Source organism: Pantherophis guttatus, chromosome 2 (genome assembly GCF_059756535.1).
Source record: "Pantherophis guttatus breed Tessera chromosome 2, ASM5975653v1, whole genome shotgun sequence".
Lineage (NCBI taxonomy): Eukaryota > Metazoa > Chordata > Lepidosauria > Squamata > Colubridae > Pantherophis > Pantherophis guttatus.
In genome coordinates, this window is record NC_142064.1 from 33328864 (window position 1) to 33438236 (window position 109373).

The window sequence follows — 109373 nt, forward strand, 5'->3', positions numbered from 1 at the left end:
ATTCCCAGGCTGTTATAGATATGTGATTCAGGTGCTTCCCAAGGTAATCAAAACAATGTTGATTCAAAAAGAAGCAGAATTACCCCATGTGAAGTCCTGAGAAAAGGAATTGATCAGAGTACAGTAATTAATACTACCTCTGTTCCCATGTGCAGACTTGAACCAGAATTGTCTACCTTTGGTTTATATATACTATGTATCTCATTTTCTTTTTTCTTTTCTTTCTTTCTTCCTTTTTTCTTCTTGTCTTAGCACATAGGTTAGGATGGTAGAATAACCACACAGTTGGGTAGCCTAAATTCTTATTTTGTTTATTGACCTTAAAAAAATGATATGCCATTTGTTAAACAGCTAAAAACTATTACCATTGCTCTGTGCCTGTGCCCATTCTGCTTCTTGACATATCTGTTTCTGGAGTTGTCTGCAGCACTGATTTGTTTATGCAAATTTATTTTGATCTAATCAGCACCATTCAATTTGCATGAAACAGGGTCAGAATTGATAATTTGAAATCTGATTTAAAAAAAAACACCCCCTTCATTGAAAAAATAAAATGTTACGCCTTTGAAGTAATTCAATGGAATTCCCACAGGAAAAATATTGCACTATAGCAACGTTTCATGTTTCATCTATCTCTTTCCAGCTTTCTCTTTTTCTCTCACATATCCTTATACCCTTCGATGTATTTTTTACAACTGAAAAAAAAATCCTATGATTTTCTCTGGTCCCAGAGATTTTTCTCCTTTTTGTTTTGTTCTTTCTTTCTTTCTTCTTTCACACAGTTTCTAACCAATCGGCAGTCAAAATATGCAGTAGAGACTACTTAAAGTTCCATACTATTCTTTTTCTTAGACCTTTAAAATAAACATGGGGATTTAAGAGCAATAAACAAAGAAGAAAATCTTGTTAACAGGATAGATTGAAACCTATAAGATTTTATGTACATTAGATGCAGGAAGCGCATAATGAAAAGCAAATATAATGTAAGCCTGGAATAATGCAAGGAAATTTGTAGCACAATCTCACCAATAGGTTGGAAAGCTGAGAAATATTATTGTTACATAAAGCATGGATTAGACTGTAACTGTGGCCAGATCCAATGTGTTTTTCCTTATATTCTTATATGATCAAATAATGTAGAACCAAGCATTTTCTCTAGTGCAAAGCCAGAGACAATCATATCCTTCAATGGCTATTTGGGCTTGTAATCTATTATGCACTCATAGTGTCGTTATGTGTACAAAATGTGCCCTAATTATGATGAAAGCAGACAATATTAAGAGCCTTGGTAGTACAGTGGTCTAAGGCACCCTGTTATTAAGCTGGTTATTAAGACCAGATGCCTGCAATTACTGCAGGTTCGAATCTCGCCAAGGCTCAAGGTTGACTCAGCCTTCCATCCTTTCTAAGGTAGGTAAAATGAGGAGCCAGATTATGGGGGCGATAAGTTGACTTTGTATAAATATACAAAAGAATGAAGGCTATTGCTTAGCGCATTGTCAGCCGCCCTGAGTCTCCGGAGAAGGGCAGCATACAAATCAAATTTAAAAAAAATAAAATATGTATGCTGACTTTGTATAAAAAAAGAACACCGCTTAGGGGGGAGCCGAAAGCCCTACTAAGCAGGTATATACAAAAGTATGAAGGCTATTGTTTAACGCATTGTAAGCTGCCCTGAGTCTCCGGAGAAGGGCGGCATATAAATCGAACCAATCAATCAATCAATCATCAATCAATCAATCAATCAATCAATCAATCAATAAATAAATAAATAAATAAATAAATAAATAAGATGGAGAAATCCTTTTATCCGGGAGCTACTATTCTGGCTCGGCTTACTTTCCTTAACTGTGGCTCTCAATTTGTCAGATCATATTGGAAGAAGAATCAAGGTTGGGTAGGAGGCTAAATGGATGCATGAGAAAGAGAAAATGTAAATGTTCCGTTCCACAGAAAGCCTGTCTAGCATGCCCAGATGACTTGAATGCTAATGTTAGAGAAATTAAGTGTTAAGGTATAAAGTTTTCCATTAGCCCAGAGAACATTATATTAGCACTAGTTGCAGAATGCAATTAGCCTTTTATAGTACCTTTTCTTTGTTTGTGCTCAAGGTACTTTACACAGTGTTTTGGCACCACAGCATTTGACAGACAACATAGATTCAACAGCAGCCAGGCCCCATTGAAGGGCCCTGCCGCTGTAATGAGTATTCATAAAAGCACAGCTATCAGCAATTATTTTAAAGCTGCATGCCCTGCCCTTCACACTGCATCTTCCATAAAGAAACAATTAGTAATCCCCGTCCAAATTCTTAGGCTCAGTATGGCCTGAAGGCTGCCTTCTGCCTTGCATTCTATTGCTATCTCTCTAGTCCACAAACCGTATCATTGAGGCACTAGGCTCAGTCAGCAGAGGACAGAGAAACACAGGCTCAGCGTTATGAAATTGCCTCCAGTCCCTCAGCAAAGTTCCTAAAAATTCAAGTACTTTTTTTAAAAGGCTGAAAGATCGTTAAAAAGTCTACCTGTTTCTGTTGAGTCTTGAGGCTCAGGGTTAGGCCAGAAAAGCAGGCAGGGTTAGATGATGGTGGTCATGTTGATGAAGATGATTCAAGGTAGCTGTGGAACAACTAGCTTATTCAATTAAGGAGAGTCCCAAAACATACAATCCATCTGAGGATCAAGAAAAGAAATGTTGCTCTACCGTGACAGTCTACACAAGTGGAGCACAAATGGAGTAAGTGTGTATATTTCAACCAACCAATCCCAAAGTCATTCCCCAGGTCCCAACTCCATATATGGAGTCTTTTAAAGTCCACTCCAAGCATCTTGGACAGAATGAAGGCAACGGGAGCAAAATGTGCTGCAATCTTTTCTGTACCGGTAGCCCAGGAATGACACCGGCAGGATGACAGCCCCCACAACACTCTGGGTTCAAGGTACGGCAATAGCAAATGTGGTTTCAATGGGTTCAAGACATGACGAAGGCAACACAATTCCAGTATTTTCACGATGAAGGTAACTTGACTTCAATGAGTGCAAGGCACGATGATAGCAACACAATCTCACCCATTCAAGGCAATGGGTGAAGAACATCTATCAATCGACTGATTATGAATGGTTGTCTCTGACAACCACCAGGTTCCAAGCACCAAGTTAAATAGGTGCCAACCAGTGTGCCTCATTAGGAGGGGCAAGGCTGACTCCTCGTGAGTAGCCTTGCCGACCTCTATTGCACATCCCTCCACTCAGCCTTGTGGAACTTGGTATTGGGCATGGGCAGCAACTCCCCATTTGCAGCTTCACCTCTCCTCTGGCCTGTGCAATCAGCTGTTCATCTGGACATTCTCTCTCGAATTCCCCTGATGCTTCTGGCACAGCTTCATCCTATCCGATTCTGCCACAGAGTCTTCCATGTCACCCTGCTGCTCCCCAATATCTCCCTCAGATGTCCTCAGAACAGGCTCTTTCTCATTATCCAAGCCCATTCCCAAGAGAGCCATCACACTTGCCATCTGCGATGAAGTCATTCTATTTTTGGCTACTTTTTAAATAATCCAATCCAGATGGTCTTAACTGATCGAGCTGACTATGTTTCCAAATACAAGATCAATTGGAGTGAAATGTGGAAATGATCTTGGAGAGAGGAGGGAGAGGTGCTGCCTAGGGAAGGGTCAGAAGCCATAGTCCACAGCTGCATAATAGGTAGAACACATAGTTCCAAAGCAACCTTCCTTACCTTCTCAAACTGTAGGTGACAACTGGAGAATTGTACTTTCAGTTTTGCAAGATTCTATTTATTTATTTAGAAAATTTATATTGCCACCTGTTTGCACATGGCGACTCAAGGCGGCTTACAGGAATATAAAAATATATATAAAAAATAAAACTAATAGAAGAAAATAACCAAATAATGAATTAATAACACACATCATGCAAGCCACTCTGGGTTCCCCAGGCCCACTGGCAGAACCAGGTCTTTAGCATCTTCCAGAAGAGTGTTAGTGTGGAGGCCATTCTAATCTCTGGGGGAATGATGTTCCAGAGAGAGGGAGCCACCAAGGAGAAGGCCCTTCTTCTGGGTCTCACCAGGTGTATCTCCCTAGGGGATGGGACCCGCAATTCCTTGCCTCCCCACTCTAGTGGGTCAGGTAGATGTGACCAGCAAGAGACAGTCCCTCAGATAACCTGGTCCCAAGCCATGAAGGGCTTTAAAGATGACAACCAGCACCTTGAATTGCACCCAAAAGCAAATTAATGTAGCTTTACAGTAAAATAGAGTTAACTTATTTGGTTGTGTCTCCTGTCCTGTCTTCCTGATAATAATCTTGCAACTCTTGCAGCTTCTCAACAAGGGTGAGAATGATGGGTGGCCAATATGGCAAGCCCTGATAATCTCTCTTACAGAAAGACGTTACTGCTCTATCTTTGAGTTAGTTATCTATAAACCATTGGGTTTACATTTTGGATGTTTTTGTCATCAATATGCCAGAGACATATTAATATTCTGATTAATTTTCTGTAAGGCAGAGTAGGCCCATTGGTCAAGTTTACTTATGGGTTATAGAGTTACAGTAACACTTTAAAAATGACTGTATTTTATTACTTTGTATCCTAAAGGGCTTTCCACCACAATGCTAATCACTTTTCAGATAATGCCATGTTAAAAAGGAAGTGAGGGAGAGTAGATAGTAAGACTTCAGCAACTGATGCTAACAGATTAAATAAAGTTTCTTCAAAGGGCTCTTCTACATTCACTCCATTGCCATCATCTCTCACCCCTCCCCACCACCCCATCTCTCACCAACAAGCCTGAAACTGATCTTTGATCATATTTCTTCCTGGCCTTGAAACCCCAAGAACAAGTGGTATTTCAAGCATAGTATAGCATAACTCAACTGTTTTCTCTTGGTAAAACCAATGTGAGAATTTAAAGGCTTGGAGTGGAGTAACAAAAATCAACACATGTACAATGCACCGCTCTCTAGCATCCCATTCCCCAACAATATTTTCAATGCATGTTATAATATATGCCCAGGTAGTTATTGGAAGAAGATTCTCTACTGTGAAAACAACTTGACTATAGAAAAGGTTGTGCAGCTGTAATATGGAAAAGATAGCATGGTATCCAAGCATTTTCATCTTGGTGGCAGTTTGAATTGATTTGTAGTTAAGAAGGAGGACACCAGTTCCCCACTAGTGACATATGCAACTCTTACTCAACCACTGTCAAAGAGATATAAAATCTGTCCTCATTAGGGTTGTTTTGGCACCACAGTCAGATTACTCTATGGGATGCTATCAGTTACTACAGAGATGACCTGTCATGGTTTCTTGAGGCCAGAAGCTGGGAGATGGGGTGAGGAAAAGTTAAATTAGAGAAGAAGGGAAAATGAAACCTGACAGGGTTTTAAACGCGGAAAAAAAGTGAATTATGAAACTGTCTAGAAGAATTAAACTCAGATTCAATGAGATGATGATGATGATGATGATGATGATGATGATGATGATGACAACGACGACAGCAGCAGCAGCAATATTAGTATTATCTTTGCCCCACCAAATCTTCAACTGTCATTGTGGTAGATTAAAATATATTAAAAATTTATGAGACTGTAGTACAGTAGACATTGAAAAAGAACTTGCTTGCAGCCAGTTATTGGGAGACCTGGTCAAGCACTTTCAAAGTCAATGAAAAAACAGAGTATTACCAAATTCCAGTGTTGTTTAAAAGTAAAAAAAAAAAAAAGTCCAAACTTGGTGCCAATTTCAAATAATCCAATGCGGGACCTCCAAAAATACTTAAATGAGCCAAAGTTATGGAGTAAGGCAGGTCTAGATCAGTCCCATCTGTCACAGTGACTGCCCTCTGAAACACCATAAACCCCAGATTAGATTGCCATCCCTCTATAAAACATTGAAAAGGATCTGCTTCATGGCCTGGAGGTCAGATTGTTCATTCATAGGTTTTGGACAATTTTTGGGTTAGTGGGCTGCTGTAGATTCTTACCTTTTCTTAATGTTGTTCTCCCAAATTGCTTCCAGTGTGTTCTAAGCCATTCAGAGTCACATTCAAAAGACAGGAGCCATATAAATTGATGCAATAAATGTATAAGGGACGCAAAATACTACCACCTCTTACAATACTAGACAACATAGTATCAACAGTAGAGTCCTTCAAGTTTCTAGGTTCTATCATATCTCAAGACTTAAAATGGACACCTAACATCAAAAACGTCATCAAAAAGGCTCAACAAAGAATGTTCTTTCTGAGCCAACTTCAGAAAGCTCAAACTGCCCAAAGAGCTGCTGATCCAATTCTACAGAAGAATTATTGAGTCTGTCATCTGCACCTCCATAACTGTCTGGTTTGGCTCTGCAACCAAACAGAACTGCAAAAAAAATAATTGCTACCAACCTGCCTTCCATTGAGGATTAGTATACTGCACAAGACAAAAAGAGGGCTGTGAAAATAACTACAGACCCCTCACATCCTGGACATAATTATCTAATTCTGGGTTTTATTTAATTGACCAAACTAAGTAACAATTTTAATTAGCAATTTTATGATGTTTGTGTGTCTATATTTTTCTTGACTGTACACCACCTTGAGTCCTACGGGAGAAAGGCGGTATAGAAATATAATAAATAAATAAATAAATAAATAAATTGTTTCAACTTCTACCCTCAAAATGATGCTACAGGGCACTGCACACCAGAACAACTAGACACAAGGACAGTTTTTTCCCGAATGCCATAACTCTGCTAACCACTAATTCTCACAACACTGTCAAATAAATTACTAAGACTGTATTACTATTATTCTTCTCTTCCTTACTAGTAACTATCTCTTCCCACTTATTACTATAACCATGTCGCTTGTATCTCTCAACTTGTATTGTTTTTATTTGTTTCCTAGTCCATTGATAGCTTATTAGTAACCTTGACTATCACTAAATGTTGTATCTTTTTATTCTTGATGAATGTATTTTATTCTCCTTATGTACACTGAGAGCATATACACCTAAGACAAATTCCTTGTGTGTCCAATCTCACTTGGCCAATAAAGAATTCTATTCTATTCTATTCTATTCTATTCTATTCTATTCTATTCTATTCTATTCTATTCTATTCTATTCTAAAATCTTCAACTGATTTAGGAACGCTAAGATTCTGTGAATAGCATCCCTTCTCACAGAGAAGTGAAGAAAAAGATACATAACTAAGCTGAAGCCCTCCTGGGTCCAGTATATGTTACTTCGAAAGTTTGGTATTGAATGACAACTATAATACTTACCTCCATATATGTTTGGCTTGGAAAGAAAACAAACTATACACAGTTTAATCTCATTCAGCCTCTCTTAAATCTGAACAGCACTATCTCTAGAATTAATTGTCACTCCAAAACAGAAGACAGCAGACCCACCAATGTGCATTTTATCATTTTGTCATTTCATTCCTTTTAGTTAAAAAAAAAACAAATGAAAAAGGCTGTAAAAGGATTGCATATAAAAGACCTTTCAGGGGTACAAAATTAAATGATACACAAGTGTCATAATTCTGAATTCAAGATAGCAACTACCCTCCTTCAGATATATTGATTGCAATAGCCATTATCTACACCTACTTGGAATCAGAATGGTTTGCATTCAAGACATCTAGAAGTCACCTGGCTGAAGAAAAATTCACTATAAATTTCTTACCTTCTTGCCTGATCATCATGTTGTACCCCTTTCATAGATGCAGATGTGCAAGAGATGTTCTTCTCCTGTAGTATTTCCAGTGCAATTCTAGCAAAACAATGTGATATCCGTGCAATGCTGATGAAATTCCCATTGTTTCATTCCAGTATCATTCATTACAGCCAATGAACTGGGACATGATTTGTTGTCAATAATTCCACGCTTAGTAGGAAATGTCTAGTGTGCTAGCTAGCAAGCACAGCCAAAAAAACAGGAAATTAACCAAATATCAGGTTCACCCCAACAAAATAGACTTATTTCATATGCCCCTGGACTCAAATTATTAATGAATTGTAAGCATTGGAATCTCATTCAAGCCTAAACTTAATGCAAAATAAAAAATAATCAACTTATCAGGCAGGGATATCTTAAACCAGAGCTTCTGCTTAAAAGTCTACCTCATGCCACATAAAACTCTGAATCTTTGGAACTAACTAGGGTTAGTTGCATCCATCCACTTTATTTCCACAATTTTCCTTCTTGGTTTCCAATTCAGTTCCTTTTCCCCAATAGTTTGAAGCATTCTTGTTAAGTTTGCACAAATCTAGCATTTTTCCCCAATAGAAGCTAAATAGATGACTTTGAGAAACCTGCTCATGTTCACTAGAACAAGTGATGTACACAGGCACATTGTTTCTGATACTGGAGATAAATTGTTACCCATCTGACAAGGGAAAAGGCCCAGTTGCAAACTACCATGTCTTCCTATCTATGTACATAATTTTTTTCTTCACCCTTCAGTTTTGTACCAGCTTGGCCCTATCAACTAGGCATGCAATTTCTTTTTCTCGTGCTCTTCCTGGGTTGCAAATTCTTCCAAGGATCAGTGGAGGGCATAGGATGAGCCATTCCAACAGAATAACTATATGGACCAAGAGCAATTGAGCTTAAGAGGAGAAACAGCAAATCAGCAATCCAAAATAATTTAGAAAATTATGTTTGGAATACAGACAGCAGGTAAGGGTATTTTTCTGTCTTACATAATTTTGCAAGAACATACGCTCATCCAAAGAAACGGATTATCAAAGTTTCAGGTTTGACGAATCTCTTCTCTGCTCAGCAGTACTACATAACATGTCACTCGCTGCCACTGATTGAGCTGATCTTTCAGAAGGTAACTTTTAAAAGCATGGTATCATGTGAATGTATGGAGGATAAGGCTATCCATAAGCTGCTAAGTTATAGAGCAGGGGCCACGCGCAGGCCAGATGCGTCACACGCTGGCCATGCCCATCCCCGGTTTAGCGAACGGGGGGAAAATTGTGATACGTCACGTGATGATGACGTGATGACACAAGTTTGACACCCCTGGTATAGAAGATAAGGCATGAAGACCTGATTTTGCCATCAAACTTGGAGCCCTGGACATGTGGTGAAGCCTGTTACATGATTATATTAATTGGTGTTGTTAGCTGGCTTTTCTTTTTTCCAAGCTCCCGTATAATTTCGTTATATTGCATTTATTCATTTTATTTAAGCCACTCAGAATCATGCATTTGAGATGGGTGATCATATAAATTCAATAAATAAATAAATAAATAAATAAACAAACAAACAAACAAACAAACAAATAAATAAATAAATAAATAAATAAATAAATAAATAATCTTGATGGCTATATACCACCTCCTGTGTCAAAACAACATGCCAATGAATGTCAAGAAAGGCATATTCTTCTTGCGTATAATCCATCTTGTGGGTTTCTCAAGGCATTTGACCAGCCATTAACCTTTTCCAAATACAGCTCTTCTTTAAGTAATATTATGTGTAATTATGCATAACATATATCTACTGCCTTTGCAAATTCTGTTTGATAGCATCTGTTATTACAGGGCTTTTGGGGGGGAGGTGTATTTTGCTATCTTTAAAAAGTGAGAATTCCATAATTTTTAATGATGTGTTTCTACATTAATTACTTTGTTCTTTATGGAATAGTTTTATCTCCTAGGATGGTATCAAAGTAATAAAGAGCTCTCCCTTGCTGCTAGAGGGAGCTGTGAAGAAACTGCAGCGACATCCCTCATTCTTCTGCAGCATATTTAAAAGCACTAAAATAAAATTAAAAAAGAAATATCTATGCAAAGCTGCAGAAGAAGGGCAGAAGAGTGCAAAAATCTGGCATAGATCCACTCAGCTAGGAGTTGTAGCCCAACAGATCTAGGAGGCACCAAAAAGGAAATATAAATGTATCATAATGTTCATGCCAGCCTTAGAAAAAAAGATCAATCAAAGAACCTTTTAAAAATATATTCCTGAACTTCACTCTGCACATTCTTTGCATTTATCATGACTAAAATTCCTTTTTTGGGGAGGGGGGGCTATAATTATAACTACAATAAAATGCCAAAATTACCATTAGAGATGCTGCTGCCATATCAGAGAGATTAACAATGGATTTTTTTAGAACCTCCCTGCAACTGTTAGAAGAAATATCCTTCTGGGTTCTGTTCCAAGTGGGGAAAAAGACACTGGAAACATGGAGACTGCTTGGAAAGATGGTTTAATGGTGGACAGCATCACATGGTTTGAATTCCTGAACAGAAAAGGGCAGATACAGTGAGTCCCTGGGTTTTTATGCTCTCCCTGGCTCTGAACTTCCTGGGGCCCCGAAAGAGTATCCTGATTGGTTGTCAGACTCCCAAGGGGTGGGGGTCTTAGCTAGCCTTGCTGGCTGATGTAATCTTCCCAGGTGCCATGTGGTGAGCTTCTGTTGCTAGATGGGTAGAGGGCTAATCCTATCTTTTTTGGATCTTTGGCAATTCCTACTATAGCTCTGCCTGAAGGAGGTAGATCTTTGTTATGTAGAATAGACTGGCCCAGGCCTTAATGGCCCATTGACAAAGGGTGGAGGCAGGAAGATGGGAGCTGCTTCATCTTTAAACATGCTTCTCCATTTCTCATCCAGGGAAATATAATAATCTGCCTTTTTAATATTTCCTAAAATATTTCATTCTTCCAGGAAAGGGGTGGGTGCTAAATTCCTACACAACCCTACTAGAAAGCATATTACGTGCATGCAGGTGTAATCTCAGACAGAGAGTCCATCTATGCATTGAGGGTGTGCCACGTAAAGTTGTCAACAAGCTCAATGATCAGAGGAACAAAAGAAAGAGGAAGGAAACCGCACACAATCTGAACACAATGAATCAGAAAAGAGATCCTCACTGTTTCTAGCAGTGCCTCTCAAACTCCCTCCCCCTTCTGAGTTCACGGTAGGCCAATACAACATGTATAAGCTTTAAAACGCTTGATGCTTTCAAGACTGCCCTGTGGTGCAGTAAATTTGAAAATGTTCTTAATAATCATCAGGATCAACATGGACTGTAATGGTCTTCAAAACTCATTGGGTAATTTTATTAGCTATCCAACACAGATGCAAGCAAGGATGATGTCACACTTTTTTCCCCTGCTCTGAAATCTGAGTCAGGCGCCAGGGAACGAAACCAATTGTGCTGCATCTGATCAGATTAAAGCTTCTGGCAGCTGGTGATCAATATGACAGCGGTTGGACTAATCCAAAATCACTGAAAACAGATCAAAGAAGCCCTTTTTGCAGTTTCTGGAAGCCCAGGCGCTGGGAAATGCTGGAAATCATTCAGCTAGCTTAATGCCACTGACTTCCCAGTGACATATTTCTATAAAACACCATTCTTACACAAATAAGGACGGAAATGTGCAGGTAATGACTATTTTGCATAAATGGATGAGTTCTTTGTGTCTTTTTTTGTAACAAAGAGCGAAGGAACATTCAGCTTTAATCTCAGGATTTAAAGCAAAGGGATGAATTGAAAGTAAGTAGGCAAGGGAATAGATCAAGGTAACAGGCAGAATACAAGCAGAGCATTGTTGGTGCAGAGTGGGTTAAGAAAAGGTGGAGGTAGTACTCAAAATACAAATTCATAGGTGCCTGTATCCTATAGTAAAAGACGGAGAAATCCTTCTCTCCCACTCACGTATTTATGCTACCTGCTCATTTATCCAGATTGTCGCTGCCTACTTTCTAGAGATAGACGAATAAACCTGTAATAGAGAGCAGTTTCCCACGGAAAATAGAGGACAGCATTTGTCATACAAAACTCTCTAGGAAGACATGGTTGTTTCTAGGCACCACAAACACTTTGTAGCTTTTCAAAACTAGCTCTGAACCTCTGTGATCTCAAAACATTACTTCCGTTCAAAATTCAATTTATATTCAAAATTCAATTCAATTTATAGATCATAAACTGATTTAATTTCTGACTCAGATATGGTGGTTTTAAAACTGAAATAAAATAAGCCCTTTTTCTTGAAACAATATAGACCACTTATTCCCCTTTTGAAGAAATTCTTGCTTAAGTCTCCATCCTAAAGACTTCAGCCATTATAGCAAGCCTTTAAAGTGGAAAGATGGCTCGACAGCGTCTTGGAATTAAACGAATACCTGCAACTTGAAGTAAAGATGGTGAGGGCCGTTTCTTTTATCATCATTTGTGGAAATGATAATAGTATGGAAGTGCCTATGAAAATACATATCATGAGCCACTTTGTTTGCCCTGTTAATTTTTTATTTCCTCTGTTGTTGTTGTTTTCTTGAAAGAGGTTCATCCAATTTGGGTGTTTCATCCTTTTTTTTTCTTCTGGTAATGAAGGGTTTTGGGTTTTTTTAGTTTTGTATTCTTTTTCAGCTCTATAGCTAAGCATACCAATTTCCCTAGGATCCATAATCATATGTAAAACAATAAATTGTGGTCACAGTATTTGTATCTTCAAGATCATAGACCTTGTTACCCAGGGAGGGGTTTCACTTACCTTTGCTACCAGTTCGTGCATGTGCCACTTCTGCGCATGTGCAGAAGCTCCTGCGCATGCGCAGTTCATATTTGATGACGTCTGGGTGGGTGGCGGAGCCTCCTGCCGCCGCTGCTACTGGTTCACTCGAACTGGTGCGAACCGGTAGCAACCCACCACTGGTTTTTTGGTGATTTTCAGATGCACTGAAATTGCAACTCCGAGTATTGCTAACCAGCCCACTTCACAGAATTCTGAGAGCTATGGTCACAAAATATCTGAAGAGCAATAGATTCATAAAGGGAGGATACCACACTTAGAATAGAATAACAGAGTTGGAAGGGACCTTGGAGGTCTTCTAGTCCAACCCCCGGCTCAGGCAGGAAACCCTATACCATTTCAGACAAATGGTTATCCAATCTATTCTTAAAAACTTCTAGTGTTGGGAGCATTTACAACTTCTGGAGGCAAGTTGTTCCACTGATTAATTGTTCTAACTGTCAGGAAATTTCTCCTTAGTTCTAAGTTGCTTCTCTCCTTGATTAGTTTCCACCCATTGCTTCTTGCCCTACCCTCAGGTGCTTTGGAGAATAGCTTGACTCCCTCTTCTTTGTGGCAGCCCCTGAGATATTGGAACACTGCTATCATGTCTCCTCTAGTCCTTCTTTTCATTAAACTAGACATACCCAGTTCCTGCAACCGTTCTTCATATGTTTTAGCCTCCAGTCCCCTGATCATCTGTGTTGCTCTTCTCTGCACTCTTTCTAGAGTCTCAACATCTTTTTTACATCGTGGAGACCAAAACTGGATGCAGTATTCCAAGTGTGGCCTTACTAAGGCATTATAAAGTGGTATTAACACTTCACATGATCTTGATTCTATCCATCTGTTTATGCAGCCTTCATAGCAAACTTAAAAAATTATTCATAGCTTACATTAGAACTTCTTTTAGTCAGGACTCTTTTAATCTATCAGATGCTGTTGATCTCATATACATGGCAGAAGAGAAGTCCGTATTATGATCTCTAAAAATAAAGATCAGCAAGAAAAGATAGAACATTAAATGTTATGCTCACCAAAACAAAAATAAACTTGCTAGCATGTCTTCTATAAATTAGCTCATTGTATAACATGCAATGAACCTAACCTAACTGACCTTATTTTTACTATAGAATGTATCAGGGAATTCTACCACTGCATTTAAGTGAATGGGCCTGAAACCACCTCCTACAATCACACCTGAAGACTTTTAAAAAGAAAAAGAATCTCTATTAATGTGAAAGAAGGTGTGTTTTTTCCCTTAACTTCTCTGTATGTTACATACTAATAAGGGAGTGAAGCCGAGGTACGAAGGTCCGCCATTACAGCGGGAAAAATAGTTGAATTTCATTGGTTGAGCTGTCTGACAGCTCCCTATAAAAGGGAGAGCTGTCAGAGAGGTAAGTTGCTGGGTTCTACTGATCTACTGAATAAAGAGCTGTTAGTTTGAGAATCAGCATCTTGCCTCTTCTATCTGTCTCCTATCTAACACTGTATATGTGGGAAGAAGGGAAATTTGGAAATCAAACACATGAGAGATAAATTTACAGTCGACTGGCTATTTATGCCTCCTTGTAAGCAGTCCTTCCTTCCAAGTGTCATCCACCCACCCCTACATTTAAATTAAGTCAACAATGTTTTTTTCCCCTAAAAACCATGTTTTTTTTCATAACATATCATTCTGCACTGTTACTCTTTGAAATGAAAGCCTTGAGTACTCCAGGCTTGAAAAACTGCATTGCTTCCATGCATTGTTGTGTCTGTTTCTCTGCTGAAATGAAATTAGGCAATCATCAGTATGTTAAAATAACATAGCCATGCTGTTTGCAAAAACCTTTCAACAGTGGCAAAGAAGCACTAATGGAACACTCTCTCTCCCTTTCTCCCTCCCTCCCTTCCTCTTTCTCTCTCTCTCCCTCCCTCCCTCCCTCTCTCACCACCAAGACTGAGGACACCACCAAAGAAATAATTACAAAAATTGTGGTTCTCACATTACACAGCCTCCTCTTAAATGTTAATATTATGGCCTATTGTGCATACGTGAAAACAATACGTCTTTTAAAAAATGGTATCTACCAAAGGGAAAATTCTTTTTTTCAGAATTAACAGCAGTGTCTTTAGGAACCCTCAGGAAAAGTGGTTTACAGGACCCTTGCCTCAAGAAATCTAAAGAAACTGGACAAACATTTTCTAACATGATCATGTAGCCAAGTGGTGGGAAAATACTGTGAGCTCTGTGTAATTTATTCCTCATCAGAGATCTTCAGTAATAATAACATGGCCTGCCAACACCAGTTTTCCACTCTGTTCACATAATACTAACCCTATTTTATCCCCATGCTACAATAACAAATCCAGTTCGTTATAGTGGTCATCAGGCTAGAAGATGGGAGACCGATCTCACCTTACGCAAAAAGCAAACTGGGTGACCTTGGGAACTCATTTTCTCTCAGCCCTAGGAAGTAGCAATTGCAACCACTTCTGAAATCTTGCCAAGAAAACTGCAGGGACTAGTCCAGGAGTCACCAGGAGTCAGCACTGACTTGATGGCATTAAATTAGTAAATACTTTTAGTAATTTTATCCCAAGACTTCTTGTACCATGAAAAAAAAAGTCTAATCTGTTTTAAGATTACCATACTTTTCAGAGTATAAAATGCACTCCTCCCCCCTTAAAAGTGGGTGAAAATTGCGGTGCGTCTTATACACCAAATGTTACCCAAGCCCCGCCCACCCACCAGCCCCCACCCTTCAGCAATTTTTGGCCTCCTTGCGTCATATTTTTCTCTTTGGGAGACTATGCTATAAGGTTTAGATAAAAACTAAAACCAATCCAGTTTGTGTCAGAAGCCATGTTAAAGATTTACATATCCAATCCTATCCTATCCATTTACCCTTCTCACACTTTTTTCTTTTTTTATGAGTAATTCTATTTATATTGCAATTTACTCATTTTTAGATTTATTTACAAAAATTAACTATGTCTGGGATATATTGGACAAAATTCTGATCAGAAAGGTACAAGTGGTAGTGTATAAAACTTAGAAACTGTGCCTATGAATTTCCATATTTTTATGAATGTGAAGTTAAATTGTGATAACACAAAGTATGTTGGAAGCATGAATGAGGTCAAGATTACGAGACTGCACAATCTTGAGCTGGATGGAGGATAGGGGAACAGGTCTAGGATAGCCGTATCCTAGAATCTCTCTGGATATAGCTAGTAGATTAGAAAGTTATAGCTTTAGTTTAACAAAATTCTCTCCATTACACCATTAGGTGTAAGGATTGAACTTGATTGGATTTCACTGTGTTGTCTCTAGGATTAGGCCTGAAAACAAATTGCTTAATAAATGATTTAACATTGAACATAGAATACGTCAGGGATGTGTGAGGTTCCTTTGGTTATTTAATGTGTTTATGGATAACCATGTAAGGAATGCTTGTAGTGATATTAGAACTTTGTTTGTTGGAGGTGTGAATGTATGAGGGTTGCATGACATATAGTATCTCCACTTCCATAACTTTAATTTAAATAGGAAGATTTTAATAAATGGGAGTCAAATAATCATTGAAGTGAGCTCTTCTGTTACTTGCATTTATTCCTGCATATAATCATTACCATTCACTTTCTGACAACAATGGACAAGTTTCTTAAATCTGTTACAAAAGAACTACATACTTTGTCTCTTCAACCACATCCAGACTGGCCTTTTCACCTCTTCATCTGAGTCCGACAGATAGGTATTCCTTCAATTCTAGGAAAGGTGGAAGTCATATATAATGCCAAATCTGGACTGTATGATGGATGGAATAAAATGGTGAGCTCCAACTTCACAATTACTTCACAATTATTAGGCTTCTGGGATATAAAACCTACCGTAGTATTATAATCTTGCAGCAAAATATCCATCTTGTTTTTCCAAATTCCATTTAATCTTTGTTTCAGAATGTTGAGTGTTGCAATATAGCACTCTGAGATGATAGTGGTGCCAGGTTCTAGGAAAGCCATGTGAATAACACCATCTGCATTCCAAAAAATAATAAACATGAGTGGTCCTATTGAAACTTGGGCTTTGTGTAGGTTTGTAATAATATTCCATGGCCTGATGCTTCATTTCTGAGTCATAATGATGAGCCAATGTTTCATCAACTGTCATGAAGAAATTCTTCACTTCATTCTCATAGGTTGACAATTGCTAATAAATTTCAGCTCTTGAAGATTTCATCTCTGTCTTCGGTCATGCAAGGAAACCACCTTACACAAACTTTCCAGTACTGAAGAGCTTCAATAATATGATCGACATGTTCCTAAGAAATGCCAATTGCCAATGCCAATTGACAATAATTTCTCTTGGAGAGATCTCCTGATTTTCTTTAATCAGTTTATCTAACTTTCTAATGCAAAACGTGTTGATTGCTGTTCCAGGTTGTCCATTTCATTCTCAATCACATAAATCAGTTCTTCCCAGTTCACCATATTTATATTTCTTTAGCACAGTAAAACATAGTTCTTACGTCAATACAGTCATTTTCTGCATTTGGCAGTGAATTGCAATTGAAGGGACTTTTTAGATAGTCAAAAATTTAGCCAAGGCACATTGCTTAAAAGTCCAGAGACTGCACTTTAAGCAATGTGACTGCAGATTTCTATTTCATCAACAATAGTAATACAACTTTTTTTTTACAGCAAGTTCCTCCCAACTAAAATGACAGAGAGAAATACTAAAGAATATGTCAGAGCTTCTAACACATCAGTACTGCCATCTGTTGGTGACTCATTGGAACATTGCTTTTCATTCAACCCTTGAATATGGATATTTGCATGTAGATAATGTTGCTGGCTGAGAGTTTGAAAGAATGTTAGATGAATATGGATTTGAAAATTTGTTTTATCAGAGATCAAAGTATTTATGACAAAAAAAATGAATCATTGCAAGTTATACATGAATGATAGAAATACTACAATTAAATGAATTTGTATATCTTGATATAATCTTTTACTAAAGATGATGAAATGTTGGTGGAAACACTTCTATGGTCAAACCAAGAGGTCAGAAAATACTAATACTATTTATTTCTCTAATAACACTAATGGCATTATATACAAGAAAAGGTATAGCAGGCATGTCTAATTGGGGAGAGAACCTCAATTTACAGGAAAAATGGGATGCCTCCAATGGTCTCTTCATTCATACCTACTACACAGTAATTCTAGTAGCAATGTGGAAGAATGATATTAGAAAGGATCCAAAACTGATCTTATTTTCTACTCTTATTTTCAGGTTTTCTCTGTTATGTTGCTGATTGCTGGATATTTGTAAAGCAATCACAGAACTACCAAAGTAGAGTTACCCAATTATTTTTACCAAGACCACAAACACATTCATTGCTCCTGGAAGCACAAAGCCGAGAACACCAGCCTGAAGATGACAAATGAGACTTCGTCGAAACGTCGCCAAGACACTTCCAATTTTACGTGGGAGAAGACCCAAATAACCAAAGACCTACATACAAACACCCGCGAAAACCTGAGAATATATATATATATATATATATATATATATATATATATATATATATATATATATATATATATATATATATATATATATATTTATGTAAGTTTTCACGGGTATGTATGTGTGTATATTTAATATTTCGGGTTTCTTCCCGTGTAATTGTGGATATATCCCTAAAAGGGTAGAAGCGACGTTTCGACAGAATCCCATCTGCCATCATCAGGCTTATGTCAGCAGTCTTTTGTAGTAACTGCCGTTGCTGCTGACATAAGCCTGATGATGGCAGATGGGATTCTGTCGAAACGTCGCTTCTACCCTTTTAGGGATATATCCACAATTACACGGGAAGAAACCCGAAATATTAAATACACACACACACACACACACACACACACACACACATATATATGTGTGTGTGTGTGTGTGTGTGTGTGTGTGTGTGTGTGTGTGTGTATAGTTAATATTTCGGGTTTCTTCCCGTGTAATTGTGGATATATCCCTAAAAGGGTAGAAGCGACGTTTCGGCAGAATCCCATCTGCCATCATCAGGCTTATGCCAGTAGTCATTTTGCACTAACTGACGTTGGAATTTCAAATCTGGTGCTGGTATTCTGGGATGGCTCCACCTTTTCATTCTGATTGGTTGGGAGTCCCAGTATGTGTTTATTGGCTTGGCTTCGGGTGTATGGTCGGTTTTTCTCCACTAGGTGGCAGGGCTTTATCTTTGTGGCTGGTTTGAATATGATTTGGTTGGGATTTTTTTGTGCAATGTTTGGTCCATGTTCCACATATGGTGTCAAGATTCGTCTATCTATGAGAGCAGGTTTCCAAATAGTAGGCAGACGTGAAGTGTCATCCCGTTTATTCATGCAATATGGTCTTTTTTCCATTTCTATTGCTTCTCTGATTATCCTGCCATTGAGATGTTCTATTTTTGCAACTGTTTTTGTTTTATTAAAATTAATGTTGTGTCCTGTTGTATTTATATGTTGAACTAATGATGATGTGTGTTCTTGCTTTTGTATTGAGTTTTTGTGTTCCTCGATGCGCACACTCATTCTTCTGTTGGTCTGTCCAATGTATGTTGATGGGCAGGAAGCACATGGGATTTCATATATGCCTTGATCTTCTAATTCTATTTTGTCTTTGGGGTTTCTCAGAATGGACGATATCTTTCTATCTGTGCAAAATATGGTTTTGATGTTGTGTTTTTGTAGTACTTTGCTAATTTTATCTGTTGTTCCCCTTATATAGGGCAAGATGGCTTTCCCATTGTTTTGTTCCTCTTGTTGTTTTTTATTTTGTCTTGGTGTTGTATGTTTGATCATATTGATGACTTTATTTCTACAGAACCCATTTGATGTCAGTACATTAGTTAGTGTATATAATTCAGTTTGTAAATGTGCTTCATCAGCCAGACGTTTAGTTCTTGTGGTTAATGTTTTGGCAACAGAGTTTATTTGTGCTGGATGGTGGTGTGATTTGGCGTTGAGATAGCGGTTCGTATGTGTCTTCTTTTGATAGATGGTATGTCCTAAGGTGCCATCAGATTTTTTATAAATTAATACATCGAGGAAAGGTAACTGGTTTTCTGATTCTATCTCCATGGTGAACTTTATTTTGGGATGGAGGCTGTTCAAATGTACTAAGAAGTTTTCCAATTTATCTCTTCCATGTGGCCAGATCACAAAGGTGTCATCAACGTATCTGAGCCATAATTTTGGTTTGTTAACAGTTTTTTCTAAGGCATTGGATTCGAATTCTTCCATGAAAAGATTAGCGATGACTGGTGATAATGGTGATCCCATTGGTGCACCTTCTACTTGTTTATATCTCTGTCCTCTGTGTATGAAATATGTGTTGGATAAACAATGTTCTGTTAAGTTTGTGATATGTTTTGGTAGTTGATATTTGTTTTTAATTGATGACAAGGCTTCTTTGACAGGTATTTGTGTGAATAGTGATACAACATCAAAGCTTACAAGAAGGTCACTTTCTTTTATGTGTTGCTTTTTTATTATTTGTATGAAATGGTATGAGTTCTGTACATATGAAGCAGCAGATTCCCATGTGCTTCCTGCCCATCAACATACATTGGACAGACCAACAGAAGAATGAGTGTGCGCATCGAGGAACGCAAAAACTCAATACAAAAGCAAGAACACACATCATCATTAGTTCAACATATAAATATAACAGGACACAACATTAATTTTAATAAAACAAAAACAGTTGCAAAAATAGAACATCTCAATGGCAGAATAATCAGAGAAGCAATAGAAATGGAAAAAAGACCATATTGCATGAATAAACGGGATGACACTTCACGTCTGCCTACTATTTGGAAACCTGCTCTCATAGATAGACGAATCTTGACACCATATGTGGAACATGGACCAAACATTGCACAAAAAAATCCCAACCAAATCATATTCAAACCAGCCACAAAGATAAAGCCCTGCCACCTAGTGGAGAAAAACCGACCATACACCCGAAGCCAAGCCAATAAACACATACTGGGACTCCCAACCAATCAGAATGAAAAGGTGGAGCCATCCCAGAATACCAGCACCAGATTTGAAATTCCAACGTCAGTTAGTGCAAAATGACTACTGGCATAAGCCTGATGATGGCAGATGGGATTCTGCCGAAACGTCGCTTCTACCCTTTTAGGGATATATCCACAATTACACGGGAAGAAACCCGAAATATTAACTATACACACATACATACCCGTGAAAACTTACATAAACAAATATATATATATATATATATATATATATATATATATATATATATATATATATATATATATATATATATATATATATATATATATATATATATATATATATAAAACGTACTAACATCCAATGGATTCCAAAGAGATAAGATTACCAACCTAATCCAAAAAGAAACCCCCACTAAAACCCAAGACAGAGAACAAGAAAATGGCAAAGCCCTTCTCCCATACATAAAAGGCACCACAGACAGAATCAGCAAGATCCTCCACAAACACAACATCAAGACAGTATTCTGCACAAACCGAAAAATATCCACCATCCTAAGAAACCCCAAAGATAAAATTGAGTTAGAAAATCAAGGCGTATATGAAATCCCATGCACCGCCTGCCCCACCACATACATCGGACAAACCAACAGAAGAATAAGTGCACGCATTGAAGAACACAAGAACTCAGTCAGAAAAGAGGAACCAACTTCTTCCCTGGACCAACACCTTAAAGCCACAGGACATGATATTGACTTTAAAAAGACCAGAACTATCGCCAAAACTGAACACTTTAACAACAGAATAATCAGAGAAGCCATCGAGATAGAAAAATGCCCATACAGCATGAATAAACGAGATGATACCTCCCGCCTACCAGCCATTTGCAAACCCGCCCTCATTGACAAACGAGTCCCTAACACAAAGAATGACACCAGACCCACACTCACGAAAACCACACAGGATATCACCACCACACATCCACGCAAAAAGCAAACCCACACCGATGAGGCACGACCACAAACCAGAAGCCAGACCACAGCTGCATCATTAGCCACTTTAAACCCCTCCAATCCATACATGAAGCAAACTGACACCCACCATGAAGATATGGCACGACCACGAACGCGAAGCCAAACAACAGCAACGCAGCTCACCAGCTCAAATCCCCCTGCAACTCAGACTAACCCGAGCACAACCAAGCCCCCACCTAAATAGAACACACCCCCAGCCAATCAGAGCACAGCCAACCCCCCATTCAATCAGAGCACAGAACACACCTCCACCCAATCAGAACACAGCCAAGCTCCTGCCCAATCAGTTCACACCCCCACTGGTAGTTAAAAGGAAGAAACAGCTGTGATCACACATTGCTCCTAGAAGCACGAAGCCGAAAACACCAGCCTGAAGATGACGAATGAGACTTCGTCGAAACATCGCCAAGACACTTCCAATTTTACGCGGGAGAAAACCCAAATAACCAAAGACCTACATACAAACACCCGCGAAAACCTCCGAAAATATGTGTGTGTGTGTGTGTGTGTGTGTGTGTGTATGTATTTCTCTTTACCAAGTAATAGTCAAATCATAATAGATCTAACCTGCATCATTGCCTTACAGCATTACTGCATGTGTCATGCATACTACATTATTATTATTTATTATTTATTAGATTTCTATACCGCCCTACTCCCGAAGGACTCAGGGCGGTGCACAGCCAAACAATAAAAACACATACAATACAAAATTTAAAAATAGAATAAAATCAAATTAAATAATTTTGGCCCCGACAAATTTAAAACCCCAAACTTTTAAAACCAATTTAAAATTGAATATATAAATACTAAAAAATATTTAAAATATTTAAAATATTTAAAATTTTAAAAATCTTTTATAAAAGAGGGGGAAAATTAGGCCAGGCCGGCCTGGTGAAATAGTAAGGTCTTTAAGGCGCGGCGGAAGGTGCGCAGATCCGGGATCCTCCGTATCTCTGGGGGGAGCTCGTTCCAGATAGTAGGTGCCCCCACAGAGAAGGCTCTCCCCCTGGGGGCCGCCAGTCGGCATTGTTTGGCTGACGGCACCCGGAGGAGCCCCTCTCTATGGGAGCGTACTGGTCGGTGGGAGGCTATTGGTGGTAGTAGGCGGTCCCGCAAGTACCCGGGTCCTAAGCCATGGAGCGCTTTAAAGGTGGTAACCAAAACCTTGAAGCGCACCCGGAAGACCACCGGGAGCCAGTGCAGCTCACGCAGGAGAGGTGTTACATGGGAACGCCATGTCGCTCCCATTACCACCCGCGCGGCCGCACTCTGCGCCAGTTGGAGCCTCCGGGTGCTCCTCAAGGGGAGCCCCATGTAGAGAGCGTTGGAATAGTCCAGGCGGGAGGTGACAAGGGCATGAGTGACCGTGCGTAAAGAGTCCCGATCCAGAAAGGGACGCAACTGGCGAATCAGGCGAACCTGATGAAAAATCCTCCCGGTCACGGCCGTCAAGTGCTCTTCTAAAGACAGCCGTGAGTCCAGGAGGACGCCCAAGTTGCGAGCCCTCTCCGTGGGGGCCAATGATTCTCCCCCAATAGTCAGTGATGGCGTCAACTGACTATATCGGGACGTCGGAAACCACAGCCACTCAGTCTTGGATGGGTTGAGCCTGAGCCTGTTCCTCCCCATCCAGATCCGTACGGCCTCCAGGCACCGGGACATCACTTCAAGGGCATCGTTGGGGTGATCCGGGGTGGAGATGTACAGCTGGGTGTCGTCAGCGTACTGATGGTACTCCACCCCGAAACCACGGATGATCTCGCCCAGCGGCTTCACATAAATGTTGAACAGGAGAGGCGAGAGGACCGACCCTTGCGGCACCCCACATATGAGGGGCCTCGGGGTCGACCTCTGTCCCCCTGTCAACACAGACTGCGACCGGTCAGAGAGAAAGGAGGACAACCACCGCAACACAGTGCCTCCCACCCCCAACTCTTCCAACCGGTGCAGCATGATACCATGGTCGATGGTATCAAAAGCCGCTGAGAGATCTAACAGGACCAGGACAGAGGAGCACCCCCTGTCCCGAGCCCTCCAGAGATCATCAACCAACGCGACCAATGCCGTTTCCGTGCTGTACCCGGGCCTGAAGCCCGACTGGAACGGATCCAGATACGTCGTTTCATCCAGGTGCTGGGGGAGCTGTTGCGCGACCACACTCTCAACAACCTTCGCAACAAAGCGAAGATTGGAGACCGGACGATAATTTACCAACATTGCCGGGTCCAGGGAAGGCTTCTTGAGGAGAGGCCTCACCACCGCCTCTTTCAAGGCGGCGGGAAAGTCACCCTCACTCAGCGAAGCGTTTATAATCCCCTGGAGCCAGCCTCGTGTCACTTCCCGGGAAGCCAGTACTAACCAGGAAGGACACGGGTCCAATAAACAAGTGGTCGCGTTCAGTCTACCCAGAATCCTGTCCACGTCCTCAGGGGTCACAGGATCAAACTCATCCCAGATAACATTCTCAAGACCTGCCCCCGTCTCTCCCCCTGAGACTACCCAGTCGGAGTCCAAATCTTCCCGAATCTGAGTGATTTTGTCATACAGATACTGAACAAAATCCTCGGCTCTACCCTCCAAGGGGTCCTCCTGCGCTTCCTGGTGGAGCAGGGAGCGGGTCACCCTAAAGAGGGCGGCCGGGCGATTATCTGATGACGCAATAAGAGCAGCAAAATAACTACATTTCGCTGCTTTTATCGCCACTAAGTAATTCCTAATGTGGGATCTTACTAGTGTCCGGTCAGATTCAAGAAGACTGGCCCTCCAACTACTCTCTAGGCGTCTTTTCCGGCGCTTCAACTCCCTCAGCTCCTCGGTAAACCAAGGAGCCAATTGAGATCGGCGCCGGGTCAGAGGCCGCAAAGGCACGACCCGATCCAGAGCACCAGCAGCCGCCCTATCCCAGGCGGCCACCAGGTCTCCAGTCGAGGCGTGTGCCAGAACCTCAGGAAATGGCCCAAGCTCCGTCTGGAATCTGTCAGGTTCCATCAGGCGCCTGGGGCGGAACCATCTGACCGGCTCCGCCTCCCTGCGGCGGGGTGCAGCGGTTCGAAAGTCGAGACGAAGGAGAGAGTGATCTGACCATGACAAGGGTTCAGTAACTATATCCCCTATATCAAGATCCCTCAACCACTGTCCAGAGACAAAAACCAGATCCAGCGTGTTTCCCCCTGTGTGGGTTGGCCCATGAATTAACTGGGTCAGGTCCATAGCTGTCATGGAAGCCATGAACTCCCGAGCCATCTCTGACGTCTCACCCACGGACGGCAGGTTGAAATCCCCCATAACCATAAGCTTAGGGGTATCAACCGCCACCGCGGCGATGACGTTGAGTAGCTCGGGCAGGGCTGTTGCCACGTGGCAGGGAGCCAGGTACGTGATCAGCAAACCCATCTGAACCCCATGACCCCATTTCACAAAAAGGGATTCACAGCCGGCCGTCTGAGGAACAGTGGCCTCCCTCGGTCTCAGACCTTCTTTAATGATAACCGCTACCCCCCCGCCCCTCCCCTGTGACCTCGGCTGATGGAATGCTTGGAAACCTGGCGGGCACATTTCAACGAGGGGAACCCCCCCCTCCTGGCCCAACCAGGTCTCCGTAATACCTGCCAGGTCCGCACCCCCCTCCTGAACAAGATCACAGATGAGGGGGGCTTTATTTACTTTATTTACATGGGCATAACGTATATATACTCATATTAATCTCATAAGCCCCATACCAACATTCCTCCAAACAAGGTCTGATGACTTATTATATTCAATAAAACAATAATCTTCTATTGTTTTGGTAATTTATTTGGGTGTGATTTCCACTACCTAAGCCAAAATGGTTTTGCAGAAGTGCTTTTTCACTGTAAGATACAGTGAGAGTTGGGAATGTCAGGAGAACCCAATAGTCATGAGGTGTTGAAATGGGTACATAAAACAAGAAGAGATGAGGTCAGAAATAAAGGGTTGTTGAATTAATGTAGATTGAATACAAAGGGAAATAATCAGTAGGAAAGAAATATGTTGAACTGGTTTTAAAAAATGAATGAGAATTGAGCAAGGGTATTATCTAGCCATTCCAATTGTTCTGTTCCCTCCTTCCTTCCTTTCTTCCTTCCTTCCTTCCTTCCTTCCTTCCTCCCTCCCTCCCTCCCTCCCTTCCTTCTTCCCCAATTTATATGATGCCTCAGTTACATCAGCTGGAGGACATCTGGCAGGAATCAGGCTTAACTTGCACAGGCAAAGCTAGAATCCCAACCAGATAAGGCTTTGGGTTTTTTGGACAGTCAGCTTATCTAGGTACAGTAGAAAAATTATATCTTAGCTCAAATTATAGTGAAAATACTGAGGCATGAGCAGGTAATGAAGAATTTAACTTCTATTGATTCATTTTTAATAGCACCAGATGTGCAGAGTTCTGATTTATAAATGACATTTTTCCCCCAAATCTTAATATGTTCATAAGTCTGTTAGTTTGGGACAAAACTATATTAATATAAACACAGTTCTAAGCAGAATGATGCCTTCTAACTAGTAAAACTTTAAAATTATTAAACAAATTTAAAATGTTAAAGGGGAAGAGTTAAGGAGAAAAATACTTATTCCTTCCCTATTCACACTCAAGAGGGATGTCAAATTATTTCTCCTTATACAGTATGGTAAGTTCCTTTAGTAAACTAATCAGAACCAGATCTCTTATTATCACCTCATATTCTCCAACTTAAAAGGAATTACTTACATGGAACACATAAACATTACCTAATGTGTACTATTTATGAAATAAAAGTGATGGGAAATATCAACCCTATATGAAAACCTAGTGATACCACAAAGTTTCAGAAACTTTGTCTCATTGACTTGGTTGTGCCTTGATGTGCTTTTATATTTGTTATATTTGTTATGGTTGCTTAAATAATATAGACTTTTTAAGAAAATATACTCATACATCCTGATTATTAACTACTTTGATATTTCTCATTATGAAATATTAACATAACTTATTTTTGGAACCAGTTAGCGCCTAAGTTTAATAATACCCTGAAATCAAATTGCAAAAGAAATGTATGAAGAATAAGTTGTTTGAGAAGAAGGGAAACAGCAAGAAAACTGTGGTTAGAAAGAGTTGATGAGATCTTGGGGAAAAAAACCCTCAAAACCACATGTGAATAGTATGCTGACATGTGTAAACAAGGATGGTTTGCAACAATGGAAAGATGTGGTGATGGACAGCAATTAATATTGGTACAAATTAGTCTTTGCTGTTACTTTTTCCTTTTCAGGTCTTCTGCCTTTTTTTTTTTTAGTGTATTATTTCTTTATTTCCGTTTTGCACATTGCTAATATTATATATCTTGAGAGGTAAAAGCACGAAGAGTCTGCATATGTGTACAAAACCGGTGCTTCATTTTTAGCCTCTTTCTAAGCCTTCTTCTCAACATTGTTATCTTTCATTTCAAAAATGAAAAGATTTCTTCTCAACATTTTCACCATAACCAATTTGAAATCAATGCACATTACCTGAAAATGAAATGACAATTTGAGCTAAGTTCAATCACACAAGCTCCCTTTGTCGTTGTTGTTATTTATTAAATTTAATGCTATAAGATTAATGGTACTTTACAAGACCTTATTACAAAAATCCCACAATATACAAAGAACTACAAACAGCATTAAAAGTATCAATAAATAGCAGTACAGCAGTGGTGAGTTGCCCCCGGTTCGGACCGCTTCGCAAGAACCAGTTGTAAAACTGGCGGGAGGCCCCGCCCACCATCCCGGATATCGTCATCACCGATCTGCGCATGCACAGAAGCAAGGCGCACACACAGAAGCAAGGCACACATGCGAGTGAAGCAAGCGTGCACGCGATCCCGTTGCATACCGGCAGTAAAGGTAAGCAGAACCCACCCCTGCAGTACAGCATTTATAAATGAATAACAGGATTAACAATAAACCAATCATAAAATGGAGAACAATCAGTCTCTGCAACGCCTCCAGAAGAGTTTGGATCAGTGGTGGGTTGCTACCGGTTCGCTCCAGATCGGGCGAACTGGTAGCAGCGGTGGTGGGAGGCTCCGCCCATGCACCCGGACACTTTTGTGCATGCGCAGAAGCTTCTGTGCATGTGCAGAAGTGTTGCACGCATGCACAGAAGCATTGTGCGCATGCACAAGCGCATGAGTGAACCAATAGCAACTAAATTGAAACCCACTACTGGTTTGGATGTCATCAACCTCCAAAGGTTTATCACTAAGGAGTAGCAACTTCAACCAGGAGTTTCTTCCACAGCATAGGCACTATGTTGGAGAAATTTTTAATGGAAACTTCTGATTCTGAGACTGAGGTGAACAATCTAGCAGATTCTTTGATGAGGTTCAGACTTGCTTATGTGTGATAAGTCACACCCAGTACAGTGGCTGCTGACTGAGATAGCAAGAGGAGAGAGCAAAGACATACAGCAAATCATGCCACCAATGGAAAAACCAGCACAGCAGCAGAGATCAGTACTGAGATACTGTGCATTAATTTCTCTAATTAAGCAAAGCCAAGAGGTTTGTACGAGCGAACTCCAGATCCCGTCCCTTTGCAAACAATACTCAGTTCCTGGGTCTGCATACTTGTCCCATTGCTAGTGTCTCCTAACTCACTGCTCAAAAATCTTGCAATCCCTAGATAGCACGATGATCTTCAAATCTAGAACAAATCTAGATCTAGTACAACAAGACATTTGGCTGCATTTTAACTGTAGTGATAAGTTACAGGCAAGATATTCTTTTTCTTGAGATCAATTTGTTCCTAATTTACAGCCCCTCACTTCTAACACACTCTACTAACTAATTTATGGCCAAGCTAATAAAACCATTTAAAATCCAAAGGTGTTCATTATAAATCATTATTTCCTGTATAGTTTGATAAATGAACCATCCTTCTGTGACTCTATGATATTGAAAAAATGGAAATTCAAACATTCATATTGCTTGCCAAATAACTGTTGTTCATTAAAATTTAAATATATATGCTCTATATAAAAATAAAATAAAGATTAGTCGCAGCACTTCCCAATGTTTTTTGCTTTATGCAGAGCTCTATAACATCATCCAAAGCCTTTGTGAACTACCACAAAATCAAGCTATATTTACAACTAAAACACAATCTATGCCTAACAGATATTGAAGTGATATATCAAGGTGTATTTAAAACGTAGCAATGTCTAATAATTTATGTTCACTCATGAATATATTGGATTTGTCAGCAGTTGGCCAAGCAGTAGGACTTAACAAATGAAAAGATTGATTATATCACTATTACATTATCTCCTATCCTTCCGTGTACTGCCTGCTAATGGACCTGCACACCACAGCTAAGGGCCATGATTTGCAACTATAGAAATAACACACATCTTTCCCCCAAAATCCTTTATGACTTTGACTGTTATTATACCCACTGTTTATATTTGCTGTTATATCAGCAGGTTAAATATTTAATTGAAAATATTTTTCAGTAGAATAACAGGAGTAGCTCTATAACAAGCATCCTTTTTGCAAAAGTCGAACAACTACTTCCTTGAAGCTATTCTAGAATCTAAACTAGTAAAAAATGGATGTTTCATCGATTTTTCAAAAAATCGATTTTAGAACTATTCATCATGTGAAACTTTCAAAATATCTTCTCCATTTCTTAGACAAGTTTAGGGTTCAGACTTTTGTGTCCTTTTCTCTTCATAGACAGTATGTTTAGAAGAAAAAGACAGAACAGCTATATATTATATTTTAATAAATTCTACCATTTTTGGAGAGTTCCATGAGTCCTTCATCTGTATGAACCTATCTAGGTTTAAAGTATAAAAGCAATCTATCTGTTCTCATATTTTTAATCTATCCCTGCTAAGAAAAAACTTTATAGTTGCTGACCTGAGTTCTAGTTCCTCCTAATACTTGCATATTCAGCTCCTGTTCTTTCCTGACACATTGCTTCTTTCCTGACACATTTCCTGACTCATAAAGGCTAGTCAAGATACTGAGAGTTCGAATCTTCTTCTATTAAGACAGGGGTCTCCATCCTTGGCAACTTTAAGACTTGTGGACTTCAACTCCCAGAGTTCCTCAGCCAGCAAAGCTTAAGCCTTAAAGTTGCCAAGGTTGGAGACCCCTGTATTAAGACATATTTAGCTTTTTTTCAAGAGGAAAGAATGTTCCCTCAAACTCAGACTCACTTTTCTCAGTCTATCCTATGTCAACATATTTTTTTCTACATTATTTGTTGTCCATTGAAATCAATGACTGAGAAATCATAGCTTGTTGGGAAGCCCAAAATATTGAAATAACTCTGGAAATCAGGATTTGGCCTAATTACTCCTCCCCACCAAAGCCATATCTATATCAATTCCTCAATAACCTTGACTCCTAGAACCCAGCATTTATCAAGTCTAGCACTATTGAAAACTCTCTAGATTCTATTTATTACTATATTCAGTGGCATATGACAAACTACTTCTAAAACTAAAATCCTATGGACTCTCCGGACCCCTACATAATTGGATAGCTGCGTTCCTGTCAAACAGACAACAAGTGGTCAAAATAGAGTGCCCTATCAAATCCTGCACCTGTTAATAGTGGTGTCCCCCAAGGCAGCGTTCTAGGAGCAGCACTCTTCATACTATACATAAATGACCTTTGCGATCATATTATAAGCAACTGCGTTCTCTTCACCAATGATGTCAAAATATTTAACACCACCGACAATGCTGCTACCCTTCAAAAAGATCTTGACTTTGTGTCAGAATGGTCAAACAATTTGCAACTCCAAATCTCAACCAACAAATGCTCTGTCTTACACATTGGCAAAAAGAACCAGAACACAAAATACAAGCTGAGTGGACATGACCTTGTAGATGACCCTCACTCTGTCAAGGACCTTGGAGTACTCATATCAAATGATCTAAATGCCAAAGCCCACTGTAACAACATCACCAAAAAGGCATTAAGAGTTGTAAACCTAATCTTGCATAGCTTCTTCTCCAGTAATATCACTCTACTAACCAGAGCATACAAAACATTTGCTAGACCAATTCTCGAATACAGCTCATCTGTCTGGAACCCGCACTGCATATCAGACATTAATACAATTGAATGTGTCCAGAAATATTTCACAAGAAGAGTCCTCCACTCCTCTGCTCGCAACAGAATACCTTATACCACCAAACTTGAAATTCTGGGCTTAGAAAAAAAAAATTTTGGCCTTTAAGAGGTTTAAGAAAAAATGTTTTTAAAAAGCCTCTGATGATCGTGCGGCTCAGTTGGGCATGGGGGGGGCAGGGATTTCTGCTACCAGTTCTCCAAACCACCCGCCGCTATCGCTACCGGATTGGGCAATCTGGTCCGAACCGGGAGCATTTTACCCCTGCTCTATTTGTATCTATTTTATGTATTCAATTCATGCTTATATTTATATATATTTCCTAATACATTCTTGACAAATAAATAAAATAAATAAATGCTTAAACCCTCTCAGACCTCTCTCTTCTGAAATCAAATTTTTGCACAACAAAACAGTTTTTGATACTGCAAAGTTTCCAAATCATCTCCCAAACCCCTGTTAGGAGATGACAGATTCATTCAGGCAACAAAAAATCTATACCAAAGCCACTGAGGAGAAAACAGTTTGAAGACAATTTTGTGGAGCATCAATAAATTTTTTCTACTTTTTTTTTTCTTAACATTATCAAGCTTTTGGGTGGTTTTTTTTTGCAAAGAATAAGGACAGGAAACCAGCAAGGAAATGGTGTCAAGATATTTTCAAGGAGGTGATTATTTGCAAAATACACAGGGCAGAGAGTGAACTTGATTTAATTTCATTTTTAAAGTGTGTCTAGAGACTAGAACAAAATTGTATTGAACCTTCTGGGAAGAATTAAGAGAATATTGTCCATTGCTTTCATAACTGATTGAGTCATATTCTAACTTGAATATTCATGCATGAGGCATTACATCTCATTGTGTTTCTTCTTCTAAAGACAGATTCATTACTGATACAGAGTACATAGAGCATTTTTTTCTTACACACTCAAAAACCTGAATAGCTGAAAGGTAGGTGGCTGGCGATTTACCATTTACAACAAAACAAATTCAATGAAAATCATCAGTGTAGAGGCCCTTTTATTCCTTTTCCTGGCACAACTTTGCTTATAGAAAGCACTCACAGACAGCACTCAAAATTGTGTCCAAGATCTGTCCTTTTCAACAAACTTTTTAACAAGAAGAGAGATGTTGTGGACTGCCTCCATTCCTTTCAAATACTCTTCTAGATAACCAGAAAGTCTATGGAGATTCTCAGTCTTCCAGGTCATGGCTGCCCCAAAGGTGCTTTTTCAAGGAGGCAACTGGACTTTCTCGTTTTCACTTTCAAAACTTTTCACTTCTCATCCAAGAAGCTTCTTCAGACCTGACTGGATGGTGGGGAATGGAAGGATTTACACTCCTTGCAGACATCTGGTCATTTGAATTCTTTTAGAGAGTCCATGAGTACCTCCAAGTTGTCACAGTGCTCTACAGCCTTCTCTAAGCGGTTTACAGAGTTAGCATACTGCCCCCAACAATCGGGGTCCTCATTTTACCCACCTCGGAAGGATGGAAGGCAACCTTGAGCCGGTGGGATTTGAATTACTAAATTGCAGCAGCCGGCAGTCAGCAGAAGTAGCCTGCAGTACTGCTCTCTAACCACTGCGCCACCGAGGCTCTTAACAACTAGGCTATATTTTTGTTATTCTTCATGATAAAATTATCCAGGTTTTTTTTTCCTTTTTAAATGTAACATTATATCATTATTAGTCATATCCATGTAAATCCTTTATTATCTTAATGTAATTTTATTTATTGATATAATAATAATTTTTTAAAAAAATCCAGTCCCACAGGATATTTCTATCATGTTATTTTTAGGTTTCCTGAAAACACTGAAGGTGCTTTATTAACCTGGCATGCTGATTTGTGTCCTTTATTTACTAAAAGGTTTTCAATTAATGCAAATTATTTGCCAATAAGGATCGCTTAAGCCTTAAAGCCAGCCTGTCAAACTGGCGGCCCACGGGCCAGATACGTCACATGCAGGCCACGCCCACTTCGGTTCCGAAAAGGCAAAAAACATCGCGATATGCCACGATTCAGCCCGTGACATGATTGAGTTTGACACCCGTGCCTTAGAGCTATGAGATCTGGACCGCTAACATCCAGATAACCAGTAGATGGCAGCCAAGGTCAGAGTTTATAGTATTTCTTTACTGCCTTTATCCAGATTTTTGTAGCTAGTAGTTCTACTTCAATCTAAATATTGAAGTTCAGTGCTGCAGCATAAAATTGCTGGAGTAGAAATTACCATTTAGGAACAGATGGTTTGTTGATGAGAATGAATGAGGATTACAAAGTCATTAAAAGTTGTACTTCTTATTATGAAAGCATGCCCATGTGGAACAGATCTGGCTTGAATGGAAGTAGTAATAACACCCCCTTAGGCTTTTTAAAGTGACCCCGTTTCCACTGTATAGCAACAATCTTGTTTAATGGTAACTTATTTCACCAATCATAAACTATTTCTGCATAGGTCTCATTTTTCTCTTTCAGAAATTATGTGCATGGCAATTATCATTGGCAAAATCTTTAATAAAAATATCAAATGTTTTTGTTTCCAGTTCAGTTCCACCTGACCCACTGATGATTGAACATCGGCAGCTGCTGGAGAGGTTATAACAGTCAAGATGGCAGCTACAACTGCACAAATTCCCTGTTTTTATCCATGACTGTAACATATTATATCACATAAAAAAGGTCAGGGCTTTGATAATGCAGTTACTACCATGATGACTTTTTTGGCCCTCTCTGGTGGACAAAGCTAGCCAATCAGCAAATCAAGAAAAAAAAAGTGAGGTGGTTAGTTTTTAACAATGCACAGAAAGTTTCCAATAATTTGGTTAGCAAATTTATTTTCATGGTACGACTTACTGTACTTTTCGGAGTATAAGACGCACTTTTCCCGCCCTAAAAGAGGGTGGAAATGTTGGTGCGTCTTATACACCGAATAAGTTGGTGCATCTTATACACTGTTTTTGGCCTCCCGAAACCCCACTCCGTGTGCCCCATTTTTGACAAAAACAGGTCTGTTTTTCGCAAAAATGGGATGTGCAGAGAATTTGGGAGGCCTGCAGAGTGCTCCTGGGGGCCGGGGAGGGCAAAATCTATTTTTTTTCTTGTTTTCCTCTTTGAAATCTTGGTGCATCTTATACTCCAGTGTGTCATATAGTCTGAAAAATACGGTATATGGCCACCTATCTCATACAACAGCTACCCAGAGTTTCCCTATATAGTAACATTGGCAACCAATTAATTTAATAATAAATAAGTACAATAACTAGGAAGCTCATAACAATCCATAAAACATGGTTAAAAACCATGTGCCTGTCTTCAGACCCTAGACCAAACAGACTCACAAATAAACCCTCATCCTAGCTCAAAGCTTCCCAGAATTCCAAATCTTCACAACCTTCTGAAAGCTAAAAGAGAAGGGATTTCGGGTAGGAGGCTGTCCCAAAGGGCTGGGACAATATGATGGAATGTGGGAATGAACTTGGAAGATGTGGGGGAGAAAGATGTTACCTAGAGAATTATCAGATAGGGAGGACAACCTGCAGCTGCATAACAGACAGACAGAGAAACTCAGAAAGGATCCGACCTAACTTACCAGTCTGTAAAAAGAGGCAGTGGGAGATTTAAATTTTGAGACTTGTAAGATTGGTATCAGCCTTGTCAGATAGACCACACAGAAAACATAATTTGGATGATCTTATTCTATTTTATTGTAAGGCTACATTAGCAGAATTTTGCAAATCTAAAGACACAAACTTCTCACTGCCACTTTTAATCTTTTGACCAATTAGGGTGGGTTTTTCCTAAATTTCTTTCTCTGACTGTTAATCCATTGGGTATTCCAGTCTCTCTTGTCTGATTGTTTCCTAGGCAGCACCTCTGCCCCTCATTCCCCAAGGTCATTCACACAGTCCATTACAATTTCTGAACCAGCTTCCGAATGGTCTCCAAGGGATGCCCCTTGTATAGCACACTGCAGTAATTCAAACAGAAGATGATTAAGTTATGGGTAACTGTGAGCAAGGCCTCCCAGTCCAACAATGGAAGTAATTGGCATACAAGATACATTTATTTATTTATTTATTTATTTAGTCAAACATGTACGAGATAATAGGTATAAATATAGACATGGACATGAGCACAGGTAATGAGTACAAATAAATGGGACAGTGGGAGAGGGATGGTAGGTAGCTGGCGCGCTTATGCAGGCCCCCTTACAGATCTCTTAGGAATGGGGTGAGGTCCACAGTAGACAGTTTAAGGTTGAAATTATGGGGGTTTGAGGATGTAACAATGGAGTTGGGTAGTGCATTCCAGGCATTGACCACTCTATTGCTGAAGTCGTATTTTCTACAATCGAGTTTAGAGTGGTTTACCTTGAGTTTGTATCTATTGTTTGCCAGTGTATTATTGTGGTTGAAGCTGAAGTAGTCATTGACAGGTAGGACATTGTAGCAAACAATTTTGTGTACTATACTTAGGTCAGACCGTAGGCGGCGTAGTTCCAGGTTGTCCAAGCCCAAAATTTCAAGCCTATAAATATGTACAAAGCCAACCCAATTCTTCCCCAGCCTCAGCTGTTACCTGCTCTTGCAACAGGAGCCATTAGTCCAAGAGGACTCCCCCAATCCCATTGCACACCAAATCTGTATGTGGGAGTGTTACCTCATCCCAGGTCAGAAATGTCAATTCTTCTGACCCTGAAGAGAGAAAAACTCACAACTACTCCGTCTTGCTAAGCTTGAGTTGCAGCTGGTTTCTCCATATGCAGCCCTTACGGTTTCCAGGCACTGTAACTAAATAAATGGAACACATAAATGTTTGATTTTATCATCTTTGGCTGATATATGTTTATTACTTCACAATGTGAAAAGTTAGCTCTGTTACATTTGCAGTTTTCTAATCGATGTTACTGAATGGAGCCAAGCCTTCTGCCTCAGAATTCTTTCCATTTTTCAATCCCCATCTGGAGGCTGGGAACAGAAGCTCCTTCTGTGATTTGATGATGATGACTAACATAGAGAAAGGCTGTTTACGGCAGATCTCACACCTGGGCAACTAAAAAAGATCGTAAATTAAAAGTCCATCTTTATAATTAGGCGAATTACAGAAACCAAAACTGTTTGCTCTTTTTCTGTGTTGTGGTATAAATTATTCTTGGAGATTTGAAATTCAGCAAATTGTTGGAGGATGTGCTCCCGAACATATGCAGAGCAGGGGTGGGTTCTAAAAATTTTTACTACCGGTTCTGTGGGTGTGGCTTATTTTGTGGGCATGGTTTGATGGTCATGTGACAAACAATTCTTTAGAATTTAGCAGAGGTACTGGTCTACCAGCCTTTTAACTGCTTGCAGACCCATACCAGTCTACCTATTTGTTTTTGGAGCGCACTGGTCTACTATCACACTGCCTTTTACCACTGATCAGCTGTAGGGCGGCCCTTTGAAGCACCGCGGCAAGAGTTTAAATAGTTTTTTGCTACTCTGCCACCACCGAGAGCATCGGAAACGACTTTCAGGCAGCTTGGCCTCAATTGCCAATCTACCACCACCGAGCGGATCGATTCTAGCTGATCAGTTGGGAGGCTTCTTGGTTTCTCAATTTAAAGCTAAGGTGTCTTAATTTTTTTTCTCTTCTTCGTCAAGTGAGCCCTGATTTTTTTCTTCTAGCCGATCATCTGGGACTCGGGAGGCAGCGAATAGATTGGGGGTGGGGCCAGGCAGAGGTGGTATTTACTGGTTCTCCAAACTACTCAAAATTTCCACTACCGGTTCACAAGAACCCGGGAGAACAGGTAGCAACCCACCATTGATGCAGAGTGTAAAAAGAATACCGAGTAAGTAGCAGAAAGTCCCATTAGAAAGGGTGGGTGTCACAACATATTTTTGCCTTAGAAACAGAGTATGGCTTTCACTCAGCTATGACTAAATGCTAGTAGGAATTCTTTGTACATGAAGTAGATTGGGGAATATATTGCATACAGAAGCCTCATATTTAAACTATATCATGAGAACATAAAGGGGAAGAACAAGAGTGAAACAGGAAGTTCCCTTTGTTTCTTAAACAGGCAGACTCCTTTAATGAACATTAAAGATAGCTGAGACACAGACACAGAGACACAAGGCATGAGGCAGCTCACAGATACAAGGAGATGATGCAATCACCTATGGTTATTAGTCATCTCATCTTTCTTCCAGTGAAAGGATCTTTCTGTTCCTGACTTTGCCAAGACAATGCAAAAACCTACAACCAGTCCATCTTGCTAGGCTTGAGTTGCAGCTGGTTTCTCCATATGCAGTCCTTATAGTTTCCAGGCACTGTAACTAAATAAATGGGACACATATGTTTGCTATCAGATCTTTCTAAGACACGGGTGTCAAACTCACGGCGTCATGTTGCCGTCACGTGATGTTTTGTGACATTTTTTCTCTTTGTGGAGCTGGGGTGGGCGTGGCCTGCATGTGACACATCCGGCCCACCGGCCACCAGTTTGACACCCCTGTTCTAAGAGGACCAACCTGGGTCTCACAGGAGGTGCAGGGGGCATTGATGACATATGTCATAATGCATATGCTACAACCTACAGCCTTCAGCCAAATGTCTAATGCAAGCACAAATCATGGTATCTGCACATATTATCTTATACATTGTCTTTAAGTATCACAGGAATTTGTTACAGATGGCACTGATGACAACGTCTTGCGTCCACTGCAGAGAGAAGTTTCATCTTTCATATCTGTGTTATTATTTGGACCTGTTGAATTTATTGGGAGACATTGGCTGATTAGATCAGTACGCCAATTTTTTTTAACCATGGCTTGTAAAAAAAAAAAGGCACAAAAGTCTGATCTGGACATAATATACTAAACCTGAATTGATAAGTTCACACACACCCTCTAAAATCAAGCATTTACAGTATATTGTATTTGAAATGTGATTCAGTAGTTAATATGTCAGATCCCCAGGACATCCTGGTTGAGATCCAATTCTCAGCTACGAGTGGATGCCTTTGGGCCTGTTCCTATTTCTTACAGGGACCCTCACAGGGCATTAGCAATTCTCAATAAGCATATTCTCAGAATTGAATCTGTGTAAAACACTCGTGCACTTTGAAATGTGCAGGGTGAACATTTCCCTTTAAAATGCACAAATGAAAGCCCTGGGGGAAATTACTATAAATACAATGGAAAACCAGGGTGGTAATATGCATGCATTAAAAGCATAACCTGTCTCTAATTTGTCTGCCACACATCCATCCAACATAGCCTCTCTTCTCTCTTTATAATTCTAAAGAGCAATTGTATTGAATGCTTGATGAAAGTGACTAGTTAATGTTTGACTTCTAGCAGCAGAGGCATTTTAACAAATCCCTTGAAGAATGATTATGGCACAGACCCAGGCTACTTCTTAGTCATTACATAACCTTTGCATGAACTGTAAAAGTTGAATAAAACAATAGTGGATTAATGCTACAGTGGGTGATTTCGAACATTATGAAACCTCCCTTGACATCTTTCCTTTTTCTTATTTTTGTTTTTTTTTAAAAAAAAAAGCTCTTAAAAATAAAATATACAAATCACAATTCCCTGATCTATGGTTTTAATTTGTTTTGGACAAGGGAGAGAAAAGCAACTGCATTCACTGCAAAAAAAAAAAAAAAGTTTAGAAACAGATGTTATCATTTTTATGTATGTATATTATTGAACCTGAAAAACAAAGCCTGTGAGGCTGCTTGTCAATGAGTAACTGGTCATGCATGAACTGACAATCACAATGGGCCTCCCACCCCCTACGATGGTCTTGTTTGTTTCTAGGTGGAGGCTCTTCGCGCTCCATTAAACTGCCTGCCCCACAGTCTGTGAGAAGAAAGAACAGCCGTTGGGTTTGAGTCACCATCAAGGTAGGAGGAAGCCTTCTTTGTCCTGTGAGGCTGCACGGCTGCCGATGAACGATGAGCCCCATCAGCAAACAGGTCACATGGTGGTAATTACACACACAACCTCCATGCAAAACATGGACTGGTGAAAAATAAACAGTGTCTACTTGCCCCACCACTTCCCCAAAGTGTTTTTTTGTTTTTCTTTGTAGTTGACTTTTAGATGAATAAAGGTTGCTGGAGGTAATTGGTCGCAGAGAAGTTACAAATATCGCCATGAGGTTTTGCAAGTTTTCTGTGAAGCTCAAACCAAACTTAGGAAACTTGGTTTCCTTCTGAAAGAAGAAAATTGAAGGTCAAGTCATAAATGAATAAAGCTGTGGGTGTGTGGACCAGCTTGTGTATTATACATTACATATTCCTAATGTCTAGCTTCTATGACAGGCTGGAAGAAACCAGTTTTTTGTTACCTGAGGGAGAAAATCTAAATGAAGCATCCCACATTATGGAAAATGAGAAGATCAACTGCCTGACATGGAAGACAAATTGATCCCTCACACTTCACTTAAAGGAGCTGATTGAACTCACAGCTGAATTGTTTCAGTGCTGGTGACAGGAAAGCATCCTTAATCATAACTGGAAACAGGCATAAGGTAGGTTCACAGCACATACAGCTCTTGCTGCTAACATCACTGCCCTGCACCTCCCCAGCCTCTAAATCCCCAGCAAAGGTTGCAACACTATGTATTCTGTGGCCAGGGCAATCCTGATTTCCTGAGATTTATGAATTACACTTCTGCTAATGCACGAATCACCACCCCGTTATCATTATTATATTAATCCAAGTTGCCAAAGTAAGCCTAGATTCTTCAACCACTATTGTAATAACTGGAAAACAGAATTTCTACAACATCCACTTCCCAGTCTCTCATTAAATAACCTTTGTTACATGAGCTACCACTAAGCTTTTCTTTCTTCCTTTCTTTTTCTTTCTTTCTTCCTTCCTTCCTTCCTTTCTTTCCTCTTTCTTTTTCTTTCTTTTTCTTTCTTCCTTCCCACTCTCTTTCTCCATTCAGAAACATAAAACAGCAAAAAAGAAAGAAAAAAGAAATGTATAAACTATATAAAATGGAATAAAAAAATCTGAAGTAACATTAAGTTAGCGCTGCATAAACAAGTGATCAAAATCATTTCTATAAGTCAATGTTCAATAATTAGGGCAGTCAGTATAACAAGAGTAATAACAATTAGCAAGAGTTTCTACCTGATACAAAATATTCTAGTCTTTAACAACTCAGGCAAAAACTAATACATTAAATCCTTACGTTAAGAGAATTGCAAACTCTGAATACAATATGAATTCACATATAGAATTATAGTTTATGAATGGTTCCAAGCTTAATGAAAGTTTATATTTGACTTATTTCTAAAATGCAAAGTTATTTTTTTACATTCATGTATATTCCAAAGTTTGTTTGCTATTCTTCTAAAGAGAGAATTATATGTGATTTCCAATAAAAGACAAAGTACAGTATACAGACAGCTTTTACCATATATACAGCATCAACTCTGTATACTTTGTAGGGATGTAAGGTTCAATAACTGAAACAAAAGTTCCAGAAAAAGGAATTTCAATTTTAAGATTTGTTTCATTCTACAATAAATCATCTTCCAGAATTGTTGAACTTTATAACATTGCCTCCAATATTTAAGAAAGATGCGACATAATTATTCCATTTACTACAGTTTTGGCAACCCGCATTGGAGTAATGTGAGTTTCCAGGTACAGTTCAAAGTGTTGAATCAATTATTCTCATCATTGTGAGAAAAAAGCATGGATGTTTTAGGAACAGTCTTTCTCCATTTTTTTTTCTATCTATCTTTAAAGATGCAATAGGGACGGCATGATTCAGGTCCTGCCTGTTAAGCAGTGCCATCTTATGGGGCATGTCTTGTTGCTACATGTGCCCTCTGTAAAACAATTGCCCCTGAGATCTGGACAGCTTTGATCTTTCTATCCTTCAGGAGAGCCCTTAAGATCTAGCTTTTTCTCCAGGATCTGCACGAGGATAGCATCTGTATCCATTATAGGAGATGAACTATGTTGTTGTGTGATGTTATTATGTAATGAGTTTTGGTTTTTTTACCTTCCCAACATGACTGCGCTTTTTCCTTGTGTTTTTAACATAAAGCTTGTATGCCACCTAGAAACATTGGAAAGTGCGCAGTTGTAGACATTTAAATAAATAAATAAGCAGTTGGAAGCTGACCTGCAATTGTCTTCATTTAACATAATGCGACAAATAGGCTGGGAACACAAATCAAACAATGCTTGGACTTCCATGAACAAAAATCTCTTTGAACCCATGGCACCCTATGCAAAAGGGAAATAACATTAACTGCTAACACTCTCTATCTCTGCAATTCCAAAACTTATTGTACTTATTTGGTTATCTGCAAATAAGAACAGTTGCTAAAAAGAAACCACTGAAACCTCTCTGAACCACTCTGAAACCATTGAGCCACCCTTCCTCTGTTGCATTTAAAAAGGTTCTTGCTAGCTGGGATGGCAAAACATTAATGCCCCAATAATTTTACAATCCAGTGCTTCCCCAGTAGCTACAGCCTTGGTTTCATGTTGGTAGGATCCCTGGAGCAGAGCAAGCAGAATAATAGTAATAATAACAATAACAACAACAACAACAACAACGATGATGATGATGCAGTGCCTGGAGACAGCAGAAGAGAAGAGAAAGAACTGGAGAAGATAAAATACAAAGACCTACAAATAGAAATAGAACAGCTATGACAAAGGCAAGCAAGGGTAGTACCAATAGTAATAGGCACCTTGGATGCAGTCCCAAAACAACTGGAGCACCACTTGAACACCATAGGCATTGACAATTTTGCCATCAGTCAATTGCAGAAGGCAGCTTTACTTGGAACTGCTTCCATCCTGCGACAATATCTGTAACACCATCAAACATTCAGATTTGCCTATCCCAGGTCCTTGGTAAGGACTCGATAGGTAGACAAAAATGCCAAACCAGTCTGAACATCTGGCTGAGTGTGATAATAATAATAATAATAATAATGATAATAAGAATAAGAAGAATAAGAATAAGAATAAGAATAAGAATAAGAATAATAATAATAAGAAGAAGAAGAAGAAGAAGAAGAAGAAGAAGAAGAAGAAGAAGAAGAAGAAGAAGAAGAAGAAGAAGAAGAAGAAGAAGAAGAAGAAGAAGAAGAAGAAGAAGAAGAAGAGGAGTAATTTTTAATATTAAATTATTATTATTATTTAATAATAAATAACATCTGTCTGGAAAATTTTGGAATCAGCAAAAATATTTGTACATTTTTGAAAGCAAATATTCAAAAATGGAAAACAGTTCTAACAGCAAATGAGGAGAACATTGGTGAAGTCAACATCAGACGAGGAATCTTCCAGGGGGACTCACTTTCACCATTACTGTTCAACATCGCATTAATTCCATTGACAATAATCCTACGAAACACAAACTGGGATACCAAATCTCAAGTCAACATGGCAAGATAAACTATTTACTATACATGCATGACTTTAAAATGTATGCGAAAAGCCCCACTGAACTTAAATTAATACTGAACACATTTCAACTGTTCAGCAGCGACATGAAAATGAACTTTGGACTTGAAAAATGTGCTATATTATCCATGCAGCAAAGAAAAATGGAAAAAATAGAAGGAATAGAACTGGAAAACTGATGGTTACAAATACCTAGGCATATTGGAAGCGGATAACATCTTGAATGGAAAAGTCAAAGAGTCAACGCAAAAGGAATACATCAGGAGGGTCCGCAAAATATTAAAATCAAAGCTGAATGCTGGAAACATAATTAGAGGCATTAATACATGGGCAGTTCCAGTGATACGCTACTCAGCTGGAATCATCAACTGGACTTTGGCTGAACTGGAAAATTTGGACCGGAAAATGCGCAAACTTTTGAATATGTACCACGCTTTACATCCACGAAGTGACATCAACAGGTTGTACCTGCCAAGAAAAATAGGGGGCAGAGGTCTATTGCAAATTCATCAAACTGTAGAAGAAGAAAAACGAAGTTTGAATAATTATGTGAACCAAAGTACAGAAAAATTGCTGCAGGCTGTGAAAACATTATAAAAACAACAAACAAAGGCAGAGTATAAGGAAAAACAGCTGGATGACAGATTAAATAGATGGAAAACCAAAGCTTTGCATGGACAGCACTTGAAAAACATTGAAGGAAAATGTGATGACAACTGTACATGGGCATGGCTTAAGATGGGAACTATCAAGAAAGAAACGGAAGGTTTAATACTTGCTGCTCAAGAACAAGCACTACAAACTAATGCCATGAAAGCAAAGATACAAAAATCCACTGACAATCCAAACTGCCGACTTTGCAACAACAAAGTCGAAACTGTTTCACATTTAATATGTGAATGCAGCAAAATTGCACAAACTGATTACAATGCTAGACATGACCGAGTTGCTAACTTAATCCAATCGTCATTATGTAAAAAATATGATTTACCTGTATCCAAAAAGTCATGGGAACATAAAGTGGAAAAAGTTCTAGAAAATGAGAAGGTGAAGATCTTGTGGGACTTTCGAATACAGACAGATCGCCACTTGGAACACAACACGCCAGATATCACAGTTGTCGAAAACCAAAACATACAATTTATTGACATCGCGATACCAGGAGATGCCAGAGTCAAAAAAAAAAGAAATGGAAAAAATCATGAAATATCACGACCTGGCCATCGAGACTACACGGCTATGGATGAAGCATGTGACAGTGATACCCATTGTCATCGGGGCACTTGGTACCATGTCCAAGAATTTTATAAGATACATCAACAAATTTCAGCTTCCTGCAATAACACCAGCGGAACTGCAAAAAACTGTGCTACTTGGAACATCGTCCATCTTAAGAAGGTACTTGGTTGATACCTAGGACGCTGGCAGCCACCCGTATCAACCATTAGCACCAGTCAATGGTATTTGTGATGCATTTTTGAATGTTCAGTTGACTGAGTTTCATGTTTAATGAATAAAGTAAATAAATAATTTTATAAGATACATCAACAAATTGCAGCTTCCTGCAATAACACCAGCGGAACTGCAAAAAACTGCGCTACTTGGAACATCGTACATCTTAAGAAGGTACTTGGTTGATACCTAGGACACTGACAGCAACCCGTATCAACCATTAGCACCAGTCAATGGTATTTGTGATGCATTTTTGAATGTTCAGTTGACTGAGTTTCATGTTTAATGAATAAAGTATAATAATAATAATAATGCCTTCAGACACAAACCGGGGGGGGAAATACCACTTACTAAGACATGGCAAACTGAAACAGTTCTATAGCAACAACAATCTTATCTTTTACTCTACACAGACAAGAAACAAAAATTGCTAGAATCCTTCTCCTAATCCATAAGGCAGTTGCTCAAAAAAATTCCAACCAGCCTATGCTTTGCATGATGGCTGATATTCTACTAAAAATACATACAAATACATACAACCTCCTTGCCTAAGCCAAAAGTTTTCAAAATCTGGGTAACCCTTTCAGATGTGTCACCATATCTTCAAAATGGGGGTAATTTCTAGTTTAGTCTGTACCTACCCCACTCACTGTTTACCCCATACCCGAATCAGAGCATGCCAACACACCACTCACTTCAGCTAGCAAAAAATATCACTTGATGTTCATTTACTATACATCAGTCAACGTCTAAAATAGTTAACTAATTGAACAGGATAAAACAGTGTTTCTCAACCTTGGCAACTTTCAGATGTGTGGACTTCAATTCCCAAAATTCCCCTGCCAAGGTTGAGAAACATTGGGATAAAAGATAAGCAATAGCAAGGACAGAAGTACATGAGCAACATCAAAGTATTTACATTGTCTATATATCTATTTATAACTACCAAAAGGCCCACAACTTTCCAAGCCTGCTGGAAACAATATTGTGAGTAGCTAGTGTGAACAGTGCCTTTGGTTGCTTTCGTTTAGCTCTTTTATGTATTTAACAACTGCAGATAGAAATGAAAGTACCAATAAAGGAGAATATTTGCAACTCAGGGTTGAAATAAGAGATCCTTGGTGCTATCTGAGCTTGCTTGTTTTCTTGCATCATGTTACCTAGTTTGGATAATGAAACGTCTGTAAGAAAACAAGTAAGCTCAGAGAGCACCAAGGACCCATCAGAAATTAAAATAGGACACCATGTGATCAGTCCTCTATTCTGCACCATAAAGTTAATAATTTAATAGAGGGGGATTGATTGAGTGATTAAATGTTTATCTCACCTTTATTTTTCAACACAAACACTTTTTTTTTGTCAATTCCAGGTGAGCATATGTATTTAATGCTCCTGCCTCCTATTTTCCCTACTGTGAAGTGGCTTGTCTTAAAGAGATAGAATGACTGGTCAACAGTTAATAGGCAATAGCTTTCATGTCTAGAATTCATGACCTTCTGGTTTTAGATGGTGTATTCAATACAAAGTAGTTTGGATGAAGCTGCTGATGTTACAGGAAGAACAAATACCCAGAGATTCTCAGCATCTCAATCCCCAATGAACAGGATGAACTGCAGGGCTGAGCAACCAACTTCTGCTTATAGGGCAGAAGAAGAGGAGTTGCAGGGTAGTCTCTGAACATGCACTTTTTGCTAATGGCACAAAACAATACTCTGCTACTGTGAGACCAGCCACAGCTCAGCAGTTACAAAGCACTGGGGAAATCATTTGCAATGAGCTTCTGTATGACGCCACGAGGCAAGTGAATTTTTGTATTGGGGCATGCAGATGGGTTCTGGCCTCACAGCCTGGTACACATAGTACTCAATTTACAACCATTCATTTAGGGACTGTTCAAAATTACAACAGCTCTGGAAAAAAAACCTACAAAGTCCGTGCACTTACAACCATCACAGTCCCATGATCAAAATGCTTGGCAACCGGCATGTACTTATGATGGTTGCAGCATTCTGGGGTCATGTGATTGCCAACTGCAGCCTTCCCATCTGGCTTCCAACAAGCAATGTTGATGGGCAAAGCCAGATTCACTTAACAATCATATAATTCACTTAACAACTATGGGGGGAAAAGTTGTAAAATCTGATGCAACTCATTTAACAACTGCCTTGCTTAACAATGGAAATTCTGGTTCCAATTATGTTTGTAAGTCAAGGACTAACTATACAGCAGACAGCAATCGATCACTAAGGGCTTGAGGAGATGATTAGCAGAAAGGTGAAGACACTGCAGGGGTGTCAAACTGGAGACCCGCAGGCCAGATGCGTCACGCACAGGCCACACCCATCCCAGCTCCGTGAAGGGGAAAAACATCACGCTACGTCATGTGATGGCAACGTGACAGTGCGGGTTTGACACCCATGCACTAAGGGTTTGCCCTCTGGACAGGGGAAAGAGCAGAGAGTTGGCCTTTTGGGAGATGAGAGGAGGAGGTGTGTTAACTTCAACCACACACTTGTCTCAGAATTCTGAACAGCAGAGAGAAAAAATAGCTCATTCCAGAATATTGCCCAGGTAACAGGGCAGGGGTGAAATGCTCCCGGTTTGGACCGGATCGCCCGATCCGGTAGCGATGGCAGCGGGTGGTTCGGAGAACCGATAGCAAAAATCCCTGCCCCCCCCCACCATGCCCAGCTGAGCCACACGATCATCAGAGGCTTTTTTTTTTACTTTTAAAAGCATTTTTTCTACAACCTCTTCCGATGAGAAAATGCTTTTAAAAGTAAAAAAAAAAAGGCTCTGATGATCGCCTGGCTCAGCTGGGATCATCAGAGGCTTTTCAAAGCATATTTTTCTGCAACCTCTTGGCCGAAGAGGTGATTAAAAAAATGCTTTGAAAAGTCTCTGACGATCCCAGCTGAATTGCCTGATCGGCAGAGGCTTTTCAAAGCGTTAGAAAAAATGCTTTGAATTTTTTTTTTAAAAAAAAAGTTGGCCACGCCCACCCAGTCACATTACCCCACACACACACCAAACCACGCCCACAGAACCGGTAGCAACAAATTTTACATTTCACCCCTGTAACAGGGTTTCTAAGAAAATAAAGAGGCAGGTGAAAATAGGTACTGCTGTCTCTTCCTGTGTGAACCAGTGGTGGGGTTCAATTTTTTTTACTACCGGTTCTGTGGCTTGGTGGACATTGCATGGCTTGGTGGGCGTGGCAGGGAAAGGATACTGTAAAATCTACATTCCCACTCCACTCCAGGGGGAAGGTTACTGCAAAATCCCCATTCCCTCCTGATGAGCTGGGACTCAGGAGGCAGAGAATAGATGGGGGCAGGGCCAGTCAGAGGTGGTATTTACCGATTCTCTGAACTACTCAAAATTTCCACTACTGGTTCTCCAGAACTGGTCAGAACCTGCTGAAACCCACCTCTGTTATATAGATGCCGTGATGTGTGTGTGTGCATACAGCCACAAAAATGTATTACACACACACACACACACATACTCTGTGTGTGTGTGTGTGTGTGTATACACAACATATGCACACACTCCCTTTTGTATTTTAAATAAATACAATTCAGTGGCAACTTTTAGAAGTGATCTGGAGGATAACCAAGGTTACAGAATGGCCACATATGACCTGAGGCTGCCTGTTGTAAACCCTAGTTCTTATCATCAGGACTGTTTTATCTTATCATCAGGACTGTTTATTACACAAATAATTCTTGGTGATTAGCAGAGAATGGAGACAGATAATTTTCTATCTCTTTTATCCTATAAAAAGGTTTAGGTCCACTATTATATCTATGCATACTGGAGGGACAGATGCCTGAAGAATACATGTTGTTAAGGCAAATGTTATTTCAATTTTTGCTTAAGTTTGTTTCCATATACAGTGTACCCCCACTCTGAAGCTACATATGGATTTAATATAAAAAGTATTAAAATCCTTGTAAATTGTTGCAACTTAGCATTAAACACTAAAAGTGTCTAAGAGTTGCATATCAATACGAGGTTTCTACTATCCTTTCTATGTATTTTTTAAATAAGCAGTTTTACAGGGACTGAAAAAGCAAATCCCCACCTATTCTTCTTTAATGGGGAGGGGGAGAGAATGCCTCCCAAGTCAACTCCACATTGTTTGAAATTTATAATAGGAACATAACGTACAGTTATGTTTTATGGAAGTACAGAGGTTGCTCAATTCATAGGGTGTCCATGTAAATCTGTTCAGGGTACAGATTTACAGAACAGGGTAAATCTGTTCTTCAGATTTAAAGAATATTGCCTCATAATGGTTCCATTTGAAGGACTCGCCAGTCTAAGCCCCTTTAAAGGTGTTTTAAGGAGAACAAGAATGTTCCTAAGAATGGGAATTTGACCTGAGTGATAATTAGTTAAGCAGATTGTAAAGCTATAACTTAAAGATTTATTTGAAGTACATTGCAGGGATAGGCAATGCTTAGTGATATTCTACGGGCAGGAAGCACATGTCCAAATGGCAAGTGATTGAGCACCCCAATCCCTTTTTCACATATAGTGATGGCATGTGAGAATGACCTTGGAAGACCTTGTGAGACAACAAGATTCAACTAAGGGAACAGGCTAGCTTAGCCCACAGCAGAATGTGGGAGGGGCCAGTGGCTCAGAAAAGACCTTTCCTAGTTTTGGGACTGTGAAGGAGACGGGAAAGAAAAATCCCTTCATATTTGCAGGATTCTGTTAATATAACCTTACAATAAAGTAGAATTAGCTCATTTGGTCATGTTTCCTGTCTGATTTACCTCATAAGGCTAATACATATTCTATAAACATCATGCAAACAAGGGATGAATTTTTTTCTTTGTTTTTATTATTTAAATACAAAAAAAAATACAAATGTATAAAAGGGGGGAGCTGAAAAAACATACAACAGATGAGATAGGAGAATGAAGTTGGGGGGAGCACTCTTTCTAATTTTTTAGACTTTTTTATTTATTTTTTTCATTATCCTTTGACTATGTATATTTTACTTTTACCTAGTAGAGTTTATTTTGGCTTGTATGTTTTATTTAATCAATAAAAAAGAGGTTCAAATAACTGCAAAACTTTCTATAGATTTTAACTGACATCCTTTTCAACAAGAAATATTTTTGAGGTCAAATTTATTGCATTTATGTGCTAGAGATGCCATGAAATTTACACTTTATTTAAATCTACTGTTCTATTTCGGTAAGAAGCATATATATATATTCCTCTTTGAGATTTAATATTTGCTATCACATGAGAGTTGACTTCTGAACAAAAAACATGAACTTACAAGTCAAAAGACTTATTGTACAGTACTGGAAAAACAAACATACGCTCCAATTATTCAATGGTTTGCAGAATTGATTAATGTGAATAATTATGATTTCAGTTTATTGATATCTGTGTGACAAGGGGTGGGCCTTTGATTGCCTGGTTGCACCCAGCATTTTTATATCATTAACCATTCTTGCTGTCAGCCCTTCAAGGTTTTTCAGATCAGGAAACAGACTCCATAAAAAAACTAGAACATTACTTGATTGAGTTAGTAACATAACAGAATCCTGCAAGTCTGCATACTTCCTCTCCTCTTAGACCCAGGGAGTCAGGGAGGGGCCAGTCTGAATCCCTTCCAACTACTTTCCTCAGGGCTCAAGGAATGCATCTGCATCTTTTGTTTTTGTAACAATTTCTGAATATTTTCTCCAAAGATATTTCCAGGATTCCTTATACCCGCAGGCACCTAGAAAGCACTAAATGAATTTGTGTCTGAGAACAAAAGAAATAAATTATCTGAGATTAGCAGGCTCTTACACCAACAGCAAGTAGTGGCAGGCAAAGAGATAACATAGAATAACTTCAGTCATTGAAGTTATGTTTCCAAGAAAAGCAAGGAAGCAAAAGTAGGGAGAAGGACATATTTGTCTTTGTCCTGCCTTCCCACCTGAAGGCAGGACAAGAAGCAATAGATGAAAACTAATCAAGGAGAGAACCAACCTAGAACTAAGGAGAAATTTCCTGGCAGAACAATTAATCAGTGGAGTGACTTGCCTACAGAAATTGTGGGTGCTTCAATACTGGAGGTTTTTAAGAAAAAATTGGACAATTATTTGTCTGAAAAGTCATAGGGTTTCCTGCTTGACTTGGACTAGAAGATCTCCAAGGTTCCTTCCAATGCTGTTATTCTGTTATTCTCTTTAAGGAACTTGAGGTGTAACACCAGTTATGAAGACTTGTACACCCAGTCCTAGATTAATATTACAGATGGATTCCTAAAATTGAGATGGAGGAAGACACTATGATAAGTACTGTCTAATATTATCAAGAGGGAGTCACTTCTGTCATCCAGGTTTCAAAAGAGGTCATCTACAGGAACAAGCAATATTATTTTCATCCCATATCTAAGCCTGAATCCTGACTAGAAGAGATCCAGATAATGTTCTTCATTTCTGATCCTCTGTAGACAATGCCTCCACATTCTGTAGAATCTTTCTCAGAAAGAGAGGATTGGGACAGAAGTTCATCAGGTTCCACAAGATTTGTAGGAAGTTAACACCCACCCTTCTCCTAGGAAAATGAGATATTAAAAGGGCAGAATATTTCCCCTAAAAGGGAGGCAGAACTCAACCCCCACCCCCACCCCTTTTGTCAATGGGCCATTATGGCCTGGGCCAGTCTATTCTACATAACAAAGATCTACCTCCTTCAGGCAGAGCCATAGTAGGAATTGCCCAAAACCCTTTCATTACGTCAACACCCAGCAAGAGTCAACCAAGCTTGGGACTCAAAAACACAACCTACAAAGTTACCCCTGCATGGCCCCATGACAACCAATCAGAATACAAGCTCAAATTCAAATCCCAACAGAGGGTTTAAATCTCTCTCTCTCTCTCCCCCCCCCCACTCCATGTGCCTTTTTTGCCTGGGATCTCAAGCCATGTGATCCTGTCCACCATTAAACCATCTTTCCAAGCAGCCACCATGAATCCAGTGTCTTTTCAGTTCCACTTGGAACTGAACCCAGAAGAATTTTTCTTCCAAGAGATAAATCCCAGATTACAGTAGAAGGCAGAGTCTTAATCAAATAGCCTAACTGCCCAATTGAGGTCCAGATACAAGTGAATATGAGTGAAAACATACAATCATCACAGCAGCCTGCAAACATCATGGCTCCACCTGACCTTCCCTAAAAGTCTCATGATAACACTATGCAGAAAAGGTAGATAATAATTCTTAGGTGCAATAAGTACAGGGAAAGAAGATACTTTTCCACGCTGAGAAATCTGGGTAGGCTTTCAACATTTGGTAGTTTTACTGTACAATAACGTAGTATTCTTAAATTCTTGTGGTGTCTATTTCCTGACCTGGCCTACATTAAAGCACCGATAAGAAACCATCTTGGTGGTGATAAGTAACACCAAGCACCAAATAATCTTCTTAGTGATAAGTAATTGGGATAAGAATCCTAATAATGCATTCCTGGGTGAAGTGATGGGCAATTAAATCACTAGCAGGTAACCGGAGGCCTTCTGTCATGGAGGAACATCTTGTAAATATACTGGACAAGTGGGCAACTGACCTTGCCCACTTGCAGAAAACCCCACACTTCCCTAGGCTTTCACTTTTATGGTATGTAACACCAAGAATAGAGGGATTCTAATCCATTAACATATTTATTTAGTATATTTAATCTAAGGAAGAAATTGCAGTAAAGGTAACACATACACAATCAAGCATGAAAATGACTTTCAGCTGCAAGCTGGAATGAGATAAAACCAATGTCCTAAGGATGTGTCATATTGTTGGAAGAAATATCCTTCTGGGTTCAGCTCCAAGTGGGGAAAAAGACACTGGAAACATGGAGACTGCTTGGAAAGACGGTTTAATGGTGGACAGGATCACATGGTTTGAGTTCCTGAACAGAAAAGGGACAAGATACAGCGAGTCCCCGGGGTTTTATGCTTTCTCTGGCTTTGAACTTCCTGGGGCCCGAAAGAGTATCCTGATTGGTTGTCAGACTCCCAGGGGGTGGAGGTCTTAGCTAGCCTTGCTGGCTGATGTAATCTTCCCAGGTGCCATGTGGAGAGTTTCTGTCCTAGATGGGTCCTATTGTGTTGCAAATGATGGTCCATTGACAAAGATGGGAAGGAATTGAGTTTCTGCCTCTGGCCCATTAACAAAGGGCAGGAAGGCAGGAAGCTGCTTTGTCTTTAAAACATGTTTCTCCATTTATCATCCAGGGAAATATAATATTCTGCCTTTTTAATATTTCCTAAAATATTTCATTCTTCGAGGAAAGGGGTGGGTGCTAACTTCCTACAATATAAAACAGTAAAGTATTCACACTGCAGTTAGGGGAATAGCAATAGCACTAGACTTATATACCGCTTCATAGTGCTTTACAGCCCTCTCTAAGTGTTCTCTAAGAAACAGCATATTGCCCCCAACAATCTGGGTCCTCATTTTACCGACCTTGGAAGGATGGAAGGCTGAATGTAAAGATGAGTTCACCGTCCTCCCAACTATGGGGAGAGGTATTTCTATTTACATGAAAACAACCATTCCCAAATTTGCATGCTAATTTTTGGAAACTTTTTGGGTAATATATAAATTGCAATAGGAAGTAGGGGTGTAATCCACTTTTTCTTTATGGAGAATCAGCTTCTGAGCACCCTGCATGAGCCCATGCTACCCTGAGAGTGCTGAATGCAATCTCTTAAAGTGGTATCCCTCTTTTTTGAAAACTTCTCATAACCACAAAAGATTTGGCTTGTTATTTCAAAAGAACTTTGCCAACCCAGCTTGTCTAGCAACCCAACTTACTTTTGGAAAGTGGTAATTGAAACAGATTCCATTCTTAGGATTCTTGCATTATAATACCATGAAAAAGTAATTTTTCCTTAATTACCCCATCCTCTGTAGACCTGAAAGAGATTAGAAAAAGATTACAATGTGCTATTCCAACTGAATTACAAAAAGCATTGCACATAGCTATCCCATTAACTTCAGAATGCCAAATGTATTGTAAAACACAAAAAAGTAGACAGTAATTTGTTTACAAATATGTTAATGTGGTAAATATCATACTGTTTCTTGCAATCAGTGAAATTACTGATTGCAAAATGTACCTCATAGCATAGATTTCAGAGGGCAAAATTTGCCGTTAATATACTACTTTTATCTTGTGTTTTACTGCTTTGCAGCATAAATTGCTAATAACAAATTTACCTTGATGATATTGGCAATGCACACATGTAAATGAGGTTTTTGTGTTTGTTTGTTTATTTATTTAGTTTGTTCGGTGCTAGGATAGGATACAGTTAACTTACAACAGAAATTCAAAGACTTGAAAAATATCCAGACTTAGTGAACTGTTATAATGCAAGAATATTATGATAACTGTTTTGCTAATACAGGTAATCCTCAATTTACAACAGTTCATTTAGTGACTGTTCAAAGTTACAATGGCACTGAAAAACGTCACTCATGACCATTTTTCACACAATAGATGTGTGTTACTGTTGCAGCATCCCTATGATCACATGATTTACATTCAGATGTTTGACAACTGGTTCACATTTATGATGGCTGCAGTGTCCCGGGGTCATGTCACCATCTTCTGCAACCTTCTGACAAACAAAGTCAATGGGGAAGCCAGATTCATTTAACAACCGTGTTACTGATTTAGCAGTGATTCACTTAACAAATGTCTCACTTAGCAACATAAATTCTGGTCCCAATTGTGGTTGTAAGTCAAGGACTACCTATATAGACAATCTTCTTAGACTTCAATGGAGCAACTGGAATTATTATTACTAGAGATGTTTATGCTGGAAGAGCCCTTTCTTAGTTAATTTTGCATGTGATACAATCATGTCTAACTCCAACATGCTTCCCTAGATACCATAAGCTCTATGTAATTCATTGAAGTGAATCAAAAGTTTGTTTTGATTCAAACTTTTAATAATATTTAAAATGTATGATATATTAAATTAAAATATGCACATGACATTCTCAGTATGAAGGCAAATAGGCCAGTTTAGCTTTCAGCCTAGAAAATGAAGATTTGGGTGTCATTGTCTCTCTTTTGAAATATTTGTTGAATGTAAATGGACATGTCTTTCTAAGTCATCAACCCTTCCTTATCTTAATGTTCCAGTAGTTCAGTGGCAGACCTCTTAATTGTATAAAAGATCCTAAATTGCATCCTACTTTGTGCCCAATAAATCATTCTTCCCCAAGTTGTGTAAGGATGACAACGTTTAGAATTCCCTGGCAGCAAAGGAACTCTTTTGAAATGGTTGTTTAAGAAATACACAGTTGTGGTGATAGGCTGAGGCAATATTTCAGATTTGAAGGAGAAAAGATGCTGTGAAATACAGAGGGGTGTGAACGTAACCTATCTTAAACAAACCATTATTTTTCCTGGGATAGCTCTGCAGCTTGGATGACACACAGTTGTTTTAATGAATTTCCCCACATGCCCCCAGGTACATTTTCTCTTTGAATCTAAAGCATTGTACAATTCTGAGAATTACAGTTTGACTGATTAGAGGAAGGTGCTGTTATTTTACATACTGATTACTTTTGTGTATCGTAAGAAAGTATTTTTATTAACTGTGGTTTAATAAATACTGTAGGCCTTAGTTGGCTGGATTCATGCAATATATTATGCCAATGTCAAACAAATCAAATATATGAAGCAACTATATCTTATGATTCCCAAAAGTGAATTTCTAAAAGTTGTACTGTAGGAAGTTAGCACCCACCCCTTTCCTGGAAGAGTGAAATATTTTAGGAAATATGAAAAAGGCAAAATATTATATTTCCCTGGGATAAGCATGTTTTGAAGCAGCTCCCATCTTCCTGCCCCCACCCTTTGTCAATGGGCCAATAAGGCTCGGGCCAGTCTATTCTACATAACAAAGATCTACCTCCTTCAGGCAGAGCCATAGTAGGAATTGCCAAAGATCCAACAAAGATAGGATTAGCCCTCTACACAATAGCAGCAGAAACTCACCACATGTGACCTGGGAAGCACATGTGACCATCAGCCAGCAAGGCTAGCTAAGACCCCCACCCTCTGGGAGTCTGACAACCAATCAGGATACTCTTTCGGGGCCCCAGGAAATGCAAAGCCAGAGAGAGCATAAAAACCCAAGGACTCCCTGTATCTGCCCTTTTCTGTTCAGGAACTCAAGCCATGTGATCCTGTCCACCATTAAACCATCTTTCCAAGCAGTCTCCATGTTTCCAGTGTCTTTTTCCCCACTTGAAGCAGAACCTAGAAGGATGTTTCTTCCAACAGTACCTTAGGATAAAAGATTCTCAAGAGGAAGACCTCGTACCTTGTGATGCCCTGAAGACTATTGTATTGAGCAGTGAATTAAATATTCCTCAGAATTCAGCAGTAACCATAGTTACATCACCTTCCACACAGGATTGTTAGAATAAGACCATCTCACCTCAGATCTTGACTTTTTCATTTTTAGAAATAAAAATGTATAGGTCCTTTCTACCCTCATAAAACTAAATTATATAGCATGTAAACATTCAAGAATGAATGATTCAAGAAAGGATGGATTGCCTTTCAACTCAGCAGTGAATCAAGGGCTTGTGTCATCCTGAACCCCCATCATTAAGTCATCTATTATCTGATTTTCTGGAAAGAAAAATTCAGACGACTTGCTGCTAACCTTCCATAGAGGACAGAAGGCATTTTATCCTGCTCTGCATTTCTTAATAGTTTCAGAAATAAATGTTCTTGTGCAACTGGGTCCCACATGGGGAATATTTTGCAGCTCACTAGGCAAATGTGCAGAAATCTGAAGTAATAAGTACATGGATTGAATGGGAAAAGCTTGCTTCTTGTATAATATTTGAGACATAAAAAAAAGTTAAGTCAAGGAACACTGGAAGGTCCCAACAAGTGATGAGAGAAATTAACAATCCATAAATTAGAAGCAGAAAAAGTGAGTGCTGATTGGCTACTCTGTTTACTTACTACTACCCATTTCTATGAACAAACTCTTGCTTAAAATGAAAGCTATTGGATGGGATATGGGGAAACAGCCAGGATGCAAATTATGGATGTCTTAAAAATGGCACAGTGCTTTGACAAAGATGGAAAGTGTCAGTAGATAATTAGTCTTGGTGTTAAAATATTGCACTGAAATATTGAACTTATGGAGACCCAGACAATGTTATCTTCCATTTGTTTAGTTGACAGCTACCAGATCATGTGTAAAAATATAAACCAGTGGGTGATCAGTCAAGTGGTGGATACACTGTATGAGAATTAATGGTAAGTTTGAGATTTCAGTGTTAAGAAACTACCAAAGTTACCAACTGATGAACTGAATGATGCAAAGAAGTAGGATGTTCTTGCTCCTAATATTCTTTCTTCCTTTATTTCCTTGAAAATTAGAAAGCTTACAATTATTCTCTATTAGCAAGTAACCTGGTCTGTGGGTTGCTTATTTATTTTAAAGCATTCGGTTTCATCTTATGTCTTTGTAGTCCTTCTGGCTATCTGTAATCACAAATAGCTAGTTAATAAACTAGGTGTGGCATTAGGAGATTGCAATATTTCTGTAAACTGAATCAAGATAAAAAGTATGGTAAAACAACTGAATTTTCACCTATTAATTTTTGTTCTTGGTGTCAACAATTATGGGTCCCTGTAATTCCCAGACATTAGAGACAATTTTGTGTACATTCTGATTGCTTCTTAAAACTATATATAATATGAACAGGACCAACTATTTTTAATATTGCATGCTAAATAGGAATCTATATTATGCAGAAAAAAGAAGATGAATGCAAATTCTTACAACTGTTTTCCCAAATTTGACTGCACAACTGCACATGGGTTTTATCTGTTGCTAAAGATTGAACTGCTAATGACTCTCATCCATTCAAGGTTCAGATGAGCCCAAATTAAGTGCACAGTAGCTCAGGCTATATCAGTGCAGAAAGTTTTTTAAATGTTAATTATAATCAAACCTAAAGCCATTTTGTCTTTTAAAAAATCCAAAATTCTGAAGTTTTACACCAGAGATTAATTGAGTCAATCAGAAAAGGTGGCAAAAATAATTAAATTCATAAACATAGCATAACCTAATGAGGACATTCACTTTCTTTTTAAAATGCCATTATTACTGCTCCATTCTCCTCACAGAGAGATCGTTATTTTTATGTATTAAATGCATAGATGAAACTATTTCGTTCCATTTTTAAATCAAATTTTAAACAAGAAAATAATTGAAATACATAAAGAACACAAACTCCAAAATGAAGAAGACAAAAGAAAACTAAGTAAAACCTAGCAAAATGATAGAATGGCTAATAGCAGCATTTTGAATCATCATATTATGCCATACCATGGCATGTATTTGATTTAGCATTCGCAAATCATGCTAAGATTTTAGATTAGTATTTTTTTAATGGATGTCACTGTAGTGAACTAATCAAAAAAGGTATACCGGTATGTAATAGAACAGAGTAAATAATAATGGGGAAAAGAAGGGCTGGTAAATTATGTTTTTTAAAAACTGTAAAAAATGTCATAATATTTCTGGAAAGTCCTCAAATGTTGACATATCAATAGTCCCTTGCTGCAAGATATTTCTACTTATAGAGTTATGTTCGATCATTTAGTTACAGTTTTTTTAAAAAAAAATTATTTATATGCCGCCCTTCTCCGGAGACTCAGGGCGGCTTACAATGCGTTAAGCAATAGCCTTCATACTTTTGTATATTTATACAAAGTTAGCTTATTGCCCCCATAATCTGGGTCCTCATTTTACCTACCTTAGAAAGAATGGAAGGCGGAGTCAACTTGAGCCTGGTGAGATTTGAACTTGCAGTAATTGCAGGCAGCAGATGTAAGTGGATGTTATTAGTCTGCTGAGCCACCAGAGCTCCTAGTTGAGTTGTAGCATCTCAAGAAGGATCTTAGAAATTGAAACTTGGTGAAGAGAAAATTCCTTCTGAAACAGTAGCTTCAGTAGCTTCACTACAATATCATAAAAATGATCATGGTTTAAGATTCCCCTGTGGTTAAGTTGTATTTTCTAGAATAGAACAATGTTTACGGGAGGGAGGGAGGGAGGGAGGGAGGAAGGGATTTATATAGGTGTGTGTCAGGGGTGGGTTCTACTTACCTTTACTACCGGTTCGCAACGGGATTTGCCGTTCACTGAGCTTTGCTCTCTTGCGCGCCTTGCTTCTACGCATGCACAGATGACGACATCCGGGGCGGTGGGCGGGGCCTCCCACCAGTTTTACTACTGGTTCTTGCGAACCAGTCCGAACCGGGGGCAACCCACCACTGGTGTGCGTGTATTGATGCAAAATTGTTGTGTTATTGCACTAACAGTAGTAGCATGTTTTTTTCCACCATTTTTTGGGAGAGGATGGGTTTCGGCTCATACAAGGAACAAGGAAGGGTATATCAGCAAAACTGTTAGCACACACATTAATTTAGCACATCCATATAGAGCATCTAGCCACGTTTGGTTTAGAAAATTCATTGTAACAATTCACTTTTTCAGGTAGAAAAGGCCACCAAGTGCAAAGCTAGTATATAGTACCTAAGAAGATGTTGGATAACCATTTGTCTGAAGTGGTGTAGGGTTTCCTGCCTAAGCAGAGGGTTGGACTAGAAGATCTCCAAGGTCCCTTCCAACTCTGTTATTCTATTCTATTCCTAAAAAGCAGGCACTAAAAGAGAATTATAGCCTTTACGTCTTTCAGGTGAATTTTTAGAGGACTCTGACCAACCAGTGTTAGAATCAGAATGTTAGATGAGAACGACCAGCCATCCATTACCTGAGACTCCAGGATGTTTCAGATACAACAAGGGTGGCTGGAGATGAGGGGAATAGTGATATAATATCAGGAGGGCCTGTAATAAAAATCACTGGAGAAACCCAGGGTGAGAAGCCTGGGATAAACCTTTACCCTGAACAAGATATATTTGGTGCTAAATATTTTATATCAAAATGTTTTCCTAGACAGGTTAGTAACTTAAGAATAAAGAAACGTGTAACAAGAACATAAGTTTAGCATACAGAGAGTATGATTCATTGCAAGGTCTTTTAAATGGTTGGTGTGATGTGAATATAGATTTTTATTAGCTTGGGGCTGAATGAGCAAGCATTGAATGTTGCCAGGGTCAACATAATTCAAGGTTTTTTAACATCCAGGAGTGCCAATTTAATGTTGACCCACTACTTTATACGTCACCTTTGTAAAGAATGCTGGGCAAGCATAATATGATCATGATAGCACAAATCAATGAGGAAGTGTGCCAAGTACTCCAAAAACAGCTGCCAGCAACAGGACAGCCCTATCAAAAGCCTTGTGATCAATGAGACGATTAATCAAGCCAAGTGTTCACAAGGATATATGTTGCTCTTGCAAGGTCAGCGCAGGACATGTTAAAAAAAAAAAATACAGACAGCACATAATGCACAATTATATCAAGCTGCGCATTCTCCACCATGGAAAATGTACTATCCCAAATGCCCCACAGTTCTGACCCTGTTCATTTTCATTGAGCAAGTTCCTTCCACTGTGGTAACCACTGCGGTAGCCAATTTCTGCTTTAGAACAGAAGGCAGAAATTGGCATCATAATCCTCATCATCTATACATTAAACGTTGTAACAGTTTACGTTTGTCCAATTTTGTAATGTTCAAAAGATCTTGCCTGAAGTCTAATAGCAATCCCAAGCTTCCATACAAGAGGTCATATGCTTTTTGGCATTCTTGGACAAGATGCAGTGAGATTTCAAATGATTTGAGGGGGAGAAGGAATTATCTATGTCCCCAGCTGGTAACCTAGTCCTATCTTAAAAATCAAAAGAATATGATAAGTATGATTTCTGTTGCTATGTGGAGTACATGCAAAATATCTAACAACTTCACTGCTTCAGTCAAATGTATACAACAATTGGAACCCTTTCAGGTCTTTACAGAAGGTCAGAAGGAGCAGATCTCACTCTGGAGGGTAAGATCAGGGGTGAAATCAGTGTGGATAAAAATCAATGATTTTTTTAAAAAAATCAAAAAAATCAGAATTTTTTTATTTAAATTGGATTTTTTTGATTTTTATCGAATTTATTTTAATAAAAAACTTTTGGGGTAAAAATCTATCATAAGATAGTTTTCTATTTAAGATACATAAATAATTTAGTTTATTCAGCATGAAATGGAGCTTAGTTATGTAGCATGAGGCTGTATATTCTGCAACACTGGGACTATCGGTGAGTCAACAGTGGATCAAAGGAGTAGCAGAGATGACAGTTGCTCTTTAAAAATTATGATTTAAATTGAGTTGATTTAAATCAAGCCTTTTTACTAGTGATTTAAATCATGATTTAAATTGTGATTTAAATCAACTCGATTTAAATCAAATCCACCCTAGGTGAAATCTAAAAAATTTCGCTACCAGTTCTGTGGGCGGGGCTTAATTAGTGGGTGGGGCTTGGTGGTCAGGTGACTGGGTGGGTGTGGCTTTTGGTCAGGTGGGTGTGGCCAAGTTGATGTCACTTCTTTGCCCTTTTTTAACCTACAAAACACAACACAACACAACTGGCTCAGCCACAATGTAAAAGCAGCTGTGCTAGACCCAAAATGGCCCCTGCAACAAGCAGGAACCTCACACAGGCACAAAAAGCCCAAAAAACCAATTTTCACACTTTACACACACACAACACAACACAACACAACACAACTGGCTCAGCCACAATGTAAAAGCAGCTGTGCTAGACCCAAAATGGCCCCTGCAACAAGCAGGAACCTCACACAGCCACAAAAAACCCAAAAAACCAACTTTCACACTTTACACACATACAACACAACACAACACAACTGGCTCACCCACAATGTAAAAGTAGCTGTGCTAGACCCAAAATGGCCCCTGCAACAAACAGGAACCTCACACAGCCACAAAAAGTCCAAAAAACCAACTTTCACACTTTACACACACAAAATTCCACATACAGCTTTGTGAGATTTTGTGTGTTTGTGTAGTTAGAGTGAAACACTACAGAAACACACAAAATCTCAGAAAGCTGCACAAATATTATTTTATTTTATTTTTATTTTTATATAAAAGCAGCTAAATTTAAAACTTCCTAAACTTTAAATGGCTAGGTCTAAAAAAAGAACAACTTAAAAAAAAACCCAATTAACTATTTTTTTTAAAGCTCCCAAAGGGGAAAAAAATTTACAGGCAGGCAGGCAGGCAGGCAGAAAGAGCTGCTCACCGATGAGCTTGATTGCAGGCAGGGAGATTCAGTTGCTTGCTGATGCAATCGATTGCAGGGATTATAGCAAGCGAAGTAAGGCAGGCGTGCGAAGGTAAGCAAGCTGGAGGCTGGGGGGGAAGGGATTTTTGCTACCGGTTCTCCGAACTGCCCGCCGACATCGCTACCTACTCTCTTGAGCCGGTCCGAACTGGGACCATTTCACCCCTGGGTAAGATGTTCCAAAGGGCAGGAGCCATGACAGAGAAGGCTCTTTTCCATGAAAAGGGCATAGCCATAGAGTCCAGTACAAGAGTCCAGTACCGTAAGAGAAACAAGTAAAAACTTTCATGCAATTTTTCTCTCTCTATCTCTTCCCCATCCCCGTCTCATCTCAATTAATAAATTTATGCTTCCTAGCAGCAAAATGAAATATAACACATACGTACAAAGCAGTCTATATGCTCTAGCTTATGCTGTTAAGGTTAAGAGAAAGAATTACAACTTATATCCTGCTAAGATTCTTTAAAGCAGAGGTGATTTCATGGAAGGCCATATCAGGGTTGTGTTTGACCTCGGCGGGCCAGGGGGCATGGGGTATGGCTGGGGGTGGGAGTGGTCATGTTAGGTGTGGCTGGGTGGGCATGGCCAAGATGGGTGTGACACAGGACTCGTGTCAGGGGGGCACCTATGGTGGCCAAGTGCTAACTTCCCTCAGGCTCTCTCTCACTCCCATAATACTCTTCTTTCTTCCTTCCTTCCTTCCTTCCTTCCTTCCTTCCTTCCTTCCTTCCTTCCTTCCTTCTTTCCTTCCCTCCTTCCCTCCTTCCTTCTTCTCTTCTTTTTCCTTCCCTCTTCATTCTAATTTCTTCTTCCATCTCCTCTTTCTTTCTTTTTTCTTCCTTGCTGTCTTCTCATCTTTTCTTCTTTTTCTTTGTCTTTCCTCTTTGTCTTTCTCTTTCCCTTTCTCCTTTCCTGCCCCATTTTTGCATGCTCAAATGCAAAGGGGGAAACATTTCTCCTTTTGTTTTGTTTTTAGTTTTGGTAGCCCTCTGTCAGCCAAAACATTTTTGGCCTGGATGGCCTCCTGCAGCACTCTGGCAACCAAAATGGGGTGCGGGGGGTTGATGCTAGTCGATTTTGAAATAAGAATCAGGAAAAATCAGCTTGCTCACAGTTTGACTCTTTCCTCAAGAAAACAGTTAAAATAACTATACATGTAATCCTTGACTTAGACCACAATGGAGCCCAACATTTCTGTGGTTAAGCGAGTCATTTGTTAAGTGAGGTTTGCCCCATTTTATGACCTTTCTTGCCACATTTGTTGTGAATCACAGCAGTTAAATTAGTAACATGATTGTTAAGTGAATCTGCCTTCCCCATTTTCTTGTCAGACCGTCAACAAGAGGTGGTCACATGACCCCAAGGCACTGCAACTATCATAAATCTGAGTCAGTTGCCAAGCTTCTGAATTTTGGCCATGTGACCATACAGATGCCACAACAGACGTAAGTGAAAACCGATCATAAGAAACTTTGAATGATCATTAAACCAACTGTTGTATGTCAGGGACTACCTGTATAAGGAACTAGAGTCATGCTAGAGTCATCATTCATGTGTTCTAAAGGAAGTGAATTCAACATTTGAAGCAACTTTTCCATAATTCTTTTGTTTTTTTTATTTAAGGATTGATATGCCACTTTTCAAAACAGATGTTTTTTGCAGAACAATTTACAGAAAATGTACAGACCAGGGGTGGGTTCTACTTACTTTTACTACCGCTTCGCAATACACATGCGCAGATCATCCATTATGATGTCTGGGCAGGTGGGTGGAGCCTCCCGCTGCTTTTACTACCGGATCGCAAGAACCGGACAGAACCAGGAGCAACCCACCACTGGTACAGACCTTCAACTCTAAACTTATTCCTTTCAATCAACATTCTTTTGGAAATATTATGAGTTGGATTTTAATCTGCCACCTTGTTTTGCACAGGAATTGTTATCTGTATTTTGGGTTTTTGTCCTCTTTTGTTTTTTCTATGTAGTTTATCTTTTTTCAAGCTTCCCCCAGGGTATTTTGCCTTAACTTAGTTCACTCAGACCATCCCCCCCCCTCCCATTTGATTTTTCCTATCTATACTTTTAAATTACTGGAAATGATACTTCCTCTTACAAGTCATATTTAAGGACATAATACTCAGTTTGTCAAAGGATCCTAAAATCAGTTTTTGTTTCTCTGTGATATATTCATAATGGCTTGGATCCAAAACATTGATTTGAAAGAGAGATCCTCAAGATCCATAAAATCCTATCAACCCAGAGGGACACCTGTTCACTTCAAAGAAAGAGGGATGTGAAATCTGCAACCTGCCCATTTATCTCTCCACAGGCCTTCCATGTATGCAATGCAGTCCTTGGACTGATCCAGTATTTTTAGGAGATTCTGGCTTATCATGTAATTCAGCATTTTCCAGAAAAATTGACATTGGGAAGTTTGGCTTGTCCATGAATTGAGAAGTTTTGACTCCTCATTTTTGGACAATACAAGCTCAGGCTAGGGCAATACACAACAGTCAGGAGTAAGAAATATATATATTTAAAATATCTCCCTGGCTAACTCAGAAGAGTTAACCAATGGAAAGAGCATTTAACTGGGAATTAAAGCAGATCAGTTTGTATTATTCCAACAGTAGCCAAGTTCAGTCCAGTTCATAATTCTAATATCTACAATAGAGCAAGTGGCCTGGAATATTATAGCGTGGATCAATACAACTTACCATATGACTTTCAAATTGATTAAAACACCACAAGACTAAGCACGCTACCATATAATTTCCACATTAATTAAAATAATCACAGTTCACAGCATTATTTTTAGCAAGTTTATCCTAATCTTGACAGCAACTGCAAATAAAGCCATCTGACTGCTACATAAATATTATGAACTGATAGCACACCACTAATTATTTCAGTAGGTATCCTAGCATACCTTTTCCTAATCAATGGGAGGAAAAAATTTCTTTCTGAACTAGAATGCAAGTTACACAATAAAGCATAATGAACAATTGTTCCACCTTTCTACAAGTAGGAATATTTCTGCTCTATGCATACAAACCCATCATACAATTCTATTTCAGGGCAAACAATACGTATACAGGTAGTCCTTTACAACATCTCATTTCATGACTGTTCGAAGGTACAATGGCAGAGAAAACAGTGACTTATGACCATTTTTCACACTTAGGACCATTGCAGCATCCCAATGGATGGTCATATGATTTACATTCAGATGATTGACAACTGACTCATATTTATGACGGTTGCAGGGTTCAGGAATCATTTTGCAATCTTCTGACAAGCAAAGTCAATGAGAAAGCCAGATTCACTTTACAACCATGTTATTAATTTAACAACTGCACTTAACAAATGTGGCAAGAAAAGTTGTAAAATGGGACAAATTCACTTAACAAATTTTTCACTTAACAACATAAATTTTGGGCTCAGTTGTAGTCGTAAATTGAGGATTACCTGTATAGGATTCAGAAAAGGACGAAGTAATAGTAAACCAAAAAACTAAAGCATAAGATTAAAAAGAAAGGAAACCCAGCTAGAACTCATTCACTAGGTCTGTCCCTCCCTCCTTCTCTCCCTTTCTCTTCATATCTTCCATTCTTGCAAACCATCATTCCTTCCCCTGGTCCACTCACATTGCCTTTTGTTCTTTAAATTTCACATTTTTCCTTTTCAGAAGATCTGATAAATTTCATTCAGCCATGACTTTCTCAGGTGAATCACGATTATACTCAGTCCTTGCTCACTTGACCTTTCTATTCACCATTTGAACAACTCCACCTAATGTCTTATGCAAAGAACATTTTATCAAGGCATCCAAAGTCATCTACTTTCTATTTGTGTATAATCATTTATAATCATTCATTCCATTTCCCCATCAAACATTTTTTGGTCTTTTGGTCTTTCTTACCTTCATAATTTTCAGATCCAGTCTCTGTGCTGCATCTGACAATCTTTTTTATAATAATTTGTATTAAAATTTGGATTTGAATCTAATGTGGATTAGATTCAGGATTAGAAAGTAATGTAGTTAAAAAAATTTGCAGCACCTGCAGACAGAGTGAAAGGCAAAGACATTTTGAATTCCAGAACTGGGAGAAGTGTAACCTAGAAATCTCTCTCCTTACTTTGCTGCATCTTCAGTATTTTGATACAAATTTTATATATTTTTTGTACAGTGGTAAACTTTAAACCAATAGAGCAATGCAAATAAAGCAAGAATCCCCAACCCCTGAGCTACAGCCCGGTACTGGGCCAAAGCTTGTTGGGAACCAAGCCGTGGAAGTGACAGGCCAGCACACAAGCACACAAAGCTCCATTTGTGCAAGCGGCAGGCACTCACTTAACAACATAAAACCATGCCCTCTCTGCCTGCCACTGCCGCCACCGCTACTACTACTAGCTGCAAAGCCGGAAAGGTTGGGGACTGCTGAAATAAAGGAAAGGAAATCACAGAAAGAGTGAAGGAAGCTTTTAGTGCAGGGGTGTCAAACTGGCAGCCCGCAGGCCAGATGCGCCACACCCAGACCATGGCCACCCCAGCTCTGTGAATGGAAAAAAACATCGTGAAAAGTCATGTGACAGCAACATGATGCGGCGAGTTTGACTAGTTCTTGAGCTATTAATAACAATCAGGGACAGGGTGAGATCACAGGTGGTATTCAGCAGGTTCTGACCAGTTCTGGAGAACCGGTAGCAGAAATTTTGAGTAGTTCGGAGAACTGGTAAATACCACCTCTGACTGGCCCCGCCCCCATCTATTCTCTGCCTCCCGAGTCCCAGCTGATCGGGAGGAAATGGGAATTTTGCAGTATCCTTCCCCTGGAGTGGGGAGGGAATGGAGATTTTACAGTATCCTTCCTCTGCCACTCCCACCAAGCCATGCCATGCCCACCAAGCCACGCCCACAGAACCAGTAGTAAAAAAATTTCAATCCCACCACTGGATAAGACACAGGTAGTCCTCAATTTACACTTAGCCACCAATTGAAATTATGACAGATTTCCTCAGGACTACTTACAACCCAGATTCAAAGTTCCAACGGCTGGAGGCCCCCACAGTCATGTGATCATATTTTGGGTGCTCGGCAACCAAATTTCATTTACAGCAGTTTGCAGCATTCCACGGTCACATAAGCATGGATGATGACATTTTTTTCCCAAAAACCAGTGATTATTTCCAGTCTCCAGCAAAAAATGCCTATTGTGGACAATGGATTAACGTAACAACTGTTCACTTGATAACCATCATGTTCACTTAACATGATGCAAAAAATGTCATAAAATCAGGCATAGTTACATGGTAACAACTGGGAGAACCTATTATCAAAATTCCAGGCTTGATTATGGTCATAAGTCAAAGTATTAGTGTAGAATGCTACACTACTATTAGTGTAGTAATACCTTGTAGAATGATTCGCAGCCCTTATTGAGAGATTGGCACTTAATAAACATCTTCAAACATTGTATGCTTGTGATCAGTTCAGAGTCTGCAATTCTGCAAGAGGTCGCTAGGGCTTCTGCTAGAGATTGTGGCTGAAAACAAGGAAAGATTGTAAGTGTAGTACTCATGCTCACAGCGGTGGGAAATTTTATAGGACACATACTCAACCTTGCCGCCCATCGCTGCTGCTGCCTATCGCCTTCTCCGCGCACCCCATTTTCGGCTTCCACATGTTCCATTTTCTGCCTCCGCACGTCCCATTTTCGGCCCGTTCCAGGCGACGGGGATAGGCGCCACCTGGAACGGGCCCAAAAATGGGGTGTGCAGAGGCCAAAAATGGGGTGCATGGAGGCCAAAAATGGGGCATGCGAAGGCCAAAAATGGTGCATGCAGAGGTGGCAATAGGCGGCAGCAGCGATGGGCGGCGATGGTGAAGATGGACGTTGGTGATCCCTGCAGCCTGGAACAGCTGTTAGGCGGTATTCCAGGAGGCAGATCCAACCGCCAATCAGCTGCTCATGCTAAATCAGGCTGTGCTGAAGGTGACCAGGCTGTTTGCTGTTTGCTGCAAGAAGGCAAATTGCTGGGAGGCAGAGGCTGAAGGGGGAGTGGGCGGGGCTTCAGCAACATTCACTGTATAAGACGCACAGACATTTCCACCCACTTTTGGGGAGAAAGTGCATCTTATACACCGAAAAATACGGTATATACATATACACACATACACACACATACATAAAAACACACATACACATACATGTGTGTGTGTGTGTGTTTGTGTGTTTGTGTAAAAGAATATGCACCAGATGCACAAGAGTAGCAACTCTAAGAATTTGTAATCATTATGGAAATTGGTGATTTTAGCTCCAATTTGAATATTTTAAAATTATTTTCCAGAGCACTCCTATTTGATGCATTGTCAATAATGCAATTTTCAATTATTTAAAATTCTAGCATTTGAATCCTTTCTGTTTCAAATAATAAAACCATAAATTTCTTGTCCAAGTCTTTTTCTTTCTTTCTTTGTTTCCTGAATCTTTCCAGTCTCCTCCTTCATATGGATCCAACTTTTGTCCAGGTTATAATTTTCTCTGTGTTAAGTAGCTAATTGATTCATTTAATGAATATAAAGTTCACAATAACAAATCATAGAGACAATGCAATAATCTTATTAATTGGTTTACGATTTCCCAATTCCATATTAACAATAATTTATCTTCATCTGGTCACTACTTAACAATACATTTGAAGTTTTTTCATTTTTAAAAAAATGACTGTTTTCTTTCATATAAAAACTCCTTCTAAAATAGTAATAAGACATCCAAGCACACTGCAAATACAATAAAGACCGTGAATATAACTGTAAATACACATACAATTTGTGAAATCCTTTCAAGAACAGCATTATCAACTTGGTATAAAAATGATTGCATTCTATCAAGAGCAAGTAAATGGAAAAAGAAAGGGGGAAAAACCTTGTTTCTTAGTTTCTGGTTGTTTCCAGCAAATGCAGAAAGGAAAAAAAGCATACAGAAAATATTATTTATTGCCCATACTGAAACTTTTCTTTCCCTTCTGACTTTTTTGCTATTCTTTGCTATTCTCTCTACTCTCTCATCTCTGTCTCTCTCTCCTCATATTACTAAATTGTTTTTAAGAAATCAAAACTTATTTAAAAATAATTTTAGTAAAAAATATTCATGCAGAGAATGAAAGGACTGTAATGACATTAAAATCACTTTATTATGACAATAGGCTTTTCAGGCTAACCTGTCATTTCCTATTATTCGAAACCAACTCCTTTGGTTTGTGGGTATGGAGAAAAGATGTATCAGGGTACATCCTGCAATCCAAGCCTTGAACTTTAAGAGAGAGCTTTTTCTAATAGAAGCCAAGGAAATAAACAGAAGAATAGACAATAGGCTTTTCGGGCTAACCTGTCATTTCCTATTATTCAAAACCAACTCCTTTGGTTTGTGGGTATGGAGAAGAGATGTATCAAGGTACACCCTGCAATCCAGGCCTTGAACTTTAAGAGAGAGCTTTTTCTAATAGAAGCCAAGGAAATAAATAGAAGAATAGACAAGTTCAGCAATTCTAACAAAAATAAGCAAGCATTATTTCTCCATTCAGCTTTTCAAGTGATCCACGTACATCACAATTTCATTCATCACCAGGTCAGTGAGAAAGTGTTTAAGCCAACAGTACCATAAGATAGACAAGAGTTTCTAAATCAGTAATTCATAGAGGTAGTCCTTATACTACCTATAGGTAGTATAGGTAGACAAAATTTCTGTGGTTGTGAGACATTTGTTAAGTGAGTTTCTTGTCACAGTAATCACTGCAGTCAATAAGTTAGTAACCTGGTTGTTAAGTGAATCTGGCTTCCCAAATGACTTTGCTTGTCAGAAGGTCACAAAAGGTGATCATGTAACCTTGGGTCACAGCAAAGGTCATAAATATGAGCCAGTTGCTAAGCATCTGAATTATGATCACATGATCATGGAGATTCTGCAAAGGTTGCAATAGAATAGAATAGAATTAGATTAGAATTAGATTAGAATAGAATAGAATAGAATAGAATAGAATAGAATAGAATAGAATAGAATAGAATAGAATAGAATAGAATAGAATAGAATAGAATTCTTTATTGGCCAAGTGTGATTGGACACACAAGGAATTTGCCTTTGGCGCATACGCTTTCAGTGTACATAAAGAAAAATAAAATACATTCATCAAGAATAAAAAGATACAACACTTAGTGATAGTCAAGGTTACTAATAAGCTATCAAATCGTACTAGGAAACAAAAACAATACAAATTGAAGGATACAAGAAACATGGTTATAGTAATAAGTGGAAAGAGATAGATACTAGTAAAGAAGAGAAGAATAATAGTAATACAGTCTTAGTAAATAATTTGACAGTGTTGTGGGAATTAGTTGTTTAACAGAGTGATGGCAAGGGGTGGGGGTGGGGGAAACTGTCCAGTTGTTCTGGTGTGCAGTGCTCTATAGCATCGTTTTGAGGGTAGAAGTTGAAACAATTTATGACCAGGATGTGAGGGGTCTGTAGATATTTTCACAGCCTCCTCAATTTTAACAGTTTATGTTTTAACTCAATTTTAACTCAATTTAACAGTGAAGAACACTCATGAGTCACTTTATGCAGTGCCATTGTAACTTTGAATGGTCACTAAATGAACCGTTGTAAGTCGTTAGTATATATATGTAAATGCTATAGTATATATATGTTCTGCTACGGACCCCAAAGAACGCAGCACACACAAAGTCTGTACAAACCTTAGTTTACTAAATTAAATTAGTCTTTTTCAAACAAAGGCTGTTAATTAACTTTCTTAACAGCCTACAAGAATCCAAAGAATAAATAATCGTAATCTTACTATGGTTGGCAGAAAGCCCAGGACCAATTTGCAGAGAACTAAAATCCAGATGCGAAGGAGAGTAAACGAAGTTGTTCCCTGCAAATTGCCTCAGTCGTCGTCATTCCTTAAATAGGCTAAGGGAGTGGCCAATTAGCCCCAAGCCTTACTCTCAAGGAGACCTCCTCCTGAGGAGCCACTCCTGCCTTTTGGCAGCTCTGTGTGCCCGTGCATCGAGAAGAGGCTCCTCCTCTTCGTCCTCTTCACTTAAAGGAGCTTCTGGAGGTTCTGAAGGCCCTGACTGAATCCCCGCCTCTGGCACCACATCTTCTCCAGCCTCCTCATTGTCCGACTCGAGTGCCAGCTGCACAAGCTGCTGGCACAGCACCACACCAGCCTCCTCACTGTTGGAATCAGCTACTAGCTGCACAGGCCGCTGATGGGCCACAACAATTTACTGCTGTTGGGGTGTAAAAGTAATGGGTGGGGGACTCTGGGTCAGCAAGATGACACAGTAAAAATGAAAAGGAATGTCTGGCAAACAGGAGCACCTTTCTTCTTCCAGCCTACTGACTGATCCTTGCTCTGTTTTTTTCTGTTTGCAAACCTTTTTTCCCAAGCAGCTGTTATAACAAGGTAAGATCCTGTGAAAAAAAATGTTTACACTAAGGCAATAAAAGAATCTTCCCCAACTTGGCACTTCCAGATGTGTTGTGCTTTAATAATACACACATTTCGATAATACCAGAACAATTAAGCCTAAATTAACATAAATATATCCTTCAAAAAAAAAAAAGAAAGAAAAATATTTAAGCAAGCTTACTGCAGCCACAATGATAGCTTGTTCATGAATGTAACAAAAGTCAGCATCCAATATTGTCAATAGATAATTTAATTGAGGACATTTTTATGCCACCAGCATTTCCAGCGCCCCAAACTTCCTAAAACACAGTTTGTGATTGCCCTCCCTTTTGCTGTCCTTGAAAAGTAGAACATGTGGAAAAAACACCACAAACTATCCACTTTTCTTTCAGATAACCAACAGAATAATGCTAAGACCACCTGTTAAGTTGGGTGAATGAGGACGCAGCAAGCCAGAGTAGTTCGTGACAACAGCTCTTTATTATATGGTGAGACTCCAGCAACTGACCAGGGGAGCCAGCTCCCTTTATATACCTTGCAGCTGTGGTGGTCAGCCAATCAGCTGAGGGTCAGTTAATTCGAACTTCCCGCCAAACAAACCTATTTACATAACACTCTTCCCCTCCCAGAAGTCACTTGGGGTGTTATTTGCATACATAGTCTCTCAGGTGACTAGGGCGTGTGCGAGTCCTAGTTGACCTGCGCAGTTCAGTCGGAGGGGCGGCGTCGAGCAGGTCGGAGGGACTTTCTGTTTCTCCCTGCTCCGCCAATGAGGCCTCCGGGACCTCCTCGTGGGCGGCGACTTCTTCGGCTGTTGGGACTACCTCGATGGGGCGGCGCTGGATACCAGAATCCTCAGCTAAGTCCTCCGCTCTACTCGGGCTCGTGTTTTGTGCTTCTGGCTGGTAGTCATGGTCAGAGATGGGGTCGTCTAACTTGTCGTCGGTGTCTGTGGTTACCCGTTTTCTAAGCTGGTCAATGTGTCTGCGCCAAACTCTCCCGTCTCCCATATCTACCCTGTATGATTTGGGCCCCGTGATTTCTGTGATTGTCCCGGCTTCCCAGAGTGGGCCCTGTCCATAGTTTCTAGCGTGAACTGGTGTTCCTATGGTGAATTCTCTAAGCTTCCTCTCCCCCCCCCTTGCAGACCTCTGGGGGTTGAGTCTATCTAGTATTCCCCGGAGTTTCCGCCCCATTAATAGTTCGGCCGGACTTTGGCCCGTGGCCGTACAGGGTGTGGAGTGCTGAGCTATTAAGAACTTGTCTACCCTTTCCTGCCAGTCCCCGGGGCTTAAGCGTGAAAGGGCCTCCTTTGCTGACCTAACAAATCTCTCAGCCTGTCCGTTACTGGCCGGGTGAAACGGGGCAGAAAGGACATGTCTGATCCCAAGTCCCGCTAAGTAGCCCTCGAACTGTGTTGCGGTGAACTGTGGCCCGTTATCTGACACTAGGATGTCCGGTAACCCATGTGTGGCGAATAACTGCCTTAGCTCTCTGATGGTTGCGTCGGTGGTAGTGGCCTTCATTAGCTTGATCTCCAACCATTTGGAAAATGCGTCTACGACGACCATGAAGGTCTGTCCATGGAATGGGCCTGCAAAGTCAATATGTATTCTGGACCAGGGTCCCTGGGGCCTTTCCCACTCTCTCACGGGTGCCGTTGGCGGGTCTGATCTGGATTCTTGGCAGGGCTGGCATTTCCCCACCCACTCGGTAATGTCTGCATCCATGCTGGGCCACCAGACGTAGCTCCTGGCTAGCCCCTTCATTCTTACAATCCCAGGGTGCCCCTCATGCAACAACATTAAAACTTTTTCCCTTAAACGTGAGGGAATAACAACCCGATCGCCCCATAGTAAACAACCCCCTTGCATTGTCAACTCATCCCGTTTTCCCGCGAATGGTTTAAATTCCCCGCTCCCAATCCTTTCCGGCCACCCCCTCATGACCCAACTTGCGACTGTCCGGATCACGTGGTCTTTGGTTGAGGCTCTCGCAACCTCGGCTGATGTGATGGGCCCAGAGTCCAAAACGTCTATCAGCAGGATGGGGATGCCGGGTGTGGGGTCTTCTAAACTGTCGGGTAGTGGGCATCGGCTGAGTGCGTCCGCGTTGCCCATGTCCGCCCCTGGTCGATGTACCAGGCGATAGGAGTATGCTGCGAGGAAGATGGCCCAGCGTGTCATCCTGGGCGAAAGTGCTGCCGGGGTTGGTCGATCTCCCGCGAGGAGACCCAGGAGCGGTCGATGGTCTGTGATTAACTCAAAGTCCCTCCCGAACAAGTACTCATGGAATTTCTTCACTCCCGAAACGGCGGCTAGGGCCTCCTTGTCGAGCTGGCTATCATTTCGCTCGGCACTTGATAGAGTTCGGGAGTAATATGCGATGGGCGCCTCTAGGCCATTCGGGAGTCTGTGGCTCAGGACGGCTCCCACCCCGAACGGGGACGCGTCACATGCTAGAACAAGGGGAAGCATTGCGTTGTACTGGATTAGAAAACTCTCGGCTGATAGCAGTTTTTTAATGCCGGTGAATGCCCTGTCTTCAGCCTTCCCCCATTTCCAAATGGCTTTTTTGGTTAACAGTCTATGTAGGGGTTCTGCCACTGTTGCCTTGTCTTTAAGAAAAATGGCGTAGAAGTTTAATAGTCCCAGGAAGGCCTGTAATTCTGCCTTGTCTTTGGGGGTGGGTGCTTCTTGGATTGCCCTGATCTTGCTTTCTGTGGGGTGAATGCCGGTGCCATCTACCCTGTACCCTAGGAATTCGACTGAGGGGACTGCGATCATGCATTTGTTGCATTTCACTCTGAGTCCTGCGTCCCTGAATTTCCTTAATACCTCCCTCAGTCTTTCTCTTAGCTGATGTTCATTGTCGGCGGTAATGAGTACGTCATCGAAATAGGGCACCACCCCGGGGATCCCCTGTAGTAGCCGCTCCATGGTACTTTGAAACAGTCCGGGGGCCACGCTTACCCCGAATTGCAAACGGGTACACTTGAAGGCCCCTCTGTGAGTTACGATAGTCTGTGCCTCTGCGGTAGCACCATCTACTGGCAGCTGCTGGTACGCCTGCGCAAGATCGAGTTTTGCGAAGATCTTGCCGGGGCCCAGGGAATGCAATAAGTGGTGAACGACGGGCACTGGATAGGCGCTCTGCTGCAGGGCCTTATTAATTGTGCATTTATAATCAGCGCATATGCGCACTGACCCGTCCAGCTTGACCGGTGTAACAATTGGGGTCTCCCATTTGGCGTGGTCAACTGGAACGAGCACCCCTTGTTTGATTAATTTGTCTAGTTCAATGTCTATTTTGGGCTTCAGGGCAAATGGTACCCGCCTAGGCTTTAAACGGATGGGTGCAATATTGGGGTCTAGATTAAACGAAATCGGGGTCCCCACATACTTGCCAAGCCTTTCGTCGAACACGTCCTGGAACTCCTGCATCAGGTCTTCCTTCAGGGTGCTTCGAACGTTCCTTACTCCGGTGAATCCCATGCCTAGGGCCCTAAACCAGTCCATGCCCAGGAGGCTGGGGAGGTTGTCGCTGACGATGGTGAGGGGCAGTTTCTCGGTAAACTCCCCGTACTGGACTTGGAACTCGCCTCTGCCTTCGACGGGTATGCGGTTCCCCTGGTAATCCTTCAGTCTGCGTTGCTGCGGCTGGAGCTGTCGCTTGTGTACGCTGGGGATGACTTTCTTCAGATTCTCCCAAGACATGATGGATATTGGTGATCCCGTGTCTATCTCCATCTGGCACTCCCGTCCCTCGATCTCGACCGTGGTGTAGGTCTTTTCTCCGGGCGAGGTGCAGGTCTGTGCGATGCGTATGGTGTAGGCCCCAGCGTCTTCAAATTTCGCGCCCTTCCGGTTTCCGCCATCCCTGTTGGGCCTTCGGTGTGGTGCCGTCTCGGATTGGGCAGTTTGGCCACGTGGTCTGTAGCTCTGGTGTGTCTTCGATCTGCAGACTCTAGCGATGTGGCCCCTCTTCTCACAGGAACGGCAAACGGCGTCCCTGAACTTACAGTTTTGTTGTGAGTGGGACCCTCCGCAGCTGGCACATCCGTCTCTGGGTTCCCTCCGGGCTGTGCGGGACTGCTCGGTGCGGTAGACCTCCTCTTCCGACTCCCCCTCGCTCGCGGTGCTTACGGCCTCTCGATGCACTGGCGCCGTCTTCTGCGTTGTTTTGGTTAGGTGGGAGCTCTTTAATCTCTTGGCGGCCTTTACTGACGACTCTTGCGCCCTGGCCTCGTCTAGCGCGATGAGTAGGGTCAGGTTTGACCTCGCAAGCAGCCTTCTCTGGAGCCGGCTATCTCTCACTCCGCAAATTAGTTGCTCTAGGAGCATCTCATCCAAGTCTCGGTACTCACATTGGGTTGCGGCCGTACGCAGGGCGGCGACGTACTCGCTGATCGATTCGCCCTCCTGCTGTAGCCGTTGCCGGAAATCATAGCGTTGGACGTACTTCGATGGCGTTGGTGCATAGTGGTCTTTCAGCAGGGTCTGTAGCGTCGACCAGGAAATGTTGTGGACCGAATTCGGCTCCGACAATGCTTCGGCTGTGTCACAGACCCTTGGCCCGCAGTGGCTCAGGAACAGGGCTTTCTTCCGAACGTCCGGTAGCCCTTGCATGTCGTTTGCCACCATGAAGCACTCGAACCGAGACATGTAGGATCCCCACTTCTCTTCCTTGGGGTCGAAAGGCGCTGGCGGGGTGTAGGCAGACATCGTTTTGGGGATTCTCCTGTGCTCCGCTCGCTCGCCTGGCTGGATTCGGTTGCGGTCTCCGATCCCTTCTCTGAACGTGGCTTCAGCTCTTTCTCTCGAGTGTGGCTTCAGCTCTCCTCTGCTTCTGGCCTCAAAATCCCACCTTCGTCGCCAATGTTAAGTTGGGTGAATGAGGACGCAGCAAGCCAGAGTAGTTCGTGACAACAGCTCTTTATTATATGGTGAGACTCCAGCAACTGACCAGGGGAGCCAGCTCCCTTTATATACCTTGCAGCTGTGGTGGTCAGCCAATCAGCTGAGGGTCAGTTAATTCGAACTTCCCGCCAAACAAACCTATTTACATAACACCACCATTTATTTAGTGTCCTATTTCCTAGATGGAACTAAGGCAGTGGTGAAATCCAATTTTTTTTATTACCGGTTCTGTGGGCGTGGCTTGGTGGGCATGGTGTGGCTTGGTGGGTGTGGCAGTGGAAGGATACTGCAAAATCCCCATTCCCTCCCCACTCCTGGGGAAAGGATATTGGAAAAATCTCCATTCCCATCTCACTGTGGGGCTAGCCAGAGGTGGCATTTGCCAGTTCTCTGAACTACTCAAAATTTCCACTACCGGTTCTCCAGAACCTGTCAGAACATGCTGGATTTCACCCCTGAACTACGGTGACAAAACTGCTTCATCCTTCCACAGGATTACCAGAAATCTGAAGTGACAAACAACATGGACAACTAGAAAGGAGAACAAACTTTCTTGGCATCTGTGACAAAAATTACTGCAAAAAAGCTAAATAAATCTTAAGCCTACTTTTTACAACATCAGAAAGACTGGTATTTAAATTACAATATTTTTCTTACAAATCTTTATTTTCAAGAATATATGCTACCAATCATCTAAAATTGAAGAAGATGCACTTTTTAAATTTCACTATAGAATGTATGATAAGCCATGCGATCTATAGAGTATAGTGATCATAGATTTGAAAGACATGGACTGAAGCCAATTGCTGAAATCAGCCAGTTGTAAATCTAGGCTGTCAGGTCATTTTCACAGTAACTTCATAGTTCTGTATTATTATAGTAGTTTAATTGGGGAGAGGAAAATCAGTTTTTATCCAGTGTACAGGAAGACATAATGTTCATAACATAATATTGAATTTCTGAGATAGATAAGAGCACTAGCTCAGAGTCATGAGATGTGGATGAGGTACAAATCTTGTAAATAAAATGTATTTGAAATAGTGGCTGGATTGAACCCAAGAAGCAGGGCATGGTGAGATTTCCCACCAATATGAAATTTAACATTGTAAGATCCACAGAACTGTAATAATTCAAAGAAAAATACCAGCTTTGTTACTGTTTCCAATAAACTGGAGCATTCAGAAATAAATTGATTCAGATAGCAAAAACAGATGTCATGAGATCAATCTGTAATCAATCAATCAATGAAATCAATCCCAAAGTAGTCCAAAGCATTGGTATGGAGGTGCCATAAACCTATGTATTTACATTCTTAGAGCATTCAATTGGAATATATTCATAAAACACATTCATCCAAATGTACTCAAGACATTTTTAGAGCCAAGGTGGCGCAGTAGTTAGAGTGCAGTACTGCAGGCTACTTCAGCTGATTGCTAGCTGCAATTGAAATCTCACCAGGCTCAAGGTTGACTCCGCCTTCCATCCTTCCAAGGTGGGTAAAATGAGGACCCAGATTGTTGGAGGCAATATGCTGACTCTGTAAACCACTTAGAGAAGGCTGTAAGAGCACTATGAACTGGTATATAAGTCTAAGTTGCTAAAGTATAGTGACAATTTTTTTCCTAACCCTGACCAGTGGTGGTGTCAATATGGCAATAGTTACTGAGGCAAGAATGCAAATGTAGCATTTGCATGATCACATCATCAGGCGTGTTATAATTTGCCCCCATCATTATCCTGCAGATGTGCAGGGCCCTACCTCCAAACGAAGGTACAGAACATGAATGGTCAATTAAACTAGTTTGGCATCTGAAGCAGAATATATTTCCTGGGGAGAAGGATGTAAAATCTTCCTGCCTTTCTCTAGTACTATATTCCAATATCTGATGCCACCCATCCTTTATGGGTTTTTTTCTTTTCCCTCCAGCTATAGGCAAACTCTGAATCTTCAAAATACTCCTTCCTTCCCTTTTCCTTCTCATCCTACAGGGTCCATTCTCAGGAGAATGGGGAGATAGGCATTTGAAGACATTTTTTTTTCACATTTTCAGCACTTACTATTAAATACTTTTCCATTTTAATTGATTAGAATTTTTACAAAATTTAAAGGTCTATTTTATTTGCTTTTCACTAATAAAATGCTTTTCACAAATAAAATAGATTCCAAACAATTTGAGTGGTAAAACGACAGCAGTTGTGAGACCTACAGCTGGATCTTGGGTAAGAATGAATTCTTGGCCTACTGCCCATAAACTGAAAAATGAATAAAAAGCTCAATTGACATTGAGATATACTTTGCAACAAAGTAAGTTGCATGGGTCTCCCTAGCATGCCAAAAAGGAAAAGCTTCTTTTTAGTAATTAATTACTTTGTTCCTAATGTTGACTTTAAAGCAGTTCTGTCAGAATGACTGATGCGCTGCTTTCTATTGATTTCTGTGGAATAAATCCCCATCGTGATCAAAATTAACAGCAGGGATGTTGAGGTCACCATTAAGCCCTCTATTCCCAGTGCCTCCAAGATTTGTTCTTTGAAAATAAAGGAAAGTGTAAGCTTAGACTGTAGAAGAATGAGCACAGTTTTCCCCCCACCCCCCAATCTGCCACTCCCTGGCTTTAACAGGCAACAATCTACATTTATTATTTGCCCCATGAATCCTTCTCCCCAATCCACCCTATTTGTTCTCCTTCCTTTCCATCCTCCGCAGATTTACACACAAATGTGAGTATTGAAAACGGTTTTGAAAGCTTGTCATCAGATGCCCCCTATTATCCATTTACTACAACACTACAATAAACCTTTTTGTCAATGCCACTGCCCTGCTTCATCTTACACAATTAGCCTGGTGACCCTGCCAAGTTCACAGGTTAACCAAGGAAGAATAAGTAAGATAGTGTCTTCTATATAATACTTAACACAGTGCTGCAGCTGCAGGGTGACTGTTCAGGTCAGGCTCCATTGAAAGTTGTGGAGGGCTTTGTGAATACACCTACATTCTTAATACTGGGTAGTGTCTTCGACTTTGCACCTGTCCTATAATAATGGGAAAAAGCTGTAAACTTAGTATTTAATTTTGCATTCTGCTGATAGGCTCATTTCTCAATTACACCCCACCAGACGGAGTAGAAAATATAATCACTAACATTTTTCAGTGTTTCAATTACAGTAATTAAATTATTTTAATTTATTTTAAATCATTTTGATTTAATTTGTGAAGAATAATTTCCAGGCATTCAAGTACACAAACCCTACAATAAATTTCTAATGAAAACTTGATGGTGGTTTGATTTTCTTGGCTAGTTTCTCCCACAAAAGAGTTCATTCTTTTTCTCAGCCAGAACTTGTTATAGACAGTCCTCTACTTACGAACTTTCGACTTGCAAACTTTTGCTGATATAAAAACACAACTCTACAACTCTAACCTAGAATCTAGAAAGTCATGGAAAGGCCGGAAAGGGTTAGTTTACAACATGCCGCACACACATACTGGTCAGCACCATCACAAGTTGAGAGGTTGAGCAAATCAAACCGATGGATCATTGAACAAATCAACTCAGAGTTCTCACCACAGGCACAGATGACTAGATTCAAATTATCCTACTTTGGACAATTATGCAAAGACCTAATTCTCTTAAAAATATTCTAATGCTGGGAAAGTTGGAAGGAAAGAGAAGAGGAGGGTGACCAGCAGAAAGGTGGATGGACTCAATTACAGTTGCAATGAGTACACCATTGGAACACTTGAAAGAACTGGATGGGAGCAGATTGTCATGGAAAAAATCTATGTGGTTGCTAAGGAGTCAAAAATGACTAGATGGCACATAATCAAATCACAGTGACTGATGGTGCCACCGCCTCGAAACAGACATTTGCATTTCTTAGAATGATTCAAAAGAAGGGGGGATCAGCACCAGTGGTGGGTTGCCCCCAGTTCGGACCGGTTCTATAGAACGGTAGTAAAACCGGAGGGAGGCTTTGCCCACCGACCCTGACATCATCAGAACGCTTCTGTGCATGCACAGAAGTTTCTGCACGAGTGAAGCGAGCACGCACGTGCAGCCCCATTGCGAACCGGGAGTAAAGGTAAGTAGAACCCACCCCTGATCAGCACCCCCTAATCTTTGCACCCTCGATCAGTGCCTACTCAGCTGAAAGCTGGCTCTGTGTATGGGGACAGTATGTTTAAAAAAAGAATTGCATCTTCCTGGTGACAAAAGACAATCAACTGTTATAATAGCTTCCTTTTAATATGCAGTCAGGATTCTAATCTAGCTGCACCAAATCGTGTGTCAGATAGCCTAGAACCATACTAAATGAAGTGCCCAGGCAATGTCACTCAGGTCTTGCCAGTGAAACTGACAGTTATGCCACAGAGTCACCACAGATATTAGTCCCATTTGTAATTAACTGTGAAGTCATTTCCACACAATGGTGTTTTTTTTTCAGCAGACTTTGTATCACAGCATTATTTAAATAATCATTTCATCAATGCTGCTTTGGCAGTCTTAAAAGTCAAAATGGCTGCCAAATGAATTTTGGCATACAGGCAAGTTGAGGTAACTGTGCAGTTTATCACTTCAGCGTTTGTTATACATTACAGTCAATTATAGTCCACATTTGTTTAATGGCACCTTTGTGGCATATTTGAAAAATACAATCCATTCTCTCTAACTTATTTAACATTTGCTGGACCAGAGTAACCTGCAGTATATTTTTAAATCACTTGCAAGTGGTGAATGGCAAATAACATATATCCCCCAAACCTATGGAAATACTACTTACAAGATATATTAATTTGCTGAAGTATATGGAAGGCTGAGAAGAAAAAAATCAAATAATAGAGAATCATTTACTGAAAATGTATGATCCTACACAACAACAGCAAGATGTCCTGCCAATAAAATATATAGACTGTGAAATACAATAGAAGACAGCAGACAGCAAATGTAAAGAAGCAAAGTTTTAAAATTAGAGATGCATCAGCTCTCCAACTCTTCAGGTTCTTTAATAATAATTCAATTTAAAACATGATTTGTAAAGCAAGACATAAAGAACATGGAATAGTTAATCCTGAAATTTTCAGAAATATGAAATGGGATTATGAAATGTATGCATCTCAGTTACAAACAATAAATTTCAAACGTAGCTATAGCTTGATAGCACCTGCTTCTTTTTTGGCAGTTATGGAAGGAAAGGGGAAAGGCCTTGAGGAACAGGAATCATATGGCTAACAGCAAAGCAATGATAAAAGAGGTTTGAGTGTGGAGCAAAAATGTAGCATGAATAAACAACTTAGACAAGTCCTAAATTCATACATTCTCTTGAAATTAAAGGAAAGAAAGAAGAAGCACATTTAAATTTGCAAGATTCTGTTGTTACAGCTTTACTACTACAATAAAGTGATATTGACCTACATGACTTTGGTCTCCAGCCTAGTCTACCTTGAAAAGTTGACATTAATGTGGGATAAACATATGCTAGCTCTTAATATAAAAGAGACGTCCAAAGTCCTTCAAAACTGAATAATAAATATTTTAAATGTAAAAAGTGAAAGAGGTGGAGGAAGGGAAGATATGACTTCATCTCTTTAAGTGATATGACGGACATTGCCAAGTAGGCAATGTCCTTAATCACATCTTCACATATTTCCTTAATCACATCTTCACATTAACCATGGTAGTATTAAATATTTTTTGTAACATAAAAAATACATTTTGCAGTAAGAAAACATTTTCGCCCCCTAGAGTTTGAGTTTGAGTTTGAGGAAAATGCAACATCTATAAAACAGATGGGCAGACAGTGGGGCAAACATATGGATTACCTGAATCATTCAATAATTATATGGGAAACGCCCAAAGTTCATATACCTGTTATACGTATGTATATATGTATTCATTTTCTTTCTTCCAAATTTTGAAATGAAAGTGAAGCACAAGTACAGACTTTTTGTTGTTGTTGTTAGTTGCGAAGTTGTGTCCGACCCATCGCGACCCTGTGGACAACATTCCTCCAGGCTTTCCTGTCCTCTACCATCCTCTGGAGTCCATTTCAGCTCATACCTACTGCTTTAGTGACTCCATCCAGCCACCTCATTCTCCGTCGTCCCGTTCTTCTTTTGCCCTCAACCATTCCCAGCACTAGGCTCTTCTCCAGTGAGTCCTTCCTTCTCATTAGGTGGCCAAAGTATTTGAGTTTCATCTTCAGGATCTGGCCTTCTAAAGAGCAGTCAGGATTGATCTCCTCTAGGACTGACCGGTTTGATCGCCTTGCAGTCCAAGGGACTCGCAGGAGTCTTCTCCACCACCATAGTTCAAAGACCTGAATTCTTTGGCGCTCAGCCTTTCTTATGGTCCAACTTTCACAGCCATACATTGCAACTGGGAAAACCATAGCCTTGACTATACACACTTATTGGTAGGGTGATGTCTCTGCTTTTTAGTATGCTGTCTAGATTTGCCATAGCTTTCCTCCCCAGGAGCAAGCGTCTTTTAATTTCTTGGCTGCAGTCCCCATCTACCCAGGAAAATAAAATCTGTCACTATCTCCATTTCTTCCCCATCTATTTGCCAGGAATTAAGAGAGCTGGATGCCATGATCTTAGTTTCAAACCAACTTTTGCACTCTCCTTCTTCACCCGTATCAAGAGACTTGTATATGAATTGGTAAATTAATATATACAATGGAATAAAGTTTGATAAAACTTCAGTGACTTTATAAGCTCCCTGGTAGTTTCCATCATCTCCTTTCAACAATCTAAGTGGGTTACCTTGCCATTCTTGCCTTGGGAACGAAAAAAAGATTTAGCATTCTGTACCAGCTGGTGAAAGCTGGTAAAACGTTTACAATCGCCTGTAATAAGCAAAGGTTGATTATGTCCCATCAAAATTCATATTACTGTGCAAACATAGGAAATTTCTGGTAGAAACCTTATCTGTGTGATATTTATTTAACAAAAGAGAAGTCAAACAAGCTGTGATTTCACTTTGGAAACGAAGGCTGCTTCCTGAGTAGAAGGGAGTACTTTTTAAAAGGACCTATTTTTAGGCACAGAAATTATATTTTTATCTACTATATACTCTTGCCTCATTATTGACTATCACTGTCATAAATCCTTCAGGATGAATGATCTGCATACATCAGAACATTAACATCAGTAATCCCTCTGTGGAAGCCTAAGACCTCAGAAATCCTTGGTAAATAAATGCTATATGTGAGTATCCAAGAAGCCTCTTATCAGATAATTTATGTGCAGCAAAGAATGACTGATAGTTTACATAAACTCTGTAAGATGAAGAATAAGGATTTTAACTGCAATCCAGACATAATTAAATGTTGTTCATTTCAAGGACAGTTACACATAAGCTTAACTCTACTCTTGGTATCAGTGAGATTTCAGAATGCTGAACCTGGCTGGATTTTATTATTTTATATATTTATTACATGTAATAGAACATTCCTGTCATTATTTAGCTTTTTTTTTTTTTTTTACAGAAATCGACCTTTAAGGAGCACATAAAGGAGTCCACCTTTATAACTTTATCCTCAGAAAATCCCTTACAAGTAGGTCAATAGATTGGGGGGGGGGGGTTATATTATTTATTAGACACTAAAGCTCCTGAGGTCCAAAAAGATTCTTGGCATCATACAAAATATCAAGTGTACAATTAAAACACAGTTCAAAACATAATTGCCCAGACAACAACAATAACAGTCAAAAAATATGACAGGGGTTCCAGAAGCATTCTAAACTCAGAATTTAAACTCTAAACCCTGGAGCAAAGCCCAGCCAAGGCTAAATGGGGATTCAAACCTGGGTAATCTCCATTCCTAATCGAACCCTAATCTGGATTCCACATTGGTTTACTGCAGGATTTTCAATCTCAGGAACTTTAAGGAGTGTGGATGTCAACTCTCAGAATTCTCCAGCCAGGATGGGAAATTCTGGAAGTTGGAAGTCTACGTATCTTAAAGTTCTGAAGTTGAGAAACACTAGTAAACGGATTTTATACAAAACCCAACATTTCCAAAAAATTTAGTGTTTAGATAGTTACTGCCTCAACCCATAGCTCAATTACTTATAATGCAACCATGTAGTGCAGAGGTGTCAAACTCAAGGCCCATGGGCCGGATTTGGCCTGCCGCGTGCTTAAATCCGGCCTGTGGGACTGGCCTGAAAATATCAAAGGACTGGCCCACTGTGCCTCTGCTGGCCAAAACAGGCCACATGCGGCCTCCTGTGGCCCATTTTCGGCCTCTGTGGGGCCTGTTTTTGGCCGACAGAGTGCTGCTGGAGGCCATGGAGGGCAAAAATGAGGTGTGGGGGGCCCTGCATGCCCCCCTGCACCCTATTTTGGCGGTAAAGTGCTGCAGGAGGCTGTTCAGGCCAAAAATGGGGCATAGGGGGCCATCTCCCCCTATATCCCGTCTCCCCCCTGCTCCCCGCTCCCCCCCACCCGGGCCTATGGAGAACTAGAATGCTGATCTGGCCCTTGAAGAAATGCAGTTTGACACCCCTGATGTAGTGTAATAGTTTAGGTGTTGGAATAGGAGTAGGGAGACCAGATTCAACTATAGAACTTTACTGGAAGACTTTGGAACAGTTACCATCTTCTTCAGCTTCACCTACCTCACAGGATGGTTGCTTGGGAGGAAAAGGAGAGGAGGTATAGGACGTGGGGCAGAACCTGAAGAGGAATCAGCCTAGTCACAACACAGCCACAAACAGATTGAGTCTAACCCCTCTGAACTACATTGACCCTTATCTAGCACCAAAATAGTGTAACCGTTAGTTGAGTACATTCCTGTGCATAGGCATGAGTAGTAATAAATCAATTTAATTGGAACTTTGCATGTGGTCCTGGTCTTTCAAGCCTGACATATGAGTCAGCATTTTTCTGACTGCCAGTTTAGTTGAAACCATCAAAGCTCCTTTTTTTTGGCAAATTGTTGGATTGTGAATAGTCTGATTTTCTATTTGCTTTTTCTCTGTTTGACCAGGCCTTCCACTGTATGGATGCTAGCAAGGGTGTTTTTGTCCATAGTAAGGTGGCAAGGTGCAGGACTTCACATAGATGCTACCTAAAGCTTTGTTACACCTCCCTCTCCCCTGAGATGCCCTTGGATAAATGCAAACAAGTATGCTCCAACCTCACTGGCTTGATTCTCTCTGTTTAAAACATCAGTAGCCTGCCCTGAATTCTAACTTCACCCCATTACTCAGGCTTTGGCCTTAAGCAAGCTATACCTCCCCCAGCACTATAATTGCCCATACACACACTTTAGCCTGCCATGTTACTCATCCAACAGCATAACTGTAGAGACTTTTTAATAGATGCAGGAAACAGGCATCTTCATAGCAATGTGGCTTCCATATGTAAAGCCTCTCCTCTTCTCCCTCTTCTTGCCCTCCTCCTGTTTCTTCCTTTGCAAATTGTTGAAAAGGTACATCAGGTTCCTGCAAACATGGATGGAGGAGATCTAAGCAAACTTTCTTTTTTCTTTTTCCTATGGAGTTGGGACAAGAGGATTTTTGTTAACTGGAAGAGTGGTGAAGGTCAGAGGGCAATCCTTGTTTGATCCTTTGGAGAGACAGCTGGGTGACTCATGGTGTCTCTGCCTGATTTCAGGGTTTGAGGCCAGGAGAGGAGAAAATGATCAAAGTCCAGCTTGAAACTGGTTTGGGAGAGATTGGGAGGGTGAGAGGAATGGAATATGTTGACTGTCTGTATTTCCTTCCCAATGAGGATGTATCATTCTACTGTTATCATACCAGTACAAGAACAGGATAGGACAAGGATGTGATAGTGAGGAAGACAAAAAAGTAAAGACTGCAGCTAGAACTAAATGATTGAACCTAAGCCTTTTTTTAACCTGCAGGGCTTGGATCACATCATTGTGGCCATTGACTTTTATAACCCCATATATTTGATTATACAGTCTGTATTGCCATCCAATGTCTTTCCAAATGTCAGTTTTGTCTGATAATGGCATTGTTTTTGTAGGTAGCAACACGTGGAATCGCACCAAGACAAATCGCACCAAATAATCTTCACATCAATTATGTTTTGTCTCAACAGGTCAAGGAAAACAGCATCAGATGCTGCTCAGAATTAGCAGAAGGGTTTTCATAAAGCTGTAAAAGCCCTTAAGTAGGAAGGAGTGATCCACTTCCCAATGGTGTTTTTGACTGCTGGAACTATATTTCTGCTTGTCTTCCCCAATGCAATTCTACAGTTGATTTTCCTTTTTTAATTTTTCCTGGTTTTCCTTGTTGCCTAACTCCATTATGTAAACTGCCTAGATTTTCTTTAATGATTAAGGCAGCATGCATAAAACAAATAGTTATCCATCTCTGCAATAGTTCTTTCTTTCTTTCTTTGGTTAGGAATGTATCAGCTCTATGTATGATGTGTTCTGTTGTACAATGAATTAATAAACAACTGTACCACATGCTTCTGGAATTTTGTTACAATGAATTCTTTCATAGTATAAGTAATCCTTGATTAACAACCGTTTATTCAGCAACCTTTCAAAATTGCAATGCAGCTGAACAAACGGACTTTTGAATCCCATCCTAAGTTCCAACCATTGCAGCGCCCCTGTGGTCATGTGATAAAAATTCAGATACTTGGCAATGTACCTGCCATTACAACCACAGGAGAGCTGCAACTATACACACCTGCACAAACACCATGGACTGGGAGGCTAGGCCAGTGGCCAGCTAGGGCCACTGGCATGCAGAAACCTGCTGCAGGTTATTAGGCCTTGGCTGGCTAAGCTCATCTATGCACAGGCCTCCTCCTTTCCTCCCACTGCTCAACCACTCTCAAGAGCCCTGGGCCTTCTCCCTGCCCCACCAGGCCTGGTCACCTTACCTTTCCCTTTCCATCTGGTTCAGTTATATAGCTATATATCCATCCATTTATATATCCATCTGGTTCAGTTCCAAGCTGGGTGAAAGGCACTGGAGAAAAAATGGAGGCTGGAGGCTGATTGGAGGTTGGAGGCCACTGGAGGCTGGAGTTGGTTTAATGTTGAAGCAGAACCACATGGGTATGAGATTCTGGGCAGCTGACCAAATGTCATCTCCATGTGGGGGGGGCTTATACCCTCTCTGAGCTTTGCACTTGAACTTCCTGTTCCTGTGCAAGAACATGTATTCTATTAGCTGTTGTAGGGGTTATGTAAGGGTCATAGCTGGCTCTATAGGTTGTCTGAGCTAAGTTTGGTTGAAGTTTCTGAGGGTGATGCAATGGAGGTGATGCACTGGAGGCTGGAGTTGGTTTAATGTTGAAGCAGAACCACATGGGTATGAGATTCTGGGCAGCTGACCAAATGTCATCTCCATGTGGGGGGGGGGCTTATACCCTCTCTGAGCTTTGCACTTGAACTTCCTGTTCCTGTGCAAGAACATGTATTCTATTAGCTGTTGTAGGGGTTATGTAAGGGTCATAGCTGGCTCTATAGGTTGTCTGAGCTAAGTTTGGTTGAAGTTTCTGAGGGTGATGCAATAATTAATGGCTTTGCCCTGTTTTGCATCTTGGGTGAGGGCTAATCTGCCTTTGTTCAGAATTTGCTGCACAGAGTAATGGATTACCAAATCTGCATTTCTAAAAGCTGCCCCAGGTCAATATCTGCTTGGGAGCAGGGAGCTGGGGCTCTGAGTTTCTGCCTCTTAAGATTTTTATTTCTCTTTAAGGGGAAATATTTTATCCTGCCTTTTTTTAAATATTCCTCAAAATATTTCATTCTTCGGGGGGGTGGGGTTGGCTTCCCACAATATACATAACCATACTCACAGAGAGACACACAAATCCTCTCCAAAAATGGTGGTACAAATTCAACACCATATTTTCAAATTGGTAATACCAGGAATCTATAGGGGGTTAGGGTTAGGTTAACTTGTTTGTTGACATGGTGCTCTGACAAGTCCAATATCAAGGCTTGAGCTAGAATCATGATCTCACTGCTAGTAATCAAATTCATGATACAAGCTTTGAAAACTCTCTAATCAGAAACATACAGCAATGGAGTTGGTTTAACTCCTGCCTAACACTTATAAAATACCAGACAACCCGTAACCTATTGTGTCATTATTTCAGAGATATTTCCTTATCTAAACAGAAAAACAGAATGACCACAGGCAATCAAAAAGCAGTAGGAGCAGGAGCAACTTCCAACTTCCTGCCAGTTTTCCCATTGACTTTCCTTGCAGAAAGCTGGCAGAGAGCATTGGAAATGACAATCAAAAGATCACAACTGATAGTGGCAATGCTCTTTAGCCAGGTTCTACCTACGTACCTGGCTAAAGAGACATACACATAAAACTTACGAAAAAGAAAGAAAAACAAATATTGTACCTTTACAAAGAGGATACATGAGATGAGGGTGTGGCTAACTGATGAGGCCTTATAAGGCCGAAATAGATCTATCTTAGTCTCCCAATGGGCAGCAAAGGGTCTGCTGGCTGCCAGAAGAAAAGAAAAAGAAAAAAAAAATCCCAGAAACTAGTGAATTGTGAGTTCACTGAACTAGGGCTGCAATACACACACACACACACATGAATATTTGTAGCTCAAGGTTGAACTGACTCAAAAAACCACCAAGAACCTCCCATGAACACTGACAGGGTAAGCCATTAATATATAAAAATAAGTAAACCCCTCCTGCTTCTAGCGCTGATGATGTTGCCTAGTTTGGTAAGGAAACATTTGCAAGAAAACCAGCAACCTCAGAGAGCATCATGGATAAATTATATATTTATACACGCACACACACACACAAATGAAAAAAAGAGATGTTATAACAATAAATGGGATGGAAAACCAATGGGACTTCCCCCCAAACGATACCACAATATTTTCAACTATACTTTGCTTATCCATGTTTCAAATTGCTACCATTTCATAATTCTTCCCAGTCTGATTATACTCCATGAATGAGAGTATGTAAGAACCATTTCTTGGCTTTTAATATATTCTGTCTTTTCTTAATACTGACATCTTAGAAACTTTGCAAATTATCAGATGTACCATCAATAAGCAAAACTCAAAGTGTCTTGTATGACAGATAGTGAATCTGTATTGTCTACTTTTGAAAAAGTTCCCAAAGATTAATAATACAGTACAATTTTGCAATCCATGGGATTTCAGGAAGGTGGAGACTCTCCCATCCTGGGCCTAATTAAAATCTATGGTGAGAAACTGTAAAACCTAATAAAAGTTGCATTTCTTTTAGACTTCTATATACAACAATTTATCCCAGAATTGTTCAACCCAAGACAGAGATATATCGTTCTACAAAAAAAAATCTTTTCAAATTTATGATGAATATATAAAAAAGCAATTCTTAAATGAATGTATTATTGTACATCTGCTGCTTTTGTTTTATCTACTAATGTGCTATACCATTTGCACTAAAATACAAGACATTGGAAGATATGATAGAAATGATGTAATGCTAAAGCATTTCATTACACATGCAGTCCAGCTCTTCTTCCCAGAAATGATTTATTATATTTTGTCAATCTGGTTCTTATGTGCCCACATCATTTTTAACATCATTTTTCTTCTGGACATCTTTACATTTTTACAAAAACACATGAAGATAGCATCATAATACGAGGCCAGGCAGTGAAGTTGGCAGTTTATAAATAATGTTGCCAATATATAAATATAACATGAAAAGGAAACAAATGTTGGGTATATGAGAGGCTAGCTATATGATTAGAAACCTCCAGGGTTTTCCTCCTACCCAGCTGACTCATATAGTACATGTACCCTGCCAGCTAAGGAGTGTGAGTTAGAATCATCTGACTTTCAATGGAGGGCTGGAGTTGGCAAGTCGGCCCATGGCAGTACAGAGGCAGGAGCAGTCCCAGAAATTCAGATAGCAGGTCAGCTAGAGGCGGTCAATGCAGGATCCAACAACCCAGGTAAAAAAAAAGGAAAGGCTCTAAGTGCATGGTTGCAGCCACCATGTTGAATATTTTTCATCCCCTCCCTGCAGAAAAGGGGGGAAACTTGATGGGGGAATCAGTTAGCACAAGAGAAACCAGAGCAGAGGCAGTCAGAAGTCAACCAGATACTTGTTGGAAGTGGTTGAACCAATCTGGAAGAAGCAAAGCTCCAACTAGAGAAGGGCAAAAGCCCAACAAACCTCCAGCTGAAGCAGAAAGAAGCTCCATCTACAGACCACAAACTGAAGCAGCACTGAAGGCAGAAAATCACACAGATCAGGAGCAACAAAAGTCCTACCAATCCAGAAACTATCCCAGCCAGGGGTAGCCAATCTCCCCAGTATTAATTCCATTTTGACAACCCCAGCAGATTTCAATAACCTTTAAGATGCTTTAATCTGATAGCATAACCAGAAAGGAAGTCAGAGGAAATAGGGAAAGTGATTAATAAACATGGGACTTATGGATTCTTCTGGATGGACAGCTCTGATGCCATTCAACGAAAGAGAAAATTGAATGGTATAGAAAGGTAGGCAGGACACCAAAAATTCCTTGAATAAGGCAAGATGTTTGTGCCATGAAGATCTCATCTAGAAGTACCCAAATCTTTCAGAATCAGCATAAATAGATGCACACAATTGCCTAAATTGTGTGGATGGCTATTGGTTTTCTCAAATGGGCCAATCAAGAGGAAAGAAAAAAGTAGTACTAATAAAAAGCAGTAAGATAGCTGTGGCAACTATCAGACCCTACCTCATCCAATGCAAATAAGTGTAAATCTACAAGGAGACAGGTTTAATAGTCAAAAAGTTAAATATTAAATATTTATAAATATAATTATTTATAAATAAGATTATAGCTCTAACATTTTACTCAATATTTCACCCATTTGTTCTCTGTTTTAAAATGTTTTATTGTTGTACTGCTTGATCTATTACTGTGTTGTTGTTTAATTCTATTATGATCGCAGTTCTGATTTATCCATTTTTGTTCTACATTGTAAACCTGTTAAAATAGAGAGCTTTTTTTATTAGATGACCTAAAGCTGACCGAAAGAAAACTAAGCAACTTTTCCCCAGCATGTTATTATCTACTGATCTATTTTATTTATACTGGCATAAATGGGAGTTTCATTATCTTTTCAGATTAAAATCAGGATGCAAATTAGAATTTTATTTTGCATGGAGGAACAACGGTATATGGGCCTGAATCTTTCTTGATTACAATCTTCCATCATTTTGATTTTATAATTACTGAATGACATACTGAAAGGAATCAATCAGCTTTCAATTGTTACCTTGGTGAAAGATTAAAACATCGTTACTTGTCATACATATTTCACACTTTAGAAATTTTAATAAAGTGAATGCATGAGGAATGGTTGTGGGATGCTAATGACATTTCTATTGATTTTAATTCATATTTGTTGGTCAGAATTACTCAGATCCAAGCAAAGCATGGTGTCCTATAATTATTGCTAACAAATGAAGACCACAGAACACTGAAGCAGCTAAAATGAAATCATTAATCAAAAATAGTATAAAATAATTGCCTACAAGCTAGGGAAGTATCATCTTCCTAATGATCATCTTTTATGGCATATTGATCAGTTCTTAATGTGTACATCTTAGTGATTTCTCTACTAGAATACTAAATAGTTTATTATTTTTTTAAATGGGCACCTGGGGGTACAGAGACTGTATCACTATCAATCTAGTATGGAATCATACAGAGAGAGAGAGAGAGAGAGATGATGTATACACCTGTACACATATAAATTTATCCTTTGAATTTTAAATTCAAATATTATTGAGGTTACTGAATACTGAATTTCCAAATTAATATGTCTAAAGTTCAGATCTTTGAAATCCCATGTACTGCACAGAAGTCAGTTTTGATACACAAAATTTACAAAATTCTCTAGGCAAGAAATAAAAATATGTGAACTTCAAATTGTAGCAGGGAATACTTTGATCTCAGTTTCTGAAATCAGTTTACCTACTATTTGGTCTAATTCATAAACATAATGCCTGAGGCATGTAATTTTCACTTGAAAATAATGTTCACAGTCAACAAACAAATTATAAAAATAGAAGTAATTAAAATGAACAAATCTTATAAGATGTTGTATAATGTACTTACTGATTTCAGTGTTCCTACATGAGATCACATTAGATCCTAGGGTGAGATTGCTGAAATATTGGGAAACTTTACTAATTCCAACCATTTTTTTAAAAAATGAGCAGGAGAGGAGCCCTGGATCATGGCATGAGATCAAGCAACAGAACCCAGGGACTGGAAAAAAAATCTTACCTTTGCATAGCTCATCCAATGTTTTATAGCGTTTAATAGCAATATACATTCATATCTGGAGCTGTTCCTGGCTTCATCAATTATATAGTACTGTGCTTTGTATTTCAGTGACTGCATGAACTGGAACAATCTATTTTATTCTGCTTAATCTTGATGGTTATTGCTCTTTTACATACTTTTTTTCGGAGCATATAATTCTGGATGTATTTCTGAAACAGTGCAACTAAATTCTTCACACTAAATTTGCAGCACCTAAGATACCAAAGATGATAGTTGTATCTTTGGCTTATTTTAATACTGAAACTGGAAATGCCAGGTGAAATTGACCAATTACTTACTGTGCCATAAAGCTGCTTTCCATGTCCCTAGTAATCTGAACGCATGGGGTTTCAGTTCCTTTCCTCTGGATTCCAGCCCCCCCCCCCTTTTTTTGAAGATGGAATTCTGCTTGAGAAGAAGTGTTTATTTGTCTCATGTTAATTTAGCCAATTAATTTTAATGTTTCAGAAGAGTTATTTGGCAAAAGAATTCATTCAATTCTGTCATTCATTTCTTTCTATGTGCCTTCTTTTAATAAACAACTTGTGCTTTTCATGAAGCCACGATAACCTGAACATTTACTCTTTTCATTCTGATTATTTTTACAGAATTTAATTTACTTATTGATTGATTTTGTATGTAGCTATAATCACCAGGCTACCAGAAAACATACAACATACAAAAAAACATGCCACCATAATCCTTGATAGCACCATTCTCACCCTGAAACCCCTGCAACAGCACCTTTTTTACAGAAAGTAAAATCCTTAAATTGGGCACCAACCTTGCCTCAAGGAACAGGTTATTCCATAAAACAGGGGCCATCTGTGAATGTTGGGTCCTCTGACTGAAAATGGGTTCATTCTATTTAGAGAAAGAGGTCCTATAAATTCCTAGGAGCTAAGCCATACCAAGCCTGTGTATTTACAACTATCATAGATCACACCTGGAAACCTACTATCAACTTTAACAGCCCAGAACCGGAAAACCTCTAAACAATGTAGCATTCAATAGGCAAAAGTTGTTAACTATGTATAATCTGCCTTAAATAGCTTCCTTGCTCTCTGCTGTGTACTTAACCAAAAGGGCTGGAATGCATCGTGTTGCATAGCCAGAGAATCCAGGACTACAGTCACGCTGAGGTAAGAAGAAAAGAATTCGTGTTTATTTATCAATATTCAACCTGCAAGGAAGGATCAAGGTAACCTTGTGAAGGGAGCAGTTCAAACCAAATACACCACTCTGGAGCCCATAGATGAATCCCAATGCCCCATATATTTGGGTGGCATTTTATAAGTTGATCATACTAAGATTAATTAACCTAAAACCATGCTTCTTGCTTCCAATCACTATTTATAAGAAATTATTATATATCTAACACATGCAGATTCTGTGATGGCCATTCATTATTTGTACCCATATATAGCAATAGCAATAGCAATAGCACTTAGACTTATATACCGCTTTACAGTGCTTTACAGCCCTCTCTAAGCAGTTTACAAAGTCAACATATTGCCCCCAATAATCTGGGTCCTCATTTTACCCACCTCGGAAGGATAGAAGCAGTGGTGGGTTGCCCCCGGTTCGGACCAGTTCACAAAAACCGGTAGTAAAACTGGTGGGAGGCTCTGCCCACTGACCCAGACATCATCATAGGCGATCTGTGCAGGTGCAGAAGCTACTGCGCAAGCGCAGAAGAGGATGTACGCGGGGGCATGATGTGAACCAGTAGTAAAGGTAAGTAGAACCCACCCCTGGATGGAAGGCTGAGTCAACCTTAAACCTGGTGAAATTCAAACTGCCAAATTGCAGGCAGCCGGCAGTCAGCAGAAGTAGCCTGCAGTACTGCACTCTAACCACTGTGCCACTGAGGCTCATATATACTGCTCAAAAAAATAAAGGGAACACAAGCAGAAGACATCCAAGATCTGAATGAATAAAATAGCCTTATTAAATACTTTGTTCTTTACATACAGTAGTTTATACACTGCTCAAACAACTAAAGGGAACACAAAACTACTGTATGTAACGAACAAAGTATTTAATAAGGCTATTTCATTCATTCAGATCTCGGATGTCTTCTGCTTGTGTTCCGTTTATTTTTTTGAGCAGTGTATATAGTAAACAGCAATAACTTGTTCCCAATCTCTTGAGAACAAACCATTTCTTCCTCCCAATGATGGGATTTAAATTTACTTGCAAGTGAAATAATACAATCATGTTAACCACCTGATTTCCATGGGTTAATATCTTCCATAAAATTTCTTCTTACACAGAAATTAGTGCAGCATCCACCATATCAATGTTATATGACTACAGCAATCCTAAATTGTCAATAATCACCAAGTGCAGTTTTTGAGTGGAAGCTCTATGTATAAGTGCATTGCAATTGTCCAATTACCAAATATGTTCTTCTTCTTGTTGTTGTGCCATTTCCATCATCAGACTTTGGCTATCAGGTTGGCGATCCTATTTTTATCAACAGCCACACCAAAAAGTGCTGCTGAGTTTTGTCCAAACCAGTTCCTTAGATTTTGAAGCCATGATGTTCTTCTTCTGCCTGGACCTTGTTTGCTTTCAATTTTTCCCTGGAGGATTAAGTGAAGTATGCCATACTTTTCCAGATGTCCAAAATATCCTAACTACCAAATACTCTTTTTTGGCCTCTTTTTTTATCACTGCCAAGTTCAAGCACTAATGTGGAATATGTACATATAAAATATTTTTAATTTAAAATGCATTTAAACAAAACTTTTATTTTACTTCTAGATAATTTTGGAACAGTAATGTCTCCAGAGCTGTGAAACATCATACTATGTCTATAACAATGGTGGGATTCTACCGGTTCGGACTGGTTCGGGTGAACCGTTAGCTCCGACTATCAGCCGTGAGGGAACCAGTTCGCTCCAATTTTGAAGTGGACCCGCCCACCCGCCCCTGTGTTATACTCACCTATATTTCCGTTTCCAAAGCCCTGCTGATCAGCGCGGTAGAGTGGATTGCCGCGCCTCAGCTGTTTTCCTTGCTGGCAGCAATGCAGAAGGTGAGTTTTCTCCAAACTGCGCACACACACGTAGCAAACCAGTTGTTAAACTGGTAGGATCCCACCCTGGTGAATAACTATATTCTCAGATTAAAAAATAAAAATATCACATAAAGCTGAATTCCAAAAGTAGTATCAGTGTCTGCAACACTTGTATGTGAATAAGAGATCATTATTATTCTTTATTCATGCATGTTAAATGTTAGAGTGGACTATAGTTACAAAATGAAGTATGAGAGCTCTGAAACTCTGAAATAAGGAACAGATTAAAAGATTAGTGCAGCCTGTCTGGTTTGTTATGCTTTACGTTATTTATTTTTTTGTTAAAAATACATTTGGTCAGGTACAATGCAATATATCTTATGATTCATTCTAGCCAGCACAATAGAGCTTAAAATGTATAATAAACTTGTCAACTCTAATTCAAATCTGCTGCATTAACACAACAAAACATATTTCTATTTAAACTCTATTAACGGGAAGTCAGGAATCTATATTATCAAAATTAATATTTTTACCTTATAATGAAAGCTAAGAACATTAAAAACAAACCATAAGATACTTAAATTTAGAATGCCTCTAGAACTGGATGCAAATTATGCTCCAAAGATGTGTCCTAAAATTACCAAGAAATTCAAGTGCAGGCAGAGCTCATAGAAAGGAAAGACCCTGATTCAAAAGATTGCTAGATGTAGAGGAACACTATATCTGTCCTGCTGTGCTTAGAGTTCTTTTATATCAGGTTTTTTTTTAATTTTGATTTATATGCCGCCCTTCTCCAGAGACTCAGGGCGGCTTACAATGCGTTAAGCAATAGCCTTCATACTTTTTGTATATTTATACAAAGTCAGCTTATTGCCCCCATAATCTGGGTCCTCATTTTACCTACCTTAGAAAGGATGGAAGGCTGAGTCAACCTTGAGCCTGGTGAGATTTGAACTTGCAGTAATTGCAGGCAGCAGATGTAAGTGGATGTTAATAACAGTGCTTTAGTCTGCTGAGCCACCAGAGCTCCCTAGTTGATCAGAAGATGATATTGTGGATGCAAAACTGAAAAAGAGAACTGAGTTTATCAAAGTGCAGATTCAACAAGTCATGTTTTACACACAATATTACCTAGCTTTGTATTTGCATGAAGATTTTGTCCATGTCAGAATCCTCTCAATATTTCGATAGTGGGGTACTACAGATAGTCCTCAACTTATGGCCAGTCACTTAACAGCCATTTGAAATGACAATGGATTCCCCACCCACCCCAAAAAAAAGATACACACACACACACACACACATACATCTGTGGTCATTTAATTTGGTCCCTTGGCAATCAGCTCACTTTAATATGCTATATTATTTTCCAGTTTCTGGCTTTTACTTCTGGTTTCCTGCAAAATGGTTTCTCCACCATTTCTGCTGTTATTATGTGTTCTTTTCAGCTTTTTTATTCTTATCCACCTCCTTTAACCAAGCTGCATTCTTGTTAGACTTCTTTGAGTTATCTGTATCTGTACTCAGAACTGCACTGTTTCTTCCTTGTCAGGTGTTGACTCATTCACTGTAGCCCAGGGGTGGGTTCTACTTACTTTTACTACCGGTTTGCAGCAGGGCCTCTTCTGCGCATGCACAGAAGCTTCTGTGCATGCGCAGAAGCATTTTGATGATGTCAGGGTCGGTGGGCGGAGCCTCCCGCCGGTTTTACTACCGGTTCTATAGAACCGGTGCAAACCAGGGACAACCCACCACTGCTGTAGCCTCTCCATTGATGGATTGGTAGAAGAAATGTTTCTGTTGGATTGAAATTGGAGAGTCTGAAGTTGCAATTCAGCTTTCATATCTCCTGATCTTCTTGGCTGTAGCTGTTATTTGCTGCTTTATTATTTCCAAGGCTTTCTTGATCTTCCTTGTTTCTAGGTGATAATTCTTGATCAGATATTCTTTGGTCTTCTTGTTCTTCGCTTTTCTTTCACCTGTTTTAGTTCGCTTGCATCTGATCTCAGCTTGCTGATCTTATTTTCCAACCTGATGTTCCATTTTGGTGATGCACCGTTTGGCTTTTTTTTTTTTTTCTTGTTGATTTTGCATCCCCAAGTATTCAGTCATAACTGCAGCTATGCTGTACATTAGTTGGTTTGTTTCTTGCAGTGACCAGGTGCTTATATTTGATATTGCAGTATTGGCATATGTTAATGTTTGTGTTAGCTGTTTCTTTGGAATAAGCTGCAACATAGGCAACCTTATTCTGTTATTTTTGTGCTGTTCTACACTCTCAGCAATTCTTTGTTTCAATGATTCTACTTTTTAGTTTAAAAGGCTTTGTTCTTTCTGAGGGAGAAGAGAGGGTGCCTGATTTTGGAATGAAAATAATTCAACAGTTGTGCTGGCTTCCCTACTGCCAACTCCCCTGGTTTGCCTCTACAATCTGAGGTACTTCTGGCAAGGCTTTGATTTCTTTGCCCTGGGTAGTCCTTTGCAAATCTTCCAATTCTGTTTCTGTGAATACTTTATTTTGCATTATCAATTGATGTTGATATGGTAGCCTCTGTTCTGTTATTTCTGAATCTGGGTGTTGTTCTTTCCAAAACTGGTGCATTCTTTTCAAATATCCTCTTCTTGCTAGACTCAATCTGTAATAACACATCATTATTTCTTTTCATTTGCACAAATAACTATATACGTTAATTATGGGATTCCTAGACTAATCACTCTGCTGAACACCTAATTCCCACAGTATGTCTCATGTTTAAGGATATATATCCATATAGTATGGCTGTATTACTATTATCCTTCTCGTCTTTTCAACTATCTTCTCCTATTGGTATCTTATGATTATATTACTCTGTTGTTTGTATGTACACTTAGAGCTTATGCATCAAAGACAAATTCTTTGTGTGTCCAATCACATTTGGCCAATAAAGTACTCTATTCTATTCTACTGTTGAACTGGAAAAAAAATATAGAACAAGGTTTAAAGGATTAATCCTGGAAAGCATAACAATTATTCTTGTTCCAACTCAACTATAAAAACAGGCATTACTAAATATTTCTAAAACTGATTTCCTGATTGATTTCAGTTTTCTCAGCAATAGATTCTTAATGACATTTATCAAAATGTTTTCCAGGTAGCAGAAAGATCAAATATGTCATGTTTACGGTAAATAAATCTGACAAGAGATATGGCAATTCTTCCTTTTTTTTTAGATCATACAGCTTATCCTTTGCCCTAAAGCCTTAGTTTCTGTAACACAATGACGTTCTGAGTACAAATACAGGATAACACTAAATGATAGGAAAGAACATGGTTAAAACATAAGAGTATGTTATTATGTCCTTGAGTAGCAGTAAAGGTGTTTCTTTAATGGAAAATCATTTAGCTGACATCATCAAGGAAGCAGAATACTGTTTTTCCTAATATATGATTTTAACAAAATAAAACATTGCCACTCATGATGTTGAAGCCACTTCTGAATTGATTCTGGAGTTGCTCATTCCCATGATACTGGCTGGTTTCAGGATCTGAGCCATATCTTTGTGGTTCTGTGCTGATATATATGGAATTAGAGCAGAGCTGGACCTTTCTTTCTCTTTTTGCAATGCATCAGCTTATGGACAACCTGTTTCCTATTCAGATCCCTTATAATATCTTCCTAGTGGTAAATAAACTATTGACCAGGTTCTGCTACAATCTAAGCCATTCTAGGAAATGGGAAGAGAGATGGATTAAAAAAGAGTCAAGGTAACAACAACAAAAAAATAAAAAAATAAAAAAAATAAGGCATCAGCTGTGAGGGATGAAACAGGATCTGCAGGACTCACTTGGCTGGAATGGGTGCTATAAAAATTGAATTAATAAATAAATAAAATCTCACCAGATAAGCACCTTTTCATTCCACTGTCTGTCACAAATGAATTTGTTTGTTTGTTTGTTTGTCAAACATGTACAAGATAGCAGGTATAGGTATAAACATAAACAAAGGAAGTAAGTACAGATAAATGGGGACAGTAGGACAGGGACGGTAGGCATGCTAGTGCGCTTATGTACGCTCCCTTTGCGGACCTCTTAAGAATGCGGTGAGGTCCACAGTAGACAGTTTGAGGTTGAAGCTGAGAGGGTTTGAGGCTGTAACCTCAGAGTCAGGTAGAACATTCCAGGCATTGACCACTCTGTTGCTCAAGTCGTATTTTCTGCAATCGAGTTTGGAGCGGTTTACCTTGAGTTTGTATCGATTGTTTGCCCGTGTATTATTGTGGTTGAAGCTGAAGAAGTCATTGACAGGTAAGACATTGTAGCAGATAATTTTGTGTATTATGCTTAGATCGGACCGCAGGCGGAGCAGTTCCAGATTGTCCAAGCCCAGAATTTCAAGTCTGGTGGCATAAGGGATTCTATTGTGAGTAGAGGAGAGGAGTACTCTTCTCGTGAAATACCTCTGGACCCACTCAATCATGTTAATGTCCGATATACAGTGTGGATTCCAGGCGGATGAGCTGTATTCAAGAATTGGTCTGGCAAAGGTTTGTATGCCCCAGTTAGCAGTACAATGTTACTAGAGAAGAAGCTTCACAAGATTAGGTTAATAATTCTTAATGCCTTTTTGGCAATGCTTTACAGTGAGCTGTAGAAGTAACTGATGCCAAATGCACATCACATACATATTATTTCACCATTATAACTCTCAAGCGATGGAGACTGGAGGCAATATAAATAGTTAGTGTCCTCTCACCTATCAAATGACCAGAGCAATGCACACATACAGAAAATGTGAATGGAAGGGTCAACATTGTCTCTTGCTGTGGACTTCCCCTGAGAGGTTACTGTTACATAGCAGCTGCAGTGGCTCAGAAAGGCTGAATGATATTGGGGGGTGGGGGGGAGGGAAATAGGTGTCAATAGAACATGAAAAGTGAGGAAATGTATGTCATGATGCCACAATGCTAACCTCATAGCTTATAGATTTTTTTCTGGAATTTTGATGTAAGTACATAAGGCCCAGGTGTGCATCCTGATCTTACTGCTCGGTATAATAATTTTCCATCATTTAAATGTCTGTGGAGATTCTCAGTCATCCAGGTCATGGTTGTCCCAGAGGTGCTTTTTCAAGAGGAGTTTCTGATTTTTCTTTGAACACGTTTCGCTTTTCATCCAAGAAGCTTCTTCAGCTCTGAAGCTGAAGAAGAGCTAAAGGGCTGAAGAAGCTTCTTGGATGAGAAGTGAAACGTTGTCAAAGAAAAAACAGAAAGTCTAGTTGTCTCTTGAAAATACCTTTCGGATTCCCATCTAAATAAAGGAAGACTCGGGATCAATAAAAGGAATACTCCTATGCCCAAACTGTAATTAAACTATGCAACTGCTGTCATTGGATGTATGGCACATTAGATGGTTTTAGAAAGGAATAGAATAATTCATTATGTAAATGACTATCAATAGCTACTAGTGTTAGTGATTATACAGAATCTCTTGAATTCTCTGATATCAGCCAATGTTCAGATTGAATTTGGCACTTTTATCCACCTATTGAGCCTTTCCCAAGGACTTAGGATAGTCAAATATTGTTGTTTGATGGTGTTGAAGATATCATCACAGACAAACAAAGCTTCCTTTTGCAACTGACTGGTAGCGATTTTGTCGATGCTGATGAATGATATTCAAGTAATGCTCCAGAAGTTTTGGGATTGCATCCAGGATTCCTATTACTACTGGTACTATCTTTGCTTTCTTGTCATTCTACTTCTATTTGCAAAACTTTGCATTTTATAATTTTCTCTAATTCCTTCTCTTCTATTTTCTACCTCCAGGATTGCAGTGTCTAATATTCACATTATTATTTTTTTGTCCTTCTTATTGACAGTTGTTAAGTCTGGGGTGTTATGTGACAGATGTCTGTTTGAATTCTAACACACTTTAACTTCTTCATTTTCTATTACTTTGTCTATTTTGTAATCCCACCAGTTGTTGCCTGTGAGGAAATAGTACTTCTTGCAGATATTTCACTGCATAGTTGCTACTTTGTCATGTCGTTAAGTTACCACAATTGCTTATGCTTGTTTGGAGGGGGCAGAGTCATCTTTTATATATCATTTCTTTTCTTTTATTCTCTTACTCTTTTTGTATTTCTATTTTTTCTTTTTCATATTTTTATAGTTAATAATAGTGGGGTTTTTTTTAATTTCCCCCCAAAAAAGAATAGCACCAGGAAACCAAATGGTAGCCAGTGTAGCTTGAAAAACCATGGCCCAAAAACATGGTTTTTATGGCATAATATTGTAGCATGCCCAACTCTGCCTGCACTGCTGCATTCCAGAGCCAGATCTTTAAGGATTATATCACAAAAGTCCATTAATGAGGTGACTAGGACAGGAGTAACCATCCCAATGTAGGAATGGGTGTAACTAACACGGTAGACGAATCTGTGTGAGACCCCTCTTGTCTGCAACTCACTATCTCTTTGACCAGGAACAGGAACTCTGAGACCATCTCTACACTGCATACCAGATTTCATTGGGGAAACATACCCTCAATATAGACTAAAAATAGAAGGACCAAAGAGCCCATATAACTACAGTCACTCAGTTGGTAGGATTGAGCCTAACTCTGTTCTTCTCATCTAGACCTGTACAATTTCTAGACTCTGGGGAAAGAACATGACATCACTGGATTGGCCGAGAGCTACAGTAGGCCCTGATTCTGAACTGATGGATAACCTTGGATAATGTTTATATCTATCTTCTCAATGGGCATATGCCAATGTAACCTCAGTTGAAAATTCCTTTGGATAGAAATTTCACATTAGCTACATAGTTCAAAAATCCCTGAAGCATTTCAATAAATAAGATTGCAAAATATTTGAATATGAAAATATGAAAGTCTTATCTTTGTAGCAATAGCCACTTACAATATAACCATATCTTTTCAATAATCATTTTATGTTTAGGATGTGACAAACACAACTCTCATAATAAACAAAAGGAGGGCAATGCATGTCAGGTTGCATTATTACAAACTTTTAAGTGAGTGGGCATGATTTACCCATGCATATCTAAAATAGCCAACCCCAACACATAATGACTTTTGTCATTTCATTTTCTTGTAGGAAATAAAACAAATAGCATGTTCCCCAAAATCTTCCTTTTCAAATGTATAGAAACATACAGATACATACAGGTACACATACAGAGGCATTATGTCATTTAGAATCACCTTCCTCACCACACAAACACACACACACACACACACACACACACTTATTTTTTGAAGGAAAATGAACTAGGAAAGGAGAGGCAGGGACCAGTTAGACTTCCCATCCTACCAAACTCAGAGGATAGAGCTTCAGGAAATGATGACATGTCCTATTTAAACTCTATTTCTAAACTATCATTTCCCCCACTGGACTGGAGGAAATAAACAATGATGTTCTGACCCGAGAAGGTAATCTTTTCTCACTTCAGAAGAAAACAAAGAGAAAGGAATTCTTCCCAGCCACATTTTAGATTGCTGAAGGAGATAGTCTAAGAAAGAAAAAGTTGTAGAGTGAGTGCAGAACCATTGCGAGGGCTTCCTATATAAAATAAATAAAGCTACCAAATCATGTTTCATCTTAATTTGGCTAATAGAGATTAGTCAAATGTTTAACACAGGTTTTAAAATTATTTAAATTTTCCAGTCGCCAAACTCTTGGATGGTCCCTTTTAATTAACTGTGGCTAATTAAAAAGAAGGAAGTAAAATGTTCCTTATAATTCTGTTATGCATTCTCAGGAAAGGGCTATATGTAAATAGTATGTGGAAATCACCTTGGCAGACAAGAGGAAGTGCGCGGATCCTCCTCCTCTCTCCCAAGGTCATTCTCACATACTATAACACTAGGCGTCTATATTCAGAACCGTATAAATGATGTTACCAGTAATCCACGCTTAACAACATGAATTTCCCTCGCTAAACAATATGATCATAAAGCACAATATCACATGTCCGCATTGCTTGTGGCTCAGGAAATTGTAGGTTGTTAACAGAGGATCTCATGTGACTATGATCTGCAAAACGTGAAGATCTCATATTTCATATAATAAGGTACTTATTCAGAAGTTCTCCAATGTTCATGGGAGAGAGACATTGGTCCAATTAATGATGCCGAATTTCAGTCAGTCCTTTCCTCAAGAAAATGGTGAGATATCGCTTCCCTAAGGACTGTACAAGATGGCCATTTAATTGATCTGGACCCTTGCATTAGCCAATAGCCAGTAAGTTATCATTTCAACTGCAAATGCCTTACCAAATCTGAGTTCTTTAAATTGTAGTCATTCATTCTAGAATATATGTCCAATAAAATTATATTACTGTATTATATCTATGACTTTGGAAATGAATAAGGAGAAAAAGGAATATTTTGGCTATAATAAAGAGTCCACTTCAAAGAAATATGCTCTGTGTTGGACACCATCATAGAGAAAGATAATTTGCGTAGTTATGATAAATGTTCTGAGCTCTACTATAAAAAAAGCTAGCAACTGTTTCAAAGGAATGTAAGATTAAGCACATTTCAGCACTTATCTGAGGACCTGTCTTGTTGGCCATGTACCGTCTTGTTTTCACTATGCAGTACATAGAAATGCTTCTGACATTTATGAACCGAAGAGCAGTGGTATTTCTGAGAATTTAAAAAACAAAAAGAAAAGAAAACCTAACCAGGCATTCTTCTGAGAACTATTTTTGCTCAGGTAGAAAAAGAAAATGAACACAAGCCAAGTCACTACTTGCTAAAGTCCTGTGTTAATACATGTGAGTAGGGAGCAGTTTGCTTTCTTGAACAGAGCTAGTTCCTGGTTTTTTCTTCATTTTTTGCAGAAAGAATTCCTTCACAGAAATGAAGTTTTAAATCTGCACCCCACCATTCCAGGGGTGAAATCCAGCAGGTTCTGACAGGTTCTGGAGAACCGGTAGCAGAAATTTTGAGTAGTTCGGAGAACCAGCAAATACTACCTCTGGCTGGCCCCAGAGTGGGGTGGGAATGGAGATTTTGCAATATCCTTCCCCGAGGAGTGGGGAGGGAATGAGGATTTTGCAGTATCCTTCCCCTGCCACGCCCACCAAGCCACACCACACCCACCAAGCCAGGTCCACAGAACCGGTAGTAAACAAATTTCGATTTCACAATTGCACCATTCCCTTATTTTATTACAAAGGCACTTTAAACTTGGACGTTCAAAGAAAAATATAATATTGACACAAATATTAAATATTGTAAATGTTGTTTCATGTTAAAGAAGATAGCCTTATATGTTCTAACCCAGTGATGGCAAACCTTTTCGGCACTGAGTGCCCAAACCAGAATGTGCACATGTGCATGCCCACACACACCCCGCTGAAAACCTGAAGACCAGATGGCAACAGCACACGTGCCCACAGAGAGGGTTCTGCGTGCCATAGGTCGGCCATCACGGTTCTAACCTTTGCAGAGGCTATAGTGCAAAAATAATGTGACCTCTGCAAAGAAGCAAAGCACAGAATCCTTCTTCTTTTCTAGAAGGCCAAATTGAGAGAGAGAAACTCTTCATTTACTAAATCAGTCTTTCCCAACTAAACTGTCACTTGGTGTGTTGGGGATTGCAATGCCCCAATTTTCAGTGACCAAACTGGAATCCTTAAAAGTGCTTCCTACTTCATCCAGTAAAAAATGCAAGTAGAAAAATAGGGACCATCTTTGGTGGGAAGGTAACAGCATTCCGTGCACCTTTGGCATTTAGTCATGCCAGCCACATGACACGGAGACGTCTTCGGACAGGACTGGCTCTTCGGCTTTGAAACGGAGATGAGCACCGCCCCCTAGAGTTGGGAATGACTAACACATATGTGCGAGGGGAACTTTTACCTTTACCTTACTTCATCCAGAGGACACCAGGTCACAAAATGTGATAACAGGTAATAATAACAGGCTGGATAGTGTATCTGGACAAAGCCTGTTATTTCTATAACCACTTACTTCCTGGGCCCTTTCTCTATACATTGCCAGGAAATCCCATTCAGGCTGCTTAGTTCTTTCTTTAATTCCACATGATCTTAAAAGAAAAGAAGAAGAAGAACGTTAAGTTCTCCTTTGCAAAGTGGAAATTAACATTAATTCAATACCCGTTGTCTTTCTAAGGCTACAGAGGGGGCCAGCATTTTATTTTAGTTTTAGCAAGATTTGTTTTCCTATCAGCAAATGCCAGAGTTAGAATTCACCCCTTCTCACAGGAGATCCTGTTACTTAGTGGTGGTATTAAGAAACTGGACCAAAGGGCCATGGAATGCAGCCGTCTGCATGCTTCCCTGAAACCACTGGCTCTTCCACTCTTCAAATACAAATATTTTTGTATTTGAAAACCTCCCATGCAAAGTGCAGCCACAGACAGCAGAATGGGGGAACCAAAAATACAAAGCCAAGCCTTAACACATGTCAGAGCCTCTCAGGCAAAAGCATGCAGTGGTGGGGAGGGACAAGCCAGAGACATACACAATCCTCCTCCCCACACTCAGTCACTTTTGTTATTCAGCTGTCTTTCCCTCAATTGTCCTTCTGAAGGAAGGTTACTGCTCGATAAGCCCATGGCCGTGAGGGTAAAATGTGTAGTAAAGATGAATAAAATCCTAGATAAATATATGTGCATGGGTTAATTTTCAGTTTCACCCATCACTCATTGAATGATGCACTGAAGGAAGTTTTAGAATAAGACCCAGGACTATTTCTATGAGACTAATTGTTTGTTTATACATAATTGCTTACATTTATTTGTTTACAAGGATGTGGTCATAGTGGATTCCTGGTAAAATATTTGTAGCATTTATCAACTTGGTATTTGCTTTCCTGTGATTGTTTCCAGTTCTGTATGTGTGTTTTCTGTCTTTTTTGTGTGTTTGCTTGCAGAATCTCCGTTTTTTCTGATGTTCCTAAATGTTTCTTCTTTTGTAATAAATATCTTCTCTCCAGTAAAAAAAAAATGTTGCCACCAAAATAACTTGTCATTTTGATATCATCCTAAAAAAAAACCAAAATACCTAAACAAAAAACAACTAAAACAAAAAAATTGTTCTCAATAACAGCAATTTACACATCTCCAGCATATTTACATCCCACAGTATCAGATTATTTATAAAAGATGAAATAATCTGTATTCTTATTTCTGGATAAACAATTGAATTGAACAATTGAATGGGATCATAAATGTATTAATAGCAGCAACTAATTTATTCATTAGTATGAGTAAATGCGGCCGCGCGGGTGGTTATGGGCGCAACTTGTTGTGCCTACGTGACACCCCTCCTGCGCGAGCTGCACTGGCTCCCAGTGGTCTTCCGGGTGCGATTCAAGGTGTTGGTTACCACCTTTAAAGCGCTCCATGGCATTGGACCTGGGTACCTTCGAGACCGTCTTCTGCCACCAGTAGCCTCCCACCGGCCAGTCCGCTCCCACAGAGAGGGTCTCCTCAGGGTGCCGTCGGCCAAATTATGTCGGCTGGCGACACCCAGGGGGAGGGCCTTCTCTGTGGGAGCCCCTGCCCTTTGGAATGAACTGCCCCCAGAAATGCGTAAGATCTCCGACCTCCGTGTATTTCGCTGTGCCCTCAAAACCTTGTTGTTCTGCGAGGCCGGGCTATCAATGTAAAGATTTTAATTGGTTTTAAATGTGGGATTTTAAATTTGGGGGTTTTATAATTGAGCCAATTATTTAATAATTTTAATTATTTTTAAATTTTGTTTGTCTTTGTGCTTTTAATCAGGCTGTACACCGCCCTGAGTCCTTCGGGAGAAGGGCGGTATAGAAATAAAATTATTATTATTATTATTATTATTATTATTATTATTATTATTATTATTATTATTATTATTATTATTATTATTATTAAATATAGGCCTTTCTGTGAGAACAAGAGTAAGTAGCTTTTGGTTTTCTTTTCTTCTTTAAAAGTCTAACTTTCAGAATTTACTTTAAATTCTACGAAGACATCGGTATCTCAAAGCCCAAGTAAGATGCAAATCTCTAATAGGATCACAATGTATGCCACTGAAATAGAGGGAAATGTATATTCTAAGTTGCCTTTTGAGACTGTGACAGAAGTGTTGCCCAAAGTCAGCAAGACTGCCTTCATATTGCATATCACATAAGCCACCTGGAGTCAGTGAGGTGAGTAGCATAGAAGTGTGCTGAATAAATAAATAAATAATTTTGGATCTGGACCATTAACACTTCTTTCTGACATAGCCATCTATTTGTGCAAAATAGTCATGAAAGCCATTGTTGTTGCCTGCAGCCAAACTTTAAGAACTATGCAAACAGTCATGCTTTTCTTCCCCTATTACTAGTGGGTGTCTTCTGGAGGTCAAGTTTTCTGGACTGTTAAATATTCATTCTCTGTTTGGCAACATCTCCCCCTTCTGGATATAAAATATATACTATTATGCTATATATGCTATTAAAATCCATCACTGTTTAAGTAATATCAGGAAAGGGAAAATTCAATAATCTCAGCAAGAAACCAAAGTTCCATATAGAATTGTTATCACAGAATGAAACTCTAAAACTGAAATTCGCAGGTTACTGATAGCGGATAGCTCTTTAATCCATTCATTTCTCATAACTAAAGGTTAGAGTTTCATGAATGAAAGCCTTATAGCTTACAAGAGATTATTTGATTTGTAAAAAGTACAGCATTTGCATGGATAAGTTTAAAGTGAGCAAGGCTGACAAATACCACACAGTCACTACAGGAAACAGTCAATATAAATAGTAAGGATACCAGCAACAAGGTTAGTCATACAAATACAAACTGTCTAATATGTTTCTGATTGGATTCCTTCAGAGACAGGAAATTGGATTCGGTGATCTAAATGGTCCTTTTCAATTCTAATTCTAGATATTTTCTTTATTTAGTCCTATGCATTGCTACCCTAATATACCGTATATCTCACTAGCCAAGTTCACAGATCCCACTACTATTGGTTTGCTTAACTATGTTTAGTTGAATAAGCCACAAATCATGCATCAAGTGTAAGCTATGATTAACAAACCACAAGCTATGTCCATTCCATATGTTTAGCCAAAATCACACAATATACATAATTGTACCACTGTGTTAATATGGCTCTTCCCAGTTTTGAAATTTGCTTGTTTCAGCTTAGAACTTTATATGAAACAGATCATAGACAATATTTATTGTTAATTGTAGAGCTCTTGATCCAAGATAAAAGTGGTCAACTGCAGCCTTTAGGCTGCAAACCGTCTTTGAAACCCCCAAACCCTCCCAGAGTGGACTTGGTGCAGGAGAAGATAACATATATTTATATGTTTATTACATTTATATCTGCCTATCATTCAAAAATTCAGGGCAGCGTATATAATGTTTCCTCTTTCTGTTTTCTTCACAAGAATGACTGAGGTAAGTTGAGCCTGAGAGAGATTGACTGGCCCAAAGTCATCAAGTGAGCTTTCAGGACTATGGATGGATCTGAACCTCTTCAGGGTCCATCAACATAACTAGTACACCACACTGATTAAGGCAAAGCCTTAATGTAATTGTAAATCCTCCTGAACATCGTAAATAGTTTTGGAAAAGTTTTAAGCCTCTGCAAGGCTCAAGACATTAATTGCTAAAAAACCATTGCAAGCCTTCAAACTAGGGATCAGCTCCATAATTACAGCCTTATTCAATACAGTTATATCCCAACTTTATTACTCATGCTTCATTATTCACTGACAACTTCATTATCATACTCATACAATGCCCTCTCTAGCCTTCCGGCAGAATAAGAAGAAAACATGCACCTCCTCTGCTGAAAAGGTTGTTTATCTTTAACATAAATACGGGACATTTATAGTATCCGAAAGCAGGTGTAATTAAGGGATACAATTTCAAAATAATATTCAGAGGTATTTGGGAGCTGCATCCAAAACAATTGATGGTTCTATGTTGCTTTAGGCACTCCGGTTGTACCCCTGAGTTACAGCATTGCTTAGACTTAGGTGTCTTTCCTCTCCTCTGAAGACATGTCAGTACAAATACATTATAAGGTAATCAATCTGAATGAAGTGATGTTGGAACAGAAGGATGTTCTGATACAAAGACCTTGCCCATATGTAATCAAACTGGCTTGCTGTGATTTACTCAAATGGAAGAGGATGCATTGAAATCACAGACATATGTACCTAAAATCCGGGTGAGTTGGCTGCCTTATTGGGGTCAGATATGGTCAGCTCCAGTCTCACCTTTCACCTTTATTACTCTGCCCAAGAATTTGGCTGAGCTTCCAGCAAAAAATCCAGACAGTACACAAGGGCCAAGCAGACAGATTAAGTACCATGGCCAAGATATCAGAGGGTGAAATTGAATTTAGGGTCACAAATTGAAGCTCCGTTGCCTGGATGGCAAGGTATGAAATTACACTCCTTCCTTAGCATGGTGAGCCAGGAATCACACGGCACCCGGTAAGTTAAGAGGAGACTCTTGGCCTGCAGTCATAAGCAGAACACTTGATCCAGTAATATAAATCCTGTTGGGTTCAATCTGAATGGAGCGTATTTCTGAGAAAGCTTCTTATAGGAGACTTTAGATTGCAATCCAGTGTAGTTGTTCCACCAAGTCTTTGGAACTTGCTCCTGAATTATTATTAGACTACAACTTTGTACCTTATTTTATAAGAGAAT

At 39.6% G+C, this 109373-nt stretch overlaps 1 long non-coding RNA gene across 2 annotated transcripts; it reads right to left on the reverse strand.

The window, feature by feature from the left end:
* Positions 1-35562: 35562 nt before the first annotated feature.
* Positions 35563-92575, reverse strand: LOC117679255 (uncharacterized). Of its 2 annotated transcripts, none has more exons than XR_004595331.3 (3): positions 92447-92575; positions 52465-52565; positions 35563-35794 (listed from the first exon to the last, which is right to left on the reverse strand). It is a non-coding gene; the product is annotated as an uncharacterized LOC117679255 (long non-coding RNA). The 2 variants fall into 2 exon arrangements; XR_009622259.2 differs by lacking the exon at positions 92447-92575 and adding an exon at positions 57454-57641.
* Between the last annotated feature and the right edge of the window lie 16798 nt (positions 92576-109373).